The sequence below is a fragment of the Bufo gargarizans genome, chromosome 3, assembly GCF_014858855.1.
Source record: "Bufo gargarizans isolate SCDJY-AF-19 chromosome 3, ASM1485885v1, whole genome shotgun sequence".
NCBI lineage: Eukaryota > Metazoa > Chordata > Amphibia > Anura > Bufonidae > Bufo > Bufo gargarizans.
Window position 1 is genome coordinate 335,203,555 of NC_058082.1, and position 144,179 is coordinate 335,347,733.

The following is a 144,179-nucleotide window of genomic DNA, read 5'->3' on the forward strand; positions in this document are numbered from 1 at the left end:
CCACCGGATACAGGGAGATCTCTGTCCCTGCTCTAAAAAACAAAAATGTCAAGCTGGGCCGGAGCTCACGAGGAATATTAGTCTGGTATAAAGAGGAGCTCCATGAGCAGATCAGACCAGTGGTGTCGCCAGGGGGGGTCCAGAGGGGGCCACGGCCCCCCCTACATCATGCTGTGCCCCCCCATGCCCCCCCCCCCCAAGTGAGCCGCCGGGCACAGGGAGATGAGCGCTTCCATTGCGCTCATCTCCTTAGTACTCTGGCGGTGCAGGGGAGGGAGAGGCGTGTCCTATCAGAGGCCGGCGCAGGCGGCGCGATGACGTCATCGCGCCGCCTGAGCCATACAGCGTGGGACACAGGCCAGAGGAGGCCTGCATCGCATCGCTGACACTGAGGTAAGTATAAGTGATGGGGGGGACTTACTTAATAATGGCACATGATGGGGGGGGGGGCTTAATAATGGCACATGATGGGGGATGGCTTACTTAATGTGCATCCCTCAAATCTCCATCAACTGCAAGATGCTATCCTATCAATATGGGCCAACATTTCTAAAGAATGCTATCAGCACCTTGTTGAATCAATGCCACGTAGAATTAAGGCAGTTCTGAAGGCAAAAGGGGGTCCAACGCCGTATTAGTATGGTGTTCCTAATAATTCTTTAGGTGAGTGTATATACATTTGCATACATAGGTTCTTCAAAGTAGCCACCTTTTGCTTTGATTACTGCTTTGCACACTCTTGGCATTCTCTTGTTGAACTTCAAGAGGTAGTCACCTGAAATGGTTTTCACTTCACAGGTGTGCCTTGTCAGGTTTTAAGTGGGATTTCTTGCCTTATAAATGCGGTTGGGACCATCAGTTGCCTTGTGGAGAAGTCAGGTGGATACACAGCTGATAGTCCTACTGAATAGAGTTAGAATTTGTATTATGGCAAGAAAAAAGCAGCTGAGTAAAGAAAAACGAGTGGCCATCATTACTTCAAGAAATGAAGGTCAGTCAGTCTGAAAAATTGGGAAAACTTTGAAAGTGTCCCCAAGTGCAGTCACAAAAACCATCAAGCGCTACAAAGAAACTGGCTCACATGTGGACCGCCCCAGGAAAGGAAGACCAAGAGTCGCCTCTGCTACGGAGGATAAGTTCATCCGAGTCACCAGCCTCAGAAATCGCAGGTTAACAGCAGCTCAGATTAGAGACCAGGTCAATGCCACACAGAGTTCTAGCAGCAGACACATCTCTAGAACAACTGTTAAGAGGAGACTGTGTGAATCAGGCCTTCATGGTAGAGTGCATGCACTACTTTTTTGCAGAGCAGCGGCATGGACAGAAAACCCATGGAAGCATTCCGTAGTATTTCCGATCCGTGCCTCGGTTTTGCATCTCACCGCATCTTCTGGAATGCGGACCCATTCAAGTGTACGAGTCTGCATCTGTGATACAGTGCGCACACGGCTGGTGCCTGTATATTGTGCTCCGCAATACAGGCATGGCTGGCAGCCTGTTGCGTGCATGAGGCCTTAGGCGCATTTTACTCCAGCGCACAGGAGATTAAGACTGAATAAATCTCCCGTATAGTGTGCAAATAACCTCCAGGTATTTTACCTGTAGCAAAAATCCATACCATACATCTGAATAGGGTTGTTTTGCAGTATGTAAATGGTTTTTACAAACCTCATTCAGATGTATAATAGTCTAAAAACTGATAAAACTGAGAAAAAGTAATCAATTCGAAAATAGAGTAAATGCACGCAACAATCGAATGACAATCGTTTTATTTGTAGTTGTTGAGATTGTTCCCGTATACACCTAAATTATCATTAGTCGTCGTGAATGTGTAAACAGGTATTGTATATAACAGAGATCTGCAACCTTTGGCACTCCAGCTGTGGTGAAACTACGACTCCCAGCATGTACACGCGATTGGCTGTTCACAGAATTGCCAAAGAAAGTGAATAGAGCATACTGGAAAGTGTAGTTTCACCACAGCTGGAGCGCCAGATGTTACTGAACCCTGGTCTATAAAATAGATAAGTTCAAATCTCCATTTAGGCATTCTGGTAGTCTGTTCCAGTAGAGGAATAGACTGCCTAAAATACTGTATCCGGCATAGCTGCACACAGACTGATGCCTATAGACTAATGGGATTCAATGGGTTTCTGCCATTAATGCCGGCTTTCTGCTGGACAAATAAATCTGCAATCAGTGGTAATTGTCCAGCGGAAAACTGGAAATTATGCCGAAAGACCGCCCGATCCTATTACTTCGGCAGTGCCGGGCTATGCCAGATAAGGTAGTTCCGAACATACTACCTGGATGCCTAAATGGAGATGTGAATGTAGGCTAAAAGTTTGTCATTCAAACATTAATGACTCGAATAAGGACGTACCTGTGGCTCAATTGAATCAATCATATTTACTTGTGTAAAAGGGCCCTAAAATGCTTGCAGAAACTGCCGATACGAATCTCTCTTGTGTGAACATACTATTAGGCTTGTTAAAGGTGATTCTTTTCCCCACGCCACCATTTTTAAGCCAAATACTGTGCAATTCTTTCCCTTAATCCACTCCTGCTTTGAATTAAAGCACAGTGGCTGGAACTGTTGTCTTGCAGTACTAGAATGCTGGGTTTTGAATCAGACCAAGAGCAACATCTGCATGGAGTTTGTATGTTCTCTCCATGTTTGTATGGGTCTCCTCCCTGGCTACCAATGAAATTGTGCATGTGCTGAGAGAAATTAAAAGGAACCCGTCATCAACTTTATGCTGCCCATACTAACGGCAGCATAAAGTAGAGAGAGGTGAGTTGATTTCAGCGGTCTGTCTTTAAAAGTAAGTGGTTGCAGAGAACCAATATCATAATGATTGCAGACTAGGCCTGGAAAAGAGTCCCGGCCACCTGAGAAGAGTCCTGGTTATTCATGAATTCCTGCTCTCCTGCCCACCCGCTGATGACTGACAGTCTTCTACCTAGTTTTCTCCCTTTCTCTCTAAGAGAGAACTGCCAATCATCAGCAAATGGGCAGGAGATTAGGAAAAACCAGGACTCTTCTCAGGTAGATTTGACTCTTTTTAAGGCCTGTGCTGCAACGATTATGATGCGGTTTCTCAGCAACCACTTACTTTTAGCTCATGAGTGACAGTCACACCGCAGAAATTGGCATTTCTGTCACTATTTTATGCTGCCCTCAGTAAGGTCACCATAAAGTTGATGACAGGTTCCCTTTAAGTTGGGAGCCTAACAGGGACAAGCACTGATGTGAGTGGTGGGTAACAGTCTCTGCAGTGGAGTATGTTGGCACTATATGACCAATGAAAACTTAAAAACAAAACAGTCAAACGTATATAAAATTTATACCAAGAGTGAAGTCACATCTTTCACACAGCATGAACAAAATCAATTTATTTTAGGATATACACAATATAAGTTAATTTCACGAGGTTTAAAAAACCAGGTAGGATGCACAAGTAAATATTCCTTATTATTAACCAATTAAAATAAGTTTTTTTCTCTCAAGAAATGCAAGTATTAATATCACTAAATTCATAACCATGGAAAAAGTCACCTAAAATGTAATAAAAATATACCTACAAAGGCTAGATGCCAGATGACTAATTTAAGAACAAACTTGCACTACTAAGTAAAGATCTACTGGGCTTAGGCTAGTTTCACACTAGCGGCAGGGGACTCCAGCAGGTGAACAGCCTGTCGGATCCGTCCTGCCGCTAGTTCATGTGTGCCCCCAGACTGCCGCTCCGTCCCCATTGACTATAATGAGGGCGGGGGGCGGTGCTCTGGCGGCATTATAGTCAATGAGGACGGAGCGGCAGTCAGGGTGCAAACATGAACTAGCGGCAGGACGGATCCGGCAGACTGTTCACCCGCCGGAACAACCTGCCGGATTCCCCCGTCGCTAGTGTGAAAGTACCCTTAAGAAAAAGTGGGCTTGTTACCTAGAAAAATGACAATGGGCTGCTGTACAAGGAGTCTTTTGGGGATAGATTTGAGTAAAAGAAAAAAAAAAAAGTTAATTGGGGCAGATAGACAAAGTATGGAATTACAGATGACAGTTTTAGTATAAAAAGTCTGCCGCCACACAATGTACAAAGTTTATTTAGAGGCACAGCCCCTCAAGTGGCCATATAACCTCTCCTGTCAGTTTTAGTAACTATTTACATCCCCCTTGCAATAACAATTCTGGAGCATCTATTCTCTTATGATAAAACTGTCTTAGCCACCCCAGCAACAAATCACAGCACAGCTTTCATTTTTAAAGAGCAGAATACACAATAAAAGCTCTGTTTTGTTTGGTTGCTGTGGGCAACAAAGACAGCTTCACTTTTACACTGTCTTAAAGTTTTCCCTATGTTCCTTCTAGAAGTTTTGAAAGAATTGCTAACAGTTTGCATTGAAGGTTCAGCTAGATCTGTGATGGCTAACCTCCAACACTCCAGCTGTGGTAAAACTATAACTCCCAAGATGCACACTTGCTTGGCTGTTCTCACAACTCCACAAAAATGAATGGAGCATGCTGGGAGTTGTGGTTTTACCACAGCTGGAGTGGCGGCGGTTAGCCATCACTGAGCTAGATGTTCAACGGTGGTGTGTCTCTGCACCAGGGCCAGAGAGGTTTTGAAAGGTGAGTGTGACTAGTCGTTACTTTTATCCATGCGCAGCTTACACTGGGCGTACCAAGAAATGTTACCTTTGAAAAGCAGCACTTGGCTTTAAAGGGAGTCTGTCACCTCCATATGGCCATATACAGTGCTTACATGGCTCTGTAGCACACCTATACAGGATTGTAATGGTACCTTTGTTCTTTTCTTTAGACTTGCACCAGCAGGAAAAACAAAGTTTAATTCATATGCAAATGAGCACTCGCAAGTGCCCAGGGGCGGCGTTCAGTGTGTAGGTGCCCAGGCTGCTCTGCCTTCTTTTCACTTTACTCCTCCCCAGCCTCTGCCTTTGCCCGCCCTCTAAGTCCGGACCTATCGATGAGGCAAGAGACTAGGAGGGCGGGCAAAGGCAGAGACTGGGGAGGAGTAAAGTGAAAAGAAGGCAGAGCAGCCTGGGCACCTACACACTGAACGCCGCCCCTGGGCACTTGCGAGTGCTCATTTGCATATGAATTAAACTTAGTTTTTCCTGCTGGTGCAAGTCTAAAGACAAAGACAAAGGTACCGTTACAATCCTGTATAGGTGTGCTACAGAGCCATGTAAGCGCTGTATATGGCCATATGGAGGTGACAGACTCCCTTTAATGCACATCATCTTGTATACAGCATTATAAAATTAGAACATGCATATTGGTATATATATACTGTACATTTTCTTTGGCTAAGCTTTTATTTCTCTCACACAACTCCGTAAAATGTCTTCAAAGAAAGTCACCTCGGTGATCTTTTTCATGCCTACTGTGGGGTCCTGTAGACTGCGTACATGGCCTATTGCATTTTTGAGCATCTGATCCCGGTGTTCATATTCGCCCTGTGTTTCTTCTCCATCCACACCCAACTTCAGGTACTGCAGCATGTAATTCTTGATGGTGCCTCCTTCCTCTATCAAAGCCTTATGAATGCAGGGCAGATCTTCTACAGTTGCCATGTTCAGCATGTGTATCAAAGCCTGACAAATTTGTGCTCGTAAGCTAGAACAATATTTAAACTCCAGAAAATCTTCTGTCTCTTCACTCTTTTGCAATGCTGTAATTAATGAATTCCAGATATTGGCAAATTGTTCAACACTTCCATACTGTTCCCTACTTGCAGGTGTGGATAGTGCCATTGCTGATTTGATCCTGACTTTAAAGTTCTTACAGGATTTGACAACAGTGGTGAGGGCATTATAAGCATCAGCGCTCCATGGAGCTTTACCTGGAAATCAGATTTTTTTTTCAAACATTTTTATTGAGCTTTCATAGTATATGCCAACAGTCCCATTCAGAAAATAAAGATACAAACAGACCTCCCCCCTCAACATTTCTTGCAGATAATGTGCAGTCCCCATTAATCAGGGCAAATATGTCATTTGTGTATTTTAGTCTACCCAGAGTCCCTGACAAGTTAGCTGGATTGTATTCTGTGGAACCAAGATAAGGTAACATTAGATCTAGGATTTCTTTGTCAGAGAAAAAGGCGCATATAAATGAATTCCATTTCTTGAAAAACATTTTCAATAAGGATTCCTGTTCACATTCAGCTAGTTTCTCCATATCTAAACAAAACAGGGGGATGCATATCACTAGGGGAATAGACTTTTCCTTGGGATAGACATGAAATAGAACAATTTCTGGAACCACAGCGGCATCTATATTCAAGCTGTTTTTAATAAGAGCCCCCCACCTCTATCCAGTACCTTACAGTGCCATGCACCAAATCTGAATCCTGTAAATGACACTGGGGGCACACCATTTTATTTTATTTTTTTTAGATATTCCCGTTCTCATATTAGTGACAAAGAATGTTGCCTTTCCCCCTTCCCCACCAGAAGGTCATAGTGTTTAGAATGGAAAATCTATACAAACATATGTTTTTTTCCCAACATCGCATTCCAAGACCCATAACCTTTTAATTTTTCTGTTGTTATAGCCTTTCTTTTTATGGATTTCAACATATGGTATAAGTAACATTAGAAATGTATCTTCTGGGTTAATATGCAGTGATACCAACGTTATATAATACATATACACTTAACTTTTTGGGTCAATTCTCATCACTGAATTTTTTTTATCAAACGGTCCCATATATCAGAAAATGGAATTGATAAAATATGTCTCTCGCCCCACTAAAAATGAGGTCTCACACAGCTCCGGCAGAAAAATAAAGTAACGGGTGTCAGATAGGGATCGACCGATTATCGGAAGTACCGATATTTTCGGCCGACATTTAAGATTTTGTACATTATAGGTATTGGCATCTAACCTTGCCGATAATGCATATAAAGCGAATACTAGTGAGCGCTTTGATTATGGAAGCACGCGCTTCCGATACTCACCCTCCCTTGTCTTCTTTGATGGGGCCCGCGCTGCACTGTCCTAACCCCGTACAGGGGAGCGAGACGCCAGACCCGGAGATGAAGAGGAGCCACAGCGCAGGAGAGGATTTGTTTATTTTATTCATCTGAGGTCTGATAGGGGTTAATAAAGGTCTGATCTGAGGTCTGGTAGGGGTTAATAATGGTCTGATCTGAGGTCTGATAGGGGTTAATAAAGGTCCGATCTGAGGTCTGATAGGGGTTAATAAAAGGTCTGATCTGAGGTCTGGTAGGGGTTAATAATGGTCTGATCTGAGGTCTGATAGGGGTTAATAAAGGTCCGATCTGAGGTCTGATAGGGGTTAATAAAGGTCCGATCTGAGGTCTGATAGGGGTTAATAAAGTCGGTGAGGGGGGTGGGATGGTGTGGAAATTGGCATTTGGCACTAGTATATTATAAATGTAAATAAATTGACTACCAACTAACGGCTTTATTCACTTATAATTTACATTTATAATATACTAGTGCCAAATGCAAATTTCCACCACCTCAGTGACTACCAACTAATATATATTAGGAGATATAAAATATTGTTATAAATTTTCTGCTATCGGCCTGAAAGTTCACAGATTATTTGCTCTAAAAAAATCAATATCGGTCGATCCCTAGTGTCAGAATATGGCAACATAAAGCAATTTTTTTTTTAATTAAAAGACAAGTATTTTTTTTTAAATAACAAAACAAAAAACATACATTTGCAATCTCCATAATCGTACTGATCTGCAGAATACATTTAAAATTTAAAAATTAAACCCTACAAACAAGGGCGGAATAGATTTTTTCCACACTTTCACTCTTTTATTCTAATTTAAAATGGTATTCTAACTCCCTCCCCTCCTAACATATTTCGATATATACTTTACAAGGGCTCACTGGGCAAGTTGATCCCTTCATAAACCTATGATCCTTTGATAAAGCGGTGTATACAGCGAAAAATGTCAGGGGGAGGTCATTGTTATAGTTTATATTTGTATATATTGTTGTATGTGAAACAAGGTTAAAAATGTTTGCCTTTTGGTAATTTGTTTTGTTGCCACAGATGTTATACCCTCACCTATCTAAGTATTTTTGTTAAGTTTTTTCACCGTCACCACAATTTTTTTTAAAAGTTATACAATTCACCCGATGTACCTCAAAAAGTTATGGCGTTTAAAATACATTAATAAACAGAAGAAAAATCTCCAAGCCTTAGGTATCAAACTAGGCTGCGTCCTTAGCGGGGTTGTCCCATGAAAAATAGTCTACAGTTTTCAAACCAGCACCTGGATCTGAATTCGGGCTGAAACGAGTAATTCGACACAAAAAAATCCTCGATGCAAATTTTTTTGCATCGAGGATTCGTTTGTGTCATGTGACCAAGGAGTTGGAGTGAAGAGCTTGCCATTACTTACCGCTCCGTGGTCACCCGCCGCCCCGTACCACACTGCACTTTCAGCCCTGACACATCGTCAGGACATAGTGCACTATGACCTGACGCTGTGTGACGTCAGGACGGCGGTGCAGCGCACAGAGAAGACGACGGAGGAGGTATTGAGTGGAGCCCCTACAGGAAAGGTAAGTACTGGCCACTCCATGTCCACAATCTTGCTGCAGAAACAAAGTAGGAGTGAGGACGCTGCCATGAGCACACTACAGAGATCTGGGGTGACATGGTGCGGGCAAGGAGGATCCGGGTGGCCGGGGACTGCAGGCGATGCGCAATTGCGAGCTTCATTACTGCTGAGCTCAGGGCTTCCAGAGCCCGGACAGACAATCTATGAAAAGCATCCTGACTGAGCAGTGGGATTGCGAACGAGCGGCACCAACACTGTGCAGTCAATGGGACGATTAACAAGAAGCTGAAGAGTCTGGAGAAGGGCACAGCCAACATGGAGGGGGCGTATGTAATAAATACCGGGGTGTGAGCTGCAGGCTCAGCAACAATAGGAATGGAAACTACTATAAAGAGCGCCCCATAAATCAGTGCTCAGGGGTAAAGTCCTCATCACAGGCGGATTTTGTGACTGATCCTGAGAGAGAGCGCCTTCATGAACAGAATGCCGGAACTACAGTAAAGACTGACATGTCATGGGGGGAGGTCACCGCTTCTTCTCTGTAATATATGTCACTGAGTCATGCTCTATGGCTGGATGACTTACCTCCTGCTGTCAGGGGCACTGTAGACCGCTGCTGCCTGGTTCATTACTCGGACTGGCACTTAGGGGGGCAAGTTGATGGCACTATGGTAACGGAGCTGAGGGCGCTGGGGCATATGGGCTGATCACATTGGGGGGAAAACAGTCTATTTATTCATTTTTTCTTATTAATCATAAAAATAATCGGTAGAATACTCGATTACTAAAATAATTAATCACTGCAGCCCTAATCTGAATTATTTTGCAATTGCATTAAAACATCCGCATAGCCACCAGTTAATCAATAAAATACGGCTCACTGAGATGGCGGAACATGTTGAATTTCGTCCATTAACTGCCTCCTGAGCTGTGATGGGGTGAGCTGAGACACGCCCCCTGAGCTACAGCAGAAAAGACACTCCCCTTGAGCTGTGATAGGGTGAGCGGAGACACGCCCCCTGAGCTACAGCAGAAAGGACACTCTCCTTGAGCTGTCAGCTTGATATAAATCTAGCAGAGCAATGATTAGGGAGATCTCAGAATCCATGTGAGGTTCAGGGCTGGTTCTAGATTTGTTAGAAAGAGATTGTCATCTGCTATATGATGCTATATTTTATTTTTTACATTAGTCATGGGATAACCTCTTTACCGGGTTTTGATGGTCATAAAATGACATAGAAATTGGACACATATACATTACACGTAATGAGAGCTACTCACCAAGAGGAAGAGCCGTATTCTTGAACACATTTCCTAGTGCGTAGCATGCGTTCCATTTTACTTTCATAGTTCCATCCCCAAGTACTGTTGCAATTAGGGCCTGAATTGAGCTTTCGATGCTTTCACTGAACCTTGGTTTTACAATATGGTATGGCTGCAAAAAATGGAGCAAGTTCCCCAAAGCCCGGACAGCATTGCTTTTGACCTGAAGGAAAAAAAGTTATACCTGATTTTTACACAATTTTGGGAGGCTCACCAGTAGTGTTGAGCGAAGCGATCTTCAAATGTAACACCCGAAGCCACTTAGTTGAAAACGTCAGATTAATACTGTACAGAGATTAGTCTCCGGACAGTATTAAAATGTATGGGCTCTAATGAGCCGAAGTTAGTTATTCACAAAGTCGCGCGTGACTTCATTGAATAACTTCGGTAATCTATTTTTAATGTGGAAAACCACTTTAAAACTTGAAATTGAACTCTGGTTCGGTTCCAACTGGTACCTCGATTGTATAATAATTATTTCTAATTTGGTACATTTAAATCTTTTCATATTAGAATTAAACACTATGGTGTGTTAGTCATATATGCAAGTGGTAGTCATCTTTTATTGCCCAGAATTTAGTGCTCCCGGTATTTTAGATGGCAAATAAGAATTAAAGTATTTTAAAGCATAAATAAAATAAGGTATACCATCAGGCAAATACAGTTTACAATCATTCTCCTTGTTAAGCTGTCATTTTCTGCTGATGGAAATAGCAGAGCACTTATACTTGACCATCCCCAGGAGTCCCACAGAGATGAATGGAGAGGCAGTAAGCATCCATTCTGACCAGCGGACCCACCACCAATCACAAGAACTGGGCACCCAAAAATTCCTCTGTGGATAGAAGGTTACTTTTCACAAAAGGAATACCCCTTTAACCCTTTCAGGACAGGGTCAATTTTCCTTTTGTGTGTCTTTTTTTAAATCCTGGCCTTCCCAGAGCCATAACTTTTTTATTTTATTTTACCATTCACATGGCCGTATGACCTTCTGGCGTACATGAACAATGGCAGTCCAGAAGAGGCTAACGTTACTGTTTCTCCTCTTACCCGATTCGTTCATACGATACAAGATTCTGAAAGATTCTTAAATTCCAGAGCTCAATCCGTATTTTCAGGGAAGATGAGGATAAGGTTGTTGGATTTCAGCTCTGTTCAGAATCTTGTCGAGAGGCCCTCATACACATTAGCTATCTAGTAACGCATTTCAGCAACTCTCCTCACAAATTAACTATAAAGAAAATCTCTGTACATACTATCTAAATCTTCATTACATAGATTATACATTGAATTATATGCGACTGACTGAAGCTTCCCAAATTAGTTTTGCTACCCTTCCCAACAGTCTTATTGTACTTGGGGCCCCCCAAACCACATTAATACAGAACAATGTAGAGGTACATACCTTATCTTTGTCTCTTGATGCCTCACTTGCTGACCTCAGCATTTTCAAAAGCAACAGGTCTGAAAATTCTTCCTGGAAAGTATGTCCCACAGACTCCCTGAAATGATGATAATTAATAATCCCAATCTTTATAAAACAAAAATATAAATGGTAATATAAATATTAGTAAATTAAGTACATACATATTAACGATTAACGTATCCGTCAGGTTGCCTAGTGACCAGGCTGCTTTGGCACGCACATTTGGAGATTTGTCACTGAGAGACATCAAAATTGCATTTGCTGTATCGGCCACAAACATGACGTCCTACAACAGATGAGAACTATTAATTCACTAAAGATGGGATAAGATTTCCTTTATTTGATAACATGGGGCAATGATAAATGCAGATAACGGATACTCAGACTGGAAGAGTCTGTGAGCGATGAAGTACATTTCTCCATCAAATCTTGCAAAAAGTTTCAGGAAAAGCAAACTAAAATGTAAGAATGTGTTCTGCATAAACTGAAGGGTACATGTAATGATAGTTAGATTTCTTAGCTTGCTGAAATGACCTGAAAACATATGGCACCCACTGTACCCCTAATACAAGTATCTAGAGAGGGCACAATAACAACGACCAACCTGTCGCAGACACGGAAACAGGATGTATACACCAAGGGCTCGTGCCGCTGCAGCTTTCACCAGGGGATTTTCACTGTGGTTCAGACCCAGCAGCAGTGTTATACACAGTATCTGACGGTCATACTGCAATCATAATAAGAGAAATTCTCATCTCAATTTACTACTTACACCAGAACTGATCTTAAAATCTAAATAAATGTGTTGAAAAATATTATTTTGCCTTTCTGTATACTATATTATAGAATTTCTCCTTATAAAATTTCACTGTATATTTTTTGACATGGTTCCAAAGGTTAAAGGGGTTTCTGGGAGTTTAATGGTCTATGCTCAGGGGTTCCAGAGAAACCCTTTGCTTCGTGTCCTGCACATATTGCCGAGCTTGGATCCCCAGATCATCACACCAGCAGATGTGGTAGTGTGTTGCTCCACAGCAAAGGCAGGATTGGTCTCCATGCCGGAACTCAACAGTCATGAGATCCCAAAATGAACCTGGATTTGTGGCCAAAGATGAAACAGTTCTAGTCCATGACAGTCAAGTTTCTTGCTCACGAACCCACTGCAAGGTTACAGTGGCTGGCTGTCAATAACAGGACATATAAAGGGTGTCGTGACACCAAACTTTATTATGCTAAGTGCTTGGAAATGGTCCAGGCAAAGACAGGGATGTATAAATGAAGATGCCACCTGTGTGGGAGCTACTCGGGCTTGTCAGCGGATTAAACGATCTTTCACCAAGAGGGATACTACCCAAAAGTAGCCTTTTATAGGACAATGGGGGGACGCACTTTTATGCTCTTTTGTGGTAAAATCCAGTGTCTGCATAACTGCATGCAATCCAAAATTTCTATCTGGGTGCTTTCATTTTTTTTGCATTTCATAAAAATCTAAAAGTGAAACTAGATGCTGTATATATTTATAACCAATGAAAGTAGCCATCAGTGGCCAGAGGTTTTATGCTACAGTGATTGGTGCTTCTTGTAGTTGCTTCTGGACAATAATCCATTAAGAAAAAAAAAGAAAAAAATATGCATCTAAAATGAATATGAAGAAAGTTTTCATTAAGGGCTCATGCACACAGCCGTTGGGTGGCCGTTCCGTGCATTGGGGACGGCAATTTGCGGTCCCCAATGCACGGGCAACATCCGCGTGCGGCCAGGATGGATCGAGACCCATTCAGCTTGAATCGGTCCTATTATTTTGCCGTGCGGAGGCACGGAGAGAAACACTGCAGAACCACTCCGTAGTGTTTCCGTGGGCTTCCAATCCGAGCATCCGTTCCGCACCTCCCAGATTTTGGACCCATTCAAGTGAATGGGTCCTCATCAGTGATTCAGGGTGCACGCGGCCGATGGCAGTGTATTGCGAAACCGCTGTATGCGGGCCGCAATACGACCATTGCCGGGCAACGGCCGTGTGCATGAGCCCTAACTCAGATTTTTTTTTCACCTACAATTATGTTTACCCTAATAGAGTAAGTACGAAGGAGAGCTCTCTAAGGCACACTTATCAAAGGATGTGGAAGAATATGATGCAGTTGAATTCAAACACGGCCAAACTATTTGCTTACCAAAAGCAGCTGGATACTGACACCTACTAATACCATACTCATTTGGTCAATGGGGATCTGCTTAAATTCCTGTGCTATTTAGAGATTATATATATATATATATATATATATATATATATATATATATATATATAGTAAAAGGCACTTAACCTAATCCCATCCCATTCTTAACCTTACCACTGATATAGACCAGCCCTAACCCACCTCTGCCATCATCACACCCATCTGCCTTCAACACAGTCGACCACTCCCTCCTGTTACAAAATATCAACCCTTGGCACCCTCCTACATTTTTTCATATCTCACCAACCTAACGTCCGGTGTCTCCCACTCACACATTACTTCCTCATTATTTTTCTCTGTTGGTGTCAGTCAAGGCTCTGTCCTCGTATCCCTACTCTTCCTCACTTATACCTTTGGCCTAGGACACTTCAGAATCCCACAGCTTTCAGTACCGCTTCTATGCTGATGAGACAGATGTATCTGTCTGGCCAAGATGTCAGTTTCCCATCCAGATTCCCATCATGTCTATCAGCTATAATCTCCTTCTCCTCTAGCTTTCTAAAACTCAACACAGAACCAGAACATACTTCATCACCTTTCCCACATGTCACTTAGGTACCATACTGAATCACCATCAACACACAGATGGCGGTCAGGAAATAAGTGGAGGAGCCCCAGTCGGGGTCTCCATTCATGTACGAGAGAATCCAAAGATCCTCCAGAAGTGACATTACTCAAGGGGAAGATAAGTATTGTGCTTCTTCGAACATGTTTCAGAGGTATAATGTCCTCTTTCGTCAGGGAAGGACAAATGGTCACTTGACACAAGAGGAAAAGGTCACTGCTACAGCAGTCACTTGACCCCATATCGATGGTTGTTGATTTAAGCGCTGGCAGGAGAGAAAGAGCAGGCCAGGGAGCAACAGAGACCAAATCCAACAGCAGGGTCCACTTAAGTATGATCACCACCACTGGTTGCCTACTCTGGGAGGTCTTTATTAGTCTGGGACAATCCATTTAAGTTTATGAATAACTGAGGAAGCATACCTTGGTTGCACATAATACTAACATCTTGTAGCCCAAATGGCGCTTACAATTTTGGTAAACATCCCGATATTTTGTAGCAACCAATGGGGTTGTGACAATGTAAGACAGAGAACAACAAAAATATTTAGCACTGTCCTGTATATCTGCTTACTGCTAAACTGGTGAAAGCCTCTGGCAAAACAGATGAAAGGGCGTCACAAGCACTGGTCTGCAGTGTAGGGTGCTGCTCATTCTGTAAGGCTCCAGGCAAAGGACCACTCAATATCATGTTCCAGAATGCTGCAGCCTGTTAAGCAGGAAACAAAAGAAAAGTTATCATTTAGAAGCCTTCTGCAACTATGCCATTTATAGTACATCGGCCCCTTATGTGGCTCTGTTCTGCACCCCACAATGTGATTCCAGGATATTCATGTGTCATTATAGCAACCAGGGGCCTAACTGAGGATCTCAAGGCCTGCCATAATTTCCTACTTATAAGACCATGTCAGGGGCATGGCCTTATAGGGGGGCCGGCCGATGTAATACTTACAGGCTATAATGCTTTGAAACACTATGGCTCAGCTCTACTAATGTACCTGTGCCAAAAATCTGTCAAAAAATTGATGCAATTTGGCACATCTAGTGTTTTAGAGAGATTTTAGGCTAAAACATGCCAGTTACTAGGGACACTATAGGGAGAGACTATGGAGCTATAATTGGGTAGATTTTAGAGTTTTATCAGGGAAAGCTTAGCATACAGAGAGAGGAACTGGTCCCTGGCCAGTAGTTTTATACAGCTTTCTGGCAAGGTTGTTTTTTAGTTTCTGTAATTCATAAGACTATTGCCAGCAACCAAATATTCTGCAAACACCGAGGAATTGCTCCTTCTTAAAAACTGTTTCTATTTACCATTTGTAATTGGGCATTTCAGTGCAATACACAGGCGTTATTGAACACGTTGTAGATTACTAGAACCTCCAGAAATTACAACACCACACAACATATTCAAGGATAAAATGTCAATCATCTTTATTAAAGCAAATTTAAAACAAATCACAATAAACAGTTAAAATAAGACCCATACCCACACTGAATCAAAAAGCCAAACTGCAGTGTCAATGGCTCCTGAGACCCCAACGCTGTTTCAAAGTCGCTTCCTTCCAGTTGTTTCTGTAGTGTCGTGGTTATCATGATCACCTAACACGCGAAAGGTCCCTGGTTTCAAAACTGGGGAGAAACATACTGTACCTGCCCCGTAGAAGAAGCGACTGTGAAACAGCGTTGGGGTCTCAGGAGCCATTGAGGTCAGTATCTTACTTATAAGAAGGGACTGGGCCAGTCCCAAAATGAAGTGCATGTTAAACATTAAATAAACCTTGGAAATTCAGTAGAACCCTAAAATGTCCACTTTTCATCCTCCTGTTGTGAACTGTACTTTCTGGACACCAAATGTACCCAGCTGGACATGGGGCTGTGGCTTCTAAATATTTCAAAGTTCTTAAGGACAATGCACTTCCACCACCTCATCTTCTGCACTTTTCTTTCATTTTTACCCAGATAATTCCATATGTGCACCTTTTTTGTGTGTCTTTTTCACTATACATGTAAACAAAAACTGGCTGGAAGGACTAGAGTGGCAGGGTAGGAGCGAAGGGGGTTTAAACTGGTAAATATAACTTTTGTTTATGGTTTTAACTCATAAAAACTCCATTCAAACTCTTGCTCACACTGATAATGCAGTAAGGAGGAATGGGGAGCTTGGGACTCTTTTCTAGGGGATCACTCTAAAAAAGTCCCAAGCCCCCCATCCCTCCTTACTGCATGATCAGTGTAAGCAAGAGTTTGAATGGAGCAGCCGTGTCTCTGTGCCCAGTGCTGTACTCAGTTCACACAGTCAGACCCCCACTAATCAGACACTTATTCTGTGGATACAAAATTAGTCTAAATCTTGGGGTGGTGGTGGGGCAGTCAATAGGACTCCAGTTCTCATGATTAGATCTGACACAAATAGATTCAAATCCTGAAACAACCCCAGGACAAATGCCACACTGCGACTTCTGGCCCTGTCCCTGGCAACCATAATCCATATATCCTCTAAATCAAAATAACCATTATGGAAAGGCAACACAATTTTGAAATGTTTTTTTTTTTTTTGTTGCACTTCATGCATTAAACAAAGGTTGCAAATTTTTTTTTCAATATTTCCTAGTATAAAAAATAAAAACAAAAAGATAGTAAAGTAAAACGGACATACAAAAAAAAAAAAAAAAAATCTGAAAATGCATCTGGTCAGGAAGGTGGTAAATGGCCTGGTCTTGAACTGGTTAAGAAGAACAGTCACAGGTTTGCATATGAATTAAGCAAACTGAAGCTGTGGTAGGATTATTATGAGATTAAAATGTTGTGGTAGGACTGTTCAAATATATACAGTAAGTTTCATTCACATATATTCACACCTTATGTAAAGCCTTTCACAGGTTAGTGTTCCATGTACGTGTGCTGTACTTGTTCTCCACGGACAGCACACGTACCCAATTCATCTTAATGCGTGTACTCACACACCAGTTTTTTACTATGGTCCATGTTTTTAAGAATAGGAGCATGCTCTATTTTGTCCGTGTTCACTAAACCCACACACCTATTATAGTCTATGGGTCCGTGAAAACCACGAAAGCCATACGTGTTTCACAGATCATTAGGAAGAGATGCTTTGAAAATTACCCAACACAGATCCATCACGGACATCTTCACGGATGAATCAATGACCACTTTTTCACGGATTTAAGCATGTACATGTATGTGTGAATGAGGCTTAACCCTCACAAAAGTTCCAGGGTCTCGCACCTGCCAGATCTAGTTAAACAAGTACAATGTTCTCTAACTTTCACACACCTACCAAATCAAAATCCAGATTATGAACATACCTGCACAACAGTCACCTTCTGAGAAACAGGAACTGAAGACTCTGGTTTCTGCTGTTGGACTATTCCTGTTCCCAATTCTTCTAACAACTGTGGTAATGAAACAGAGCGGTTACATCTGAATGGCTACCATCTACAAGTACATTAGACCGCAGGGTAAATGCCTGGCTGGTTATGGCTTCCCCTGGCAAAAATCAGCTGTTTGCCAGGGGTGCCAGAAGTGTATGCATTTTGTAAGGGGTTGTTTCTGATGAGACAAACAATTCATAAATGGAAAAAAATAAACTGTCAAAACAATTGCTTATCACACAAAAGAACAGAAGAAATGTTTATATACCCATATACCCATTATATAACTTTTCTGCCTTCAACTCTATATCACAGCTGAGAAGGGTCTCTAATTTCATTCAAACTTATATTTTGCAACAAATATCAAGTATGTATTCAGCAACAAATAACCACGCAGGTTTCATCTTGTATTCTGCTCTTGAAATGCGCTATGACTGGTTGCTATGGGCAACACATGCAGTTTTTTCTCTTTTAGACGGTTTTAAAATTATGCCCCAATATTTTTGATCAGACACCAGAAATTACAGCAATGTCACAGATTTGGGCTTCTCCAGAAGGCTGTAATAATGCAGAAATATTGAAAGATTTTTTCTTTACATTGATGGCCTTATTCTTAGTACAGACCATCAATGTGTCCATTCCCCAGGTCCCCACTGATCTGCAAGATGAGGAGACATCAGTAATGCAGCTGCTTTGCAGCAGCTGACACGGCGACATTCCTGCTTCCGCAGCTCTGTGATATACTACAGATCAGCCCATGCATGTGAACAGGGGTGGTCTACATACATAATGGCATGTGTGCCCATGATACATCCACCATTTATTAATCAGATTTTAATGGTTTATCCTAAGGCTTGGACATAGATTCAAAATCCGCAAAAAAAATAAAAAATTTCTTCATAAAAAAAAAAAAAAAACATGCCTGTATTCACCAGAAAACAAACTGTAAGTTATGGCCTCAATGGGTCTCGCTTCCACCTAATTTGCTGTTCACTGCTTGTTGTCAGGCAAGATCAGTCCCCGATAACAGAGCCTCAGAAGATGGCTGAGAGGAAGTGGGGGAGTGTCAGAGATAGCTGAGATTGTGAACCTGATAAAAGAACTGATTCTACCCTGCTTCTGAACATCACAGAAGCCTCCCGTGTGTCTGTAAGGCCTCATGCACATGACCGTATGTATTTTGCGGTCTGCAAAAAACGGATCCGCAAACAATACGGATGCCGTCCGTGTGTATTCCGTATTTTGCGGAACGAGCAGCTGGCCCCTGATAGAGCAGTACTATCCTTGTCTTTAAAGTGGACAGTAATAGGATATGTTCTATTTTTTTGCAGAACGGAAATCCGGACATACGGAAAGCACACGGAGTAACGGAACGGACACAGAAAGAATATACGTTTGTGTGCATGAGCCCTAAGTGCGATTTATCCCTCCTTATTCTTTGAGCTCTGGAACTAAAAACAAACCTAGTGGGAAGGGAAAGGGCATCACAGCAGTTCGGTGCTGGTAGACTTCCATAGAAGGGATACTCCTCTGCTTCTGTGTGAAATGCATCTGGCTGTGCAGCTGAAGCAGGGAATAACATGGCTGAAAAAACACTAGAAAAGCCCAAACATAACCGTTCCTTCACAGTTATTATTGTACAAAGATGCGCAGCCATTGTGCAAACTTTTTTTTTTTTTATCCAGGCACGCTTTATGTGTTCATATTATGGACAGGTCCCCTTTCTACAAAATTGAACTGGTATTTTATATTGATCTAGGGTCTAGCAACCTTCAACACTCCGGCTGTTCTGAAACTACAACTCCCAGAATCCTCCTTTTAATTCTGTGGGAGTTACAAGAACAGCCAAGTAAGTTTGCAAGCTAGGAGTTGTAGTTTCACAGCAGCTAGAGTGCCGAAGGTTGCTAATCCCTCGTCTAGCCTGTAGAACCATAAAGGATTTGAGTGTCGCACAGACCTTAATATGAGGTCATATTACTGCTTTCTAAATTATACCCTCTCCCGTTAATGTGTTCTCATTTAAGATGCATATGTCAACTATGTCTTACAGATAATCAAAAGAAAACATTTGCCTATATTTGCTTTTATTTATTTATTTACAATATTCTTCAGTGATACTTGACATAATTTACACTTACAATTTGCAAAGGTTTCTAAGTGCACACATTTTATTTATTTTTTACTCGTTTAATTGAAATAGAACAAGTAAGAAATGGTACATAGTCACAAAGTATATCATCACAGTATACATGTAGACAAGTGTGAACAATATTCGAGGAGAGATGGCTATCAGATCTGTTAAGATCGTACTTTCCTATAAGCGACATTCATAGATAAGATATCAAGACATCATCATATCCCAAGAATCAAGACTGAACAAACAAATGCAGTGTTAAGCGATACCATGACTCAGGAAATACACCGTTGCGTTCACTGGGCAGTATGCATGTGTGTCTGAGTCACTGTTAATGGGGAAGAACCCCAAATCTTCTCAAATTATAGAGGGCATTTCCTATGGCCATACATTATTTTTTCTAAGGGCAATACTTGGTTGACTACTGCTTTCCATTGACCTAGTGTGGGTGGCCTATCCGCCATCCACCGAAGCGCAATAGCTTTCCTGGCAAGAAACAAAGTTTCCCTCAAAAAGGTGCATACATATAATCTACGATTATCGTTCACCACCACACCTAGAAGTCATAGCTTAGGACATCAGGGCAGAACATAAGGTATCATAGTTAAAAAAGTGTCCACAACCACCTTCTAAAAGGACTAAATAAACCTGCAATCCCACAATAGGTGCCAAAAATCTGCATTGACTTGAGCGCATCTGTGGCATCTGGTGTGGTCAATACTGCCCATTTTATACAGTCTAGTTGGAGTTAAGTAACTCCTATGGAGTATAAAGAGCTATACTAGTCTATTATTGACGGAAGGCGAAACGCCCATTGGAGCATTCAAAGCCTCGGACAATTCTTCAGCGGTGAGATGAGGTATCTGTTCCTTCCATCTAGACGCCAGTAGCAAGGGGTTGGAAAGCATTTTAAGGTCCAGAAGCGAGTATATAAGGCTGAGATCATGCCCTTTAGACTTTGTGTCCTAGGAACACCAATCAACAGGTATTTATAAATAGCCCTCGTGTTGTTGTGAAACTGCACGTGTAAAGCAAGTCGCAACTGCAAGTATCTGTAAAAATGGGACCTTAGAACTCCCGGCTTCTCTTGAAGCTGGGTAAATGAAAACAAGATCCTATTATCATACAAATCCCTCAGGGTAAGTATGCCGTAATTTTCCCAAACAGTTCTCCCTTCGCATTGCATTAAATGTGGAAACATAGGATTGTCCCATAGTACAGCATCAGGAAGGTTGTGGTATTCTTGAAGTTTTGCGGCCTTCGTTACCTGATGTGCCAGTCTATAAGCCAGTAAAAACGCGACCGGAAACTGACTGAAGATTTTCTAGGACGGACAGGCCATAAGGTAGAAAGCCGCAAATAGTGTTACAAATAAAATTCTGAATTAGGAAGGGCAGACAGAGACCCACGCGGACAAGAATCGCAATTGACCTGCTAGAAAATACAAAAACAGATCAGGGTAGAGCTGCTCCTCCCTGCTGCCAACCCCTCTGTAAAGTAGTCAAAGCCAACTTCCTCCTTTCTTTACCCCACACAAAAGCTGCCATAATAGTATGCAGAATAGAGGGGGGGGAAAAAGGATCCCTAACCAGTGAAGTGGTTGAGACAACACCGGGAGGGAGAGCGCCAAACTTCTAGTCTAGTATCATATACGATATAGAATAAATGTGATGTACATATAAGTATGTAATATACATAAAATAATGGCAGATGGATAGATGAATACACATTTAGGTAAGCAAACAGAATGGACAATTATATTATCATAAATTCTTGATGGTATTGATACCAAATTACATTTGCTATAACTGAAACTGGACAAAGACCCCAGAGTGTAGATGAGCCCCAATAGAAGATATGTCCCAATAGAGGTCAAAGGAAATAAATATATATATAAAAACAAGTAATGGGAATGAAGAACTTTTCCACTCTCTTCACAAGGGGGGGGGTCGCCTCCAGGATAAACTCAAGACACCCGGGGTGATTCCCTCCTGATCCGAGATCATTCGTAGAATGGTAGAGATCAAGGTAAGTTGACCAGATCTGCAGTGAAGATGGAAACAGCAGACGGATCCTTAACTTCATGAAATCTCTCTTATTTGGAAATAAAACAAACTCAACGCGTTTCGGGGGTCCATATAATACCCCCCTTCCTCAGGAGCAAATAGGGGAGAAGAATTTGAATCTGCTGATGGTTTCCTTCTCATTTATTAGTTATTTAAAAACCTTTACAGATTCCTTTAGTAGTGGCCCTGGTCTGCTCCCCCCAAGAACAGGTGCTTTAATAAGAGGGTCCTGGGAGCTCCTGCAGTCCAGCAGCTGAGGTCAGAGCCTGTGGGTCTGACACAACAGAAGGCCCACTTGTAGATATCCAGAAAAATAAAAAACGGAGACAGCACGTCCAAAAAGGTGCAAAAAGTGGAATTTATTCCGGATGCAACGTTTCGGCTGCGTGTTAGCCTTTTTCAAGCATGCATATACATTTAAAGGTGGGATTTAAATACCCACATACAAAGACAAAAGGGGGAGTGACCTGTGATGCAATTAACTTCATTATTATCAGCAGTTTGTAAAAACATACCTTAACCCTGATGTGCCAGTGAACTTGGGCGGGTAGCCTGAGGTGTAAGAGCCATGAGTGATGCCATGGTGTATGATATTGCAGCCATATGTGAAGCCATGAGGGACGCCTGCAAAAGTCAGGTGTAGATGGAGCGCATCTGCGTTCCAGTAGCGAGCCGCCGAGGTCGTCACTTCCGGTTCCGGACCTCACTTCCGGTTCCGGGCCTGCGTTCCAAAGCAGCACTGCCGGTTGGACGGCTTCCGGATTCCAGTGCCGATCATATGTGGAACGCATATGCGTTCCAGCCCAACTCTGCTTGTGGTGTGAGAGCCAGGAGAAGTATGCTCTATGTATTACACTCTATTTATGCAGAAGATTAGTGTTGGGCGCACTATGTGGGGGAAGATAATGAAAATGGCACGAGTTCCGGATGGAAAAATATTATGTGGTGCGCATGCGCAGTAACGTTTGGGTGCAATATCTGTGGTGTCCCTGATTGCAGGGGACCAGGCAGGAAAAAAGGGGGAGGAAGAATGGGCATGTGCGCAATAGGATAAACCTACCCTTATGCATACAATAAGTACATCTGAGCGCAACTAATATGCCCCACGAATGCGCAGAAATCAAACATTGCGTGTGCCCCAGCTGCCTATGATGTGACACTCACACAATGCACCAAATTACATAGATTAATTTCTTTGGATACTGTGTCGTAATCATTACTTATCGGCAGATGCTATGGTCTGACTTGACATGGAATGGCGTGTAATGAGACTGGGGTGACTGGGCCTTCTGTTGTGTCAGACTAGATAGAGTTTGGATAACCTCGTTTCTTTTTTCTTTTCACGTCTCTGATAATAGTATGCAGCCAGTCAAAAAAAACTCTCGGAATTGGGGTGCAGGCTTCTAACAAATACAGTGCTTTGGGCAAGAGGACCATCTTGATCAGGTTTAATCTACCCATAATGGGTAGAGAAATGGTAGCCTAGGCCCTGAACTTGTCCGTAGCATAAGACACAATGGGGGCGATAAGGAGGGATCCTTGGTAATAATGAAACCTAAGTACTTAAAGTGATCCACTACCAGCAAGTTATGAAAAATGGAAGGCCATCTCGGGGACCACAAGGGCATGAGGGCAGACTTAAACCAATTAATTTGCAGACCCGAATAATGGCCAAAGAGGTCAATGAGTTCAATCGCTCTCGGTAAGGACACCTCTACCTCATCCATATAGAATATTAGGTCGCCCGCATATAACCCCAATCTGTCCTCCCTATCCCCCACAGATTTCTCCTTTGAAAATGACATCGTGACGGACCCTGAGGGCAAGATGTTTTATGATGGCCACTGCAAACCATGGAGTAAGATGTCCAGCAGCCACATAAGAGTAAAATAAAACAAGTGAACCTGTAGCATAAATTTGAATGCGTCCAAAGACGAACAATTGTACAGAGCGCTACTCATCTGCGGGACACCTCATCATGAGGGGGAGCTCCGGGGTCTCACAGAAAGCCAGTCTTCAGCTTCCCTGGGGTTGTTTAAGAAAAGCGACTTCCCTCCATCTAGCACCTTCAAACGGGCAGGGTACGCCATAGAATATTGTAGGTTTAGGTCTCTGCAATTCCGCTGAGAAATCCGGATACAGGGAGATGTTTGCAGATCCCATAGTGATGGTTTGCTTCAATATAGCCTTGGACAATATAAGATCCTGGTCCTTCCAATTGAGCATTCGGGTCAGGAGAGGTCTCGGGGGAGCCCCAGGCGGCATACGGGCTGGAACACAGTGGGCCCTCTCCAGTGCAAAGGCCATGGAAAAAAAACACGTTCGAGAACGTAGATTTAAACCACCCTTCCAAGAATGTAGAGGGATCAGACCCCTCCGCTCTCTCAGGCATACCAAGAATCCGTACATTGTTTCTTCTTGCGCGGTTTTCGAGATCGTCGCATTTTTGCCGCCACAATTCCTCCGAGCTTTCAACAGCTGCCACTCTGGACGACAGGGGCCTGGCAAGGTCTTCTAGTTCGGATACTCTCTCCTCCGTGTGCCGCACCAGCACCCTCAACTGCTGCACATCGGGACGTAGGAGACCGAGGTCCACTCTGACCTTCTCTATCTTGCCTGTGAGGGACGATTGGCACCCCATTGTAGCCGCCATCAGCTGGCTGTTGGAGGATTGCAGGGTAAGTTCAAGCTCCCGTTCAGCTTCAGCATGCGATTGGTGCACGTGGGGTGACTGACCTCTGGTTTGCAGTGCGCATGGGGAAGAGGAGACAGCGGCGCCACATTGGGCCTCTTGCCGGGCAAACTCTTTGAGGCGGTCAGCCGTCTGCTGTGCTTTGCTAGGGCTCATGGCGTGATGTATGGCTGCCGGGAGCACTTGGGCGCTGCTGTGGTGAGAGATAACTGGTTTACAAGCTGCAGGATTGCTCAGGATCAATGGCGGGAGCCGGAGCTGCACCTAGACGCGTCCGGCCATGTCGGCAGCTGGCCACACCCCTCTAAGTACACAGTTTGAAAATTATTTTTCAAAAAATGTTGCCTTCAAGCGGTTTTCCAGTAATATTTTTTTATTTAATTTTTTTAAGTGCCCATAGCCTGCCATCTGAAATAGAAGATTTATTTTTACCTGCTCCGGTCCTCTGTGTTGCCCCCCACTGTCTCCATCTTCCAGTCCCCCACACTGTTTACATCCAGCTGGCTATGGTCACATGTTCAACTGCAGCCAATGACTGGCTTCAGTGGTGATATGGCCACAAGCAGCACGTCACCGTTTAAGCCAGTCATTGGCTGGAGTGGGGTTCAGGTGACCATGCCCATGGTTAGCCGGTTAAGAACGGCTCAGGGACCAGAAGATGGAGACAACGGAGTCAGAGCAGTGGACCGGAGCGGCATGGGGCAGACAAGTGTGAATCTTCTGTTTGAGGGGGCAGGCTGCAGGCACTTGATAAAAAAATAAATAAAAAATCATTGGAAAACGTCTTTAATGGGAATTTGCCATCTCATAAAAGTTATGGCAAATCACTAACATCGGGCAGACTCCCACCATTTCTGACAAATGAATATGCAACCTAGAATTAGTTGTGCACGATGTGCCAGTCACAAACTAGCAGAAATTCATATAAGTGTATTAACTAAATATAATTTGAAAAAATAAATAAAAATATCCAGTATTACCTTAGCACCATGTAACTGTATTGAAGCATCTGTTTCTTGCATACACTTGCAGGCCACCTCCCCCAGCTCCATGAGATAACTCTGTGCCATAATAAAGTATCCTTTAACAAGACGGGCCAGTACCTATATAGTGAATAAATCACATTTTGTAAGCAAGTCTTAATCTCATGTACTGACATAAGGCACCATAACATGCAGTGTGAATAAAATTCAGAAGCCAACATAGACCTCACTGGGTTGTGTAGTAGTGGAGTAACATTCAAGTGTGTATCGTTCATTGCTCACCAACTGTGGAACTACACGTCGTAGGAGGTGTTGCTCTATCTGGTACTGCATTTATTGGAGCTTATTAGCAAAAGAAGAAACTGGTTTACAAAATGCATTTATATCAATTCATACCTGCAGTGCTTCAAGTCGGACAGGAGAAGGTTCATACTGAAGAATTGCTGCAGAACTAGCATCACTATCAGAATAGGAGTCTTCTCTGGGATTAGCTACCAAGGAGATGCACAACCGTATTAGCCAGCAGGACTCAGACGGTGTCTGGACAGAAGGAGGAAGGCTTGCTTTCCCTTCTGGTTCCTGAACGGTCTCTTTCCTCCACCAGTCTGGATCACTGAGCGGACTAATGGCTGTAGGGCCAGCATTTGGCAGCAGTGAAACAACAGGTTGTTGTAAAAGAAGTTGAACTTCAGGTAAAGGTGTCTGAGCAGATACAATAGAACCCAGTAACGTAAGACTTGAGACACGAACATTCACATCTATAAAATAAAATATGACACTTTTGAATGCTCATCAGCTTAAACACCAGTTGACTTGTATATAAAATTTTTCACCAGTTCTCAGCCTCTGCGGTTTACCCATAGCTCAGCTACAAAGTGGACGGAGACTAACTACTATGATGTCTCTCATACACACCACACGAAAAGAGGAGATCCTGCTCTGTAGCACACCCCAAAGCAGCAGCAGATTGGAGGACATTATACAGTAGAACTGAGCAGTATTTCTGCCAATCTAACTCTGGGGTGACAAGTTAAAACACTTACTAGCCAGCATCATCTCTATGTGTCCTTATCTCACCCTGCAACTGCTTCATCCTCCTCCTCACCTCCATTAACTTCTATAGGCAGCATGTAACCTGATCACACAGTAAGCCTATCAAGACCATGTTTAATTGTAAATTAAGGGCAAAAGATCAGTTCAGGAGGGAAAGGCATTTTAACCGCTTCACTGCCCAGCAATTTTCAGTTTTTGTATTTTTCATTTTTCACTACCTGCCTTTCTGGAGCCATAAAGTTTTTATTTATTTCTTTTCCCTTCACATAGCTGCACAAGGGCTTGTTTTTTGCGGCATAAGTTATAATTTCTAATGGCACCATTTAATATTGCAAATGATGTAGTGAGCTGGAAAAAAAATGCATTATGGCATTATCATTGCAGTGTATAGGCGATTCGGTATGTTTCTATGGACCCCTGCCACACATAAGAACTACATCCGTAATAGTCTCGGATTCTTCAGAGAAACCAAGGATATTACAGAGAAAAAACAAATGACTGATCTCTGCACAGCGCTCCCGGTGATAGCCTCCTCAGATTTACCACAGCATCCCAGGGGTTAAGTGCTTGTGATCAGCGTTATCAACAATTTTAGACATTGCCTCCAGGTGTCTGCTGTTTAAAACATTTTTAAAGACCCTACCGCCGAGGTATAGCCAGATGGCGGTAGAGAAGTGGTTAAACTAATAGGATATATTACAAAGTTTCTTATATTTGCTTACAATATTGTTTTAGTCAAAGTTTTAAGATGCACAAACCTTTATTACGAATGTAAGGTTTAATATGGTTCCAAACTCTGGTGAGTAAGCCAGGTTTCAACCGATGATATGGTGCATTGGACACCAAATTTGCAAGGCACTGCAAACGACACGAAGAGTGATGGTTAAACATTACATGCTAGTTATACAAACAGTATTAGACTGTTGCATGTCCAGTCTTAGGCTACTTTCAGACTGGCGTTTTGACTTTCCGTTTGGGAGATCCATTCAGGGCTCTCACAAGCGGTCCAAAATGGATCAGTTTGCATTCTAATGCATTCTGAATGGAAAAGGATCTGCTCAGAATGCATCAGTTTGCTTCAGTTCAGTCTCCATTCCGCTTTGGAGACGGAGACCAAAATGCTGCTTGCAGTGTTTTGGTGTCCGTCTGATGAAACGGAGCCAAACGGATCTGTCCTGGCACACAATGCAAGTCAATGGGGACGGATCCGTTTTCTCTGGCACAATAGAAAATTGATCCATCCTCCATTGACTTTCAATGGTGTTCAACACGGATCCGTCTTGGCTATGTTAAAGATAATACAAACTGATCCATTCTGAACGGATGCAGACGGTTGTATTATTTGAACGGATCCATCCATGACAGATCCGCACAAAACACGAGTGTGAAAGTAGCCTAATTGTACAAGCAAGTAAGCATATAGAGAACAATGTATAAGAACTCAAATGCTCAATCTGATAAAGGTGGTCTGAGATTAGTTCCCTCTCTCAACAGAACAATTCTCTATGCCATTCATTCAATTACTTAAAGGATCTTGGGCACCTATACTTAGAACAGAGCTGCAAAGTGCTGAAGGGCGCACCGCGCATGCATGGCCACCTTCGATGCATTTCTAAGGGGCTTACAGAAATAGCTGAGCCAACACTTGACTATTTTCAGCAGTCGCATAGAATTTCTGGTAGGCCCTCTGGCACTTTATGGGCTTTGTTCTAGAAGAGGGACCTGCACTTTTCAGACATTGGGGACATGTTATAGCAATCTGCTGGGATAGGGGTCAGAATATGGCGATGCAAAAATCAGTTTTTTCAAAGCTTTTGAAGTATTGAAACACAAGAAAAGCTATACAAACGTAGTAATGCTAAAATCGTGCTGACCCATAGAATGAACAGTACAGATTAGTTTTACCGCATAGGGAACACCATAAAAACAAAACCAATGAAATTGTGGCTGAATTGTGTTTTTTTCCAGTGCTATTAGAAAGTGCACCTTGTCCCTCAAAATACAAGCTCTCAAATGACTATGTGAATGGGAAAACTAAAGTTATGGGTCCAGGAAGGCTGGGAGTAAAAATATAAATAAAAAATGAACAATAGCTGGGTCCTGAAAGGGTTAACGCTATTTTTTTTAAAATGTCATAAGATTTCTGTTTGATCTAAAAAGTGTTGTTGTTTGATCTGTGAGGCAGAAGACATGTTCCCTCTTCTAAGGATATACCTTCTGTAAATGAGTGCATCTCCTGTGGCAAATCCTTAAAAGCCATGTACGCCTTCGGGCTCAGTTTTTTAGGGTTTTTTTTATAGCAGTTTTACCAATTTTGGCCTTAAATTTTTTTTTTCAATTGGTCTTTATTAAAAAAAAATCAGCAGCTTTGTCATAAAGGCTTAACTTCTGCCTAGCTGTGAGAATCATCCCTCCACTTTGCACCAGTCATCTAATAAGCCTTATTATTATTTCAAAAACACTTATTTAAGCCTATATTCATACCTTAATTATTTGTGTTAATGTTTGAGCAGAAGACTCGGCAACCACTGCTAGCAGCAGGCACCTGTGCAGCTCCCGTATACTTGAAGCAAGCATAACGGAAAAAGCAGTGAAGGCTCTTTTATGATCATCTGCATCATCAGCAACCGAAAGGAATTGTTTTGAACCATCGAGTATAGCAGACAGCACTTGAAGAGCACATGCACGGGTCTAAAAGAAATGGGATATAAAAAATAAAACAATATCACAGACAACCAAGAGCCGCTGTTTTTGCTTTCCATAAAACTGCTCCAGATGCAGAATTACGCATACCTTTGGAGAATAATCTTTAAGCACAACAGTCATCAAAGATACAGATTGTGGACTTCCTATTCCAGGCATATCTGGAACAAACGCTGACCAGTAGCCATAAAGAACTTTCTTTTCAATTGACTTTATTGTAGACAGAAAGCAGGATAATGCTCCTTGTCGAACTTTGGCTTGGAAAGACCTAAAAAAAAAAAAAGATAAAAACAAAACAAAACATACGCTAGATATTTCAGGAAAGATCACACACAGTTATGAACTTATTTTGGAAATTCTTTTTTATAGGATATAGATATATTTGGACATCCCTCCTAATTCTTGACTTCGATAGCCTTAGCCATACCCATCGCAAGCAGGCAGCCACATAGACTAAGGCCTCATTCACATTTCCATATTACATCCGTGAAGATGTCTATGAAGCATCCATGTTTGGTCCGTGTGTCTGTTTTTTACCCTCCGTGTGTCATTAGTATTCATAGAAACATAGAATGTGTCGGCAGATAAGAACCATTTGGCCCATCTAGTCTGCCCAATATACTAAATACTATGGATAGCCCCTGGCCCTATCTTATATGAAGGATGGCCTTATGCCTATCCCATGCAGGCTTAAACTCCTCCACTGTATTTGCAGCTACCACTTCTGCAGGAAGGCTATTCCATGCATACACTACTCTCTCAGTAAAGTAATACTTTCTGATATTACTTTTAAACCTTTGCCCCTCTAATTTAAAACTATGTCCTCTTGTAGCAGTTTTTCTTCTTTTAAATATTCTCTCCTCTTTTACCGAGTTGATTCCCTTTATGTATTTAAAAGTTTCTATCATATCCCCTCTGTCTCTTCTTTCTTCCAAGCTATACATGTTAAGGTCCTTTAATCTTTCCTGGTAAGTTTTATCCTGCAATCCATGTACCAGTTTAGTAGCTCTTCTCTGAACTCTCTCCAAAGTATCAATATCCTTCTGGAGATATGGTCTCCAGTACTGAGCACAATACTCCAAATGAGGTCTCACTAGTGCTCTGTAGAGCGGCATGAGCACCGCCCTCTTTCTACTACTATTCGACGGATGCTGCTGAGCTGAAAATTAATTTACAGCATCTCCCATCAGTGGTCAGTAAAAAACTGACAACATTTATGTAATCTGTGTCCATGATTTTCACTGACCTATAGACTTCAGTGGACGTTTTTGGTTCACATCACGGACCGAACTAGTGCATGCCTCCGTGATTTTTGAGTTGGTACTCCAAAATCCAAACACCAAAAATAGGAAGCAAGTGGTGTGTACTTGTAGCCTATCCTCTGTTTCATCATTCACTACAGTTGTAAATAGCCTCTGGAAGAGACATCAGGCATGGACGGGCAGCAGAGCTTCATGATCAAATGGGTTTCAATGGTCAAAAAGTCCACAATATCAGTTATCCAATTCTAAAAATGGCCCCACAGTGCCTGGGCCACTCCTATAGATCATACTCACCCCAATCCCCAGAACCCTAATCACTCTAAATCCCTGCATGGCTGCCACTGCGTCTCCCCATCGCGCGAATCAAAACATCCATTGTTGTGGAGTTCAGCTAATAGGCTTGTCACTGTCGCGGCCTGCTATTGGTTGCACTAAGTGGGTCCGCACCGCATTAGAGGATTCATGTGGCCACTGTTAAGGGGGCCGGGGCGCTGTGGCAGCCACTGTTAAGGGGGCGCTGTGGCAGCCACTGTTAAGGGGGCGCGGCTCTGTGGAGGTCACAGTTAATGGGCCGTGTGTTGTGGAGGTTACTTTTAAAGGGAAGATCACTGTTAAGTGGAAGGGGTGCTGTGAAACTATATATCAATTTGCTCAGCTCCTCCTGCTCTATGACATGCTGCCTATAGCTTACATTGCGTTTTCCTGGCAACGGGCAAGCATGATAGATAATAGCTGGACAACAACACACATGTACGTAAATCACAAAATATTTTATTAATTCATCACATAAAAGACATAACCATAGACATTAATAAGTATATGAATCTGAAGAAGCTGAGCGAAACGCGCGTCAGGGGTGCGCTCACCAAGGTCGGTTCCCCTTTACTTTTCCTAAATGTGTTTTCCATGCTGGTTGTGATTTTTTTATGTGTTGGATGCATGTTGCACGTTATTTGCCGCTGTTGGGGATAATTATCCACACTCATAATACAGCTAGCATGGTAACAATTGTATTATCACTGAAAGCCCACGTTCCCATCTGGCCTGTGTATGAGATAACCTTTCTCGCTTCAGCCATGTGGCTCACTCAGACTAGTAGGTGATGTGCGCTTGGGGGATAGATCCATGCTGTGTAACCTTGGTGGGGCGCTGATTCGCAGTGCTGCCACAATACTGCTGCTATTCATATACTTATTAATGTCTATGGTTTTGTCTTTTATGTGATGAATTAATACAATATTTTGTGATTTATGTACATGTGTGTTGTTGTTAATCGGATCTATTGAGTTGGTGCTCACACATGATTTTCTCATTGTTTTTGAGAAGTATTTTGGTTATAATAATAGCTGGACATCAGCATCAATGGTTTAATATCAGCGTTTCGCTAGCTGCCTTTACGTGCTGTTGCCAGCAAACGTGTGATGCGCAATTTTCTGACAAACCCAACTCTTCAAAAGTATGGTCATGCTCACATCATAATTTACTGATTTATACAAAAATTTGTCCAAAGCCGATAATGTGCCAAATATATGCCAAAATAGCCCTGGCATACCTTTCATGCTGACTATACTTTTTAATACAGGAGGAGGAGGGGGGGGGGGGGGGGGTCTAGCTAAAGTAACATTTGCCACACCATTTTTCTTTCTACAGTGAGGATCAGCGAGCCACGTAAGCCACTTGATATCAGGGCTACACATTTACAGAACAGAGTGAGCAGGGTACACATAAGAAACTGTGTGGCACAAATACTACTGTCTTAGGCTACCTTCACACTAGCGTTTTTACTGGATCCATCAGAGTTCAGCAACGTTATGAATGGATCCGGTTGTATTATCTTTAACATTGCCAAGACGGATCCGTCGTGAACTACATTGAAAGTCAATGGAGGACGGATCCGTTTTCTATTGTGTCAGAGAAAAGAGATCTGTTCCCCTTGACTTGCATTGGGGGTCATGCCGGATCAGTCTTCGTCCGCATCCCATGATGGAAAGAAAGCCGCATCTTGCTGCGGTTTGCTCTCCGGTATGGGAACGCAACTAATTGGAATGGAATGTATTTTGGAGCATTCCGTTCTGTTCAGTTCAGTTTTGGGGACAAAACTGATGCATTTCTTTCCGGTATTGAGCCCCTTTGACGGATCTCAATACCGGAAAACTAAACCGCTAGTGTGAAAGTAGCCTTAGTGCCATATACAGTACTTTTTGCTTTATAAGACGCACCTGATGATAAGATGCACCTAGGTTTTTGAGGAGAAAAATAAGAAAAAAAAATATTTTGAACCAAAAGGTGTGCTTTTGGTGGGTTTTGAACTAATAGTGGTCTGTGGATGAGGCACTGCTATGGGGACGATGCCTGTGGATGAGGCACTGCTATGGGGACGATGCCTGTGGATGAGGCACTGCTATGGGGACGATGCCTGTGGATGAGGCACTGCTATGGGGACGATGCCTGTGGATGAGGCACTGCTATGGGGACGATGCCTGTGGATGAGGCACTGCTATGGGGACGATGCCTGTGGATGAGGCACTGCTATGGGGACGATGCCTGTGGATGAGGCACTGCTATGGGGACGATGCCTGTGGATGAGGCACTGCTATGGGGACGATGCCTGTGGATGAGGCACTGCTATGGGGACGATGCCTGTGGATGAGGCACTGCTATGGGGACGATGCCTGTGGATGAGGCACTGCTATGGGGACGATGTCTGTGGATGAGGCACTGCTATGGGGACGATGTCTGTGGATGAGGCACTGCTATGGGGACGATATCTGTGGATGAGGCACTGCTATGGGGACGATATCTGTGGATGACGCACTGCTCTCTCTTATGCTGGTCACCTCTGTGTCTTCTCATGTCCCTGTGTAAATAGTGACCCCCCCCCCCCCCCCCCACTACACCGGGCCCTGCCATGTCATGTAATCCAGTGGCTCTGCTTTGTTAAAATACGGTAATCGTCTGTAGTAGTACTCACTATCAAACTATCAGGCAGGCCGGCAGCTTAACGTCACTCACTCAGTCACGATCCTGCTCCGCCAGCTTCATTAATGAAGTGGGAGGAGCATGATGGAGTGAGTGACGTTACGCTGCCGGCCTGCCTGATAGTGAGTACTACGTCAGACGATTACCGTAGTTTAACAAAGCAGAGCCACTGGATTACATGACTAGACTTTACATATAAAGACTGCTTTGAGCAGGGCCTGGTGTAATGGAGTATAGTGACTGCTCCGGGTCCCGCCGTGAGTGCAACAGCAGTTGTCGGCCTTCAGCCCCTCCTCCCACCCCGTGTGATAGAGCTCTTATACATCGCAGGCCACGCTGTACAGCATAGTGTCAGCAATGTAAAAACTGCACCATTCGGTTTACTTTTGGGGGGAAAATAGTGTATCTTATAAAGCGAAAAATACGGTATACATGTGAATTTGTATAATGTATGTTTAAATAAACTGAGGATGATATCGGATTAGGGGTGCTGATGGACTGATCTCTTTCCTACTACATGCTGCTCCTATTCATCCATGCAGGAAGAATATCCTAAAGACCAAAAGGATCATTTCTGCAGCAGCAGGAATCATTAGTCTAGCTATTGCTTTTATTCACAAGAGATCTTACTATATCTAATTTATTTTCAATAAAGTCAATGGGGGTCACCTACAAAGCCCTACACCGGTCTTTGCTTCGTCTCTGCACTGCCAAAGGATTCACCTAATTTATCCAGGCACCTCCTGCAGTCTATGTGCCTGGAGTAACGTTCACTCCTCTTGTACGCATCTTTCCAGGCAGGCGTAAACGTAAATTTGTCGGGGATGAATGATTTGTCTGGTCTTACCAATGCCCCCACCACTCCCAAGTGATGAAGATGGCACAAAAAGGCCTATACAACAAAATAGATACATGAGAATTTAAAAAGTCGCAATATGGGTTCTTACGACTATTTTTACATCAAAATCTGGCATAAAACTCTTCATTCATGACCCCCAATGTTTCTGACAATATACATATCTAATTATACCATAGTTATTAAAATAAAATCTCCTTACCTTATTTTACTTTGGAGACCTCCTTCTGCATCTGAATATTCAGAGTCACTACTGTATAGTTTCTTAAATCTTGAAGAAGGTGAAGCAGCAGCATCTTTGCCAGTAGATTTTATCGGTGAATTTTGGGGACCCAGGTAGACACCTGAATTTGCCTCTCGTGCACCCACTGTTAGTTTGTCCAGGGCAGGTGGGAGACTATCTGCCAATTCATTCTCCATATCATCCTTTTTTTCTTCTCCCTGCTGGCTTTTCTTCTGTTTACCTCTAGATTTCTTCTTTCTATTCTGCATTAAAAACAAATAAACAAAAAATGTTAACCAGATCACATCAAGATTATTTTTCTGTTAACCCCTTCAGGACCTTTTTTTTTTTACCCTCTGCCTTCCTGGAGCCATAACTTTTTAAAATTTCCATTTACAAAGACGTATGGGGGCTTGTTTTTTGCGGGACAAGTTGCACTTTTTAATATTGCATATGATTTAAAGGGAAGCTGGAAAAAAAAATCCAAATGTGGCAAAATTTGAAATACATTTTTACGGGTTTCATTTTCACAGATGGCCTGTTACCTTCAGGTCAGTACAATTACTGCAATATCACATTTATTTAGTTTTCTTATGTTTTAATACATAAAATTCCTGAAAAAAATGATTTTGTTCTTTTCTTTTCAATTATCCTTCTATTGATTTTTTCAAGATTATAAGATTGACACAATACAAAGACTGAATTGCAAAACAAACAAAAGGTAATCACCTAGATAATTGCGACGGCTCCCCGCAAAGTCACCCCAAAACTGATTTTGTTCTTTGAATCGCCATATTCTGACCATAACTTTTTTATAGTTATGTCTACGGAGTTGTGTAGGACTAATTTTTTGTGGAACAGCCTTTTTTGGGACAGCGATACCCATAATCTTAATTATTATAAAAAAAATGTTTAATAGGGAAAGAGGGGTGCTATTGCCTACCTGCTCCCCCTTCTGTCAATCTAGACCCACCTACAACTTTGGACCACTGGGTTTTATTTCCAGGACCACTTTAAGTTCCCAGCCCACCCCTGGCCGTCAACACATTTTCCATGTTTAGCATTACAAGGAGTGCCAGGTTTTCCAAAGCATGGGCACTCTGATTATTCTGTGGCTATGTAGGGCCATAGGCAGCAAGCTATGATGCACTATATGTTGTGAAGCTTTTCTATCATAGTCAACATTAACCGCTTCAACAGTTTGGGCTATAGTAAGTCTTATGTTTGACTGGACCAGACAGTCTAGTCTTTACCCTTACATGCATTAATGAGCCTTAGGCACCCAGAACCCAATCTTAAGTTCGCTGACTGCCCTTCTTTGGACCACATTTGATAATGACTAACCACTGAATGCTTGGATCAGCCCACAACACCTTCCATTTTGGAAATGTTAACTCATGTACCTATAACAATTCGGTCATTGTCAAAGTCACTCAGTTCCTTATCCATTTTTTCTAGCTTCTAACACATCAACTCCAACAACTGACTGTTCACTTGCTGTCTAAGATATCCTAATGTGTGCAGTTCTCTGACACGCATAGATACCCTTCTAATTATTAGAAAGCTATGCACCATTATCCATAATAATACTAATATACTGTATGCATTCATAATGTGGCTTCAGACAGCATTGTTAATATTATATTTGGTGGCATAATTGTGTATTGTGTTCTACTCAGATAAGCATATTACATAATTTAAGGAGGACGTCTGTCAACAAATTTTTTTTTTTCAAGGTACTGTATATGGGAGTCCTAAGAAAGAATTTCTTACCCAAGTTGGACGAACTGAAGTGGATTCACTTTGGTCAGGTTTTGAAGGCGATCTTCCATCATACTGAGGCAACGGTGATGGATACAGAACTGAAGGCATTTCTATATTGAGTCCAGGAAGTCCATGAAAGATGTATTTCTATAATAAATTACTAATTAAAGTTACCTCTAACTTGACAAGGGCTATGCAACCAAAAGTCCACCCTACTTACTAAACACAAGTAGAACAGAATGGTTTATCACCTACAGGAGGGAGGTCTGAACACGGCTTATTCACTTCTATGGGACTGCCGAAGTTAGATGAGCACTGTTCCATAGTCAGTGAATGGATCAAATGGTCATAAATGTGGACGACTGCTCCATTCACACAGGACTCCTCTTGCTATTGGTAGAACCCCCAGCTATTATACATTTATCCTTGTCCCATGGATGGGTGATAAAACTAGATTTTTGTACTTGGCGTGAAATCTGTTTCTCTTCCGTTCATTGGGGGACACAGGCTTGACCAAATGTATAGCTGCTGCTGCTAGGAGGCGGACACTAAGCACACAAAGTGTAAGCTCCTCCCCTTCAGCTATACCCTTCCTACAGGGACTAAGCTAAATCAGTTTAGTGCAAATGCAGTAAGAGAATCAACACACACACAAAAAACAAAAAAAAAAAAAAACAAACAAACATCCACAATGGCCAAATGAATCCATTGGGAAATGGAAATCTTCAACACTGCCAGCCCTCGTCTCGGCCCCTCTGGAATCATGAACAAGGTATCCGTCCGCTGGAAAGATGCCGTCTGGGACAGATAGACTCAAACGGCTGGTACTATATCCAGGGTATGGAGCGACTGCTCGCAAGGATGAGAGAGGCCAGGACAAAATGAAGAGAAAATAATCTCCTCATTTAGATGGATTGCCGACACGACCTTCGGAAGGAAGGACTGCACAGGGCAAAGAAGGAAAGACTGCACAGGGCAAAGAACCACCTTATCCTCATGGAGGATCAGGAGAAGCGACAGACATGAAAGAGCTGCGCGTTCAGACACCCTACGGATGGACACGATTGCCACCAAAAATGCCACCTTGTAACATAGGAAGCGAAGTGACGCCTGCTGAAAGGGCTCAAACGGAGAAGACTGGAGAGCGCTGAGCACTAGATTAAGATCCCAAGGATCCAACAGAGGACGGAAAAGGGGGAGCAGCACGTGCCACCCCCTGCAGAAAAGTCAGAAAAGCCGAAAGTGAAGCCAAATTCCGCTAAAAAAAGAAAAGAAAGCCGACACGTGCCCTTTCAGGGAGCTGAGAGCCAGTCCAAAGTCCATGCCCAACTGCAGGAAAGCCAAGAGCCGCGGCAGAGAGAACCGAACGGAAGGCAGCTGATGCCGCTCGTTTCAACTAAAGTAGGACTTGCAGGTCCGGTGGCAGATTGGGAAAGACGACGACTTCCTGGCCCGAAGCATGGTCTGGATCACTGCATACGAAAAACCCTGAGCCTTCAGTACGGCGGCTTCAACAGCCATGCCGTTAAATATAGCGAACCTAAATTCAGGTGGAAGATCGGCCCCTGAAAAAGAAGGTCAGGAAGAGAGACGCCAGGGTTCGTCTGCGAGAAGGGTGACTAGAGGCAAGTGCCACGAGAATGAGGGTCAGTCCCTCGGACCTGATCTTCCAAAGGAGACGCGAAATGAGAGGAAGAGGTGGGAACACGTAAGGAAATGTGAACAGACTCCACAGAATCACCAGCATGATGGGGTCCCTGGACCGCGAGACGAAGTCCTCGACCTTGTTGTTGAAGCGTGAGGCCATGGGATCCCCCACCGCTCGCAGATGGCTCGAAAGTCCTGCGGGTGAAGTCCGAAAGTCCGTCACCGGGAGTGAGACATTCCCGACTGAGAAAGTCTGCGACCAGTTGTCTACGCCGGGGATGTGAACTACAGATAGTGCCGGAACATGTTTCGGCTCAATGCCGCAGAGAGAACCGAATCGCTCTCAACTCCAGAACATTGATTGGAAGGGAGCGGTCCTTGCGTGACCATACTCCTTGAACAAAGAGATTCTCCAACACTCCCCCCCAACTCCTGAGACTTGAGTCTGTTGTTAACACTCTCCAACTGAGAGGAAGCAATGAGAGGCTTGACATCACCACTGGAGAGACCAACCACCATCTGAGGGTCCGGCAAACCGGGGCAGAGAGAAGCATGGGTCAATCCAAGGAGGCTGGGGAGCAGTCCCATCTGGACAGAATGGTTCGCTGAAGCGCTCTGGTATGAAATTGAGCATAGGGAACTGCTTCGAAGGCCGAGACCATGTGACCCAGAGCATGCAGAGACGTATGGGAACCGGACAAGGGGAGAATCTGAAGACGGAGAGCGGATAGCTTCTCCGGAGGAAAGATCACCTTGGCCTGAAATGTGTTGAACACAATGCCCAGATACGTCAACCGATGTGATGGATAAAGACAAGACTTCTGCCTGTTCAGGATTCATCCTAAGCACTCCAGGGTGTCCAGAACTATGCTCAGGCTGTCTGCCGTAACCCGGAATGACAGACTCTTCACCAGGATGCCATCTAAGTAAGGGATCGCTATGATCCCCCTGGCATGGAGCAGGGCCATGACTGCCGCCAGAACCTTCATAAAGACCCTGGTAACCGTGGCCAGGCCGAACAAGGGGGCTACAAACTGGAAGTGAAATGGACCTACTGCGAACCAGAGAAATCTATGATGTCTGACGCAGATGGGTGCGTGAACATAAGTATCATTGATGTCTATCGAGGACATGTACTCCCCCAGTTCCATGGACGCAATGACCGACCTCAGGGACTCCATCCGGAAGCTGCGGAGGTAAAGGAAACAATTGAGCGACTTGAGGTCCAGAATGGGACGGACCGTGCCCTTTTTTTTGGGGGAATCACGAACAGATTGGAGTAAAACCCCTGAAAAAGGTCTTGTGCCGGAACAATCACCCCCTGTTGCAGCAGCATGCGAATCGCCTAAAAAAAAAAAAAGGAGATTTTTGTATAACTTAACAGTAAAATCTCTTTCTCGCTCTTCATTGGGGGACACAGGAACCATGGATATAGCTATGTCCTCTAGAAGGCATTGACACTAGTAAAAGCTGTTAGCTCCTCCCCTGGCAGCTATACCCCTTCCAGCCTGGTCAAAGCGCGATTCCTCCGAGCCGAAGATGCATCCACCGCTCTGGAGGAGTGAGCCGTGACACCTAAGGGCAGAACCCTGCCCCGGGCGCGGTATGCTTCAGCAATTGCACACCGAATCCAACGTGCGATTGCCACCTTGGAGGCCACCAATCCCTTGCGAGGACCCTCCGGAATGACAAAAAGGGAGTCCATACGCTGGAAGGAACTGGAGGCTGCTAAAAAAAAATCTTCAGAGCTCTGACAACATCCAAATGGTGTAACTCCCTTTCCTTAGGGTGTGAAGGAGAGGGACACAGAGAGGGAAGGACAATTTCCTCGTTGATATGGAAGTCAGTGACAACCTTCAGGAGAAAGGAAGGAATGAGCCGGAGAACCGCTTTATCCTTATGTAGAATCAGGAAGGGTTCTCTACAAAAGAGCGCCGCCAACTCGGACACCCGTCTGATGGATGTGATAGCCACAAGAAAAACTACCTTCCAGGACAGGAGTCGGAGAGAAATCTCCCACAAGAGCTCAAAGGGGGAAGCCTGAAGCGCTGAGAGGACTGAATTCAGATCCCAAGGCGGTAAAGGAGGACGGTACGGAGGAACCGTATGTGCCACTCCCTGAAGAAAGGTCCTTACAGGCCCCAGAGAGGCCAGAGGGCGCTGGAAAAGGATAGAAAGCGCCAACATCTGACCCTTCAAAGAACTAAGGGCCAGACCAAGGTCCACCCTGATTGTAGGAAATGACAGGACCGTGGGGAGAGAAAAACAAAGTGGTGGAATATTTTGGCTTTCACAGAAACCCATGAAGGACCTCCAGGTTCTGTAATAGATTCTGGACAACGCAGGCTTCCTGGCCTGAATCATAGTTCAGATGACATCCACGGAAAACCCTCTGCGCGTTAGAATGGCGGTTTCAATGGCTCCAGTACATTGATCGGGAGCTTGGACTCCGACTGAGAGCATGTGCCTTGGACTGTCCTGGGGGAAAACACTCCTCCCCAACCTAGGAGACTGGCGTCGGTGGTGACCACCGTCCAGGATATTGGAAGGATCGACCTTCCCAGAACTAGAACAGACAGCCACCAACAAAGGGACGACCTCAACTGAGGAGGATGGGATAGGCCAGGCTCTCTGAAGATTTGTCGCAGGAGGACAGGATCGATCTCTGGAACATGCGAGAGTGGAACTGGGCAAAGGGAATCGCATCGAAACAGGCGACTATCTTCCCTAACGTCATTATGCAGAGTCGAATGGACGGACGTTTGCAGTGGAGAAGAACCCTCACGGAGCGGTGTAAGGCCAGTTGCTTGTCTGGAGGAAGGCGAATCTGTGCCGCTTCTGTGTTCAGAGGCATACCCAAAAAGACCAATTGTCTGGAGGGGGTCAGAGAAGACTTCTGCAGATTGACCAGCCACCCAAAACGTGCAAGAGCTTGCAACGTGATCTGTACGCTGCTCGACGCCTGAGCAAAGGAGGGGGCGTTGATGAGGATGTTGTCCAGATAAGGCATAAATAAGGAAGATGCCTCTGGAACGGAGCAGGGCGAGAAGAGGGGGCCAGGATCTTTGTGAAGACCCAAGGTGCAGTGGCCATCTGAACGGGAGGGCGATAAACTGGTAATGATAGTCTTCTATCGCAAACCTCGGGTGACTCGGAGGTACGATGGGGACGTGGAGGTATGCATCCTGGATATCTATGGCCGAAAGTAATTCCCCCTGCTCCAGAGAAGCAATTACAGAACAAAGGGATTCCATCCGAAACCGCTGGAGACGGAGGAACTTGTTCAGTAGTTTGAGGTCCAGGATTGGGCGCACGAGCCCTCCTTTTTGGGGACCGCAAAAAGGTTTGAATAGAGCCCTTTGAACCTTTCTGCTGGGGAAACAGGAGAGATGACTCCCTGGTTCAGGAGGGACTGAATAGCCTGGGAGAAGATGGCCGTCCGCATGGGGTCCGTGGAAAACTGGATTGAAAAAACCCGTCTGGGGGAAGAGACAGGAACTTGATCAGGTATCCTAAGGATACAATCTCGAGTGCCCAAGAGTCGGAGATGTGGGCCCACCAGACGTCCTGGAAGAAAAGGAGACGGCCCCCCCACCCTGTTGGGCAGAGGCGCACCTTCAGGCTGAGGACTGCTTAGCCGCAGGAGGTCGTGTCCGCTGCCCACACCTTTAGCCAAAGTTTGCAGCGTAAGGTGACTGCGCGCACCGAAGAGCGTGCAATGAGGGCGCCAGCATCCAAGGACGCCTCGCAGGAGAACTTCCCCCTCTGTGTGATCAGCTGCGCCAAGGATCGAAGGTCCTGAGCACGGATCTCGGATACCAAGTCCTGGTCCAGCTGGCTGTCCCACTCAGAGATCGCCTTTGCCACCCACACAGAGGGAACATGGGCCTAAGGGCTGATCCTGTAGCTGCAAAGAGGGACTTCGTCAAGGATTCCATACGACGATCTTCAGCGGACTGAAGGGAGGATCCATCGGCTATTGGAATAGCCGTATTTTTTGCTAGCCATGCCACTGCTGGGTCCACCTTAGGAGGGAATGTCCACGTGGAGACGCAGTCCGCTGGGAAAGGATATAGGATGTCCAGCTTTTTGGGGGCGGAAAAACGCATGTCTGGACTATCCCAAGCCTTGGAAACCACCGCCGAAAAATCATTATGGCGAGGAAAAACCTTTGAAGTCTATTTTGGGCGATAGAAGGATAGCCACTGTTGGTCAGTGGGGTGATCATCCTGCACCCGGAAGGTGTCACAGATGGCAGCAATGAGGCACAGCACGACCCCAGGAGAAGAAAACCCTGAGTGAGAACGTACCCGGGGTGGAAAGGGAGATGCGTCAGAGAAAGAAACGTGGTCTACTCTGGGACGCTTTTGTGAATGCCGTGCACTGACGGAATCACCGGAGGGAAGTGACATGGAGGGTGCATCAGGGGGAGGTGCAGCCTGCGTAGGTCGCGGATTCTCAACCAAGCGACCCACTATAGATAGGGTGGATTGGGAGATTTTAGAAAGGTTTTCCACTGCCTGAGAGAGAGTTCTGGCCCAGTCGGGTAACTCAGCTTCTGGAGGGGGAGGCAGCAGTATGGGCTGAATGGGGGGGTCCCTGCCTGGGCGTCTGACAAGCAGAGCAGACAGAATCCGGTTGCCCGCAAGGGAATTTATCCTGACATTTAGAGCAGGCATAGTGGACAGCTATTGGCAGCCGAGGTAGAGCACCAGAGGGATCAGACATGATGGTAGGGAAATCTGAGGAGAGGAGCACAGTTCCTACCAGAGCCAGGAGCAGACGCCGTCCGAGGAGGATGTCCCAGTGCAGAACTTCCTGAATAGCTGTGGTGGGAAGAGTAAGCCCCCACCCCCTCAGGTCCTGCATCTCCTACTCAGTGCTGGTGGTGCGCGGCTAATTAACCCCCACAGTGCCAGTATACTATCCCCTCCAGAATGCAGCCAAGGCAGCGCCTGGAACAGGCTGCCACCTGATGTGCAGCGGAGAGAAGTGCCGCTGCTTCCAATAGGCCCTGCCCCCTTCCACCCGATGTGCTCTCACGCAGAGCAGAGCGCTGAACACTGATAATCACCCCTCCGGTCGGTCATGTCAGGAGACCGGAGCGACTCTTTCACTGCTGCCCGATGTGAGGAGGGAGGAAGAGGGGGGAGTGAACTTGCAGCCATGTAATCAAGCTGTGGGACGGCGGGGTACGACGGCCTGGAGCAGGAATCACTTACAGTCCAGCCGCCATCTTCACCCTTCCTCTGTTCCAGCAGGGTCACCCCTACTGGCACCGTAGTGGCAGGAAGCTTGAAGAATGACTTGGACAGGTGACCCTTTTGCTGGCAGGATGCAGGGGAGAGAGGCTGCCCTGGTCCCCTTGTCTTCTTGTGGGGGAGGAGGCAGCATGGCGGACCAACGCTGGCATGCTCCCCCGGGAGAACAGGGAGGCTAGGCGACCACTGTTTCCTACCTGAAAAAGAAGAAGAAAAAATATAAAAATAAAAAATGTTCAGGAGGTCTTGACTCCTATTGACACTAGAAAAAAAACTAAAGCTCGCTCTCCAGGCTAGAGGAGGTATAGCTTCCAGGGGAGGAGCTAAAAGCTTTTACTAGCGTCAACGCCTCCTAGAGGACATAGCTATACCAACGGTTCCTGTATCCCCCAATGAATATGGGCGAGAAAAAGGAATCTGCGGCTGAGGGAGAGGTCTAAGGGGACGACCGGAAAAAAAACGGGACAGAGGGGAGGACTTGAATTCCAGCTTGTAGCCCTCTGCAATGACCTCCCTCACACATGCATCCGAGACGTGAGCCAGCCAAACATGCCGAAACAAATGAAGTCAGCCGCCCACCCGAACGGAGGGCTCTGCCCGTCATGCAACAGAGTTCTTGGGGTTAAAGGATATGGAACCCTGTTGACGGAAACGCCAGGAAGGGCGAGGTTTGAAGGAAGGTTTGCGTTTCCGATTCGTGGCAGACTTGTCAGACGCCCCCTGGGGCCTGGAAAAACTTTGAAAGGGACGAAAAAAAGGCTTTCGCTTTTTTGACCTATTAGACCGCCCCCTGTTCTGTGGTAATTGCGTGCTCTTACCACCTGAAGCTCCCGAAAGGATTTAATCCAGACGCTTACCAAAACGTCTGCCGCCAGTAAAGGGGAGGGCCGTAAGGATCCGCTTAGAAGCATTATCTGCCGCCCAACTGGAGTGCCATAAGTTACGGCGAATAGCCACCAACAGGGCTGACGAGCGAGCCATAAGCCTGGCCGTGTCCAAATGGCATCACAAATATATGCACTGGCATGAGAGAGCTGCAGAGCCACATCAGCAAGTTCCCCCGAGGGGATTCCCGATTTGAGACCCTGATGTAAATTACTTGCCCACTCCCCCATAGCCTTGCTCATCCATATAGAGGCAAATAATGGCTGCAGTACTGTGCCCTCTGCCTCAAAGGAAGATTTTACAAACGCTTCCAGTTTCTTTTCTCTGATATCAGAGAAAGAAGCCCCATCTGCAAGGGAGTATGCTTAGCCAAGCGGGAAACGAGTCGGGTCCACTATAGGAGAGGACGGACAGTTCTTAATCAATTCCTCTGGAAACGTTTAAGCGTTTTGGCAAGGTAAAACGTCTATCAGGAAAATTCGACTCCTTGGAAAGAGAGGAATCAAACTTATGCGAGCGACAGGACTTTCTAAAGGAAAAACTCGAGCTGGCAGACGATGGTGCAGGATCCTCAACCTGCAACAATTGATTGTCCACCACGGAGGACAGTTTAGACGATTGACCCTCTGGCGAGACAACATCTTCGTCTGACCCCACCTCCTTAGAACATGCCTTTTCCACTGAGGACATGGCGGAGTGAGACTCCCAAGCAGGAGGAGGAGAGGCCGAGGAAACTGGAGACACAGACACCCTTTTAGGGGAGGATGCTCTGGCCAGTTTTGCAGGATGGCCGCGATGGATGATCCCCAGAGTCGGACCGGCCAGAGGACTGCTTTGCCGACAAAACGCCCCAATATTTCCACAATGGCCTTGCTGGTATTGCAGACATCCTGTACCACCCTAGACAGGGAACGCTCCCATTCCGGTTCTACCATAGACTGGGTAGCAGGAACCATTGGGTCTGGGGCTGAGCCGCTTGATGGCGGAGCAGCACACGCCAAGCAGAGGGAATCTGACTGAGGGGGATGAAAATTTTGCACGATACGACGCACAGGCAAAATGACACACCAAAGGGACAGCCTGCTTTGTGACCTGGGGCCTGGGCTCAGACATAATGACAACCCTGCCACCTAAATGAGGTAGAGGGGAAGGTTAGGCCCTGTAAGAAGGGACAAACAGCATTTACCCAACCTGTCCCCCTCCAAGCAGCAAGACCAGCTGGTCAGCAACCCGCCAGGTGACTTACATCCCGGAAGTGGGCGGAGCCCACTCTTCCTCTGCTCAGCTGCCAAAGTGGGAGCGAGGAACACAGGCCACGCCCCCAAAATTACATTGGCCCTCAGTGCCAGCCCTTCGTCTCTGGTCCCCCCCACGCCCCCGCTCGCCAGAACACCTGTCCGCATCCCCAGTTGTGGTGATACGAATACTGGCAGGATACAGAGGTTTTGTAGGAACCTCTGGTCCGCCTTTGCTTCTGGAAAACGGGAAGGAGCAGGGGCTTAGGGGGACCCCTTGGTCTCCCGTCTCCTGGGTGGGAGTGCAGGCAGTTTTAAGGACTGCCTGAAACTCCCATTAGAAAAAAAAAGGGAAAAACTAAAAAAGAACTAAAAAAAACAGCAGACCTGTAACGCAGGGAGGTCTGCCTCCTACAGACACTAAGCTTAAACTGAGTTAGCTTAGTCCTTGTAGGAAGGGTATAGCTGAAGGGGAGGAGCTTAAACTTTGTGTGCTTCGTGAACGCCTTCTAGCGGCAACAGCTATACCCATGGTCAAGCCTGTTAAGTAACTGTGATGTCTACTCTTACTTTGGCGTTCTTTTTCTACTGCCCACATATCCTATAGCATTTTTTGCAGATTGAGGAGGTATGGGAATATTTACAGGGAGGCAGCATGCAAGGTGAAAAAGATGTTGAGAATACAGATTATTGTTTTTAAAGTAAGACGTAAGGGAACTCAAGTACATAAAAGGGGTATTTATATTAGGTGATCTTAGTTTCAAGACTCTATTTTCCATGCTGATTCTTTAAAAAAAAGGACACAATATGTAACTGGAGAATGGCTGGTGGCACAAATTCATAAGTACCATCAGCAAAGCTGGCAGGGAGAGGGATGGTCAAGACCAAGTACACCCATTATCCGAGATAGGTAATCAATATGTGCAGCTGATTTATACAAAGCAAGAAGGTGTACCCTTTGTAGGGTAGTTATAGGGTTAAGTGACATTTCTTATAAATCAGCAGGCTAGGCTTGTGTGCATTATCTGGGGATGAAATTGCCCATATGACCTTATAGCACAAGAGCGAAAGGAAGCACATAAAACACACTATATACAGTATAGGTATAATAATATTTGACCATAAAAAATTTAATACCTTTAACACAGCAAGCAGCGATCCAAGTTTATCAGTTTCCATTAAAATCATTTTGCTACCATTCAAAATAGACTGGACGCCTTTCAAAGCATTTTGTAACAACTGGAAAAGATACCAAGAAATGTTTCACTGTAACTGCACAACAATCATATATCAAGTAGCTGCTACTTAAAGGGGTTTTCTAGGAAAGATAAAAATAAAAATACTGAAAAAACATGTTCCTATAATCAAACTCTTAAATGTCTTAAAGAGGACCTTTCATTACAATAAAAAAATCTAAACTAAGTATGTTGACATGGAGAGCGGTGCCCAGGGATTTCCCTGCACTTACTATTACCTTGGGCGCCACTCCGTTCTCCCAGTATCTTCAGATTTTTGGCTCAACCGGGAGGAGCCTGCTCTTGTTCTCCTGGGCGTCTCCTTCTCCCAGGCTGGAGTGCTGGCCAATCGCAGCACATAGCCTGAAAGGAGACGCCCAGGAGAACAAGAGCAGGTTCCTCCCGGGTGAGCCGAACATATGAAGATACCGGAGCCTATACCGGGAGAACGGAGCGGCGCCCAGGGATAATAGTAAGTGCAGGGAAATCCCTGGGCGCCGCTCTCCATGTCAGCATACTTAATTTAGATTTTTTATTGTAATGAAAGGTCCTCTTTAAATTATTTATAATGGCTCCTTTAGTCTAGGAAACATGGAGGAGTTAAAATGGCGGCTCTTGGATTTATGATCATAAAATCCATTCTTCCCACGACACTGCAGGACGGCTGGGGTGAGAAAGCCGAGCACAGAGCCCTATGTAAAGTCTGCTGGTCTCAGCACTGTGAAGCTGTATATTATGTGCAGATGACAGTTGAGATAACTGCTCCGCTGTGTCCCTGTGCTTCAGAAAGGAGTTACCTCATCCCCTACTCGGAGACTGAAGGGTAGGAATGAGGACCAAAAGAGCTGCTGTGGGGGAGGAGCGTCATTAGAAAACACTTCTACAGGCGAGTACGGAATGAATGCTTTCTGAAGCACAGGGACACAGCGGAGCAGTTATCTCAACCGTCATCTGCACAAAATATACAGCTTCACAGTGCTGAGACCGGCAGACTTTACATAGGGCTCTTTGCTCTGCTTTGTCACATCGGCCGTCCTGCAATGCCATGGGAAGGACGGACTTTCTGATCATAAATCCAAGAGCCGCCATTTTAGCTACTTGACTGATTGTTCCCTAGACTAAAGGAGCCATTACAAATAATTAAAAACATTTAAGAGTTTATTTATAAGAACATGTTTTTTTTTTAGTATTTTCATTTTTATCTTTCCTGGAGAACCGCTTTAAAGAGCACTGTCAACAGCATCTAACCCCAAATCTAAGTATACTGCCCCGCACTGTGTGAATGGTAAATTAGCCCATGTACCTGCTCAGTATTTTTCTAGTATTCTCCACTGTATGCAAATGAGCAGAGTCAAAGCCCAGCATATTCACGAGCTGTCAAGCGAATCGCTCCTCTTATATTGTCCAGGATCTATAATGTCATTTGTTATTGATTTTTTTTTTTTTCGGGGGAGGGGGAGGGGGGGGGGGGGTTAATGTAGGCTCCTGTCACACATAGCCTCTAATGCTGTTCCAGGTGCTGCTTGGTTAAAATATTAATAATGATAATAAGCACTTTACCTTACTAGAGAGGAAAACTGTCTTTACTTACAGGGGTGGTCCCACCATTAAATGTCACATTCAATGTATCATTAAAGGGGCTCTACAGGTATTATTAAAATAAAATTACTGAAAGTACCCAAGTATTACCTCATTATAAACGCACTCAAATAACATTTATTATTTATAATGGCTCATTTTCTCTAGGGGCAATTATCAGGGGAAAGACAATGGCCACTGTCCTATTAGCACATACAAAACCCATCCTAATCTAATCTAACAGCAGGATAGGTTACTTCAGAGCAGCAAACCAATGAGCTGTCTCAGGTCTCCTCAATGTTATGCCTGTCATGAATTACGTTCCTACACATAGCTGATACCTACACCCAGAGCTGAAGATGTTAAGAAGTGAAAACGCCGAAAGGACGGACTGGTGAGGAGTGTGGTAATGTAGCAGAGTGCAGACAAGCAACAAGCACCCGCTGCTCACTAGCCAAACAAACTGATGCTATTGAATGAAATCAGCTCAACTGATCCTCCCATCACTTTCAATGGACTTTTATACCTAATTGTAATTGAAAGCGTTGCATTGGTTTTATCAGAGCTTTTCCATCTAGTAAAAAAATGTGTTTTTTTTTATCTACTGAAATGAGGGCTAGTGGACACGCATGCACACAAACTCTCATCATAACCAGGTGTCTGCATAATGAACCTGCTTCAGAACAACTAATAGAAATAACTTTCTGCAGTGAACTGAGTCATTTTTTTATTAGTCCCTTTGCAGTAAACACAAGAAAGAAAACTATTTCTATTAGCTGTAAATAAAAATATAGTAGATATAGATAACGTCCCTGTTTGAATTTACTAATTAAGCCTAAGTAGAACATTAAAAAAGAAAACACATATATATTTTTTTAACTTACCAGTAAAATCTCTTTCTCGCTCTTCATTGGAGGACACCGGAACCGTGGGTATAGCTATGTCCTCTAGGAGGCATTGACGATAGACAAAGCTGTTAGCCCCTCCCCTGGCAGCTATACCCCCTCCAGCCTGGAGAGAGAGCTTCAGTTTGTGCACAAGCAGTAGGAGAAGCAAGCCAACCAAGAAAAAGCATGGACCACTCATCATGTCAAAAGACCTAACGGGGTTCAAACCAGCAACTGCCACAACTGTGGTCGAACAATAATACTGGGTGGGTGCTGTGTCCCCCAATGAAGAGTGAGAAAGAGATTTTACTGGTCAGTTATACAAAAATCTAATTTTCTCGCCCATATTCATTGAGGGACACAGGAACCGTGGGACGTCCAAAAGCAGTCCACAGGGAGGGGAAAAAAAAAAACACAGACCCATGGAAGCAAGCGTCCCTGCAGGCATCTAAGAAACTGCCGCTTGCAAGACCATACGGCCCAAGGCAGTGTCCGCCAATGCATAAGTATGCATCTGGTAAAATTTTGTGAATGTGTGTAAGGAGGACCAAGTAGCCGCCTCACACAACTGTGCAGCCGAAGCGCAATTCCTTTGAGCCCAAGAAGCGCCCACTGCTCTGGTGGAGTGACCCGGGTGGGGTATGCTTCCGCAATTGCAGACCGAATCCAACATGCGATTGCCACCTTGGAGGCCGCCAATGACTTGCGAGGACCCTCCGGAATGACAAAAAGTGAGTCTGTAAGGTGGAAGGGACCGGAGGCTGCTAAATAGATCTTCAGAGCTCTGACAACATCCAAATGGTATAACTCCCTTTCCTTAGGGTGTGAAGGAGATGGACACAGTGAGGGAAGGACAATTTCCTCGTTAATATGGAAGTCAGTGACCACCTTCGGAAGAAAAGAAGGGACGGGCCAGAGAACGACTTTGTCCTTATGAATAAACAGGAAAGGTTCTCTGCAAGAGAGCGCCGCTAACTCTGACACCCGTCTGATGGAAGTGATAGCGACAAGGAAAACTACCTTCTAGGACAGAAGCCGGAGAGAGATCACCTGCAAGGGCTCAAAGGGGGAAGCCTGGAGCGCTGAGAGAACTAAATTCAGATCCCTAGGCAGTAAAGGAGGACTGTACGGAGGAACCGTATGTGCCACTCCCAGATGAAAAGTCCTTACAGGCTCCAGGGAGGCCAGAGGGCGCTGGAAAAGGATAGAAAGCGCCGACACCTGACCCTTCAAAGAACTAAGGGCCAGACCAAGGTCCAACCCAGATTAAAGAAAGGACAGGACCGTGAGGAGAGAAAAACGAAGTGGTGGAATATTTCGGCTTTCACAAAAACCCAGGAAGGCTCTCCAGGTCCTGTAATCGATCCTGGACGACGCAGGCTTCCTGGCCTGAATCATAGTGCAGATGACATCCGCCAAAAAACCCTCTGGGCATTAGAATGGCGGTTTCAATGGCCACACCGTCAAACGGAGAGACCTTAAATGCTGATGGAAGATCACTCCCTGTGAAAGAAGGTGGTCTCTGAGATGTAGTGACCAAGGGACGTCTCCTAGAAGGAGAACGAGGTCAGCGTACCACGTGCGACGGGGCCAATCCGAGGCAACGAGGATCGTCGTAATGCCCTCCATCCTGATTTTCCGTAGAACTCTGGGTAGGAGAGAGAAGGGGGGGAACACAAAGGAGGGAGAACCCCTGCCAAGGGGAGAGCAGGGCATCCACGCTGCAAGCTTCCGGATCCCTTGCTCGGGAAAGGAAGGTGGTAAGTTTCCGATTGAGCCTTGAGGCGACCCCAACGTAAAAAGATCGCCTCGAATACCTCCGTGTGGAGGGACCACTCGCCCGTATCTATTGTCGTCCTGCTGAGGAAGTCTGCAGTCCAGTTTTCCACACTCGGGATGTAGATTGCTAAAATTGCGAGTACATGGGCCACTGCCCACCTCAAGATCTTGTCAGATTCCTGCATCACCGCAAGGCTGCGTGTTCCCCCCTAGTGGTTGATGTACACCACCGCCGTGGCGTTGTCCGACTGGACTCGGACGGAGCGACCCTTCAGGAGGTGGGTCCAGTGCCGGAGGGATAGAAGAAACACCCTGAGTTCCAGGACATTGATAGGAAGCTTGGACTCCGACCGAGATCATGTGCCTTGGACTGTCCTGGGAGGGAACACTCCTCCCCAACCTTGCAGACTGGCGTCGGAAGGATCTTCCGAGAACTGGAACTGACAGCCACCAACAAAGGGAGGACCTCACCTGGGGAGAGAGGCAGATGGGATAGTCCAGGCGCTCGGACGAATTGTCCCAGGAGGACAAGATCGCTCTCTGGAACATACGAGAGTAAAACTGGGCAACGGGAATCGCCTCGAAACAGGCGACCAACTTCCCTAATGTCCTCATGCAGAGGCGGCGAATGGACGGAAGCCTGCAACCGAGAAGCACAGTCACCGAACGGTGCAAGGCCAGTCACTTGTCCGGAGGAAGGCGAACCTGTGCCACTTCCGTGTCCAGAAGCATAACCAGAAAGACCAGTTGTCTGGAGGGAGTCAGAGAGGACTTCTGCAGATTGACCAGCCACCTGAAACGTGCAAGGGCTTCCAGCGTGACCTTTACGCTGCTCACTGCCGGAGCGAAAGAGGGATCCTTGATGAGGATGTCATCCAGATAAGGCATAAAAGGAAGATGCCTCTGGAACGGAGCAGGGGCGAGAAGAGGGGCCCGAATTTCTGTGAAGACCCGAGGAGCAGTTGCCAGCCAGAATGGGAGGGCGACAAACTTGTAATGATAGTCTCCTATTGCAAACCTCAGGAAGCGCTGGTGACTTCACGCGATGGTGACGTGGAGGTATGCGATCTGGATATCTACAGCCAAAAGGAATTCCCCCTGCTCCAGAGAAGCAATTACGGAACAAAGGGATTCCATCCGAAACCGCTGGAGACGGAGGAACTTGTTCAGTAGTTTGAGGTCCAGGATTGGGCGCACAGAGCCCTCCTTTTTGGGGACCAAAAAGTTTGAATAGAACCCCTGGAACCTCTCTGCTGGGGGAACAGGGAAGATGACTCCCTGGTCCAGGAGGGACTGAATGGCCTGGGAGAAGGCGTCCGCCCGCTCGGGGTCCCGTGGAGGACGGGATTGAAAAAAAACTGTCTGGGGGAAGAGACAGGAACTCGATCACGTATCTCGAGAATACAATCTCGAGTGCCCAAGCGTCGAAGATGTGGGCCACACCTTCAGGCTGAGGACTGCTTAGCCGCAGAAGGTCGAGCGGCCTGAGGTCTGGGATGCCAGGAGGGTTGTGCCCGAAAGGACGTTTTTTTGCATCGATCTTGGGAAGTAAACCCGCCCCCCCCCCCCCAGCGGAAGAGCTCGTCGCGGGGCAGGAACTAGGGAATCGACGAAAAGGCCTACCACGTGAGGGACCTGACCCAATGTAAGAGGTTCACTTGGCTCTAGGCTGTGAGAGATGGGTGCTTGTGCCTCCCGTGGCCTCAGAAATAATTTCGTCCAGCCGAGAACCAAAGAGACGGGTGCCGGCGAAGGGAAATCCGACTAAAGAATGCTTTGAAGTCGCGTCGACTGCCCACACCTTCAGCCAAAAGTTTGCGGTGTAAGGTGACGGCGAGTGCAGAAGAGCGTGCGATGAGGGGGTCAGCGCCCAAGGACAACAACTCGCAGAGGAACTTCCCCGCCTGTGTGATCAGCTGCGCCAAGGATCGAAGGTCCTGAGCACGGATCTCGGATACCAAGTCCTGGTCCAGCTGGCTGTCCCACTCAGAGATCGCCTTTGCCACCGACGCGGAGGCGAACATGGGCCTAAGGGCTGATCCTGTAGCTGCAAAGAGGGACTTCGTCAAGGATTCCATACGACGATCTTCAGCGGACTGAAGGGAGGATCCATCGGCTATTGGAATAGCCGTATTTTTAGCTAGCCGTGCCACTGGTGGGTCCACCTTAGGAGGGGATGTCCACGTGGAGACGCAGTCCGCTGGGAAAGGATATAGGATGTCCAGCTTTTTGGGGGCGGAAAAACACATGTCTGGACTATCCCAATCTTTGGAAACCACCGCCGTAAAATCATTATGGTGAGGAAAAACCTTTGAAGTCTATTTTGGGCGATAGAAGGATAGCCCGTTGGTCAGTGGGGTGACCATCCTGCACCCGGAAGGTGTCACGGATGGCAGCAATGAGGCTATCCACGGTGGAGGCCAACTTAGAAGGCTGCTCCGTATCCATATCCAAATCCGAATGCTCAACCTCTCTGTCGGACAGCACGACCCCCAGGAGAAGAAAACCCCGAGTGAGACCGTACCCGGGGTGGAAAGGGAGATGCGTCAGAGGAAGAAACATGTTCCACTCTGGGATGCTTTTGTGAATGCTGTGCGCTGACGGAATCACTAGAGGGAAGTAACCTGGGGGTGGTCACCCGAGCAAGAAGTTCTGGAGGGTGCATCCAAGGGAGGTGCAGCCTGCGCTGGTGGCTGATTCTCAACCAAGCGACCCACTATAGATAGGGTGGATTGGGAGATTTTAGCAAGGTTTTCCACCGCGTGAGAGAGTTCTGGCCCAATCGGGTAACTCAGGTGCCGGAACGGGAGGCAGCAGTACGGGCTGAAGGGGGGGCGCCTGCCTGGGCGTCTGACAAGCAGTGAAGACAGAAACTGGTTGCTTGTAAGGGAATTTTGCCTGACATATCGAGCAGGCATAGTGGACAGCTATTGGCAGCCGAGGGAGAGCACCAGAGGGATCAGACTTGAGGAGAGGAGCGACAGTTCCTACCAGAGACAGGAGCAGACGCCGGCCGGAGGAGGATGTCCCAGAGAAGAACCTTCTGAGCGCTGTGGCGGGAAGAGAAGGCCCCGCCCCTCCCACTCAGTTACCAAGGCCATGCGCGCGCGTCTGTAACCCTAGCAGTGCCGGACGACAGTAATCCCCGCAGTGCCTGGAACGGTTGCCGCCCGTTCTGTAAGCGGAGGGAAGCCACTGCCTCTCCCTAAGGTGAGGCGCTTCCGTCCCGCCGAGCGCTGAGATTGCTCCCGGCGGGAGCAGGCATCACTTATCTGTCCAGCCGCCATCTTCACCCTTGCTCTTCTCCAGCAGGGTCACCCCTTCAGCTACTGGCACCGTAGTGGCAGGATGCTGGAAAAGGGACTTGGATGGGTGACCCTTCTGCTGGCGGATGCAGGGGAGCGAAGGCTGCCCTGGTTCACCTCGTCTTCTTGTGAGGGAGAAGGAAGCGTGGCAGACCATCGCTGGCGTGCTTCCCCGGGAGAACAGGGAGGCTAGGCAACCACTGTTTCCCACCTGAAAAGAAAAGGGAAAAAAATAAAAAAAATACCCTGAGAGCAGGGAGGTCTTGCCTCCTATTGACACTAGAAAAAACTGAAGCTCTCTCTCCAGGCTGGAGGGGGTTTAGCTGCCAGGGAAGGAGCAAACAGCTTTGTCTAGTGTCAACGCCTCCTAGAGGACAAAGCTATACCCACGGTTCCCGTGTCCCCCAATGAATATGGGCGAGAAATATATTTATTGTTAAGTATAATAAAACTGGGTCCGTAGCCCAAACGTACAGCTAGTAATCAGGATTCAGGGTGTTTCAGTTAGAGGTGGGAGGTCTATATCAATTGTTAGACCTATAAACACCTTTGTGAATATAGTGGTTGTGGGGGGTGATGTAGTACTCAAAAATCACCAGATAACCAAATATATTCCCAACACCCTGTTGAAAAACAATCACTGCCAGAGTGTAGTATTCCCCAAAATTGTGTAAGGGGATACAGTTAACACTCATATGCAGCGATGTATGCCAATACTAAGTGAGCTGGCATAGGGTTCCGATGCAGGCACAAAACACTCTATAACTCCCTAAGTAGCTACCTTGGGTAAGTGTCCATATGCTGGTAAAGCCCTGCACAGGCACAGTAGAAGCCTGTGAGTTACAGAGAGGTGTATATAGGTCTAACAATTCATATAGACCTCCCACGTTTGACTGCAGCCTGATTACTAGCTGTACGTTTGGGCTATGGACCCAGTTTTAATATACTTACCAATAAATATATTTTTTGTTTTCTCTTTTAACGTCCCATTCAGACTTGGTTAGTGTTTCTATTAGCTCCCCTGCAGTGGACACATGATTCACTGCAGTGCCTGACTGAAAGTAGAGTCTTGTATACACTAATATGCTGGTTCCCTGCCTTTGTCATTCAGCATCTCCATTTTGCTAGAATGATTAAGCTGCTCTTTAACTTACAGTGCATATTGAAATTTCATCCACCATGTTAAATTTTGAGGCTTGAAGGACAGCAAGAAAAATTTTAAAACAGGTCAGTCGGTATGGTTCTTCCAAGTAAGCTTCTCCAGGAACACTACAGGAACAAAGAAAAGGGGGAAAAAAAGACTCAGTCTGAGAGTTTAAGACTGAGTTACCATGTTCAAGATTTTTTATGCAGTTTTTTTTCCTGGCCAAAGACATGAAAGGATTCAAAAAGAGGAGATAGCTTAGGCTTCAAAAACCATTAAAAAAAAAAAAAAAACACGAACACGGAAAATCAGCCTAACCCTGTGTACAAATCTAATGCCATTATAAAGAAAACGCATTTTTGAATACTTTCTTTTTGCTAAGGTATGAAAAAGAATATTGTAATTTAATTATTTCAATATATAAAAACGAAAGAACTGGTAGTGTACATTGATTCTACTGGTGATGTTTCTCTAAATTGACACATTACACATTGAAATAACTGCAACAATTTGACAGTTCTTCTATATAATAAAAAATAAAAATAAAAATAAATACTTTCTTTTTCAATAAGAAATCTTACTCACCAGAGACATATGTTGGCCATGCTATGAACAGCAGCTCTCAATAACTCAGGATCTGACTTGACAGGATCGCTTAATTGTACCAGGATTCCAGATGGCCCCAGTAAATCTGGAAGATACTGATTTAGCAAAAATACTAAATATTTCTGTAAAACTATAATATTAACAAAACCTACATAGCATCGCAAAGCTGACATTGTAAACACTTTCACATACAGCAGTAAATACTTATTACTTTTTTTTTTTTACTAAACTAAACCAAATAACGGGAAAAAAAAATTCAGTAATCTGATTTTATTTTCTGATGGCATGTTTTTCTTTATAAAATTGTATGTACAGTTATAGGGGTAACTATCTTGTCTGATGTGCTGTTAAAGGCTCACTGAGTTTTCATAAAACTTTTGATATGTCACAGAGACAGTGGGGGTATGAGGGCTGAGACTCTCCCACTATTGTTAGAATGTGGAAAGACAAGCGTGCGCATATCACACTATCCTCGCTGCAGAAGAGGAAGTGAGACAGACTCAACAGAAAGTCTTTGGGCCAGTCTTGATTCTGTTCTGCTAACTTTGCGGTTGATATTTTCCTTCTGGAGTTCTATACAGGTTGTTTGTGGATCCTCTACTTTCCGCTCGTCTCAAGCTAAGTCCTCCTGTTTTCTCCTTTGTGCGTGTGCTGCTGCTAGGTCTCAGGGAGATGCTGGTCCCTTCACGGCGGAAGGTACCGGCTGTCTCATTCCCCTCTCCCTAAGTTAAGGGTTGCTACAGTGTCAGCAGGGCTTAGGTTCCAGCGTATGAGTTCATTCACCATCAGGACTTGCTCATACTGTCAGCAGTCAGGGATTGTTAGGAGGTTACCATTCCCTCCTCCCTAGCTTTGGGGCCTAGTCAGTTTACCTGTTGTTGTTTACTTGGTGTTCCTCTAATCCCCACTTGCTGTGACAGCTTCTCTCTCCTCTTTTATCAATTGGTGGGAGCCTCAGTGCTCAGACCCCCACTGATCAAACCTTTTGTGGGAAATCTATTTTTATTGATTTTATAAAACAAACTGAACAGGACCAATTACATAATGATTAAAAGCTATAAACAAGTGTGATAAAAATCAATCTGCAGTAGATGGCATCTAGAATACAGTACGTCATGTGGGGGAAACAATGTAAACAAATTAACTATATGAATGAATATATACATATAGGGATGTACTAGGATGGAAGCAGGTGGAATGGCTAATAGACAAGTCAGTCAGACACGTCCAAATGAGAGAACCGATCAAAACTTATATATTACACATATTAAAAGTTTTATAACAACTCAGTGATCCTTTAACACCATTTCGAGATATGCTTTAAAGCTGCCACATGGTTGACCACATTGATTTCTATAAGAAAGTGCTGTGGGTATGCGCTGTGATCTATGCAGAAGTCCTTGTGCAGGATGAAATGACTCCTGAGAAATTATCTTTAAGTATAAGCCTATTATGAGGCAGTGCAAAAGCTACAAGATTTCAGGATTTTTTTCAAATTTTTTTTATATGGATACTGACAAGTAAAATAAAAAATTCTTAAAAATGTTTAACATTAAAAACTTGATTTACACAAAAGGCGATTTTCTGATCACACATTCTTTTTACTCAATACTATTAAATCATGTGCCTGAAAAAGAAGGCTTTTTACTGATAGGGCCAAATGATCCTGCTGTATAACCCCTTTTCGTATTCAACATTTAATCTTATTTAAACATGTCACCTGGGGACCACATGTACTAAATGACATTAAATATACAATGCACTTTAAGAGGCCACTAAATTAAGCAAGTTAAAGAAACTTTGGAGGTTGTTATTCATTTAGTGAACTTTTAAAATGTTCTAATAAGAAGCTATAAAGAAAGTTTAAGAGAATGGCCCATATAGTACACCTCCTCCTTCCAAGTAAAGCTGCAGGCATTTGAGTACACAGACTGCTGCCTAGGGGTTGACACTCACCTTTAGTTGATTCTCCATCCCAAACACGTAGGGCCAGATTTATCATTAGCTCAAGTCAGAATAATGGAGTGAAAAAGTCGCAAATTTTTGAGCAATCGCTAAAACTGCACAAAAATTAGCAACTTTTTTCAGCTCTGCACTATGCTCGCCAGTTTTCTGAAAGTGGGCGTGTTTTCTTATGTAAATTAAACTCTAGACAGATTTATTATTGCGACTATTTAAAAAGTCACAAAAAAATGCACAATTTCACTCGAGTGAGGACCATGCTTATCTTATGCGACTTTTTAATAGAACATGCAAATTTTTTGTAAAGACGTGCAACTTTTGTAAAGCTGCTTACTGACTGATAAACTGCTACCGTCAAACCACATTTATTACAGTCTTAAAGGGCCGATCATAAATCTGACTTGGCTAAAACTGACTTTAGCCATATGTGAAAGTGGAGTGAGCTGTCAGAGCAATGATAAATCTGGCCCATAGGTCTTATGGACAACTAAGGCTAGTTTCACACTAGCGTTCGTCGGTCCGCTCGTGAGCTCCGTTTGAAGGAGCTCACGAGCGGACCCGAACGCCTCCGTCCAGCCCTGATGCAGTCTGAATGGATGCGGATCCGCTCAGACTGCATCAGTCTGGCGGCGTTCAGCCTCCGCTCCGCTCGCCTCCGCACGGACAGGCGGACAGCTGAACGCTGCTTGCAGCGTTCAGCTGTCCGCCTGGCCGTGCGGAGGCGAGCGGATCCGTTCAGACTTACAATGTAAGTCAATGGGAACGGATCCGCTTGAAGATGACACCATATGGCTCAATCTTCAAGCGGATCCGTCCCCCATTGACTTTACATTGAAAGTCTGAACGGATCCGCTCAGGCTACTTTCACACTTAGAATTTTTTCTAAGTTATTAATGCAGACGGATCCGTACTGAACGGAGCCTCCGTCTGCATTAATATGATCGGATCCGTTCAGAACGGATCCGATCGAACGCTAGTGTGAAAGTAGCCTAAGGCTACTTTCACACCTGCGTTATGATCTGCACAAACGGATCCGCACCTATAATGCAAACGCTTGTATCCATTCAGAAGGGATCTGTTCGCATTACCATGAACATGCATTTTCTCATGATAATGCAAACTGATCCGTTTTGACTTACACTGAAAGTCAATGGGAGGCGGATCCGTTTTCAATTGCACCATATTGTGTCAGTGAAAACGGATCCGTCCCCACTGACTTACAATGTAAGTCAGGACGGATCCGTTTGGCTCTGCATCGTCAGGCGGACATCAAAACGCTGCAAGTGGTGAAAGGTCCTCTTTAACTCATACATCCACATATAGTTAAAGGGAACCTCTCACCTGGATTTTGTGTATAGAGATGAGGACATGGGTTGCTAGATGGCTGCTAGAACATCCGCAATACCCAGTCCCCATAGCTCTGTGTGCTTTTATTGTGTAAAAAAAAAAAACAACGATTTGATACATATGCAAATTAACCTGAGAGGAGTCAGCTTGAAAATATGACTCTTCTCTGGTCACACAAGTAAGATATGACTTACGTTAATTTGCATAAAAAGGCGGGAAGTACAAAAAAAAACGATGATTACACTTACCGGTAATAGGACCATATTTATATATAATTTTTTATTTTATTTTTTTCAACACCCGTGAACACACAGAACCAACACCATAGGGAGGGAATAAGGAACGGTGCTGTCGTGGGGTCAGGAAAATCCGATTACCGGTAAGGCTACTTTCACACTTGCGCTTGATCGGATCCGTTCTGAACGGATCCGATCATATTAATGCAGACGGAGGCTCCGTTCAGTACGGATCCGTCTGCATTAATAACTTAGAAAAATTTCTAAGTGCGCAAGATGCCTGAGCGGATCAGTTCAGACTTTCAATGTAAAGTCAATGGGGGACGGATCCGCTTGAAGATTGAGCCATATGGTGTCATCTTCAAGCGGATCCGTTCCCATTGACTTACATTGTAAGTCTGAACGGATCCGCTCGCCTCCGCACGGCCGCTTGCAGCGTTCAGCTGTCCGCCTGGCCGTGCGGAGGCGAGCGGAGCGGAGGCTGAACGCCGCCAGACTGATGCAGTCTGAGCGGATCCGCTCCATTCAGACTGCATCAGGGCTGGACGGAGGCGTTCGGGTCGGCTCGTGAGCTCCTTCAAACGGAGCTCACGAGCGGACCGACGAACGCTAGTGTGAAAGGAGCCTAAGTCTAATCATCCGTTTTTCCCCTCCCGATGACAGCACCTTAGAGAGAGATTATAGAGATAAATCAAGGGTGGGAAACAGCTGCCAAAACCTTAGTACCAAATAATAAGTCAGAGATGGAATCAAGTTGAAGCCTGTAGATCTTATAAAAAGTAGAGGGAGAAGACCAGGTAGCAGCCCGGCAAATTTGTTCAATAGATACACTGGCCCTCTCTCCGCCCAAGAAGTTGACACCGCTCTAGTGGAAAGCGCTCTCAAAGAGATAGGTGGAGGAACTCCGAAACAGACTATGCCATAGAGATGACTTCTCTGATCCATCTAGCAATCAAAGCCATCAAAGCAGTTTTACCCTTCTTAGCCCCACCAAAAAGAATGAACCAGGGCTGATAACTTTCTCCAGACTTTAGTGACCTCTAGGCATTGTATGATACACCTTCTGACATCGAGAGAATGCAATTATTTTTCTTTGTCATCCTTGTGATCTGAAAAAAAAAGTTGGGAGAACTATCTCCTGCGATATATTTGCTCTAGATGGAACCTAGAAAAACCTGGGTCTGGTCTTAACACTACTCTGTCTTCCCTGATTGACATGAAAGGGGGGGTTGATGGAGATAGCCTGGATCTCACTAATCCTCCTGGCCGAAGTTAAGGCTACCAGTAATACTAGCTTTAGAATAAGTTGTTTTACTTAACAGGACTCTAACTCTAAAGGCTCGAAGGGATATTTAGTTAAGGCATTAAGGACTAAATTCAGATCCCATGGCGGGAACCTGGGGCCTTTCACTGGTACCATCCTGTCAACTGCCTTAAAAAAATCTCACTACCAACGGATCCATTGCTAAATTTCTCCTACCTAATACCGAAAGTGCAGAAACTTGAACCCTCAGAGTGCTTTTTGCCAATCCCAAGGATAAAACCTTTTTGGAGGAATTCAAGCACCTGTGACACCGAGAATTCCAAGGGCCAAGAAACTCTCTCCTTACCTAGGAAGGACAAAAAGTTTCGCCACACTCTAGCATAAATGACATTAGTTACTTCCTTCCTGCTCTTCGTTAGAGTAGAGACTAATTCCTTTGAGAACCCCTGACTGGCTAGAAATTACCTCTCAAATTCCACGCCGAAAGATGTAGAGACGTCACATTTGGGTGGAACACAGGACCCTGTGATAGTAGGTCCGAGATTTCTGGCAGAATCCAGGGGTCCGAGATCGACATAGCTCTCAGTAGCGAAAATCATGCCCTTCTCGGCCAAAAAGGTGCTATCAGGATTACTCTTGCCCTTTCGTACCTGATCTTTTTCAGAACCATCGGTATTAGCTGAAGGGGAGGGAATTCATATCCCAGAGGAAAATCCCACCTCTGGAGAAAGGCATCCACTCCAGATGGGCACTCTTTTGGACTGAGGGGAAAAAAAAGCTCTTGACCTTCCTGTTCTCCCTTGTAGCAAACATGTCTACAGATGGACGACCCCACAGATCTACTATCTGCGCAAAAACAGACGGATTTAGCATCCACTCTCCCTGCCGCAAACTGTATCGGCTCAAAAAATCTGCTTGGATATTTTCTACTCCTATTATGTGGAAGGCAGAAAGATGAACTACCTTCCCTTCTATCTCCCTGAATATCCATTCTGTTTCTCCTGATATGCTCATTCTGGATTTCCGGCAAAACCGCCCTTAGGCCAGACGAGTGTGTCCGGATTAGGTCCAGATGCGTCCCGGTGCATTGCGGCAAACCCGCGCGAGTAGGAACGCAATTGCAGTAAGTTTTGACTGCGATTGCGTTCCGATGTTCAGCTTTTATCGCGCGGGTGCAATGTGTTTTGCACGCGCGTGATAAAAAACTGACTGTGGTACCCAGACCCGAACTTCTTCACAGAAGTTCAGGTTAGTTGTAGTGTAGATTGTATTATTTCCCCTTATAACATGGTTATAAGGGAAAATAATAGCATTCTGAATACAGAATGCATAGTAAAATAGGGCTGGAGGGGTTAAAAAAATAAATAAAATTATTGAACTCACCTTAATCCACTTGTTCGCGCAGCCAGCATCTCTTCTGACTTGTTCTGTGAGGAATAGGACCTTTGATGACGTCACTACGCTCATCACATGGTGCGTCAAATGATCCATCACTATGGTGATGGATCATGTTACTGACCATGTGATAAACGTAGTGACGTCATCAAAGGTCCTATTCTTCACAAAAGAAGACAGAAGGGATGCCGGCTGCATGAACAAGTGGATTAAGGTGAGTACAATTATTATTGTTTTTTAACCCCTCCAGCCCTATTGTACTATGCATTCTGTATTCAGAATGCTATTATTTTCCCTTATAACCATGTTATAAAGGGAAAATAATGATGATCAGGTCCCCATCGTCACCTAGCAACCGTGTGTGAAAATCGCACCGCATCCGCACTTGCTTGTGGACGCTTGCGATTTTCACGCAACCCCATTTATTTCTATGGGGCCTGTGTTACGTGAAAAACGCACAAAGAGGAGCATGCTGCGATTTTCACACAACGCACAAGTGATGCGTGAAAATCACTGCTCATGTGCACAGCCCTATAGAAATGAATGGGTCCTGATTCAGTGCGGGTGCAATGCGTTCACCTCACGCATTGCACCCGAGTGGAAATCTCGCCCATGTGAAAGGGGCCTTAGTGCCAGAAGAAGAGCTCGTAACTCTTTTCGGTTGGAAGAGAAAAACCTCTGACCCTGGGACCACTCTCCCTGAAACAACTGATGTGAGCCCCCCCCAACCCCAGGGACTGGTGTCCGTTGTCACTACAACTGGGTCCAGATAGGACCAAGGCACCCCCTGGATTAGATTTCTCAAATCTATCCACCAATCTAGGGATATCAAGGCTTGTCTTGACACGGTCAAGATTGACTCCAAGGATATTCCTCTCTGCCTCATTGTGGTCAAAATATCTCTTTGTAGCTGGCGAGAATGCCACTGGGCCCACTGTACTGCCGGAATGCAAGACCTTAGGACTCCTAGTAGTGACATGGCTTTTCTTATGGTTAAGGGTTCTCCCGTTTGGACTCTGCTGAACACGGACCATCTTCTCCTCTGGTCCTTTCTTGTACGGCGTCCAGAAGTAGGCCTAAGAACACCTGATTTGTAGACGGCTGCATTCTGGATTTCTGCATGTTCAACATCCACCCCAGACTTTTCAGAATCCTCACCACCTGCTCTTCCCCTCTTATGCAGGCATCTTGTGATTGAGCTACCACCATGAAATAGTCCACATAAGGTAGGAACATGATGTTCTCCTTTCGAATGAAAGAGGCCATCTCCACCACCATCTTGGTAAAAATTTGCGGTGCCATAGAGAGGCTGAACGGTAATGCTTGAAACTGAAAGTGAAGGATCTGGAGCTCTGTCCTTATCGCTATCCTAAGAAATTTTTTATGGTCTGGGTGGATGGGAGTATGGTGATAAGCATCTTTCAAATCCAGAACCGCCATATGACAGCCCGGAAACAAAAGATGAATCGCTGATCTGATTGTCTCCATTTTGAATTTCCTGACCTTCAAAAATTTGTTCAGATGTTTTAAATTTATGATTGCCCGAAATGAACCATCCGGTTTCTTTACTAGGAACAGTGTTGAATAGAAACCCCTTGACCTCTCTAGCACCGGAACTGGAACCAACACACTTGTTTATTTCTTTCATCAATGCCTGTGAGGATTTTCTAATCATAAAACTTTCTGGCGGATTGCTTTTGAATTCTAGCTTTAATCAGTGTCGTAAGAGATCTATCAGCCATGTTCCTGCAATTTTTTCCGAAGCAGGTAGGAAGAATTTCAATCTTCCTCCTACTGGGAACATGGAGTCATTGTTTGGATTGCTTATGCGAACAAGTGGAGGCTGATCCGAACAAGAAGCATTTATTCCCCGAAGGCCTAGTTCTCGTTCCCTGTTCTCTTTCTCCAGCCGTCTTGTTCCCTGAAATCTGGACGATGTCCGAAAGGGCCGTTTATAGCTCTTAAAAATTGAGCAAAAGACTTCTGTGGGAACTTTTTCTTCCTATCCGCTGATTTTCTCAAGCAGAGCGTCCAGTTCTGGCCCAAACAAAAACTGACCTTCACAAGGAATACCAACATAATCTCAATTTGGAGGGCATGTCTCCACCCCTCCAATTCTTCAGCCATAGCGCACGGCGTGCAGAATTAGAGAGGGAGGCCGCTCTGGCCTCCAATCTCACAGAGTCCATAGAATCATCCGAAATGAAATTTACAGCTTTTTGGAAGGTAGGAATGGAGGCCAACAATTACTCCCTTGGACATTTGTCCCTGATTTGACTTTCTAGCCTAATTAACCAAACTGACATACAGACGTGGACAAAATTGTTGGTACCCTTTGGTCAATGAAAGAAAAAGTCACAATGGTCACAGAAATAACTTTAATCTGACAAAAGTAATAATAAATTAAAATTCTATAAATGTTAACCAATGAAAGTCAGACATTGTTTTTCAACCATTCTTCAACAGAATTATGTAAAAAAATAAACTCATGAAACAGGCATGGACAAAAATGATGGTACCCCTAGAAAACACAGAACATAATGTGACCAAAGGGACATGTTAATTCAAGGTGTGTCCACTAATTAGCATCACAGGTGTCTACAACCTTGTAATCAGCCATTGGGCCTATATATATGGCTCCAGGTAATCACTGTGTTGTTTGGTGATATGGTGTGTACCACACTCGACATGGACCAGAGGAAGCAAAGGAAAGAGCTGTCTCAAGAGATCAGAAAGAAAATTATAGACAAGCATGTTAAAGGTAAAGGCTATAAGACCATCTCCAAGCAACTAGATGTTCCTGTGAGTACAGTTGCACATATTATTCATAAGTTTAAGATCCATGGGACTGTAGCCAACCTCCCTGGACGTGGCCGCAGGAGGAAAATTGATGACAAATCTAAGAGACGGATAATCCGAATGGTAACAAAAGAGCCTAGAAAGACTTCTAAAGAGATTCAAGGTGAACTTCATGCTCAAGGAACATCAGTGTCAGATCGCACCATCCGTCGTTGTTTGAGCCAAAGTGGACTACATGGGAGACGACCAAGGAGGACACCATTGTTGAAAACGAATCATAAAAAAGCAAGACTGGAATATGCCAAACTACATGTTGACAAGCCACAAAGCTTCTGGGAGAATGTCCTGTGGACAGATGAGACAAAAATCGAAGTTTTTGCCAAGGCACATCAGCTGTATGTTCACAGACGAAAAAATGAAGCATATCAAGAAAAGAACACTGTCCCTACTGTGAAACATGGAGGAGGCTCTGTTATGTTCTGGGGCTGCTTTGCTGCGTCTGGCACAGGGTGTCTTGAATCTGTGCAGGGTACAATGAAATCTCAAGACTATCAAGGAATTCTAGAGAGAAATGTACTAGCCAGTGTCAGAAAGCTTGGTCTCAGTCGCAGGTCATGGGTCTTGCAACAGGACAATGACCCAAAACACACCGCTAAAAACACCCAAGAATGGCTAAGAGGAAAAAATTGGACTATTCTAAAGTGGCCTTCTATGAGCCCTGACCTCAATCCTATTGAGCATCTTTGGAAGGAGCTGAAACATGCAGTCTGGAAAAGGCACCCTTCAAACCGGACACAACTGGAGCAGTTTGCTCATGAGGAGTGGGCCAAAATACCTGCTGAGAGGTGCAGATGTCTCATTGACAGTTACAGGAAGCGTTTGATTGCAGTGATTGCCTCAAAAGGTTGCGCAACAAAATATTAAGTTAGGGGTACCATCATTTTTGTCCATGCCTGTTTCATGAGTTTATTTTTTTACATAATTCTGTTGAAGCATGGTTGAAAAACAATGTCTGACTTTCATTGGTTAACATTTATAGAATTTTAATTTATTATTACTTTTGTCAGATTAAAGTTATTTCTGTGACCATTGTGACTTTTTCTTTCATTGACCAAAGGGTACCAACAATTTTGTCCACGTCTGTACATCTAGGCGTTATAGTGGTGGCTATGCTAGGTCTGAAAGAAGCAGCCGAAGCCGCCCATGTACTTTTAAGGGACGAGTCAATCCTCTTGTCCAAAGGATCTTTTAGGAAACCCATATCCTCAAAGGACAATGACGACTTTTTGGATATTTTAAATATCGCCACATCCAGTTTTGAGGCTTTATCCCAAGAAGTTGAAATTTCTTCCTCAAATGGATATTTTCTCTTAAAGGTCTTAGATATAAAGGGCTTTTTATCGGGTTTTTTCCACTTTTTTTTCGATTGCCGCCGCAATACTTTTATGCAATGGAAAACATCTTCGTTTTTTTTTCTCCCTAAGACTTCCAAAGACTGAGTCTGCCACCGACTTATCTTCCTTGATATCTTCTAACTCTAGTGTGGATCTAATTACTTTAAGCAATTTATCCATATCCTCCGCCGGGAACAACATTTTTTTCTCCTCTTTCTTCCCCTGAGGAGGAGGAATCGTCTGAATCCTCGTCTCCAAAAGGAGTCTCGCTGTCTTCTGATGAGTCAATCTCTGACTCCACCTGCTCTATTGATTTCTTATGTTTTTTTACAGGCTTTTAAGGAGACTTTTACTTCTGATCTGATAAGAGACTTAAAGTCTTTCAAGAAACTTGGTGTCTAGTCTGCCACCGTCTTCTCGATACATTGTTGACAAAGCTTCTTTGAATATGAAGATGACAGCGGACATTTACATATAGCATACTATTTTTTCTCTTGGCCACCACCTTCTTAGGCACCATCTATAGAGAAAAAACATTAACCCTTTAAGGAACAATCCATAAGATCTCACAATACCGGTGGCTGAATTTCAATATCCGTATTTTCAGACCTCTTTTCTTCTTCCATAGCTACAGTTACACCTGCATACAATCCTATATAACACCAATTATCATTTGCCACCATAGCATACCTCTCACCTTAGAGCTTGCCTCCATCTTTGCAGACCCACCATGCACCGGATGCCACTTGGAGCAAACAGATACGCCAGCCAAATCCCCAGAGCCTCTCTATCTGAGATCCATCTGGACGCCGAACAACATGTTGCCGGAATTTTAAAAGCCGCGCTGAATGCCGAAGTCTGGTGTTAGTTCACACCAGGCTGCAGCACATAAGTCCTTGAAGGAAGCAGTAGTCCATGTGCTTTTGTCCACAAACAATGTAGCAGGCTTAGTCAAGGCCCAAACCCTCAAGCTCCAACAGCCAGACTGCCAGCACTCCACTAGCAGATTGAGGATAATCCACACCACCTGAACATGCTGGCTGGGATATTATATTCCAGCCAAAACCCGGCCTGGAACTGTGGGGAACAGCCACCCACCCTGCTCTTTGGCAGCTCCCAATAAGAACCGACCCGGATTGGCTTTACAGCCATTCTGACAGCTGAAGTGTCAGACTGCACTACAGAACTGACACTTCAGGGAAAAAAATTTGGTTCTTACCTCACCGAGGCCAGGAACCTCGGTGACACGTATCTTCAATGACGGCTCCTTGTTCCTTCTTACACCCTCTAGTAGCTACCAGGGGGCTTCCTAGTCATGGACACCTGGAAAACAAACTGCAGGCCTCCCTCCTTGATAGGGGTTATCCGTGCGAATTAGTGGAGAAGATGACACGAAAGGTGGGGGCCGTCGACCACGAGTCCATGCTCCAAGGGAGGAAGAGAGACAGGGATCAGAAACGGATCCCCTTTGTACCCACTTATGGTGCCCTTAGTGGAGAGAGAGCATGCATCATATATAAGGAGTGGCATATTCTGCAGAAAGGGTTACCTACAATTGTTGATTTTGAAAGTTTCCCCATGATGGAGTACAAAAGAGGTGCCAACTTACGGGATAAGTTGGTGAAGACAGAAGTTGGGGATGCCCGAGGTCATGGACAAAAAGTATCTGGCGCCAAGGAAGTTAGGATGTTATCCCTGCCTTGGCTGCTGCAACTGTGGCAATATGGTGAAAGGACATACCTTTGCCCATCCCTATAGTGGTAAAATTTACAAAATCAAAGAATTTTTCACATGTAGACCCCGTGATGTGGTGTATATGATCAAGTGCCCGTGTGGTCTCATCTACATAGGTGAGACCATGATGGAGGCCCGTGAACGGATCAATTCCCATAAGAGCAATATTAGAAGGGCCCAAGTGGATAAGCCTGTGGCTAAACATTTCTTGGAGTGTGGACATTCGGTTAACCAGCTTCGGTTCCGGATTATTGTTTCTGTTGGAACAATGAGACGTGAGGGTGACAGGAATCGTATCCTACGTAGAAAGGAACTGAAGTGGATCTTGAATTGAAGGCACGCCAGTCTTTTAGGATGAATATGGAGTCTTATGTGGGGAACTTATAGGTGATCCAAGTGACGCCAAGATGAATTTGTACCCTGTATAGGGATTTTTAATTGATAACTGTTTTCTACACTCATTTTATATTCACTTATGTTCATGGTGTTTGATACATTGAACACTGCCTAATGATCCACCTGACTGCGGAAGTGGCCCCTCTGTAACAGAGTGCATATACGATCGCTGACGCTTATGAATAGGATGCCTTTTTCAAGGGTAGTAATGAGGGCAGACGGCTCTCTGCGCGTCCCTAGCAACGGCGCGCTGCCTGGGTGAGGAGTGGGAGGAGGCTCGACGTCACTGATGATCGCTTGGGCGTGTTAGTCTGCGATCATGTGACGAGTGACTGACACGTGAGTGAACGGCCCCTCCTCCCCGGACATGCGCACTGGGACGTGCTGGAAGCGTGCACCATAGAGGTATGTGTTCTACTAGGTTTTATGCTCCATATGGGAGAACACTGATATATAGGAAAAGCGGATTTATATGTATACATTTGGAGACACTGTGAATAATTACTATAGTGTGCAATTATGGAATTGGCCACATCCGTACGTGTAGGTGTGGCTTATACTTTTTAAACAGGATCTTTTGGATAACACTTGGTGCTTGATAAAGGCTATGTATTAGCCGAAACATAGCAATTCTCTTAACACGATTTGCATGTAAGCAGTTCCCAATAAAGGGATTTCTTTCACCGAACATGCTGCCTCCGTTATCACTTATTGGACTCCAGCTCCAGGACAGTGGCTCCACCTTTTTTATGCTGCAGGTTTCCTGTCCTGGGAGGTGGAGCCATCCCTCTAAGGAGCTGTCGTGGGGGAGGGGAAAATGCATAATACTTATTGAATTCATCTGCAAATGAAATTAAAAATGTAATTTATGTGTTTAGGGTAACACAATGAACATTTAGAAACGCTCAGGGTAGCATAGTAGAGGTGACAGGTTCCCTTTAAGAAGAATTACAAATCGAACATTGGCTACAAATATGCAAACCATCATATATTATAAATCAACACGGGATTTACATATATTTATCTTTTTTTTTTTTGCTATGAAATAATGCTATGTCATTAATGAAGCCAATGAGCCCAATAAGTTATATACAATCTACAATGCTTACCTTCTGGCATTTGTGCCCGTTGGTGTACACTAATGCTGCCAATGCATGCAGAATCTCCACATGTGTCCAAGAGCTACATTGTTTCAAGGCAGAAATAGAAAACCCGAGGAGAAAATCCAAATTCTTCTCATCGACAATCACCTGTCACCAAAGGCAGAAATCATCAAAATTTACTGTGGATCAAACAGATCCTGATGAAAAAAATACATATAATTATACATCTCATAAAATAGTCAAGGAGTAAATTATTCATGTTAGCGCACGCTGCAGAGTGCCATCTTCTTACCATCTTTTATTTATTAGGCATGTTCTACATAACACGGCTTCACAAAATGATAAACATGTTGACCCAAAAAAGACAGATTAAGTCATGCATTATCTCTTCATCTATCTATCCAGATATATTGTTCACCTAAGCAACTAGTAAATCTGGTTAGGGCCTCATTCACACCTGCCTATTTATCCAGATCTTTTGTCCGTACGGAGCAGATCCTACATATATACGGATGTACATGTTTTATTGGCTATAGACACATTCAGTAATCAGTACAATTAACTATGCAGCATGCTTCATCGGATGATACATGATGGTCCTATGTTTCTCAGTGGAGAAAAATACATATCCGCAGTGTGGGTCCCCATTTTACAAGTGTATTGTATCCCTATTTGTATCTTCAACATGGGCAACATGCTGATAACTAAACAGATACAAACATGGTTAAAAACAAAAACCACTGAGTGTAAACTAAAATACTGAGCTAAAACTAGCTTCAGGCTGCCTTAAGGGGGTTATCCCATGACGAATGTAAAACATGAAAATCAGCCATCATATAGTACATGACAGCCTCTTTCTAACAAAGCTAGAACCAGCCCTGTACCTCACATGGATCCAGAGATCTCCCTAATCATTGCTCTAGATTTATATCAGGCTGACAGCTCAAGGAGAGTGTCCTTTCTGCTGTAGCTCAGGGGGCGTGTCTCCGCTCACCCTATCACAGCTCAAGGAGAGTGTCCTTTCTGCTGTAGCTAAGGGGGCGTGTCTCAGCTCACCCTATCACAGCTCAGGAGCCAGTTGCAGGATGAAACTGAGCATGTGCGGCCTTCTCAGTGAGCTGGCAAAGAATTAAGAAAAAAAAAAAAACACATACAGCAGGTGGCGCTATACAGATACATTATATTGAATAACTCAGTGGCTATGCTAAATTTTTTATTACATGCAATTACAAAAGTATTCAGATCCAGATGCTAGTTTGAAAAACTGTAGAATATTTTTAGTGGGACAACCCCTTTAACCACCTCCGGACCGCCTAACGCACATGTGCGTTCCGGAGGTGGCAGCGCTGCGCACAGTCACGCATATACGCGTCATCTCGCGAGACGCGAGATGACGCGACTATGCGCGCGCGCATGCGCAGTTCGCGCCGGCATTTCGCACAGAAGTATTTCGTCAGCAACCTGCCAGCCAATGATCGTGGCTGGCAGGTTGCTGATTTTTAAAAAATCCAATCAAAGTGCCAGATAGCAGATCATATTTGTAAATATGATCTGTTATATGGCTGCCTGCTCCTCTGCTGGTTCTTTTCGTCGGTTGGATCCAGCAGAGGAGCAGGCTTCACAGTGAGTACACCAAACACTACACTATAGCCCCTGATCACCCCCCTGAACCCCAATTAACCCTTTGATCACCCCTGTCAATCACAAGTGAAAAGAAAAAAGTGATCAGTGCAAACTGTCACTTTTTTTTTTCACTGTTATTGACCGTTAGGTTTTAGGTATAGTTTAGGTCCCTTGGTTAGGTAGTTAGCGATCAGTTAGCGCCCAGCCCACCGCACCGCAGTCCGTTATTCGCTGATTAGCGTATCGCTAATCAGCATTTGTACTTTTATAGTATCTGGAAGTGATCAAAACTGATCACGGTCAGATCTATAATTGTATTCGTGTCACTTTAGTTCGCCCTCCACCCAAAACGCAGTGTTTGCCCGATCAGGCCTGATCGGTTGCCCACACGTGCGTTCGCCCACACCCGCCCCACCGCAGTGACAAAAAAAAATTTTTTTTTGATCACTGCACATTCACTTTACACGCACTGCGGCGATAAAAAAAATCAACCGCAGCGGCCTCCGGTACTTCGCTAGCCTCCCCTTTGTAAGACAGGCTTGCTTTTTTTTTCTTGGGTAGTCTCAGGGAATACCCCTAAATTTAGTTGCCCACATGTCTAACAGGGGGTATTCCTCTGAAGAGGCCTACAGGCTTCTGACCCAGTCGGATGAGGAGTGGGAACCCTCATCTGATGAATCCAGCGGGTCAGAATACGAACCTGTAGAAAGCAGTGGCTCTCTGACCCAAAGTTCGGACGAGGAGGCTGAGGTCCCTGATACCACCAGGCGTACCCGGCCCCGTGTCGCTAGACCGCAGGATCCGCTTCAAGAGCAGCAGAGTGGGGCTGGTGCTGTCGGATTACGTGGTGAGGCATACACCAGCAGCCCAGCCCTCCCTGGACCTAGTACCAGCACTGCCGTACAACCTGGTGAAGTAGCGAGCACCAGAAGGGCAGTTGAAGCTGGTACGGTGGCACGTGCAGTAGTGACCCCGTCGCAGCCACCGCAAAGACGTGCCCGTAGAGCCCCTAGAATCCCAGAGGTGCTGGCAAACCCTGATTGGCAGTCCCCAACTTCAGCCGCACCTGTAGTTTTCCCTTTCACTGCCCAGTCTGGAGTTCGGGTTGAGACGGCTCAGATCGGTTCGGCCCTGGGATTTTTTGAGCTGTTCTTGACTGCGGAGCTTTTAGACATAGTTGTGGCCGAAACAAACAGGTATGCCACACAATTTATCACCGCTAACCCGGGAAGCTTTTATGCCCAGCCTTTCCGGTGGAAACCAGTCCAAGTTTCCGAACTTAAAACTTTTCTGGGCCTCCTCCTCAACATGGGCCTGACAAAAAAGCATGAATTGCGGTCATATTGGTCCACGAACCCGATTCATCACATGCCCATGTTCTCTGCTGCCATGTCCAGGGCACGTTTTGAGGCCATCCTGCGGTTCCTGCACTTTAGTGACAACACCGCCTCCCGTCCCAGGGGCCACCCTGCTTTTGACCGGCTCCACAAAATTCGGCCCCTCATAGACCATTTCAACCAGAAATTTGCAGATATTTATACCCCAGAGCAAAACATCTGCATAGACGAGTCCCTGATACATTTTACCGGGCGCCTTGGCTTCCAACAATACATCCCAAGCAAGCGCGCCCGGTATGGGGTCAAATTGTATAAGCTCTGTGAAAGGGCCACAGGCTATACCCACAAATTTCGGGTCTATGAGGGAAAAGATCAGACCCTGGAGCCGGTCGGTTGCCCTGACTACCTGGGGAGCAGTGGGAAGACAGTTTGGGACTTGGTGTCACCCTTATTCGGCAAGGGGTACCATCTTTATGTGGACAATTTTTACACAAGTGTGGCCCTCTTTAGGCATTTGTTTCTAGAACGGATTGGCGCCTGTGGTACCGCGCGAACTAGTCGCGCGGGCTTCCCCCAACGGCTCGTTACCACCCGTCTTGCAAGGGGGCAGAGGGCCGCACTGTGTAACGAAGAACTGCTCGCGGTGAAATGGAGAGACAAGCGTGACGTTTACATGCTCTCCTCCATTCACGCAGACACGACAATACAAATTGAGCGAGCAACCCGTGTCATTGAAAAGCCCCTCTCAGTCCACGACTATAACCTCCACATGGGAGGGGTCGACTTCAATGACCAGATGTTGTCTCCGTATTTAGTTTCCCGACGCACCAGACGCTGGTATAAGAAGGTGTCTGTATATTTAATTCAATTGGCTCTGTACAATAGTTTTGTTCTCTACAGTAAGGCTGGGAGAACTGGATCCTTCCTCAAATTTCAGGAAGAGATCATCGAGAACCTCCTGTATCCAGGAGGTTCCGTGGCCCCAACCACCAGTGTAGTTAGCCGTCTACACGAGCGACATTTCCCCAATGTCGTTCCTGGTACCTCAACCCAACAGTCACCCCGAAAAAGATGTCGTGTCTGTAGCAGGAGTGGAATAAGGCGTGACACCCGCTATTTCTGTCCTGACTGTCCGGACCACCCTGCCCTATGCTTTGGAGAGTGTTTCCGGAAGTACCACTCACAGGTACACTATTAGCATAGGGATCATCTCACCAGGACAGGCACACAGGGCTATTAGGGCCCATTCACTCACTGCTGCTGCAAACGTCTCCTTTCACATGGGACAAAGTGCATAACGCACTTCGCCACATCTTTGGGCGATTTGCGCTTTGCACATTGACCCATGGGGAAGGAGAGGTTTGTTCTATAAAGGTAAAAAAACAAAAAACACTTTTTTGATGCCAAGGTGGGCAAAGGGGCACATATTCCAAAGTGCACCTTTCGGATTTCACCGGTCATTTTTTTACAGATTTTGATTGCAAAGTACTTCTCACACATATGGGCCCCTAAATTGCCAGGGCAGTATAACTACGCCACAAGTGACCCCATTTTGGAAAGAAGACACCCCAAGGTATTCCGTGAGGGGCATGGCGAGTTCCTAGAATTTTTTATTTTTTGTCGCAAGTTAGTGGAATATGAGACTTTGTAAGGAAAAAAGAGAAAAAAAAAATAAATCATCATTTTCCGCTAACTTGTGACAAAAAATAAAAAATTCTAGGAACTCGCCATGCCCCTCACGGAATACCTTGGGGTGTCTTCTTTCCAAAATGGGGTCACTTGTGGCGTAGTTATACTGCCCTGGCAATTTAGGGGCCCAAATGTGTGAGAAGTACCTTGCAATCAAAATGTGTAAAAAATGGCCTGCAAAATCTGAAAGGTGCACTTTGGAATATGTGCCCCTTTGCCCACCTTGGCAGCAAAAAAGTGTGACACATCTGGTATCGCCGTACTCAGGAGAAGTTGGGGAATGTGTTTTGGGGTGTCATTTTACATATACCCATGCTGGATGAGAGAAATATCTTGGCAAAAGACAACTTTTCCCATTTTTTTTATACAAAGTTGGCATTTGACCAAGATATTTTTCTCACCCAGCATGGGTATATGTAAAATGACACCCCAAAACACATTCCCCAACTTCTCCTGAGTACGGCGATACCAGATGTGTCACACTTTTTTGCTGCCAAGGTGGGCAAAGGGGCACATATTCCAAAGTGCACCTTTTGGATTTCACCGGTCATTTTTTACACATTTTGATTGCAAAGTTCTTCTCACACATTTGGGCCCCTAAATTGCCAGGGCAGTATAACTACGCCACAAGTGACCCCATTTTGGAAAGAAGACACCCCAAGAGATTCCGTGAGGGGCATGGCGAGTTCCTAGAATTTTTTATTTTTTGTCGCAAGTTAGTGGAATGAGACTTTGTAAGAAAAAATAAAAAAAATAAAATCATCATCATTTTCCGCTAACTTGTGACAAAAAATAAAAAGTTCTATGAACTCACTATGCCCATCAGCGAATACCTTAGGGTGTCTACTTTCCGAAATGGGGTCATTTGTGGGGGTTTTCTACTGTTTGGGCATTGTAGAACCTCAGGAATCATGACAGGTGCTCAGAAAGTCAGAGCTGTTTCAAAAAGCGGAAATTCACATTTTTGTACCATAGTTTGTAAATGCTATAACTTTTACCCAAACCATTTTTTTTTTTTGCCCAAACATTTTTTTTTAATCAATGACATGTAGAACAATAAATTTGGCGAAAAATTTATATATGGATGTCGTTTTTTTTGCAAAATTTTACAGCTGAAAGTGAAAAATGTCATTTTTCTGCAAAAAAATCGTTACATTTTGATTAATAACAAAAAAAGTAAAAATGCCAGCAGCAATGAAATACCACCAAATGAAAGCTCTATTAGTGAGAAGAAAAGGAGGTAAAAATTCATTTGTATGGTAAGTTGCATGACCGAGCGATAAACGGTGAAAGTAGTGTAGTGCCGAAGTGTAAAAAGTGCTCTGGTCATGAAGGGGGTTTCACCTAGCGGTGCTGAAGTGGTTAAGACAGTCATACTTTAGCCTCTGTATTCAAAGTTACATCACCATCACCAGTCTTACTCTGTATCTTAACATGTCATTCAGGATGCATGATGCAGTAACTGGGCTATATCAGGTGAACTCAAGTATCTTAAGTAATTCTCAAAATTCAAGAACAAACACACCTTGTATTGTATGGTGAATAACTAAAGCTGTGCTTAACTGTTCATCGTGAGCATCTGTAAAAAGCCCGTTGTACAGGACATGCTCTACGTTTAACTCAAGTGCCTTGGGATTACCTTCTGCTACATGATCAGTCTTTTATAAGCAGCATAATTATTCCTGGGGGCACCATTCTTGAAAGGACTAGAAATGAATGCTTCTTAGACTAAGTGAACCTGCAGCTCTGGGATGACTATGTTGCGTCTAGTAATATCAGTACAGAAATTTTCTTTGTGTATATACTGTAATGTATAAAGTATTACCCAGGCTACAACTGTGAATACAATGAGTATTAACAAGTAAAGGAGTCAATAGATACATTTTATGAAAACAGTTTAAGGATCCATCATAAGTATACTACAGGGTTGATGCTTTAACTCCTTAAGGACACAGCCATATTTCACCTTAAATGGAACCTGTCACCAGATTTATGGTGTCCTAACTAAGGGCAACATAAATGCCAAGTCACTTTCTTTAATTGACCCAGTCAATCTGCCAACATCCTGTATTAAAAAGCTCCAGCTGATAATGATGAGTTATGAATATTCATGAGCTCCTGACTCTCCCCGCCCACCTGCTGCTGAATGACAGTTTGTTGCCATAGGAATCAGCAGCAGTTGGGCAGGGGAGTGGCTATAGCTCTGAATTTAAAATACGCTGGACTCAATGACATCACGCTGGACTCAAATCCGCTCATTAGCATACGGCATGCGGCATCTTTGTGTGTATATTATGAGGTAACCATCTGTCACACCAGTAAGTGAATACATCTAAGGTACTTTTTAGCAGTTAATGATTGTATATAATTAGTTAGATTATAATCAAATATCTACATGACAGGTTCCCATTAAGGACCAGGCCATTTTTTTGCAAATATGACCAGTGTCACTTTAAGTGGCGATAACTTTAAAACTCTTTGACTTATCCAGGCCATTCTGAGATTACATAGTATTACATAGTAATACCTACAAAAATTGTTATTACTTTACATTCCCCATATGTCTACTTCATGTGTGGATTATTTTGGGAATGACATTTTAGTTTTTGGGGACATTACAGGGCTTAGAAGCAGATCTTGAAATTTTTCTGAAATTTTCAAAAACCCAATTTTTAGGGACCAGTTCAGGTCTGAAGACACTTTGTGAGGCTTACATAATAGAAACCATCAAAAAATGACCCCATTCAAGAAACTACACCCTTCAAGGTATTCAAAACTGATTTTACAAACGTCGTTAACCCTTTAGGTGTTGCACAAGAGTTAATGGCAAATGAAGATAAATTTGAAAATTTCTATTTTTTGGCAAATTTTCCTTTTTAATCCATTTTTGCAGTAACAAAGCAAGGGTTAACAGCCAAACAAAATGCTATATTAATTGCCCCAAATCTGTAGTTTGCAGAAACACCCCATATGTGGCCGTAAACTACTGTACGGGCACACAGTACGGCGTAGAGGGAAAGGTGGTTTATTTACACCACGTCCCATTTGAAGCCCCCCTGATGCACCCCTAGAGTAGAAACTTCATAAAAGTGACCCCATTTTGGAAACTACAGAATAAGGTGGCAGTTTTGTTGGAACTATTTTTAGGGTACATATGATTTTTGGTTGCTCTATATTACATTTTTTTGAGGCAAGGTTACCAAAAAAATGTAATTAGACTTACCGGTAATTTTGTTTCCTTGAATCCACCATGACGGCTTGGATATTCCCACACAGAATAAATGTATATATATTTATTATTATTATTATTATTATTATTATTAATAATAATTTTATTTTTATTTTTTGAGCAAGCAAAATTTTGAGTATTCCATCATACTCTAAACTTTAAATTTATTCTGGGTGGGAATATCCAAGCCGTCATGGTGGATTCAAGGAAACAAAATTACTGGTAAGTCTAATTATGGCTTTCCTTATCATCCACCATGACGGCTACCATAGAGAACAACCGGGGGAGGGGGTATAGCAGCTTGCAGAATTTTGACCAAAAAAAAAAGCCGAGACATTAATACGATAGTGTTTTATGAACGTATTTATACTTGACCAGGTAGCAGCTTTGCAGATGGTATCTAGGGAAACGCCAGCCTTCTCTGCCCAAGAGGATGCCATTGCCCTAGTGGAATTGGCTCTCATGTTGGTCGGGCTAGACAGACCTTCCATGGAGTAACAGCACAAGATAGTAGATTTAATCCAGCGCCTGATAGAGGCCTTGGAAACTTTTTTTCCCTTTGTTCTGCCCTGCAAACTGAACTAGGAGGTTATCACCTTTCCTAAAATCTTTGGTGGCTGTCAGATATAGGATAATGGCATCTCTTACGTCCAGGAGATGGAAATGTGTCTCGTCTAGGCTAAGAGTGTCTGTAGGGAAGGATGGCAGAATGATTTCCTGATCTCTGTGGAAGTTTGACACCACCTTGGGGAAGAAACCCGGATCTAATTTTAGTACTATTTTGTCTGGAAACACCAAAAAGGTAGGGTTCTCGGCAGGAGAGGGCCTGGATTTCCCCTAAGCACTTGGCCGATGTAATGGCCGTTTTTTAAGACAGGTGTTTGATAGAGATGTCTGACAAAGGCGTGAATGGGGGCTTCATCAGTCCTCTCAATACTAGATTTAAGTCCCATTGTGGGGCCCTCGGGGTAAGGGACGGTCTTATTCTGGACGCCGCTCATATGAACCTCCTAATCCATCGGTGGCTGGATAGGTCAGAATCATAGAAAGCTCCCAATGCGGATATTTGTACTTTTAAACGTACTCTGTTTAAGTCCCAAATCCGTGCCCCTTTGGAGAAAATCTAAAATTTTCTGAATGAAAGGGGGAGATTTATTAGGAGAGGCATCCCCTAGCCAGGAGCAGTATTTTTTCCATATTTTAAGATAAATAGCCATGGTGACTTTTTTTTACAGCTAGATTTCAGAGTGTTGATAACCTTTCCTGAAAGGCCCTTGCTTTTTAACATTTCACAATCAGGATCCATGCCGATAGTCTAAACAGGCTGGTGTTCTGATGTATGATTGGACCTTGTGATAAAAGGTTCGCTTGGGATGGTATTTCCCATGGATCCTCCATGGCCAGCTCCTTTAGGATGGAGAACCAGCTTCTCTTGGGCCAGTATGGGACTACCAGTATCACTGTTATGGGATCCCTCAATATTTTTTCCAAGACCCTGGGAATTAGAGCCCAGGGAGAAAAAGCGTTGATAGCCCAAGGATGGTCTCTGGGATTTAGGGAGCAGAACCGATCTACTTTTGCGTTTTGTTTTGACACAAAGAGATCTATTTGGGGGTTCCCCATTTCCTGCAGTTTTTCAGAAAGGCTTCCTGGCACAAAGACCCCTCTCTTTGTGCCATTCTGTAAACTGCAGAATCAGTTTGGCTGTTAACCCTTGCTTTGTTACTGAAAAAAAACGGATTAAAATGGAAATATAGTTTTTGCACCGTTTTTATTTAATTTTTTTGACCGTGTTCATCTGAGGAGTTAGGTCATGGGGTATTTTTATAGAGCAGATTCTTACGGACGCGGCGATACCTAATATGTCAACTTTTTATTTATTTATTTTAGTTTTACTAAATAATATTTAAAAAAATTATATTTTTTTAGTTTTAGTGTCTCAAGTCCATAGTTTTTTTTTATCCGGTTGTCCGTGGCTAAATTGGGATATAAATTTAGTACTCCATGTAAGTGTGGTACTCCCTGAAGCAACCAATAATGCAGAGGCCCGGATGATCGGGGCACGTGTCACACTGAGTAGTGGTGTAGTTCCGTATCCCCCTCCTGTGACACACTCTGCACCTTTTTTGGGTCCGTCCCTTCTTTCCAGTATGGGGGACCTGGAAAGTGTTGGCCAGGCACAATCCAGGCGCCTCCAGTTCCCGAGGTACTCCGGGCTGCTCTTTCCCAGTCAGAAAAGATCAGGGCCTTGAGAACTGCCTCATAGAACTGGAGGAATTTCCCTGTGTTGCAAGCACTTCGGGACATCACAAGAGAGTTGTACAAGGCAACCTGTACCAAGTAGACCACAACTTTTTTGTACCATGCCCGGGTTTTGCGCATGGCATTATATGGCTTGAGGACTTGATCAGAGAGATCAACTCCTCCCATATACCGATTGTAGTCGACGATACAATCGGGCTTAAGGACCGTTGCTGCGGTACCTCGCACAGGGACAGGGGTGATGCCGTTACCGTGAATTGTGGACAGTACAAGGACATCCCTCTTGTCCTTATATCTGACCAGCAGCAGGTTTCCACTGGTAAGGGCACGGGTCGCACCCCTAGGGATAGGTACCTGGAGGGGGTGGGTAGGGAGGCCGCGTTGATTTTTCCGCACGGTCCCACGAGCGGACGTGGATCTGGCGGCGAGGGACTGGAACAAGAGGATACTAGTATAAAATGTATCCACGTACAGGTGGTAACCCTTATCTAGCAGTGGGTGAATAAGGTCCCACATGAGTTTCCCGCTAACACCCAGAGTGCAGGGACATTCTGTGGGTTGAATATGGGAATCTCGCCCCTCATACACACAAAACTTGTAAGTGTACCCTGAGGTACTCTCACAAAGTTTGCACAGCTTCACGCCATACCTCGCCCGCTTTGAGGGAACATACTGGCGGAAAAGGAGTCTCCCCTTGAATGCAATGAGAGACTCATCAACCACGAACTCCCTTCCAGGTACATATTGTGTACTGCCTGTACAAATTTGGCCCCAAAGTGATCGATGACCGGCCTGATTTTGTGCAGTGGGCTCCAGTGGACTTAACTGGTGGGCCGGAAAACTAGTACGAGCCCCAGAGCTAGATGATGAGGAGTACGCGGATGACAAAATGAAAGTGGGGTCATCCTCATCCTCACTGGGGCTCTCGGACTCGGAGGCAAGCTGGGCGTATGCCTCCTCGGCAGAGAACATCCGGCGGGCCATAGCGGAGTGTGTGTGTGATAAACTTTATTTGGTGTGTGTGTGTGTGTGTGTGCACGGGTGTTCGCGAACTTACTCTAAACCTAAAAGACAAAAAAAAAAAAAAAAAAAAAAGGGCAAAACAAGTGAAAAAAAATTTACATAAAAAAAATAATAAAAAAATAAATAAAAAAAGATTAAAAAAGTTGCTGATCAATCGTCCGAAGTTGATCAGCGGTGGGGTGTGCGATGCACTAAGGCTGGGTTCACACGGGCGTGTCCGGATACATCCCGATGTATTGCGGCAAACCCGCGCGATTAGGTAAACAATTGCAGTCAGTTTTGACTGCGATTGCGTTCCGATGTTGTTTTTATCGCGCGGGTGCAATGTGCGGGTGCAACTCGCGTGATAAAAAACCGACTGTGGTACCCAGACCCGAACTTCTTCACAGAAGTTCAGGTTTGGGTTAGTTGTAGTGTAGATTTTATTATTTTCCCTTATAACATGGTTATAAGGGAAAATAATAGCATTCTGAATACAGAATGCTTAGTAGGTGATCAATTGAGGGTTAAAAAAATAAATAAAATTAACTCACCTTCTCCTCTTGATCACGTAGTTCCCGGTCTCTTCTTTACTTCTTTAATGATGAACTAACGGCTAGGACCTGTGGTGACGTCAGATCACATGCTCCAATCACATGGTCCATCACCACGGTGACTAAGGCTGGGTTCACACGGGCGTGTCCGGATACGTCCCGATGTATTGCGGCAAACCCGCGCGATTAGGTACGCAATTATGCTGTGGATGCATTCTGTGAGCTTTAAAGAGGACCTTTCACCTAAAAAAAAAAATTAAACTAAGACCATAGCTTAACTTACATGCCCCCATGAAGTCTTGATCGTTTTTTCTTTTTTCAAACTGTGCCCCCGTTTGTCCGCTATGCCCTCCGGAATAATTCCCGCCGTCTATGCTAATGAGCCAGCCTCAAATGGGCTGGCTTTAAAAGTTCTCCTCGGCGTGCCTTCCATCTTCTCCCTGGCACGGAGCGCATCCAATCAGCGCGCTCCGCTCTTAGCCGGATAGACGAAATCGCTCCAGTTCTCTGAAGTCTCGCGAGAACTGGAGAGTCTTCTCCCTGGCTAAGAGCGGAGCGCGCTGATTGGATGCGCTCCGTGCCAGGGAGAAGATAGAAGGCACGCCGAGGAGAACTTTTAAAGCCAGCCCATTTGAGGCTGGCTCATTAGCATAGACGGCGGGAATTATTCCGGAGGGCATAGCGGACAAACGGGGGCACAGTTTGAAAAAAGAAAAAACGATCAAGACTTCATGGGGGCATGTAAGTTAAGCTATGGTCTTAGTTAAAAAATTTTTTTTAGGTGAAAGGTCCTCTTTAATGCTACCTCCAAAATGACAGACTATTTCAATCAGCGTGTCTGTCATTACACTAAAAGAAAAGGGTAAAGGTCTGGTCCCGTGTTACTACCCTATGCACAGCCATGTGTGAAAATGTGTGTGGGGAAGGGGGGCGCAGAGCGTCACAGCCAGGGTGTTTTTTTCTCCCTGGCTGTGACGCTCTCCGCTGTGAGTGGACAGCGCTACAGCCAGGGAGAAGGAGACGCCCATTGAAAAACCCTGGGGTCTCCTCCTCCCTGTTCCGATGCTCAATATTAGCAAATCAAGCAGGGTGGCAGCATCAGCGGGGGGTACCCCGCAAGTACAGGTATATATCTCCCTTAATAAAATCGCATGAAAGGTCCTCTTTAACCCTTTTACAATTGAAATGTATTTACAATGTCCATCATCTTAGGCTACTTTCACACTTGTAGTAGCAGGGTCCGGCAGAAGAACAGCCTGCTGGATCCGAGCTACCGCTAGCCCACTGTGCCTCCGGAGGTCCGCCCGCAGTACTGCAAACATGCAGAGAGGAGGCCAGACAAAAACGACAGCATGCTGCGGTTTTTGTCCGTCCGCCTCTCGGTGTGTTTGCTGTGCTGCGGGCAGGCCAGAGGTCCATTATAGTGAATGGGGCAGGAGTGGACTTCTGGCAGCACGGTGGGCTAGCGTTAGCACAGATCCGGCAGGCTGTTCCCCCGCTGGAACAGCCTGACGGACCCTGCTGCCGCAAGTGTGAAACTAGCCTTTGCAAGTCTTTTCCTCCACTTGCATGCAAAGTCATAGCCCTAATCCTCCTGGTTGGGGAACAGAGCAGTGCATTGGGAGAACTCAGATGAAAGGAATAAGGGAGTGTGCACAAAGGCAACAGCGCTTGTATGACAGAACGGCGCCACACAACCTCCATGCATTGCCTTAGAGGCTCCGTCCAACTTGTCAGCACTTGTAGAGGAGAATACCTTCCCAGGAACGGAGTACAATGGCACATATTAGAATTCTATGTATTTATTAATACACAATCCAACAGTAAAAAGGCTCTAGGCTTCGGTATGGTATCGGAGGCATACGGAAATACTGCAGCCGTTATACAGCAGTCTGCAGGAGCCTTGAGCGGTCACTGATCTGACAGCCAGAATGGAACGAGGCATCTGAAAATAGGCAGCTTACGGTGAAAAGGAGCAATAAGTACATTAACTGTAAGATAAGTTTCTTACCTGAAGTCTGTTCAGCAAATAATGTATAAGCTGGCAAACTTTACTGACAAGGTGTTCTTGGTTCAGTTGGACAAGACGACAAGCTTGAACGAGTAAGGAACAGACCTCCTAGAGGGGTAAGGAAAAATAAGAGACAATCACATTTTGGAAATTTGATGCTGTGATTTTCCCGTAATGCTGTTAGATTATGAATAGCCTGTGGTTTCAGGATGATCTAAGCAGGATTATATCCTTCAGATAATTATCGCGAGATGTGTGTGAAACTAAAAGAGGTACCAAGTGCGATGTAGGGGAGATTTCTGTAGAGTTCTGCGTTGCTGAAATTTGCATAACATTAATCAAATGTCACGTCCGTGAAATTGGTGGAGCTTTCAAGTCTAAAGGCCCCAACACCATGCTCAATGGAGTAGACGATTGTCGGAAAGAAGCGTTCCTTCCCAACAATCAGCTGCTTGTCAGTGGAGGAGACCACTGCTATTACATGCAGTGATCTCCTCCACAGTATGGGGAGGAGAGATCACTAAATACCATCGCTCGTCCCCATGCAGAATCATTGTAGGGTAATCGGCAGCACCTTTACATCGGCAGATTATTACTATAAACAGTGCCATAGTCTACCCGAACATCGGGCAGTGTAAAGGGACCCTGCTTTCACCCGTCAGTGTTTAGTCAGTGATTGTGAAAGGCCACGCAGAGATGAGTTATAATGGAAAGATTTGTATCTTGGACCGACTTCTGGTTTTGGCTCACAATCACTTATGAAAATCACAGGTCAAACACTGACTGTGTGAAAGCGGCCTAATATTTCTGTCCTCTGGGACTGCTGCTCCCATTCACTTCAACAGGAGCAGCGCAGCAAGTGCTCTGCGCCCTACACAATGGAACGGAGATACGTAGTTCTGGCACCAGACTAAAACAGCTGAGCAAGGTATTGGACCGCCGCCAATCAGACATGAATAGCCTAAAGATAGGCCATCGATATTAAAGTTATCGTGCACTGGAGCAATACTGTAATATTCCTTAGGATAGCGTTATCAATATCAGATAAGCAGGGGTCCAACACCAGGCCCCCCACCGATATGGTTTCGGACCCCTTCATGTGTTAAATGTTCAGATGGCTAAAATCTGCCACTGATTCTGCAGTGGAAAATGGGTGTTTTCAAAACTCCACTAACAGTTTCCCCATTGACCTTAAAGAGGACCTGTCACCGCTCCTGACATTCCTGTTTTAATAGCTTTATCCATTTCCATGTAATAACTATTCTTATGGCTCTATGTGGTGCCATTCCTTTATTATTCCTGCTAGAAGTTATGAATGAGTTGCTATTAGCCTTCAGTAAGGGTACAGAGGGGTGTTACCAGTTGGGGGTGTACCTGCACAGTCTGACAGTGGCAGCACTGATTGGATAGAGTCAGTCTGTGTAGATACACTGCTCCAACTTGTTACCTCCCCTCTGTACCCTTACTACAGACTGCTAGCAACTCCTTCATAACTTCTAGTACGAATAATAAAGGAGCCGTAAGAATAGAGGCTCCAGAATTATTACACGGGAAATGCATGAAGCTAAATAATACAGGCCTGTCAGGAGCGGCGACAGGTCTTTACTGTAAGAGTTTTTCAGTTGCCGATTTGAAAAACGTTTCAGGTTACGTTTTTAAAGCAGATTTAATTGTATTTGTCATAGAAGTCAATGGCAGCAAAGCAGAGAAACCTCAACCCAATACTCTCCTAATACTCTTGTAAAAACACCTCCCCGAAATTACAAATCTGCCACCAAAAAACTACCTGTTTTCAGCTACTGCTTACTCTAACACATGTATGTATTTTTAAAATGGGCATTCCGGTTCTGCAGATAACAACACGTTATTACTTATCCTTTGCGTCCTCCTTCTCAAGTTCTCTGCAGCTAGATCCCGCGCCTGCGCTCTACATTGCTTGGCCGGGGCATGCGCAGTAGCTACAGCGATGCCGTGCCCACAATGGGCATCGCAGTACACATGCCCCGGCAAAGCTATGGATAGTGCAGGCGCGGGATCTCGCTGCAGTGAAGGAGGACGCAAAGGAAGAGCGGGGCGGGCAGAGGAAGAGGCTGGGGTGGAGATATGACGAAAAGAGGCAGAGTAGCCTGGGCACCAACGAGGTGAACGCCGCCCCTGGGCACTTGCGAGCCCTAATTTACATATGAATAAAAGTCAGTTTTTGCCTTGGGGGAACTTCACAAGAAAACATCAAAGGTACCATTAGATTCATAGACTGCTGTGCTAGAGCGCTATGTAAGCGGTCTATAAGGTCAAAATCTGAACCCGGACAACCCCTTTAAGAACAGACTGTTCATTGCTGCCTAATTATCCTTCCCCTTAACAGAAGCCATTGTAATCAGATTATCAATGTTATCCACATCAGCTGTCAGTAGAAAAGCACATCTCTACTGTTACATACTCACTGGCGTCTATTATGTCAAAACCTCAGCAACAGTAGTTGTGCTAAAAAATAATCCATATCATTTATCTTCCCTGCTGCTACCAACAATGCACCCCAACCCCGTAGAGCCAATGTCATCTTCCTGGCTGCAGCAGTGACATCTCTGCCCTCAGCAGTGTAAGGCACATGACTGAGGCCAGTGATTGGCTGCAGCGGTGATTTGCAGTGTAGCGGACAAAACAAAGGCGAGTGGGAACTGGGAAGGACAAGACAGGGGAGCAGGAGGAAGAATATTACTGGCTATTTGAGCATATTTACTGTTCTAGGCAGAGAAGGGAGTCCCTTAAGCGAACAGGTCAAAGTGTCCTTTTTTTTCATAGTCTAAAAATGGTGGCTTATTGTTATGTCATTATATCAAAGGTGGCCCAAGGACTGGGACTGCCACCAAGGTAGGGCCGGAGGTCAGAAATAGACAGCAGGAATGCCCCCACCTCCGCCCTGATGCCCGGGCCTCCCGCAGTGTACTCCTGGGAGATCAGCTGGTCCAGCAGCAGGTTAAGCTCAGTGCGGAAGCTCTCACAGTCAGACGGCTGCAGCCCGGACAGTTTGTTCAGATGCCGGTGGAAATCTTGCACAGCATCCGGTGGAGCGTAGGAATCCATCCCGCCCATGGGTAACGAGTGTGAAACACCAAGTGCCCGTCTGCCATGCGGCATTCCTACCGAGTGCCCAACACTTTCATGGGACGCCATGTTTCCAGACAGTCGACAATTTGCTATGGCAACCAACAGTCACTTCCGCCATCGCCCGGGTCAGAGTCAATCAGCGTCATCACTGTGCGCAGTCAGCGGGCGGGACGTGGAAACCGTCACATGGGAGGTGACGTCACACCAAGGACCTCTGCTGGGACCGACTACAGTGAGGAGGAGCCTGTGGACGGCTGGAGGCGGCAGAGCTGTACTTGGCCCAACTGTGCCCATGCTCCATCTCTGCTCCATTCAAAGTGGGGCCACTGGACCCGTGTGATTAAAGTAGTCCTAGAGGTGGGACCCCCTACAGATTAGACACCAGGGCTCAGAAAGAGCTGGTAAAAATGTGCAGAACTCCCACTCTGGTGTCACAATAAAAAACGGGACTGGCATTCTGTTACATGGCATCCTGTGCCAGAAGTCTTTTTTTGCGTCCCATCCTACCCAACACACGCACCCCTCCGCAACCATAAATTTAATAATTTAATGCTTAACCCTTTCCGGATGTGGCGATTTTTTGTTTTTGCTTTTACGTACCCTGCCTTCCCAGAGCAATAACTTTTTTATTTTTCCGTGCACATAACCATATATGAGGAGATAGACATAGGTTATTATTACAGAGAGAAGCTAGGTGGATTCTACGTGCGAATGCTTTAGGTGAACTTAGACTGAATGATCGTAATGATCTTAGTGTGTTTCTGTGATGTTCCTACTGTTGTGCTGCACTGTTATTAATGATAGACGATTTGTCTTTGTATTGCATTTTTCACCAGTAGGGGGCCAGGGCATCATGTGTTGTCATGACAACCCCCTGGAGTGTTAAAAGGCAGCGTGTTTGCACGCACCCACGTCAGCGGCCTGAAGAGGTGCATTTTTTGTGCGTGAAACGGATTGCTGTCCGCCCATGTATGCTCCGACAGTAACGTTTTTCTTGTATCCCAGATGATATAAAGGATCTTTTGATTTATCACTGGTGGGTGAGTGCCACCTCATTATCTTCTCTTGTCATTATGAAACAGCAGGAACTCAGTGGCTATGGTGCTCACTCTGCCCCAGAGGGGGGCGCCATCTTTAAAGACCCAACATCTGCCGTACATGTACAGCAGATGTCAGAAAGAGGTTGAAGTAACTGTCTCATCAGACACATTTATGGCATATCAATAGGACATATCAAGAGTCCCACCTCTGGGACTCACTCATCTCAAGAACAGTGAATAGAGAGCAAGCCACACATGCGTGGCCACTGCTCCAGTCGCCGCCATGAGACTTCTAAAAATAGCTGAGTTCTGGCTTGGCTATTTTCAGAAGTCCCAGAGCAGTGAATGGAGAGGATACTGTATATGCTCGTCAGTGGTAACATACCAAGCTCATCACATAAATATAGCACCAGCACCAAGCTCATCACATAAATACAGCACCAGAACCAAGCTCATCACATAAAACCAGCACCAAGCTCATCAAATAAATACAGCACCAGAACCAAGCTCATCACATAAATACAGCACCAGAGCCAAGCTCATCACATAAATACAGCACCAGCACCAAGCTCATCAAATAAATACAGCACCAGAACCAAGCTCATCACATAAATTCATCCCCATAACCAAGCTCATCACATAAATACAGCACCAGAACCAAGCTCATCACATAAATACAGAACCAGCACCAATCTCATCACATAAATACAGCACCAGAACCAAGCTCATCACATAAATACAGCACCAGAACCAAGATCATCACATAAATGCAGCACCAGAGCCAAGCTCATCACATAAATACAGCACCAGAACCAAGCTCATCACATAAATGCAGCACCAGAGCCAAGCTCATCACATAAATACAGCACGAGAACCAAGCTCATCACATAAATACAGCACCAGAGCCAAGCTCATCACATAAATACAGCACCAGAGCCAAGCTCATCACATAAATACAACACCAGAGCCAAGCTCATCACATAAATTCAGCCCCAGAACCAAGCTCATTACATAAATACAGCACCAGAACCAAGCTCATCACATAAATACAGCACCAGCACCAAGCTCATCACATAAATACAGAACCAAGCTCATCACATAAATACAGCACCAGAGCCAAGCTCATCACATAAATACAGCACCAGAACCAAGCTCATCACATAAATACAGCACCAGAACCAAGCTTATCACATAAATACAGCACCAGAACCAAGCTCATCACATAAATACAGCACCAGAACCAAGCTCATCCTATCATTACAGCACCAGAGCCAAGCTCATCACATAAATACAGCACCAGAGCCAAGCTCATCACATAAATACAGCACCAGAACCAAGCTCATCACATAAATTCATCCCCATAACCAAGCTCATCACATAAATACAGCACCAGAACCAGGCTCATCACATAAATACAGCACCAGAACCAAGCTCATCACATAAATACAGCACCAGAACCAAGCTCATCACATAAATACAGCACCAGAACCAAGCTCATCACATAAATACAGCACCAGAACCAAGCTCATCATATAAATACAGCACCAGAGCCAAGCTCATCACATAAATACAGCACCAGAGCCAAGCTCATCACATAAATACAGCACCAGAACCAAGCTCATCACATAAATTCATCCCCATAACCAAGCTCATCACATATATACAGCACCAGAACCAAGCTCATCACATAAATACAGCACCAGAGCCAAGCTCATCACATAAATTCATCCCCATAACCAAGCTCATCACATAAATACAGCACCAGAACAAAGCTCATCACATAAATACAGCACCAGCACCAAGCTCATCACATAAATACAGAACCAAGCTCATCACATAAATACAGCACCAGAGCCAAGTTCATCACATAAATACAGCACCAGAACCAAGCTCATCACATAAATACAGCACCAGAACCAAGCTCATCACATAAATGCAGCACCAGAACCAAGCTCATCACATAAATACAGCACCAGAGCCAAGCTCATCACATAAATACAGCACCAGAACCTAGCTCATTACATAAAACCAGCACCAAGCTCATCACATAAAACCAGCACCAAGCTCATCACATAAATACAGCACCAGAACCAAGCTCATCACATAAATACAGCACCAGAACCAATCTCATCACATAAATACAGCACCAGAACCAAGCTCATCACATAAATACAGCACCAGAACCAAGCTCATTACATAAATACAGCACCAGAACCAAGCTCATCACATAAATACAGCACCAGAACCAAGCTCATCACATAAATACAGCACCAGAATCAAGCTCATCACATAAATACAGCACCAGAGCCAAGCTCATCACATAAATACAGCACCAGAACCAAGCTCATCACATAAATACAGAACCAGCACCAATCTCATCACATAAATACAGCACCAGAACCAAGCTCATCACATAAATACAGCACCAGAACCAAGCTCATCACATAAATACAGCACCAGAACCAAGATCATCACATAAATGCAGCACCAGAGCCAAGCTCATCACATAAATTCAGCCCCAGAACCAAGCTCATCACATAAATACAGCACCAGAACCAAGCTCATCACATAAATACAGCACGAGAACCAAGCTCATCACATAAATACAGCACCAGAGCCAAGCTCATCACATAAATACAGCACCAGAGCCAAGCTCATCACATAAATTCAGCCCCAGAACCAAGCTCATCACATGAATACAGCACCAGAACCAAGCTCATCACATAAATACAGCACCAGCACCAAGCTCATCACATAAATACAGAACCAAGCTCATCACATAAATACAGCACCAGAGCCAAGCTCATCACATAAATACAGCACCAGAACCAAGCTCATCACATAAATACAGCACCAGAACCAAGCTCATCACATAAATACAGCACCAGAGCCAAGCTGATCACATAAATACAGCACCAGAACTAAGCTCATCACATAAATACAGAACCAGAACCAAGCTCATCACATAAATACAGCACCAGAACCAAGCTCATCACATAAATGCAGCACCAGAACCAAGCTCATCACATAAATACAGCACCAGAACCAAGCTCATCACATAAATGCAGCACCAGAACCAAGCTCATCACATAAATACAGCACCAGAGCCAAGCTCATCACATAAATACAGCACCAGAACCTAGCTCATTACATAAAACCAGCACCAAGCTCATCACATAAAAACAGCACCAAGCTCATCACATAAAAACAGCACCAGAACCAAGCTCATCACATAAATACAGCACCAGAACCAAGCTCATCACATAAATACAGTACCAAGCTCATCACATAAATACAGCACCAGAACCAAGCTCATCACATAAATACAGCACCAGAACCAAGCTCATCACATAAATACAGCACCAGAACCAAGCTCATCATATAAATACAGCACCAGAGCCAAGCTCATCACATAAATACAGCACCAGAGCCAAGCTCGTCACATAAATACAGCACCAGAGCCAAGCTCATCACATAAATTCATCCCCATAACCAGGCTCATCACATAAATACAGCACCAGAACCAAGCTCATCACATAAATACAGCACCAGCACCAAGCTCATCACATAAATACAGAACCAAGCTCATCACATAAATACAGCACCAGAGCCAAGTTCATCACATAAATACAGCACCAGAACCAAGCTCATCACATAAATACAGCACCAGAACCAAGCTCATCACATAAATGCAGCACCAGAACCAAGCTCATCACATAAATACAGCACCAGAGCCAAGCTCATCACATAAATATAGCACCAGAACCTAGCTCATTACATAAAACCAGCACCAAGCTCATCACATAAAACCAGCACCAAGCTCATCACATAAATACAGCACCAGAGCCAAGCTCATCACATAAATACAGCACCCAAACCAAGCTCATTATATAAATACAGCACCAGAACCAAGCTCATTATATAAATACAGCACCAGAACCAAGCTCATCACATAAAACCAGCACCAGAACCAAGCTCATCACATAAATACAGCACCAGAACCAAGCTCATCACATAAATGCAGCACCAGAACCAAGCTCATCACATAAATACAGCACCAGAGCCAAGCTCATCACATAAATACAGCACCAGAACCTAGCTCATTACATAAAACCAGCACCAAGCTCATCACATAAAAACAGCACCAAGCTCATCACATAAAAACAGCACCAGAACCAAGCTCATCACATAAATACAGCACCAGAACCAAGCTCATTACATAAATACAGCACCAAGCTCATCACATAAATACAGCACCAGAACCAAGCTCATCACATAAATACAGCACCAGAACCAAGCTCATCACATAAATACAGCACCAGAACCAAGCTCATCAAATAAATACAGCACCAGAGCCAAGCTCATCACATAAATACAGCACCAGAGCCAAGCTCATCACATAAATTCATCCCCATAACCAAGCTCATCACATAAATACAGCACCAGAACCAAGCTCATCACATAAATACAGCACCAGCACCAAGCTCATCACATAAATACAGAACCAAGCTCATCACATAAATACAGCACCAGAGCCAAGTTCATCACATAAATACAGCACCAGAACCAAGCTCATCACATAAATACAGCACCAGAACCAAGCTCATCACATAAATGCAGCACCAGAACCAAGCTCATCACATAAATACAGCACCAGAGCCAAGCTCATCACATAAATATAGCACCAGAACCTAGCTCATTACATAAAACCAGCACCAAGCTCATCACATAAAACCAGCACCAAGCTCATCACATAAAACCAGCACCAGAACCAAGCTCATCACATAAATACAGCACCAGAGCCAAGCTCATCACATAAATACAGCCCCAGAACTAAGCTCATCACATAAAACCAGCACCAAGCTCATCACATAAAACCAGCACCAAGCTCATCACATAAAAACAGCACCAGAACCAAGCTCATCACATAAATACAGCCCCAGAACTAAGCTCATCACATAAATACAGCACCAGAGCGAAGCTCATCACATAAATACAGCACCCGAACCAAGCTCATTATATAAATACAGCACCAGAACCAAGCTCATTATATAAATACAGCACCAGAACCAAGCTCATCACATAAAACCAGCACCAGAACCAAGCTCATCACATAAATACAGCACCAGAACCAAGCTCATTATATAAATACAGCACCAGGACCAAACTCATCACATAAAACCAGCACCAAGCTCATCACATAATTACAGCACCAAGCTCATCACATAATTACAGCACCAAGCTCATCACATAAATGCAGCACCAGAATCAAGCTAATCACATAAATACAGCACCAGAGCCAAGCTCATCACATAAATACAGCACCAGAACCAAGCTCATCACATAAATACAGAACCAGCACCAATCTCATCACATGAATACAGCACCAGAACCAAACTCATCACATAAATACAGCACCAGAACCAAGCTCATCACATAAATACAGCACCAAGCTCATCACATAAATACAGCACCAGAACCAAGATCATCACATAAATGCAGCACCAGAGCCAAGCTCATCACATAAATATAGCACCAGAACCAAGCTCATCACATAAATGCAGCACCAGAGCCAAGCTCATCACATAAATACAGCACAAGAACCAAGCTCATCACATACATACAGCACCAGAGCCAAGCTCATCACATAAATACAGCATCAGAGCCAAGCTCATCACATAAATTCATCCCCAGAACCAAGCTCATCACATAAATACAGCACCAGAACCAAGCTCATCACATAAATACAGCACCAGCACCAAGCTCATCACATAAATACAGAACCAAGCTCATCACATAAATACAGCACCAGAGCCAAGCTCGTCACATAAATACAGCAACAGAACGAAGCTCATCACATAAATACAGCACCAGAACCAAGCTCATCACATAAATACAGCACCAGCACCAAGCTCATCACATAAATACAGAACCAAGCTCATCACATAAATACAGCACCAGAGCCAAGCTCATCACATAAATACAGCACCAGAACCAAGCTCATCACATAAATACAGCACCAGAACCAAGCTCATCACATAAATGCAGCACCAGAACCAAGCTCATCACATAAATACAGCACCAGAGCCAAGCTCATCACATAAATACAGCACCAGAACCTAGCTCATTACATAAAACCAGCACCAAGCTCATCACATAAAAACAGCACCAAGCTCATCACATAAAAACAGCACCAGAACCAAGCTCATCACATAAATACAGCACCAGAACCAAGCTCATTACATAAATACAGCACCAAGCTCATCACATAAATACAGCACCAGAACCAAGCTCATCACATAAATACAGCACCAGAACCAAGCTCATCACATAAATACAGCACCAGAACCAAGCTCATCAAATAAATACAGCACCAGAGCCAAGCTCATCACATAAATACAGCACCAGAGCCAAGCTTATCACATAAATTCATCCCCATAACCAAGCTCATCACATAAATACAGCACCAGAACCAAGCTCATCACATAAATACAGCACCAGCACCAAGCTCATCACATAAATACAGAACCAAGCTCATCACATAAATACAGCACCAGAGCCAAGTTCATCACATAAATACAGCACCAGAACCAAGCTCATCACATAAATACAGCACCAGAACCAAGCTCATCACATAAATGCAGCACCAGAACCAAGCTCATCACATAAATACAGCACCAGAGCCAAGCTCATCACATAAATATAGCACCAGAACCTAGCTCATTACATAAAACCAGCACCAAGCTCATCACATAAAACCACCACCAAGCTCATCACATAAAACCAGCACCAGAACCAAGCTCATCACATAAATACAGCACCAGAGCCAAGCTCATCACATAAATACAGCCCCAGAACTAAGCTCATCACATAAAACCAGCACCAAGCTCATCACATAAAACCAGCACCAAGCTCATCACATAAAAACAGCACCAGAACCAAGCTCATCACATAAATACAGCACCAGAGCCAAGCTCATCACATAAATACAGCCCCAGAACTAAGCTCATCACATAAATACAGCACCAGAGCCAAGCTCATCACATAAATACAGCACCCGAACCAAGCTCATTATATAAATACAGCACCAGAACCAAGCTCATTATATAAATACAGCACCAGAACCAAGCTCATCACATAAAACCAGCACCAGAACCAAGCTCATCACATAAATAGAGCACCAGAACCAAGCTCATTATATAAATACAGCACCAGGACCAAACTCATCACATAATTACAGCACCAAGCTCATCACATAATTACAGCACCAAGCTCATCACATAAATGCAGCACCAGAATCAAGCTCATCACATAAATACAGCACCAGAGCCAAGCTCATCACATAAATACAGCACCAGAACCAAGCTCATCACATAAATACAGAACCAGCACCAATCTCATCACATGAATACAGCACCAGAACCAAACTCATCACATAAATACAGCACCAGAACCAAGCTCATCACATAAATACAGCACCAAGCTCATCACATAAATACAGCACCAGAACCAAGATCATCACATAAATGCAGCACCAGAGCCAAGCTCATCACATAAATATAGCACCAGAACCAAGCTCATCACATAAATGCAGCACCAGAGCCAAGCTCATCACATAAATACAGCACAAGAACCAAGCTCATCACATACATACAGCACCAGAGCCAAGCTCATCACATAAATACAGCACCAGAGCCAAGCTCATCACATAAATTCATCCCCAGAACCAAGCTCATCACATAAATACAGCACCAGAACCAAGCTCATCACATAAATACAGCACCAGCACCAAGCTCATCACATAAATACAGAACCAAGCTCATCACATAAATACAGCACCAGAGCCAAGCTCGTCACATAAATACAGCAACAGAACCAAGCTCATCACATAAATACAGCACCAGAACCAAGCTCATCACATAAATACAGCACCAGCACCAAGCTCATCACATAAATACAGAACCAAGCTCATCACATAAATACAGCACCAGAGCCAAGCTCATCACATAAATACAGCACCAGAACCAAGCTCATCACATAAATACAGCACCAGAACCAAGCTCATCACATAAATGCAGCATCAGAACCAAGCTCATCACATAAATACAGCACCAGAGCCAAGCTCATCACATAAAAACAGCACCAGAACCAAGCTCATCACATAAATACAGCACCAGAACCAAGCTCATCACATAAATAGAGCACCAGAGCAAGCTCATCACATAAATACAGCCCCAGAACTAAGCTCATCACATAAATACAGCACCAGAGCCAAGCTCATCACATAAATACAGCACCCGAACCAAGCTCATCATATACATACAGCACCAGAACCAAGCTCATCATATACATACAGCACCAGAACCAAGCTTATCATATACATACAGCACCAGAACCAAGCTTATTACATAAATGCAGCACCAGAACCAAGCTCATCACATAAATACAGCACCAGAGCCAAGCTCATCACATAAATACAGCACCAGAACCTAGCTCATTACATAAAACCAGCACCAAGCTCATCACATAAAACCAGCACCAAGCTCATCACATAAATACAGCACCAGAACCAAGCTCATCACATAAATACAGCACCAGAACCAAGCTCATCATATACATACAGCACCAGAACCAAGCTCATCACATAAATACAGCACCAGAACCAAGATCATCACAATAATACAGCACCAGAACCAAGCTCATCACATAAATACAGCACCAGAACCATGCTCATCACATAAATACAGCACCAGAACCAAGCTCATCACATAAATACAGCACCAGAACCATGCTCATCACATAAATACAGCACCAGTACCAAGCTCATTATATAAATACAGCACTAGAACCAAGCTCATCACATAAATACAGCACCAGCACCAAGCTCATCACATAAATACAGCACCAGAACCAAGCTCATCACATAAATACAGCACCAGAGCCAAGCTCATCACATAAATACAGCACCAGAGCCAAGCTCATCACATAAATACAGCACCCGAACCAAGCTCATTATATAAATACAGCACCAGAACCAAGCTCATCACATAAAACCAGCACCAGAACCAAGCTCATCACATAAATACAGCACCAGAACCAAGCTCATCACATAAAACCAGCACCAGAACCAAGCTCATCACATAAATACAGCACCAGAACCAAGCTCATTATATAAATACAGCACCAGAACCAAGCTCATCACATAAATACAGCACCAAGCTCATCAAATAAATACAGCACCAGAACCAAGCTCATCACATAAATGCAGCGCCAGAGCCAAGTTCATCACATAAATACAGCACCAGAGCCAAGCTCATAACATAAATACAGCACCAGAACAAAGCTCATCATATACGTACAGCACCAGAACCAAGCTTATTACATAAACACAGCACCAGAACCAAGCTCATTATATAAATACAGCACCAGAACCAAGCTCATCACATAAATACAGCACCAGAGCCAATCTCATCATATAAATACAGCCCCAGAACCAATCTCATCATATAAATACAGCACCAGCACCAATCTCATCACATAAATACAGCACCAGCACCAATCTCTTAACATAAATACAGCACCAGAACCAAGCTCATCACATAAATACAGCACCAGAACCAAGATCATCATATACATACAGCACCAGAACCAAGCTCATCACATAAATACAGCACCAGAGCCAAGCTCATCACATAAATACAGCACCAGAGCCACGCTCATCACATAAATACAGCACCAGAACCAAGCTCATTATATAAATACAGCACTAGAACCAAGCTCATCACATAAATACAGCACCAGCACCAAGCTCATCACATAAATACAGCACCAGAACCAAGCTCATCACATAAATACAGCACCAGAGCCAAGCTCATCACATAAATACAGCACCCGAACCAAGCTCATTATATAAATACAGCACCCGAACCAAGCTCATTATATAAATACAGCACCAGAACCAAGCTCATTATATAAATACAGCACCAGAACCAAGCTCATCACATAAAACCAGCACCAGAACCAAGCTCATCACATAAATACAGCACCAGAACCAAGCTCATCACATAAAACCAGCACCAGAACCAAGCTCATCTCATAAATACAGCACCAGAACCAAGCTCATTATATAAATACAGCACCAGAACCAAGCTCATCACATAAATACAGCACCAAGCTCATCAAATAAATACAGCACCAGAACCAAGCTCATCACATAAATGCAGCGCCAGAGCCAAGCTCATCACATAAATACAGCACCAGAGCCAAGCTCATAACATAAATACAGCACCAGAGCCAAGCTCATCACATAAATACAGCACCAGAACCAAGCTCATTATATAAATACAGCACCAGAACCCAGCTCATTACATAAAACCAGCACCAATCTCAGTACATAAATACAGCACCAGAACCAAGCTCATCACATAAATACAGCACCAGAACCAAGCTCATCATATACATACAGCACCAGAACCAAGCTCATTACATAAACACAGCACCAGAACCAAGCTCATTATATAAATACAGCACCAGAACCAAGCTCATCACATAAATACAGCACCAGAGCCAATCTCATCATATAAATACAGCCCCAGAACCAATCTCATCATATAAATACAGCACCAGCACCAATCTCATCACATAAATACAGCACCAGCACTAATCTCATAACATAAATACAGCACCAGAACCAATCTACATAAATACAGCACCAGAGCCAATCTAATCATATAAATACAGCACAAGAGTCAATCTCATCCCCCCAGTGGCGGATCCAGAGCCTGGTCTCAGGAGGGGCACTTTCCTGGGCAATAGGAGATTATGGGGCCCCTGTGTCCCCGCCCAGTCACCCACCCTCAAACAACACCCACGCACAGCCCTACCTATATATCGCGCCCATACCTCTTACATCCAGTGACGTCTCCTTTGATGTACAGTAGATGTTCTCTTTCTTCATCTTCTCCATTCAGACCGGACCACCATGATGATTTCTTTCAGCCATCTCTCATCTTTGCAGAGTTTGACAGACAGACTGACATCTTAGTTTCCTACCCCCATCAGACCCCCAGTCAGCCCCCATCAGACCTTAGATCAGCCCAAAGACCCCCAGCCAGCCCCCATCAGACCTCAGATCAGCCCAAAGACCCCCATTCAGCCCCCAACAGACCTCAGATCAGCCCAGACCCCCAGTCAGTCCCATCAGACCTCAGATCAGCCCAAAGACCCCTATCAGACCCCCAGTCAACTCCCATCAGACCTCAGATCAGCCCAAAGACCTCCAGTCAGCCCCCATCAGACCTCAGATCAGCCCAGACCCCCCCAGTCAGCCCCCATCAGACCTCAGATCAGCCCAAAGACCCCCATCAGACCCCCAGTCAACCCCATCAGACCTCAGATCAGCCCAAAGACCCCCACTCAGCCCCCATGCCCATCAGACCTCAGATCAGCCTAAAGACCCCCCAACTCAGCCACCAGATCATCAGCCCAAAGACCCCCCAGTCATCACCCATGCCCATCAGCCATCAGACCCCCCAACTCAGCCACCAGATCATCAGCCCAAAGACCTCCCCAGTCATCCCCCATGCCCATCAGACCTCAGATCAGCCCAAAGACCCCCCCATCAGCCACCAGATCAATCATCATCCCAAAGACCCCTCAGATCAGCATCAGCCCAGGCCCCAAAGACCCCAATCCCATCAATAAATTCAGCCCCCCCCCCAACTGGGCTGGTCATTGCAGGCCAGGGCCCTCACTACTCCAGTCAGTGCTGAGGGATCTGATCATCTGAGGTCTGATCCACGGTCTGATCAGCCCCCTTACCGGGGCTGCTGCGGGCTGCCGCGCTGCACTAGGGGACGTGACCTGTCTCCTCGCTCTCCCATCCAGGTCCCGTCTGCTGCGTCACTGCGTGATTTCAGGCGCGCATGCCTGTTCCCGCGAGACCTGCCGCAGGAGTTCTATGTGCGCCACTACATACCCAGTGTCTGTCACCCTTATCCAGTCCCCTGCCCCCTTAATCATACCCAGCGTCTGTCACCCTTATCCAGCCCCCTGCCCCCTTAATTAGACCCTGCCCCCATTTAATGAAAGATATTTGGTAAAAAAAGGAACAGGTACTCACTATTTGAAGTCTTCTGCTCCCTCCCTGTCTGCAGAGCATCGGCCGCCGCCCTCACACATTGAGCAGATCCTTCCGCGGCTCTCTGTGAAGGTGCAGCACTTGGACGCTGCACCTGAGTCCCTAAGCTCCTCCTCCACACTCCGGAACCTGACCTGGCAGCTGCAACGGCTCAGCTCGCCAGGCTCGCCTCACACAATCTTGGTCCGGCCTGCTGTAAGAGACCAACTGCAAGCTGTGTCGGCCGGCGGGCGCCCCTGTTGCCAAGGCTAGCCCTGGTTGGACCCCTCGCTGGACCGACTTCTCGATGAGGCAGACCATTCAAATGCAGGAAATATCTCGGAACTCAATAGATTTTTAGCTGAATTCAGATGGCTTGATCTCTGGAGAACTTAATATCCCGGATCTAGGGTGTATTCATGTCATAGTGGTGGTCGCAACTCCTTAACCAGGATAGACTACATGCTAGGCAATGGATTAGCACTGTTAAATATCAGGTCCATAGTATACTTACCCCGGGAAATATTAGATCACTCTCCAATATTAGGCATGTTAATACTCAGAGCCCCACCAATAATGTACAGGACGACTATACACCCGTTCCGGCTGAACCTTGGGGAGATGGGACCTCATACCAACTGCAGGAATTTTTGAAAGTACATGTAGATGAACCCAACCTAGCTCTGGTGTGGGACACTCTAAAGGCGTTTTCACATGGGACATTAAACCCTAACATAACATACATAAAGAAATACACTAAACACTCCGTAATGAAGCTAGAATCTCTGCACCGCGTTGGAACAACAATACATTTGTTACCTGCTCCAAGCAGGCAGACAATATCTTGCGGTACTTAAAGACAAAGCTGACAGTAAATTATTTTTCCTGAAGCAATCAGCTTTCGAATTAGGCAATCAATCGGCTAAGCTACTGACTCAACTGATCAGACATGACTCGCCATCCTCAACAATTCTAGCAGGGACCACATGGGGCAAGAATTCAATACTCAGGAGGCAATTATTTCAATCTTCACACGCTTCTACCAAGTTCTATACAGATCCAGCAAAACAGTATCTGAATCAGAGGTAGATACATACTTAGATGGCAGCCCATTCCCTAAACTTACTGCAACACAAAGGGACTAACTAGATCAACCTATTAGTTTAGAAGAAGTGTTACAATCCATAACAGACCTTAAAAACTGGAAATCTCCAGACCACGGACTTCCCAAGGAAGTATATGCCAAATATGCAGAGGTACTGGCTCCTCAATTCTTAGCCACATATCATTCGGCCCTGGAGATGGGGAAACTACCAGACTCATTTTGGGAGGCCACTATAATACTATTACTCAAGCCTGATAAAGATCCTCTTGAGTGCGCGTTAACCAGGTAATCCTGGTTCATCAAGACCAAACAGGTTTTATACCAAGAAAATCTACCACTGAGAATATAAGAAGGGTCCAGGTGGTTACGCAGATGGGTAACTCCCTTAATGTGGATTGGTTCTTGGCATAACTTGATTCTGCCAAGGCATTCGACTCAATAGAGTGGTTATATTTGATTGGTTGCTTACGAGGATTTGGGTTTGGGCCACAATTCCTTAGTTGGATTAGTATTCTTTATAGCAATCCGGTAAGCAGGCTACTAATAAACTGAGAATTGTCAGAAAAATTCCCTCTCTATAGAGGGACAAGACATGGATGCCCCCTGTCACCATTCTTATTTGCCCTGGCAGTTGAGACTCTGGCCATTAGAGTGAGAAATAGTAATTCTATACATGAAGTGACCATAGGAGAGAGAGAAGTCCGTATAGGAATTTATGCAGATTACATGATTGATGAGTTTGGGGATTATTCAGGTCTGAAAATTTACTGGGAAAAATCTGTCTACATGCCTCTGGGTAAGTCAGACAGGAAAGGTCCGTCCCATGTAGCTCAGTTAAAGGTAGTGGACACATTTAAATATTTAGGAGTTAAGATCACTAAACGATACTTCCGGGCTATATCACTCAATATTTGCCCCTTAATTGACCACATACGGCACAAATTTAAAAGTTGGAAACTGCTGCCCATATCAGTGGCAAAGTGCATTAACCTAATCAAAATGATAATACTCCCTAAAGTTCTGTATGCAGTTCAGCACTCAGAAACACACATACCTAAATCGATATTTAAAGAATTAGATTCCATAGCTAGAACCTTCATTTGGGGCAGTTCAAGGGCTAAACTCAGTTTGGATACACTGAAACATCCCAAAACAGAGGGAGGTATAGCATTACCAGATTTTTTTTATATATTATTTAGCCGGTCAACTAAGGTATACATGGTATACAACAGAAGACTTGCCTACCTCAGAGTACTTTATATATTTTTTTAAACAAATTTTATTATGGGAAGTGCAAAAGTTTTTACAGATCGATTACAAAAATCTACAATTAACATAGCTATTACTCTATCAGTGCAATGTCTCGTGAGATAAGTTTACAATTTTTTTGTACTTGTAGGTTTAAAATAAAAGATCCATGTAACCAGTTTCCCATTTTATTTTATTTTTTCATTTTGATCCCCTAAACATACCCCCTCCCTTCCATTGTTAAAACATTTTAACAGCAAACATAACCTGTTGTCACACCGGTTTTAGAAGGTCTTAAAGATTATCTGCACATTAGTGATCTGACAGCCTCTTTTGGTTTTGGTTTCACTTTGTCTGTGTGTTGCTTGTATGTCCACACCTCCTGTTCAGGTGTGGCTCATGTGACCTTTACCTCACGCTATTTAGTCTGACTTTACCCATAAATCTTTGCTCTGGATAGCTTCATTTGGTTTTTGGAGGAGCTGGAGTTTGGTTCTAGTTCAAGTCCTGTTCATCCATCAGCCTCAGAAGTTAAGTGTTCCGCTTGTTGTATTTTGTATTCCCCCCCATCTTTGTTGTTTGCTAGGCCTCAGCGAGACGCTGGTTCCTTCACCAGGGAAGGAGCGGGGTGTCTCTGCCCTGTCATTACCATTAAGGTATCCGAGGGCCACCAGGGTTTTCTAGGTTCCTGTGTATAGGCATCTCTACCATCAGGAGGTGCCCATATGGATAGGAGTTAGGGCCAGGAGCAGGATTTTATAGGTGGTGACCCTTTTCCTTCCCTAGCAGTGAGGCCTAGTGTCTTTTCCCTACCTTCTTGTTGTCTTTTGGTGTTCTCCCCTACTACATCCGTGACATTATCCAGAGCCGATACCGCCATTTTTTGTTCTGATCTGTGCAGCTATGGATGCTATGACTGCACTGGTCGAACAGCTGCAGAATCTGACTTTGGAGGTAGCAAACCTCCGTGCGATGGTTTTGCAGATTCAGATTCCACAGGCTACTGGTTCAGGTGGTGGGTTCCAGGCCTGCCCTGAACCGAAGGTAGCTCTCCCAGACAGGTTTTCCGGGTGTAGTGACAATTTCATCCGGTTCAGGGAGTCATGTAAATTATACTTTAGGATGCGTTTATATTCTTCTGGTGACGAGTGTCAACGTGTGGGTATGATTATTTCATTTCTTAAAGAGGACGCCCAATCTTGGGCTTTTTCTCTGCCGACCGGATCAGCGTCCCTCCGGTCGGTAGATGAATTCTGTGGCGAAACCAACCTCGCCACTGGGTTTTGGAGAGGGCTGTTTAAAAGCCTCTTGCCTCAGGATTATGGCCCATAGTAACTTTAAAGGAGAAAACAGACCGGCCGCACAGCTTAAATCTGTCTGTAGAATTGTATTTTATGTTATTATGCGTTCGGTTACATTGTATGTTATGTGAGGGCACCCAGATAGCTAATATTATTGTATTTGTGTATTCTGAGTGCCATTCACCTAATGATATGCACTCAGACTTGAGCTATCTGGGGATATGTTAAATGTCTGTGTTTGCTGTGGGGGTGTGCCATTGTGTGTTTGGGTGGTGATTCCTGTCCTGTTGTCTCCACATGTGTATTGGTGATCTCCCCTTTGTCCTGAGACATAATTGGATTGTCTTTGGTCGTCTCCGGGACAGAGGGGAGGAAACCATGATGCATTGTGGGGATATGTTGTATCTGCAACAAACTGTAATAAAAACCAGGCTGGGTGTGCCAGCACTTCAGATCACTGCTTGACCCTCAACACGGAGCCTTGTCTCGTTATTGGGGGGATTCCCTGTATGCTGTTGGAGACTGATTGCCAGGAGTGTAAGCTGATTGGATCCTTTTCCTGTTCGTCTGCCGGCAGCTATTTGTGAGGTTCCAGTTTGGAGTGCTATTTTGTATCCAGTTCGGGAGGTTGGTGTTCTGCAGTAGCTGTGCCTGTCTCTCGGAAAGGGGCATATCGCCTAAACGGATTTTAACCCCTTGTCTGCTGAAACGGGTCCGTTACATTGGTGGCAAGCAGCGGGATCGTTCCTACAGCCAGAAGGACAGCTACAGGAGACACCATTTCTTTGGATTTTACAATTTAAGGGCAACGCATGTCTCAGTACAGTGACCCTAAAAGCACCAGGATGGAACCAGCAGTGGAGTACAGATACTCTGTGGAGGAATTTGACCGTATGATGTGGTTGCGGCTGAACTTCTTCGGACCCAATCCAGCTGAGAAATACGTGAAGTTCGTGAGGAGTCTAGTGTCTAAGACCCTACTATATCGGGCAGAAGGTGACGGTCAGCTGCCACGTTGGGTGGACCTCCATCGGAAGTTACGGTTGCGGGACAGTGGGAGCCCAGTCTCCATTCCCCAGCGGCAGTGTGAAGTGCAGGGAGAGGAGAGCAGCGGCCTCCCTCCCCAGCGGCAGGCTGAGTTACAGGGGGCAGAGGTAGTTGTTCCTGCCCCCCAGCAGCAGAGTGATATGCCGGGAAGGCAGTGTGAAGTGCAGGGAGAGGAGAGCAGCGGCCTCCCTCCCCAGCGGCAGGCTGAGTTACAGGGGGCAGAGGTAGTTGTTCCTGCCCCCCAGCAGCAGCATGATTTTTTGGGAATTGGGAGCCCAGTCTCCATTCCCCAGCGGCAGACGGAGTTACAGGGGGCAGAGACAGTCGGTCCTGTCCCCCAGCGGCAGAGTGTCCTACAGGGAATAGAGAGCCCAGTCTCCTTTCCCCAGCAGCAGGACACTGTATTGGGAGCGGAGGCGGTCGGTCACCCTCCCCAGCGGCTGGAAGTATGTATGGGAGAGGAGCTTGTTACCCCCTCTCCCCAGCGGCAGATTAACGCACCAGGGGGAGACAGTAAGACCCACAACTGTGCAGATGGGACTGTGGTCTCTGCACTTACAGCACAGGGGGTAGGGACAGTCGGTCCTGCCCCCCAGCAACAGGGCTGTTTAGCCAAAGGGGAGACAATCAGTTTCCCCCTCCAACAACCAGACTCCAACCAGGCTTCTTCCGTGGTAACGCTGGCACCAGGGCAGAGTACCGCTGATCCCTGCCCACAAAGCAACCTCCACTCCAAGCCAGGGAGCAACTCAGAGACCGGGAGTACCAGCTACAAATATAATCTTGGTGGATTCACTGGACAGAGACAGGCTACGAAATTTAGCAGGTCCAGTATTTTGTTGTGGGTGGCCTGCCAGACTAACTCAGGTACCGACCGGCGTGAGGTCAGGTATCTGGTTAGTCTTCCCTGGGGGGGGGGAGATGTGTGGCGAAACCAACCTCGCCACTGGGTTTTGGAGAGGGCTGTTTAAAAGCCTCTTGCCTCAGGATTATGGCCCATAGTAACTTTAAAGGAGAAAACAGACCGGCCGCACAGCTTAAATCTGTCTGTAGAATTGTATTTTATGTTATTATGCGTTCGGTTACATTGTATGTTATGTGAGGGCACCCAGATAGCTAATATTATTGTATTTGTGTATTCTGAGTGCCAGTCACCTAATGATATGCACTCAGACTTGAGCTATCTGGGGATATGTTAAATGTCTGTGTTTGCTGTGGGGGTGTGCCATTGTGTGTTTGGGTGGTGATTCCTGTCCTGTTGTCTCCACATGTGTATTGGTGATCTCCCCTTTGTCCTGAGACATAATTGGATTGTCTTCGGTCGTCTCCGGGACAGAGGGGAGGAAACCATGATGCATTGTGGGGATATGTTGTATCTGCAACAAACTGTAATAAAAACCAGGCTGGGTGTGCCAGCACTTCAGATCACTGCTTGACCCTCAACACGGAGCCTTGTCTCGTTATTGGGGGTTATTCCTGTATGCTGTTGGAGACTGATTGCCAGGAGTGTAAGCTGATTGGATCCTTTTCCTGTTCGTCTGCCGGCAGCTATTTGTGAGGTTCCAGTTTGGAGTGCTATTTTGTATCCAGTTCGGGAGGTTGGTGTTCTGCAGTAGCTGTGCCTGTCTCTCGGAAAGGGGCATATCGCCTAAACGGATTTTAACCCCTTGTCTGCTGAAACGGGTCCGTTACAAATTCTTTAGAGCCTTGGGTCTTATCTATGATGACCCAAATCGGATCTCTCAGGCCGAGACCAAGTTACAGGATTTGCAGCAGGGAGAACGTTCTGCGGAGACCTATTGCTCTGAATTTAGGAGATGGGCTACGGATACAGAGTGGAACGATTCTGATCTCCGTAGCCAATCCTGCCAGGGTCTCTCTGAGAGACTGCATGACGCATTGGCTTTTCATGAAAATCCTGAGTCATTGGAAGCAGCTATGTCCCTTGCTGTACATCTTGATAGATGCCTGAGGGAGAGATCTAGGGGTCCTCACCTTCAGGACGTACTGTCCAATAAGGGTACTGCTTCCTTTGACACTTATGGTGGAGAGGCACGGGTGGTTGTTCCTTGTGATTAGCCTATGCAGTTAGGAGGAGCTACTCCTGGAACTACTGGCAAAAGCTTGGGTCATGTGAAAGGAGTTTGCTTTTGTTGTAGCAAGAAGGGACATTTTGTGAATATTTGTCTGTACTTGCAGCATCAAGGTGTAAACAAAAAGAAAAAAAAGTTTAATCCCCAAATTACTATTAGTAGTGTGGGTAGGGAGCAAGAAAACCTACTTTTGTCTTTTACTTGTAGTACACGTTGCCTCCGCATTGGGAGTATGACTGTCCCGTCAATCTTATTCCCGGAGCTAAATTGCCCAAATCTCGTTTGTATAATCTTTCGGAACCCGAAAGAAAGGCTATGGGAGAGTATATCACCGAGAGTTTGGCAATGGGACATATTAGACCATCCAAGTCCCCTGTGGCTGCTGGATTTTTCTTTGTAAAGAAAAAGGATGGTACCCTGAGACCATGTCTGGACTTCTGTGAGCTCGATCGTATTACCGTCCGTGATCCTTACCCCCTTCCTTTGATTTCGGATTTGTTTAGTCAGATTGTCGGTGCCAAGGTAATCTCTAAATTGGATCTGAGGGGGGCATATAATCTGGTAAGGATCAAGGAGGAGGATGAGTGGAAGACCACATTTAATACCACTGAGGGTCATTTTGAAAACCTGGTCATGCCCTTTGGGTTAACCAATGCTCCTGCGGTTTTTCAACACTTTGTCAATTACATCTTTCATCATCTGGTGGGGAGGTTTGTCGTTGTATACCTTGATGACATACAAATTTATTTGCCTAATATGGAGACTCATCAGGATCATGTAAGACAGGTGTTACAGATCCTAAGAGAGAATAAGTTGTATGCTAAGATGGAAAAGTGTGTATTTGCTGTACAGGAAGCGCAATTTCTGGGTTACCTGCTCTCATCCTCAGGTTTTCGTATGGATCCCGAGAAGGTCCCTTGTTGGACTGGGATCGACCCGAAAATCTGAAAGCTCTTATGCGGTTTTTGGGGTTTACCAACTACTACCGTAAATTTATTTTGAACTATTCATCGGTGGTTAAACCTTTAACAGACATGACTAGGAAGGGTGATGATATTTATATCTGGTCTGATGTGGCATTACAGGCCTTTTCTGCTATGAAAGAATGTTTTGCTTCGGCTCCTATTCTGGTGCAACTGGACGTGTCAAAGCCATTTATTGTTGAGGTTGAAGCGTCTGAGGTAGGGGTAGGAGCAATATTGTCGCAGGGTCCTTCACCCAGTAATTGGCGCCCATGTGCATTTTTCTCTAAAAAAACTCTCGACTGCTGAAAAGAATTATGATGTGGGGAAAAGGGAATTGCTGGCCATTAAGTTGGCGTTCGAGGAATGGCGGCATTGGTTGGAAGGAGCGATTCATCCTATTACGGTATTTACGGATCACAAGAATCTGGCCTACTTGGAGTCGGCTAAGCGACTAAACCCAAGGCAGGCCAGATGGTCATTGTTTTTCACCAGATTTAACTTCATCATCACTTACCGCCCTGTGGGTTAAGAACATCAAGGCGGATGCTTTGTCACGTAGCTTTCCTGGGGTGGGGTAAGTCTATTGACCCTAGTCCCATTTTATCTGAAGGGGTGGTTATATCCGCTCTTTATCCTGATCTCGAGGCCAGGGTGTGGGAGGCACAGGAGGATGCTCCGGACTCTTGTCCTCAGGGGAAGTTGTTTGTTCCCTCCGAATTACATCACAAGGTGTTCGAGGAACATCACTGTGCTTGCTGGGCACCCTGGGAGTAGATCGACTGTCGATCTCATCTCTCGCAGATTTTGGTGGCCGGGGTTGCGTAAGTGTATTGAGGACTATGTGTCAGCCTGTGGTACCTGTGCATGTGCTAAGGTAACACATACTCAGCCTTCCGGATCTCTGCTTCCATTGCCCATCCCATCCAGACCTTGGACCCATTTGTCCATGGATTTCATCACCGTGATCATGGTGGTTGTCAATTGTTTTAGTAAAATTGCACACTTTATTGCATTACCTAGTCTACCCAATGCTAAAACTCTTGCGCAGGTGTTTGTCGACAACATTGTGAAGCTACATGGCATTCCCTCTGATTCCCTTGTGAAGCTACATGGCATTCCCTCATGGCATTCCCTGTTCAGGTGTGGATCATGTGACCTTTACCTTCCCCTATTTAGTATGACTTTACCCATCACTCCTTGCTCTGGATAGCTTCATTTGTTTTTTGGAGGAGCTGGAGTGTGGTTCTAGTTGAAGTCCTGTTCATCCATCAGCCTCAGAAGTTAAGTGTTCCGCTTGTTGTATTTTGTATTCCCCCCCACCTTTGTTGTTTACTAGGCCTCAGCGGGACGCTGGTTCCTTCACCAGGGAAGGAGCGGGTTGTCTCTGCCCTGTCGATACCATTAGGGAATCCGAGGGCCACCAGGGTTTTCTAGGTTTCTGTGTATGGGCATCTCTACCATCGGGAGGTGCCTATACGGATAGGAGCAGGGTTTTATAGGTGGTGCCCCTTTTCCTTCCCTAGCGGTGAGGCCTAGTGTCTTTTCCCTTCCTTCTTGCTGTCTTTTTGTGTTCTCCCCTACTACATCCGTGACACCTGCTCCATGGATGCCAATTTTTATTACTCCAACCCTGACAAATTGTTATCTGCACGATATTATTTCTCCTTTACCTATTCTAACTTGACGCTAGTCTTCCCAAAGTTCTTTTCACTTGTTCCTCCAAATACCGTTTGGTTCTCTGAAATGGCAGTACCAATTCCCGCATTTCCTCTTGTGACATGGTTTGGAGTATAAATCCCCTCCATTTTTTAAAGAAACTTGCGGTCGCCTTTTCCTTATGTCTCTCTGCGTCTAGCCTCTCCATATATAAAATCTGTTTCATTGTTCCCACTACATCTTCCATTGTGTGGATAGTATGAGACAACCAATGTCTTAAAATATTTTTCTTGAAAGATAACAGAAACAGATGAACACCTTTATTCCCAATTACTTGTGGGACCCACTGGAGTCAGAAGGGATATAATGGAACACACATTGTTGTGGAGAAAGCTGTAACTCCACATCCCAAATTATCTTTATGAGATCCGCAGTTTCCCTCCACAACTGAGATAGATTAGGACAATCCCATAGACCATGTAACAAATTGGCTTTCTGTAAATTACATTTAGGACACCACCTAAGATAGTGTGCTGGAGCGTCCTTGTATGGGAGGTCAAAAGCATATGTTGCCTTGTGTATAATTCTGAACTGCATCTCCCTCCACGTCTCACTAACAATCGCCTGTCTCACCCTCTCCATACCTGCCCTAATTTTGGAAGTCAATGAGCTGTCTGTTAATTCTCTCTTCTATTTCTTAAATACAGTTTCCCCTAATGGGATAGAATGTGTGTTTTGAATCCTGCGATATAAGTCATAGAGCGAACCCACTTCCCCCTTGTGACCCATTAATGCAGCAAACCACGTCAGTCTCTCCATATCACCAAGATTTTTAGCCTGTTTTGCACAGTATGATTTTATCTGTCTGTATGGAAGGAAATATGACATCGGCAATTGGAACTTGGTTTGAAAGTCTTGCCAAGAGATTAACTCTGTCCCTGAGGGTGCCAAAATCTGTTTTAAATAGCTGATACCCTTATCTTTCCATTTAGTATACATTGTGGACTGTCTTCCTGGAGAGAAAGCTGGGAGGGTCCACAAGGGTATGTAAAGTGAAATATACATGGGTAGCTTATAGATTTTCCTTATCTCCCTCCATGCCGCCGTCGTGTCTCTTATTAAGGTGTAGCTTTTAAATGGGGACGGTATGTCTCTTATTCTAGAATGCAAGAGTGCCACTAGGTCCCAAGGGGCCGCCAGCTCCCTCTCCCGATATGTATTAGATAAATAAGATGTGTTCCAGATCCAGTCTCTGATATGTTTAGTGAGAGCTGCCAAATTATATCTCCTAATATTAGGCAACTCTAACCCTCCCTCCCACTTTGTCAAACATAACTTATCATAAGCTATTCTTGGCCTTTTCTTTTTCCATAAAAACTGTGTAAAGACACTTTGTAACCTATTGACATCCATATGTCTTATTAATAGGGGAATTATCTGCATGGGATATAAAAGCCTTGCAAAACTAATCATTTTTATCAGATATGCTCTACCGAATAAGGAGAGCGGTAGGTTTGACCACCTCTCCAACTCCTGTTCAATTTTCTTAAAGTATAACTGTAGTTTAGTATCACCTTAGTGGCTATCTTCAAATTTTATATTAATTCTTCCTAAAGTTAAAATCATTAAATTTGTCCCCCATAGCTCCTATTTTCACCGTACCCTAAAACTGCGTTGCTAGGAGAGGTCCGTCTATCTGCTGGAGGACGGGAGACGCACAAGCAGACTGCCCTGCTACATGCGTGTGCGTTCATGATTTTCTAACCCCCAGGCGTTCCCATGGTGACGGGGACGCTTGCCTGGCAGCTAGAATATACCATCGGATCTGAGTTTTCACGATCTCTGTGAGATCGTGAAAACTCAGATCCGATGGTATATTCTAACCCCCAGGCAAGTGTCCCCATCACCATGGAAATGCCTGGGGGTTAGAATATACAGGGCCTCCAGGTCCCGGGCCTGCAGTCGATCCCCTATGTTCTGAAATTCACCCAGCCGTTGCTCCAGCTGCCGCCGGTTGCCCTCCGACTGCACGATCAGCTCAGAATGGCTCTTCTCCAGCCGGCTCCGGGCTACCTCCGTGCGCTGAACCTGTTCCTGCAGAGCCGCCAGATCCCCCTGCATGGCGGCCTGGTGAGCAGACACACTCCAGTAGTTAAAGGCTAGGAGGGCGATCACCACTAACAACGCCACCAAAACAAAGTGGGGGAGCTGGCCTGTACGTCATGGGGCTCCAAAGCCCACCATGATCGCCCCCTCGGCCTACCCCTGTCCGATCTCACACCGTCTTTCTCCCATTCTCCGCCACTGCCAAACCTGCTGTGACAGCTGGTGAGCTGAGTCTGTAACTTTATCTTTAATCACAGCTCATCTCTTTACTTTGATACCTTACTCTCAGCTCCGGTAACAGCAGGCAGTGCGGGCGGCACTCACTCACTGACATCAGGCGCCTGCACTGCCTAGTGGGAGGCGCAGGCACGTGACGTCAGTGAGTGAGCGCCGCCTGCACTGCCTGCTGTTACCGGAGCTGAGAGTAAGGTATCAAAGTAAAGAGATGAGCGATGATTAAAGTGCAAGTTACTTATTACAGTTAATAAATGTACTCCTGTGAGCTTCGGGGAGGGGGATCTGTGGATGGCACTTTTTAGGGGGGGATCTGTGGATGGCACTTTTTAGGGGGGATCTGTGGATGGCACTTTTTAGGGGGGATCTTTGGATGGCACTGTTTAGGGGGGATCTGTGGATGGCACTTTTTAGGGGGGGGTCTGTGGATGGCACTTTTTAGGGGGGGATCTGTGGATTGCACTGTTTAGGGGGGATCTGTGGATGGCACTTTTTAGGGGGGGATCTGTGGATGGCACTGTTTATGGGAGGGGGATGTTTCTAAAGTGTATGTGATAGCAGGAGGGGGGCGTGTTTAAGTGTGGAGAGCACCTATTGGTTGAGGTGCAGAAGCTAGTGCATGAGGAGCTCAATGCATTGTGGGTAGTGAGACAGGCTGGATTAGCTTCAGGATGAGTCATCAGGGGCCATCTTAACTGAATAAAGAAATTGCAGTTTTATGCAGACTGGTTGCTAAGGGCTGGATCTTATGAAATATGGGGTAAGTAAGTCTAATAGTGAGTCTGGCATATCAGGGTAATAGTAACTACACATATGAAAATTGAAATTAGGGTCCAAAGGTGACAGTTATCCTTTAAACAAGGGAACATTATTCAATGTGTATAAGGAAGTTGGATGTTTTCCTATTTTAATGCCTAGATATGTCAAATGATTTGACACTACTTCTAGATCGCAAATACTTGGGGAATCTAATGTCTGTCCCTGCAGGAATAGCAACTGGCTTTTGCTCACATTTATCCTATATCCCGTGGCTTCTCCAAAATATAGCATAGCTTCTATGATCTTTTTCAGGTGTACTGTAATTTTACCTCTCTCCCTCCCACCCGATCCCCTAAATTGTGTCTGATTGCATCAGATAAAGCACTAACAGTTCAAGTGCTAAGTTGAAGGGGAGAAAGGGGCATCCTTGCCTGGTGCCCTTTGTAAGATCAAAGGGGTCAGATAAATAACCCGGATAAAAACCCCTCGCCTGTGGTCTCCTGTACATGCTATCCAAAGCAGATCTGAATGAGCCTCTGATCCCAAAAGCATCTAAGGCCCATCCGAGCCACTTCCAATTAACGTTGTCAAAAGCCTTTTCTGCATCTATTGACAGACAAGCTGGGTGATTTTTTCCTGTTTCTATTATGGATTATATGGTCTTGCACTGCAAATACATTCCTTATGTTTGATACTGCTGACCTCCCCTTTATAAATCCTACTTGATGTGGGCCTATGAGATCTGGCATATAGTCTGCCAGTCTGTACTTGATGTGGGCCTATGAGATCTGGCATGTGGTCTGCCAGTCTGTTCGCTATCAATTTAGAAAGGATTTTTAGATTCTGATTACTCAGTGAAATTGGTCTGTATGAACTAGTCAAGTCTTTACCCGATTTCGGTATGACCTTAACATGTGCCATATTTCTCGTGGGCATTATATCCCCTCCTTGCCAGCAAGAGTTAAACATCAAAACTAGGGTGGGAGTTATTTCAGTTGCTAAAGCTTTAAAAAAAAACTCAGCTGAATACCCATCGGGCCCTGGCGCTTTCCCATTCTTTAAGAAATTGATAGTTTTTTTTAACTTCTTCTTCCGTTATTTGTGCATTTATATGGGACAACCTATCTTCCGATGCATGAGGTAAGTTTATTTTAGTCAGCAATTCCCTCGCTCTGGAACTATTGCATACTTCTTGGCAATATAATTTTGTGTAGAATCTCCCAAGGCAATTTGTTATGCTTTGTAAGTCATATAATCTTGCCCCATTCTCATCAACAATGCTATATATCTCTAAGCATCCTCTTTGTGTTTTTTGTAAGATTGGCTAACATCTTCCCTGCCTTATTTCCAAATTTAAACAATTCTGCAGATTTTTTATCTAAAAACATTTTTGTTTGAAGCTCCAGATAATGGTCATACTGTCCTGATCAAAAGTTTAAGACCACTTGAAAAATCACAAAAAAATCATATTTTACATTGTTGGATCTTAACAAGGTTCCAAGTAGAGCTTCAACATGCAACAAGAAGAAATGAGAGTAAGACCCCAAAAATTTTGAGAATTCAATTAATTGAAAATAATGATTAAACTGAAACTGTCTGTTTTTCAGCTGATCCAAATTTTAGGACCACATGCCTTTAAAAGGCCAAATCTGTGCAAAGATGTGGATTCATTGTCATTTTCTGTCAGGTAGTCACATGTTGTGATAGCAAAGGCAAAAAAACTCTCCCTTTTTGAACGTGGTCAGGTTGTTGAACTGCATAAACAGGGTCTCTCACAGCGCGCCATCGCTGCTGAGGTGGGACGCAGTAAGACAGTCATTTGGAATTTCTTAAATGATCCTGAGGGTTATGGAAGAAAAAAGTCAAGTGGAAGACCCAAAAAAATGTCATCAGCACTGAGTCGGAGGATCCAATTGGCTGTCCGTCAAGACACTGGACGATCCTCGACCCAAATTAAGGCCCTTATTGGTGCTGACTGCAGCCCCATAACCATCAGACAGCATCTGAGACTGAAGGGCTTCAAAAACAATAAACGTCTTCAAAGATCTCGTCTCCTTGAACACCACAGAACTACTCGTTTGGACTTTGCAAGAGAGCACCAAACATGGGACATTCAAAGGTGGAAGAAAGTTTTATTCTCTGATGAGAAAAAATTTAACCTTGATGGTCCTGATGGTTTCCAATGTTACTGGCATGACAAGCAGATCCCACCTGAGATGTTTTCTATGCGCCACAGTGAAGGGAGCGCCATAATGGTCTGGGGTGATTTTTCCTTCAGTGGAACAATGGAGCTTCAGGAAGTGCAGGGGCGTCAAACGGCCGCTGGCTATGTCCAGATGTTGCAGAGAGCATTCCTCATGACTGAGGGCCCTTGCCTGTGTGGTAACGACTGGGTTTGTCAACAGGACAACGCTACACAATGCCCGCAGGACAAGGGACTTCTTCCAGGAGAATAACATCACTCTTTTGGCCCCTCCTGCGTGTTCCCCTGTTCTAAATCCAATTGAGAACCTTTGGGGATGGATGGCAAGGGAAGTTTACAAAAATGGACAACAGTTCCAGACAGTAGATGGCCTTTGTGCGCCATCTTCACCACTTGGAGAAATGTTTCCACTCACCTGATGGAAACACTTGCATCAAGCATGCCGAAACGAATTTTTGAAGTGGTAAACAATAACAGCGGAGCTACTCATTACTGAGTTCATGTTTGGAAGTTGGATTTCTGTTTTGAGGGGGTTTAGGTTTTTGGGGAGGTGTGGTCTTAAACTATTGATCAGCTGAAAAACAGCCTGTTTCAGTTTATTCTTTCTTATCATTAAATTGAATGCTCAAAAAATGTTTTGTCTCACTCCCATTTCTTCTTGTTGCATGTTGAAGCTCTACTTGGAACCTTGTTAAGATCCAGCCATGCTAAATGTGATTTTTTGCCATTTTTCAAGTGGTCTTAAACTTTTGATCAGGACTGTATGTGTGTTTCGCCGTGACCCATTTAATCTTATTTGGGTCTGTAGGGTCTGTCAAAAAGGATGTGTATGCACTTCTTACCTCCTCTGAAGCTTGCTTATAATGGTTTTGTATCTTCTTTTTCTTTGCTACTGTATATATTATATTACCTCTTATTACTGACTTTGCTGTTTCCCAGAACAAAACATGATTATCTTTATGATTCCTGTTATGTTCTGCAAATTCCCACCACCACCCCCTCATTCTAGCTATAAATTCTTCATCTGTGGCCAATTAGCTCGGTAATCGCCATATATAGTCCTTCCCTCTGGGTGTAGTTTCTGTTATGTAAATGGCTACCGGGGCATGATCCGATATAACCATATCTGTTATTTCTGACATATCCACTCTCTGCATTAGCAATTGAGAGGCCAAGACATAGTCTAGCCTCGACCAAGATTGCTGAGCATGGGAGTAGTGAGTGAACTCCCTTTCGATCGTGTTAAAAAATCTCCACACGTCTGTCAAACCTGTGGAATTTAAGAAAGGTTCAAGCGAGTACCCTCCTACTGATTTAGTCTGTGTGTCTTTTCTTTGATGACATCTGTCTTCTTCAACATCTCTCACGACATTAACCTCCTCCCGACCACCTAACGCACGGATGCGTCCGGAAGGCGGTCGATTCATTCCTCCTGGACGCATCCGTGCGTCATCTCGCGAGAGGTGAGATTTCCTGTGAGCGCGCGCACACAGGCGCGCGCATTCACAGGAACGGAAGGTAAGCGAGTGGATCTCCAGCCTGCCAGCGGCGATCGTTCGCTGGCAGGCTGGAGATGCGATTTTTTTTTAACCCCTAACAGGTATATTAGATGCTGTTTTGATAACAGCGTCTAATATACCTGCTACCTGGTCCTCTGGTGGTCCCTTTTGCTTGGATCGACCACCAGAGGACACAGGTAGCTCAGTAAAGTACCACCAAACACCACTACACTACACCCCCCCTGTCACTTATTAACCCCTTATGAACCCCTGATCACCCATGATCAGCCCATATAGACTCCCTGATCACCCCCCTGTCATTGATCACCCCCCTGTAAGGCTCCATTCAGACGTCCGTATGATTTTTACGGATCCACGGATACATGGATCGGATCCGCAAAACACATACGGACGTCTGAATGGAGCCTTACAGGGGGGTGATCAATGACAGGGGTGTCATTTTACATATACCCATGCTGGGTGAGATAAAGATCTTGGTCAAATGCCAACTTTGTATACAAAAATGGGAAAAGTTGTCTTTTGTCAAGATATTTCTCTCACCCAGCATGGGTATATGTAAAATGACACCCCAAAACACATTCCCCAACTTCTCCTGAGTACGGTGATACCACATGTGTGATACTTTTTTGCCGCCTAGGTGGGCAAAGGGGCCCACATTCCAAAGAGCACCTTTGTGACATTTTTTACACATTTTGATTTCAAACTACTTACCACACATTAGGGCCCCTAGAATGCCAGGGCAGTATAACTACCCCACAAGTGACCCCATTTTGGAAAGAAGACACCCCAAGGTATTCCGTGAGGGGCATGGCGAGTTTGTAGAATTTTATATTTTTTGTCACAAGTTAGCGGAAAATGATGATTTAAATTTTTCTTTTTTTTCTAACAACGTCTCATATTCCACTAACTTGTGACAAAAAATAAAAAATTCTAGGAACTCGCCATGCCCCTCACGAGCTGCTTCAAAAAGCGGAAAGTCACATTTTTGTACCACAGTTTGTAAACGCTATAACTTTTACCCAAACCATTTTTTTTTACCCAAACTTTTTTTTTACCAAAGGCATGTAGAACAATAAATTTAGCAAAAAATGTATATATGGATGTCGTTTTTTTTTTGCAAAATTTTACAACTGAAAGTGAAAAATGTCATTTTTTTGCAAAAAAAATCGTTAAATTTCGATTAATAACAAAAAATTTAAAAATGTCAGCAGCAATGAAATACCACCAAATGAAAGCTCTATTAATGAGAAGAAAAGGAGGTAAAATTCATTTGGGTGGTAAGTTGCATGACTGTGAAAATAGTGTAATGCAGAATTGTAAAAAGTGGTCTGGTCATTAAGGGTGTTTCAGCTAGGGGGGTTGAAGTGGTTAAAGTCTCCTGCCACTAAAATCTGCTCTCTCCCCTCCTTAAGTAACGCAGATTCCAAAGCTCTAAAATAAGAGGCATGAGCAGAATTAGGTCCGTATACATTAAATATTGTCAGAACCCCTGCATCTGTTTCTAGTTTCACTATTAAAAGTCTTCCTTTATCATCCTTGTTAACCAAAATAATTCTATGACGTAAACGTTTGTGGATTAATGTCAATACTCCTGCCTTTCTAGCCTCTGAGGGAGAGCCTAACACTTGACCTACCCAAAGACGATTCAAGCGCCAAAAATTACCCTCCTCCAGGTGCGCTTCCTGCAGTAATGCTATTAATCGATATTCTTTTTTGTGGGGCTCTCAAACCCTTGACATTCCATGTCACTATTTTCATGGTATTATGTTAATATACCTGGAGAAGGTGTGCAGTCGGTTCTACCGTTTCTCTTTTTATTAATCTGGCATCCATTGAGCTTAACCAAACTTCCAATAACTTCCCCCCTCCCCTCCTGAAACAAACTGCCTCCTCTGGGGAGGTTCTGAAAACCAGCAGTTCTGTGATATAGGCTTCACTTTTTTTGCACATAACTGGCTAGACTTGCTGACATCTATAAAAACCAGTGTAACACCTCATTTCTGATGTATTCCTCTTATCTATCGCTCCTACGTATTAAAGCTTTTCCCTTACATTCCGCCCACTTACATATCTTAATTTTCCATTTACTTTATGAATGAAGGAGGCGGAGCAGGCGCTTCACGTGAGTAAGTGACGTTACGCCGCCGTCCGCTCTGCCTGCTACTGGAGCTTCATTGTAAGGTAAAATAAAGATGCGTTGATTAAAAAGTAAACCGCCCGCCCACATAGCAACGAATCGGCGATTATTCGATAACTGGATTCGTCGACAACGAATCTCGTTATCGAATATTATCGATAAAGTCAATTAATCGCTGCAGCCCTACATCAGTCCCATACTGGATTCGATGCTTGACTAGGATCCAATGTTGGAGAGTTAAGGGACAGACTGTGAGGGCTCTTGCGGGATAATCCTTGATGATGGTTGCCTCTCGGAGAAGTATATTGTCCTCTGACACCTGACTTTTCCTCCATCGCTGCCATTGCATCTTTCGGTGTTAAGTATGTGTCTATGGTGCCGTCTGGTCTAAAGACTCTTAAAATCGCGGGATAAATCAATGCAAACTTAGGAGGATAAAACATTGGCCAAATTCACCAAGGTAGTTTCGGACATACCTTTATGAGATAATCCATCTCTGCTGCAGATGCAGGTGGTAATGGAAGCAGACATATGGAAAACGGCGGGGGTAAAAACCCTTGGCGATGTATATGATCAAGGAGTAATAATGATCTTTGAGACTTTGTCACAAAAGTACAACATCCCTCGTACTCACTTCTTTTCATATTTACAACTAAGGGCAGCCTTACAGAGTAAGTACCCAACCAACAGCACTAGAATCTCCAAATATCCACTTATAGGAGTTGTCAAAACCCAGGGTCCCAGAAGACTAGTATCAGCAATCTATTCACATCTAGTATGCGCAAAGATCAGTACAAATCCCCTTCCAGTCATAGATAAATGTAAAAGACTGATATCCGCACTCACTGAAGATTCCATAACGACTTTATTAGAATCACACTTACATGTGTCACAACAAAATAACCCAATTTTATATCATGCAAAAGACTGATATCCGCACTCACTGAAGATTCCATAACGACTTTATTAGAATCACACTTACATGTGTCACAACAAAATAACCCAATTTTATATCATGCATCAGACATATTTAACACCAACTAGGATGTTTAGAATGGGCAGAGCCACATCAACGGCATGCCCGCGATGTGGAGAACTGGAAGCTGATTTTTGGCATATGATGTGGAACTGCAATCCGATAGCTAAGTTTTGCAAGGAAGTTACTGATTTTCTTTCTTCTTTGTTGCCGGCGCGGGTGGATTGCACCCCTGAGATTTGCTTGCTGGAGATATGGAATGAAAAATATTGGGATCACTACAAGACAATATTTTTGGGGGAGGCACTGTTTATGGCAAGGAAATGTATTGCTGTGAGATGGTATAGTACCAATACACCAATTCTGACCATGTGGAAATCACAAATTAACCAGATCTTACCATATTTAGTACTAGTGTTTAAATACTGTAACAAGCCACAAAAATTTTATAGAGTCTAGGGCCTCTGGTGCGAGTCAACACACACTATGTTTACAACCTTGAGAATGCGACAAGCCCTGTTGTCGACTCGGGGTAACATGGGTCAGGTGGTTTAGAGGGGCTGTCTGACTATACTATTTGATGCTATGCTGGACAGAGAACGTAGGGGGTTTGGGAAAATGCATTGAGTACCTATTGTATCCAGTTCGGCCTGTTTGGCTCTCTCTTAGGGGATTCGACCCCCTTATCTATTGAATTGGACCGAGTTCATAGAACACTAGGTGTCACCACCTGTCACGGAAGGTGTACAGGAAACAAGACAGTGCAAAATGAATATATGACTCACTGGATCCAAAACTAAGGAACAAAAGGGAGACCCCTGCATAAGACCTGGCACTCACCCTGACTGCTCAGCCTATGCGAAAATCCCAATGGTGGATGATCGCATATCCTCGTACCTCGACTGTATAACACCTGAACACCCTATAATAGTGAGGGGACACGACCACTGGCTCCCTACACTAGACACGGAGGGAGTCAGGGTCACCTGGGATCCAGCAAACAGAAAATCACAAATAAATGTACAGCACTTATCTTGTAGAAGACTGGAAAATAGGATCAGCATGCGCACACACTCCAGGAAGTTGTATAAGCCGCACACTAATGCATTATGGGGAGGAATTTAAAGGGATGCAATCAGTCCAACTACATAACAGCTGAGAGAGGCTAATGAGATAAGAAAACGAAAGCAAAACAAAAGGAACCTCAAGGAGGAGGTTCTGAAGAACGTCTGTCAGAGCTTCTCAGATGTCTGGTGGTGACAGTACCCCTCCTTCTACGAGTGGACTCCGGACACTCAGAGCCCACCTTCTCAGGATGGGACCTATGGAAAGCCCTGATGAGACGACTGGCCTTAATGTCCGTCACTGGGACCCACATCCTCTCCTCAGGACCATAACCCTCCCAATGAACGAGGTACTGGAGAGAACCGTGGACAACATGAGAATCCACAATCCTAGAGACCTGAAATTCAAGATTACCATCAACCACAATCGGAGGAGTAGGCAAAGACGAGAGTACAATGGGTTGGACATAAGGTTTTAATAAGGACTTATGAAAAACATTATGGATCTTCCAAGTCTGAGGAAGATCAAGACGGTAGGCAACAGGATTGATGACGGACAAGATTTTGTAAGGCCCAATAAACTTAGGACCCAACTTCCAGGAGGGAACCTTCAATTTGATATTCTTAGTAGACAACCACACCAGATCACCAACATTCAGGTCTGGACCAGGCACGCGTCTCTTATCCGCCACACGCTTATATCTCTCACTCATGCTCTTTAGATTATCCTGAATCTTTTGCCAAATAGATGACAAAGACGAGGAGAATCTGTCCTCATCAGGTAAACCAGAAGACCCCTCTCCCGAGAAAGTCCCAAACTGCGGATGAAACCCAGATGCACCAAAAAATGGTGACTTATCAGAGGACTCCTGACGACGGTTATTTAAAGCAAACTCAGCAAGGGACAAAAAAGAACACCAATCCTCCTGATTCTCCGCCACAAAACAGCGCAGATATGTCTCCAGATTCTGATTGACTCGCTCTGTCTGGCCATTCGACTGCGGGTGGAAAGCAGAAGAGAATGACAACCGAACCCCCAAGCGAGAACAGAAAGCCTTCCAGAATCTGGAAACAAACTGCGTGCCCCTATCAGAGACTATGTCTGAAGGAATACCATGCAATTTGACAATGTGATCAATAAATGCCTGCGCCAGCGTCTTAGCATTGGGCAAACCAGGAAAAGGGATGAAATGCACCATTTTGCTAAAACGGTCCACCACCACCAGAATCACAGTCTTCCCCGAGGAACGAGGCAGGTCCTTTATGAAGTCCATGGACAGATGTGTCCAAGGACAGGAAGGAATGGGTAAGGGAAGGAGAGGACCTGATGGCCGTGAATAAGGGACTTTGGCACGAGCGCAAGTCTCGCAGGCTGCCACAAAATCCTCAACCGACTTACGAAGCGCCGGCCACCAGAATCTCCGAGCGATGAGATCCACTGTGGCTCTTGCCCCCGGGTGCCCAGCAAGGACCGTATTGTGGTGTTCCTTAAAAATCTTGTGTCTTAAAGCGAGAGGCACAAACAACCTCCCAGGAGGTGTCATGGTCTTACCTCCTTGCTGTTCCCTTCGTTTGACATGTGCTGGCGGCCATCTTGGTTTCTGGGTTTTCTTGTAGCCTCCCACCCTGCGGCTCCTCCTTCCCACTGGGAGGAGCTGGATGCCTAGCTCATATATATAGGAGGTCTGTGGCTTCAGTTCCTTGCTTGGTCCTCCTGTGTTCACATGCTTCCAAGACTGCTGCTGCTTCTGGTTCCTGATCCTGGCCTCGTCTGACTACCCCGTTGGTTCCTGATTTCGGCTTCGTCTGACTACCCCGTTGGTTCCTGATTCCGGCTTCGTCTGACTACCCTTCTGGTTCCTGACCTCTGTCTCCGCAAGACCCTGCTTCGGTTTAGCCATCCGTTCGGACTTTGCTACGCCTTGCTCTTCAATAAAACCTTCTTATTTTCCACTTATCTCTTGTTGTACGTCTGGTTCATGGTTCCATGACATTAGGACCAAGCCATGAATTCTGACGGTACAGGGCCACCCTCGCTACCTACGCTGGTTGCCAGACTTGATCAGCAGGATCACCTGTTGGGTCGGTTCGCTGTGGCGTTGCAAACCCTGCTTGAACGCACGGCTCATTTAGCTTCCGTTGCCGATGGGTCGGTTGTCGCTCCTGGGCCCGCTCCTACTGCCGCTCCGGTTGTTGCGCCAGAGTCTACCCTGACACCTGTTGCTGCGCCTGTGGTGTTTCAGGGTATGACCGGTTCTGCCCCCCTTCCACAGCGCTTTGGGGGAGAGCCAACTCAGTGCCGAGGTTTCCTTAACCAGGTGGGCATTTACTTCGAGTTGCTGCCACATGCCTTTCCTACTGAGAGATCAAGGGTGGGCTTCTTGATCTCGCTGCTCTCGGACAAGGCCTTGGCCTGGGCCAGCCCTTTATGGGAGAACAACAATCCGGTGGTTGCCGAGTTTTCCGGTTTTGTTGCTTCTCTTCGGAAGGTATTCGATGTGCCGGCTCGTGCTGCCTCTGCTGCGAAGCTCCTTATGTCCATCAGACAGGGTTCACGATCCGTAGCTGAATACGCCATTGAGTTTCGTACCCTGGCAGCAGAGGTGGGCTGGAATAATGAGGCTCTGGTCGCTGCTTTCTCTCATGGTCTCTCGGATGCCTTGAAGGATGAGGTTGCAGCTAAGGACCTACCAGTGGAGCTCGAGTCTCTTATTTCTTTCCTGATTTTGATTGACACCAGACTCAGGGAGAGACCTTCCTTTAAGGAGAGCCTGCGGAGGTCTCCTAACAGATTGGCGCCTACGTTTGCTGTCCCACCCGTGCCTCCCTCTCCTCCCACGCCTCCTGGGGATGACTTGTCTGGGGGTGAACCCATGCAGCGGGGGTTTGCTCGCCTGTCTGAGGGGGAGAGGGTACTCCGGAGACGCGAGGGCCGATGCATGTACTGTGGTCTCGGTGGGCATTTTCGGTTGGCATGTCCGAACCGTCCGGGAGAACGCTCGCACCTGAGGTCCTGTCGGGGGCAGATCTTGGGTGGAGTCTCCTCGTCCCCGGTTTCCCGTGTTGACAAACCACTGATCACGGTTGTCCTCTCCTGGGTCGGGGGCTCGGTGACGACCCAGGCGTTGGTGGACTCTGGTGCTGGTGGTTTGTTCATTGATAGAGTGTTCGTTGCCGCCAATTCCATTCCTCTGCAGCCTCGAGGTTCCCCACTGGCTCTTGAGGCGATAGACGGCAGACCCCTTCTGCCGCCACACGTGACTCATGAGACCCTTCCAGTGGGGATGGCCATTGGTGCCGTTCACAGAGAGTCGGTCTGTCTCCAGGTTATTTCGTCTCCACACTACTCGGTGGTCTTGGGGTACCCCTGGCTCCAGAAGCATAATCCGACTTTCGATTGGAGATCGGTCGAGATCCTCTCGTGGTCACCGCAGTGTGGGGCTAGTTGCATCCATGGGCCTGTCAAGTTGCTGTGTACTTCCTCGGACTCTCTGTTGCCTCCTGAATACGAAGAGTACCGGGATGTATTCGATAAGGTGCGCGCGGTTGCCCTACCTCCGCACCGCCCATACGATTGTGCCATAGAGTTACAATCCGGTGCCGTTCCTCCTCGTGGCAAAGTCTATCCACTGTCGGTAGCGGAGAATGAGGCCATGGAGGAGTACGTGAGGGAGGCGCTTTCACGCGGACACATTCGCAAATCCTCGTCCCCGGCAGGGGCTGGATTTTTCTTTGTGAAAAAGAAGGGCGGCGAGTTGAGGCCTTGCATCGATTACAGGGGTCTCAATCGCATCACGATCAAGAACGCTTACCCGATACCCTTGATTTCCGAGCTGTTCGATCGCCTCAAAGGGGCCACGGTCTTTACCAAACTCGACCTGAGGGCGGCATATAACCTGGTAAGGATCAAGGCGGGCGATGAGTGGAAGACCGCGTTTAACACCAGGACCGGTCATTATGAATCCTTGGTTATGCCCTTTGGGTTGTGCAATGCGCCCGCAGTCTTCCAGGAATTCATCAACGATGTTTTCCGTGACCTGTTGCAGCAGTGTGTGGTGGTCTATTTGGATGACATCTTGGTATATTCTGCATCCATGGAGGCCCACATTCTGGATGTCAGACGAGTGTTGCAACGCTTACGAGAGAACAAGCTGTTCGGTAAGCTTGAGAAATGCGAATTTCACCGATCCCAGGTAACCTTCTTAGGTTACATCATTTCCGCTGAGGGGTTCTCCATGGATCCTGAGAAGGTTTCGGCTGTCTTACAGTGGCCCCAGCCCAGTGGGCTTCGTGCCCTGCAGCGCTTTTTGGGCTTCGCCAATTATTATCGGAAGTTCATCAGGGACTTTTCCATGCTAGCCAAGCCTCTCACGGATCTGACCAGGAAGGGCAGTAATCCTCAGGTCTGGCCGCTCGAGGCCATCCGAGCTTTTGAGGCTCTAAAGTCCGCCTTTGTGTCGGCTCCGATTCTGTCGCATCCCAACCCTGGGTTGCCTTTTGTCCTCGAGGTGGACGCGTCTGAGACGGGAGTAGGCGCCCTCCTGTCTCAGCGTAGAACACCAGAGGGTCCTCTGCTTCCTTGTGGGTTTTACTCCCGGAAACTGTCTTCCGCGGAGTGCAACTATCAGATTGGTGACAGGGAGTTATTGGCCATCGTGCAGGCCCTTAAAGAATGGAGGCACTTGCTCGAGGGCTCGGTGGTTCCGGTTCTCATCCTGACGGACCACAAGAATCTGACCTACCTCTCTGAGGCCAAGAGATTGACACCACGTCAGGCCAGATGGGCTCTGTTCTTGTCACGTTTTAATTACGTGGTCTCCTACCTACCCGGCTCCAAGAACATCAGAGCGGATGCCTTATCACGGCAGTACTCCGAGCTGTCCGGGGAGGAGTCGATTCCGACTACGGTCATACCCCCGAATCAGATCCTGGCCGCTATTCGCACCAGCCTGACTTCTCCTCTGGGTGAGCAGATTTTGGCGGCTCAATCTGGTGCTCCCTCTGGGAGACCCAACGGCAGATGTTTTGTGCCTGAGGAGTTGCGCACTCGGTTGTTGCGAACCTACCATAACTCCAAGGCCGCGGGGCACCCTGGAAAGAATCAGCTGTCCTGGGCGGTTTCACGTCTGTTCTGGTGGCCTTCTCTACGTTCCGACATCGCCGCATATGTAGCAGCATGCTCCGTTTGTGCCCAGAGTAAGTCCCCTCGGCACCTTCCGTTGGGCCTTTTGCAACCCATAGCCACCGGGGAGCGTCCATGGTCACACCTGGGGATGGATTTCATTGTGGACCTCCCTGCATCCCGAGGCCATACGGTCATTCTCATGATTGTGGATCGGTTTTCCAAAATGTGCCACTGTGTTCCTCTCAAGAAGTTACCCTCTGCACAAGAGTTGGCCTCGATTTTTGCCAGGGAGGTCTTCCGGTTGCACGGTTTGCCCAAGGAGATTGTGTCGGATCGGGGGAGTCAGTTTGTGTCCAGGTTCTGGCGCGCCTTTTGCTCCCAGTTGGGGATTCATCTCTCTTTCTCCTCGGCCTACCACCCTCAGTCCAATGGGGCCGCAGAACGATCCAATCAGGCCTTGGAGCAATTCCTTCGTTGCTATGTCTCCGATCACCAAGACAATTGGGTTGACCTCCTGCCTTGGGCTGAGTTTGCCAGGAACACGGCGGTGAACTCTTCCTCTGGGACGTCTCCCTTCATGGCCAATTATGGGTTCCAACCTGCCGTGTTACCGGAGGTATTCTCTCCCCAGGATATTCCGGCTGTGGAGGATCACCTTTCCGTCCTACGTGCTTCTTGGGTACAGATCCAGAGGTCCCTTGAGGTCTCTGCGCAGCGCCAGAAACTCCAGGCTGATCGCAGACGAGCGCCGCTCCTTCCTACCAGGTCGGAGACCGCGTATGGTTGTCCACCCGCAACCTCAACCTTCGAGTGCCCACTCCCAAGCTGGCGCCTCGCTTTGTTGGTCCCTTCCGAGTGCTTCGCAGGGTAAACCCGGTAGCCTATGCCCTTGCGCTTCCTCCTGGCATGCGGATCTCCAACGTGTTTCATGTCTCCCTGTTGAAGCCACTGGTGTGTAATCGTTTCACTTCCTCGATTCCTCGGCCTCGTCCGGTCCAAGTGGGCAATCGTGAGGAGTATGAGGTGAGCAATATCCTGGACTCACGCCTGGTCCGCGGCCGGGTGCAGTTTTTGGTCCATTGGCGTGGTTATGGTCCAGAGGAGCGTTCCTGGGTTCCCTCCGCAGATGTCCATGCTCCTGTCTTGCTCCGAGCCTTCCACGCACGCTTCCCTCAGAAACCGTTCCTTACTCCGCGGAGGAGGGGCCCTTGAGGGGGAGGTACTGTCATGGTCTTACCTCCTTGCTGTTCCCTTCGTTTGACATGTGCTGGCGGCCATCTTGGTTTCTGGGTTTTCTTGTAGCCTCCCACCCTGCGGCTCCTCCTTCCCACTGGGAGGAGCTGGATGCCTAGCTCATATATATAGGAGGTCTGTGGCTTCAGTTCCTTGCTTGGTCCTCCTGTGTTCACATGCTTCCAAGACTGCTGCTGCTTCTGGTTCCTGATCCTGGCCTCGTCTGACTACCCCGTTGGTTCCTGATTTCGGCTTCGTCTGACTACCCCGTTGGTTCCTGATTCCGGCTTCGTCTGACTACCCTTCTGGTTCCTGACCTCTGTCTCCGCAAGACCCTGCTTCGGTTTAGCCATCCGTTCGGACTTTGCTACGCCTTGCTCTTCAATAAAACCTTCTTATTTTCCACTTATCTCTTGTTGTACATCTGGTTCATGGTTCCATGACAGGAGGACAAAGATCAGGAGCCTCTGACTGGGCTGTCTGCACCTCTGCCTCCAATTCAGGAAAAAGAGCAGAGACCACCACACCTTCAGCCAAAATGGAACCCGGGTCTTCAAAATTCCCACCTCCCGGAAAACAACATGACAGGGCATCTGCCTTCACATTCTTAACCCCAGGGCGGAACGTGACAACAAAATTAAACCTTGAAAAGAACAAAGACCATCTGGCCTGTCTCGGGTTCAGACGCTTGGCTGACTCGAAGTAGGCCAGATTTTTATGGTCAGTAAACACGGTAATAGGGTGTCTGGCTCCAACTTGATGGCCAACAATTCCCTATCTCCCACATCGTAATTTCTCTCTGCGGAGGAGAGTTTCTTCGAAAAAAAGGCACACGGTCGTCATTTGGCAGGAGAGGAACCCTGAGACAAGACCGCACCCACACCCACCTCAGAAGCATCAACCTCAACTATGAAGGGTAGAGAAATATCAGGTTGTACCAAGATGGGAGCGGAAGCAAAACTCTCCTTGATATTAGAAAAGGCCTTACGCGCCTCTACCGGCCAGGAAGAAAAATCTACCCCCTTTCTGGTCATATCAGTGAGTGGTTTAACAATAGAGGAATAATTCAAAATAAACTTCCTGTAGTAATTGGCAAAGCCCAAAAAACGCATCAGCGCCTTCTGATTCTCAGGAAGCTCCCACTCAAGCACAGCGTTAGCCTCTCTCAGCTGTTATGTAGGTGCACTGATTGCATCCCTTTAAATCCCTTCCCATACTGCATCACTTTGCGGTTTATACAACTTCCTGGAGTGTGTATCAAGTGTAGGGAGCCGGTGGTCGTGTCCCCTCACTATTATAGGGTGTTCAGGTGTTATACAGTCGAGGAACGAGGATATGCGATCATCTACCATTGAGATTTTTGCATAGGCTGAGCAGTTAGGGAGAGAGCCAGGTCGGTTGCAGGGCTATCCCTTTGGTTCCTTAGTTTTGGATCCAGTCAGTCGAATCTTCATTTTGTGTCTTCTAGTTTTCTGTACCCCTTTCATGACATTATAAACCGCCAAAACCGTCTTAAGCATGAATCCGGTTTCAACCTTGATTGACCGCATGCAGGGTCTTTCACTGGAGGTAGAAGATCTCCGGAAAACTGTCTCTCAGTTTGAGGTGACCGTTTCTGCTTGCGTTCATGGAATTTGTTCTGAGCCTAAAATCTCGCTTCCGGATACGTTCTCTGGGGGTAGTGAGAATTTTGTTAGTTTTAGAGAGACTTGCAAACTCAATTTTCGCCTACTTCCCCATTCCTCTGGCGATGAGGAGCGGAGGGTGGGGATCATCATCTCGCTGCTCAGGGATAACGCTAAGTCTTGGGCCTTTTTGCTGCCGGTGGGGGCACGGCCCCTCCTTTCAGTGGATGAATTTTTTTTAGCCCTGGGTCAGATATATGATGATCCGGATCGTATTGCTCTGGGTAAACAATCCGCAGAGATATACTGCTCAGAATTTCGGAGATGGGCAGCTGATACTGGTTGGAATGATGCTGCACTCCGAAGTCAATTTTGCCATGGTCTTTCAGAGGGATTGAAAGATGCATTTGTCTTTCATGAGAGACCTACCTCCTTGGACTCTGCCATATCTCAGGCCGTTCGTATTGACAGGCGTCTTAGAGAGAGAGGAGAGATCACTCCTTCCTCTCATACTCAGTTCAAAGACAGTGCGGCGGTCTCATTCAGTGCACAGGGGTCTCAGTCGCTCTCAATCCCTTCTGAGCAGGGGCCCATGCAGCTGGGTTTGCTTGCCTCTGACAATAGAGGATTCAGCTCTCATAGGAAGGTTTGTTTCTGTTGTGGAGGTATAAATCATTTGGCAAATGTTTGTCCCTCTAGGAGATTCAGGCAGTTTTTTGAGAGTAATAAAGAAACAAAAAGAAAAAATCCTCTAAAAACGTTCCATCTGTTACTATTGGCAAGGTTGATGCGGAAATTGAAGGTTTTCTGTTTGCTTGTAGTTCCCGTTTTGTCCTACCTGCCAGGGTGGCGCTAGAGAGCAAGAACATTTTTTGTGAGATTTTTGTAGATAGTGGAGCAGCTGTCAATGTCATTGATAATCAATTTGCTATAACTCATGGTTTCCAGGTATGCACTTTGGGAAAGGATATACCTGTTTTTGCTATTGATTCTGTTCCACTTTCTCAGAAATCGTTAAAGGGCATAGTTCACAATATCCGTTTGATTGTGAGTGATACTCATGTTGAGGATGTGTCATGTTTCGTCCTAAGCGGGTTGCCTACTCCTCTAGTGTTGGGGCTACCCTGGCTCTCTAAACATAACCCCACCATTGATTGGCAAGCGAGGCAAATAAATGGTTGGAGTGACTTTTGCAGAGAGAATTGCCTCACGACATCTGTTTCTGAGGTTTCTACTAAGACTGTACCATCTTTTCTCTCTGAATTTTCGGATGTGTTTTCTGAGAGTGGTGTTCAGGACTTGCCCCCTCACAGGGAGTACGATTGCCCTATTAATCTCACCCCAGACGCCAAGCTGCCTAAATCTCGTTTATACAATCTCTCCCAACCTGAAAGGGTCGCTATGCGTGCTTATATCTCTGAGATTCAAATAAAAGAGATAAAAGAATCCCACGGCGCAAAATCACCCAAAGGTTGGAGTAATGTTGATGCTTATTTAATCAGGTAAAATAGTACAACGCGTTTCGGGGTTTAACCCCTTCCTCAGGTACAGAATGTCTTGCAAGACATTCTGTACCTGAGGAAGGGGTTAAACCCCGAAACGCGTTGTACTATTTTACCTGATTAAATAAGCATCAACATTACTCCAACCTTTGGGTGATTTTGCGCCGTGGGATTCTTTTATCTCTTTTATTTGAACCACTGGTCTTCTGCGGGATCCCAGGCATCCCTGAACAGGAGCATCCATCCCGGGCTGCACATCATCCGTTGCAAGGAGTCTATGGGAAATCGTTCTATGTCCTCATTAGAGTTGTGCCTAAATTAGCACAACTCTATCAGGTGAGCCTCCCCAGTGGAGATACCTATTTTATATATTTCCTAACTTTATTACCCTATGGTGCGCCATTCTCTTTTGTTCTCTAGTGGAACGACGCCTGTTTTCCGATATATCTCTGAGAGTCTGAGAAAGGGACACATACGACCCTCAAAGTCACCTGTTGCCGCTGGTTTTTTCTTTGTTAAGAAAAATGATGGTTCTTTAAGACCATGTCTGGATTTCAGGGAGCTGAACAGTATCACAATTCGTGAATGCTCCAGCCGTCTTTCAGCATTTTGTGAACAGCATTTTTTATCATTTAATGGGGAAATTTGTATTAGTGTATCTAGATGACATTTTGATTTTTTCTCCTGATTTCAAAACTCATAAGGAACACTTACGTCAGGTCTTGCTCATCCTGCGGGAGAATAAATTGTACGCTAAACTGGAAAAATGTGTGTTTGCGGTTCCAGAAATAAAATTTCTGGGGTTTCTTCTCTCCACTTCTGGTTTTCGCATGGACCCCGAGAAGGTCCGCGCTGTGCTTGAGTGGGAGCTTCCTGAGAATCAGAAGGCGCTGATGCGTTTTTTGGGCTTTGCCAATTACTACAGGAAGTTTATTTTGAATTATTCCTCTGTTGTTAAACCACTCACTGATATGACTAGAAAGGGGGTAGATTTTTCCTCCTGGTCGGTAGAGGCGCGTAAGGCCTTTTCTAATATCAAGGAGAGTTTTGCTTCCGCTCCCATCTTGGTACAACCTGATATTTCTCTACCCTTCATAGTTGAGGTTGATGCTTCTGAGGTGGGTGTGGGTGCGGTCTTGTCTCAGGGTCCCTCTCCTGCCAAATGGCGACCGTGTGCCTTTTTCTCGAAGAAACTCTCCTCCGCAGAGAGAAATTACGATGTGGGAGATAGAGAGTTTTTGGCCATCAAGTTAGCTTTTGAGGAATGGCGCCATTGGCTAGAGGGAGCCAGACACCCTATTACCGTGTTTACTGACCATAAGAATCTGGCCTACTTGGAGTCAGCCAAGCGTCTGAACCTGAGACAGGCCAGATGGTCTTTGTTCTTTTCAAGGTTTAATTTTGTTGTCACGTTCCGCCCTGGGGTTAAGAAGGTGAAGGCGGATGTCCTGTCACGTTGTTTTCCGGGAGGTGGGAATTTTGAAGACCCGGGTTCCATTTTGGCTGAAGGTGTGGTGGTCTCTGCTCTTTATCCTGAATTGGAGGCAGAGGTTCAGGTAGCCCAGTCAGAGGCTCCTGATCTTTGTCCTCCTGGGAGGTTGTTTGTGCCTCTCGCTTTAAGACACAAGATTTTTAAGGAGCACCACGATACGGTCCTTGCTGGGCACCCGGGGGCAAGAGCCACAGTGGATCTCATCGCTCGGAGATTCTGGTGGCCGGCGCTTCGTAAGTCGGTTGAGGGTTTTGTGGCAGCCTGCGAGACCTGCGCTCGTGCCAAAGTCCCTCATTCACGGCCATCAAGTCCTCTCCTTCCGTTACCCATTCCGTCACGTCCTTGGACACATCTGTCCATGGACTTCATTACGGGCCTGCCTCGTTCCTCGGGGAAGACTGTGATTCTGGTGGTAGTGGACCGTTTTAGCAAAATTGTGCATTTCATTCCTTTTCCTGGCTTGCCCAATGCTAAGACGCTGGCGCAGGCATTAATTGATCACATTGTCAAATTGCATGGTATTCCTTCAGACATAGTCTCTGATAGGGGCACACAGTTTGTTTCCAGATTCTGGAAGGCTTTCTGTTCTCGCTTGGGGGTCCGGTTGTCATTCTCTTCTGCTTTCCACCCGCAGTCGAATGGCCAGACAGAGCGCGTCAATCAGAATCTGGAGACATATCTGCGCTGTTTTGTGGCGGAGAATCAGGAGGATTGGTGTTCTTTTTTGTCCCTTGCTGAGTTTGCTTTAAATAACCGTTGTCAGGAGTCCTCTGATAAGTCATCATTTTTTGGTGCATATGGGTTTCATCCGCAGTTTGGGACATTCTCTGGAGAGGGGTCTTCTGGTTTACTTGATGAGGACAGATTCTCCTCATCTTTGTCATCTATTTGGCAAAAGATTCAGGATAATCTAAAGAGCATGATTGAGAGATATAAGCGTGTGGCGGATAAGAGACGTGTGCCTGGTCCAGACCTGAATGTTGGTGATCTGGTGTGGTTGTCTACTAAGAATATCAAATTGAAGGTTCCCTCCTGGAAGTTGGGTTCTAAGTTTATTGGGCCTTACAAAATCTTGTCCGTCATCAATCCTGTTGCCTACCGTCTTGATCTTCCTCAGACTTGGAAGATCCATAATGTTTTTCATAAGTCCTTATTAAAACCTTATGTCCAACCCATTGTACTCTCGTCTTTGCCTACTCCTCCGATTGTGGTTGATGGTAATCTTGAATTTCAGGTCTCTAGGATTGTGGATTCTCATGTTGTCCACGGTTCTCTCCAGTACCTCGTTCATTGGGAGGGTTATGGTCCTGAGGAGAGGATGTGGGTCCCAGTGACGGACATTAAGGCCACTCGTCTCATCAGGGCTTTCCATAGGTCCCATCCTGAGAAGGTGGGCTCTGAGTGTCCGGAGTCCACTCGTAGAAGGAGGGGTACTGTCACCACCAGACATCTGAGAAGCTCTGACAGACGTTCTTCAGAACCTCCTCCTTGAGGTTCCTTTTGTTTTGCTTTCGTTTTCTCATCTCGTTAGCCTCTCTCAGCTGTTATGTAGGTGCACTGATTGCATCCCTTTAAATCCCTTCCCATACTGCATCACTTTGCGGTTTATACAACTTCCTGGAGTGTGTGCATGCTGGATGCTACTGACTCTTCTACAGATAAGTTTTGTTCCTTCATTTGTATTTTCCTGTTTGCTGGATCCCAGGTGACCCTGGCTCCCTCCGTATCAAGTGTAGGGAGCCGGTGGTCGTGTCCCCTCACTATTATAGGGTGTTCAGGTGTTATACAGTCAAGGAACGAGGATATGCGATCATCTACCATTGAGATTTTTGCATAGGCTGAGCAGTTAGGGAGAGAGCCAGGTCTGTTGCAGGGCTATCCCTTTGGTTCCTTAGTTTTGGATCCAGTCAGTCAGATCTTCATTTTGTGTCTTCTAGTTTTCTGTACACCTTCCGTGACACTAGGTCCCAGATCTAATGATGCGGCTAGGCCACGTGATATCGTTTGCTGCGTACACTTTTTCAAGGTTAAGGAAGAGATCCTGAGTGCGGCTAGGAGAGCAGATAAGTTGGAAGTCAGGGGCTCTCCTATTCAAATCCTTCCAGATCTCTCAAGGAGGACACTTCAATTACGCAGAGCAGTGAGACCTCTGCTGGCTCTTCTAAAGGAGAAGGACATAATCTATAGATGGGGGTACACATTCCAGCTGCATGCTAGAAAAGATGGCCGGTCTGCGACATTCAGGGATCCGGAGGACTTACCTAAGTTCCTAGAGACCTTTTCGCTGTCAAGAGTCTCATTACCAGATTGGCCGACCATTCCCCTACCGGCTCCCCTTCCGGTCAGGGAGCAGTGGTCCCAGGTGTCACCCAGGGCCTCCAAGCAGAAGAAGACACCGTGACTTAGGTCACCTCTATTTGTAGGCCTGAGTTGAGATCCCCAGCTCGTGTTGTCTGGAGAGCTGTATTGGGGTCCCATTGTTTAAGGACTGTTCCCTACAGTTGTATTTGTGTGGGTCCCCATCGTCACTATTATTAGGGGCAAAAGGAACCAAATCTTGTATAGCCTCCACAAGCAGAAGGTCGGTGTTGCCCTTCTTCAGGAGACCCATTTTAAGTCAGGACACGTTCCTGTGCTTAAAAATAAATATTTCCCGTTATGGGCCCATAGCACTTTTGACGCTTCTAAATCTAGAGGGGTGTCTATTGCAATACATAGGAATTTACCCTGCTCCATTCTAGGTTCTGTGGCTGACTGTTTAGGCAGATATTTGTTCCTGAAGGTGTCCATTTACTCCAGAACCCTTGTGATTGCTAATGTCTACTTCCCGAATACAGGTCAGCTGACTTTCGCATTGGAGGTGTTCGCAGCCTTGGAGGAGTTTTCGGAGTGTTTGCCAATCATTATGGGCGGAGATGTTAATCTCCCTCTAGATGCCAGACTGGATACTTCCACAGGTAGGTCCTCCGTCTCTGCTGGGGTAGCTCGTGGACTCTTGAAACACCTACACTCCCTACGTTTGGCGCATTCTCCACCCTAATGATAGGGACTTCACGTTCTTCTCCCTAACTTATAACTCCTACCACCGCCTTGACTATATCTTTATTTCCCACGGCTTACTAGATTTCCAACCGGGGGCAGGCATTGAACCCATTATTTTTTCTGATCACTCTTTGATTTGGGTCTCCCTGAACTTAGAGGACTCTAGCCGCGGGAGGGGGACGTGGAAATTGAATGACAATGTGTTGAGGGATCCTGTTTGTGTGGCGGATATCAAGACTGTGATCTCGGACTTTGTGGAGGTTCATAAAACGGACTCTTCGAGTCCTACCATTAAATGGGAGGCCATAAAATGTGTAATCAGAGGCAGATTAATTTCTCATGCCTCCAGGCTTAAGAAAATGCGTTCTGCTGGGATTTCTGAACTTCTGAGGAAAATAACTGTTCTTGAGCAGAAACATAAAAAAGACCAGTCATTATTGCTGTTCCAGGAGCTCAGTAGCGCTAGGTCCGCGCTACAGAAAATTATTGATCAAAAATATTTGGGGGCCAGGGATAAGCTTAAAAAGCTCTTTTATGGCCATGGGGAGAAAAGTGGGAGACTCTTAGCTAGAATGTTACGGGCAAGACAGCCGGTCACTTATATTTCCTCCATTAATTGTAGGAGCGGGGGTAGGGTTTATTCTACCAGGGACATACTGCAAGAGTTCCAATCTTATTACAAAAGCCTGTACAATTTGAATGGGAAATATGCTGACTTACCTCAAGAGCAGAAAGTACAGAAGATTAAGCAATATACGTTGCATTTACTAGGCCCTAAGCTGTCTGTAAAGGAGAGGGATGATTTAGAGAGGGAAATCTCCCTTGCTGAGATCCAGGGGGTCATTAAGAAACTAGTGGTTAGCAAATGCCCGGGTCCGGATGGCTTTACCCCGCGTTTTTATGAGACCTTCCTAGATGATATTTCTCTCCTCCTAACCGATATGTGCAATTGTTACGCTGAGCGCTCCGGGTCCCCTGCTGGCCTCGGAGCACTCACAGCGTATGCCCCCAGGCAGCACTCCAGTGTCTCGGCGTGTGCGTCCTCGCTCTCTAGGGCGCGCGCGCGCCGGGACTCTTAGATTCAAAGGGCCAGTGCACCAGTGATTGGTGCCTGGTCCAAAGGGGTTATTAAGGGTTAAGGTTTGTGAGAGGCAGTGCTGACTTAATTAGGCTGCACCTGTGCACTGCCCATTTATACCTTCTCCTCCCACAGCTTCCTGCCGGATCTTTGTGCCTTGTGCCTCAGAGAAAGCGTTCCACTGTGTTAGTTTGCCTTGCCTGTTGCCGAACCCGTTGCTACCGTCTACTCGCCTTAGAACCTAGCTGCCTGCCCTGACCTCTGCTACGTCCGACTACGCTCTTGCCTTCTCCCTGTGTACCACGCCTTATCAGCTGCCAGAGAGGTCGAGTTGTTACTAGGGGACACGACCTGGTAGTTACCGCCGCAGCAAATCCATCCCGCCTTGTGGCGGGCTCTGGTGAAGACCAGTAACTGCTTAGAACCAGTCCTTAGTACAACCCGCGCCATCGCCTCTCTGGTCCAGAGGATCCACTACCTGTCCTGCCGGTACGTGACAGTAAGATCCGGCCATGGATCCCGCTGATGTTCCCCTGCCAAGCCTAGCGGACCTCACCACTATTGTGGCCCAGCAGGGTCAACAGCTGGCCCAGTTGACCGCTATGTTGCAGCAGCTCCTGCCTTCTCAGCAACAGCCAGCTCCTCCGTCTGCTCCTGCTGCATCACCTCCGCCTGCAGTTGCCACCGGTTCCAGAATCCGTTTGTCCCTACCAGACAAATATGACGGAGATCCTAAGCAGTGCCGTGGGTTCTTGTCGCAGTGCTCTCTCCACCTCGAGCTTCTGTCCGACCAGTTTCCTTCTGAGCGAGCCAAGGTAGCCTTTATTCTCAGTTTACTGTCCGGGAAGGCCCTGGCCTGGGCTACACCACTATGGGACCGCGCAGATCCTGCCACCGCTTCCGTCCAGAGCTTCTGCCTAGAGTTCCGGAATGTTTTTGAGGAGCCTGCCCGGGTTACCTCCGCAGAGACTGCCTTACTAAATTTGACCCAAGGAGGTTCTTCCGTGGGTGACTATGCCATTCAGTTCCGCACTCTGGCCTCTGAGCTGAACTGGAACAATGAAGCCCTTTGCGCCACCTTCAAGAAGGGACTTAACAGTGAAGTAAAGGACGTTCTGGCTGCACGTGAGCTTCCTTCCACTCTTAGTGACCTCATCTTGCTGGCCACTAGGATAGACAAACGTTTCGCCGAAAGACAAGAGGAACTCCTCCTTGAAAAGGAAAAAGCTCGTCCTAGACGCTTTCCTTGTCTGGCTCCCGTTTTTCTGTGTCCACCTCAACCCGCTACTGGATTTTCCGCCGTGGAAGCCATGCAGGTGGATCGGTCACGCCTGACTCCGCAAGAACGAAGCCGCCGCAGAAACGAGAACCTGTGTCTGTACTGTGCCAGTACCGAGCACTTCCTTAGAGATTGTCCTCTCCGTCCACCGCGTTCGGGAAACGCTCACACCTAGTAAACGTGGGAGAGGCGTTGCTAGGTGTGGATTCTTCCTCTCCACGTCTCATACCCGTGCAGTTGATCATCTCTTCCAAGTCCTCTTTCTCCGCAGCCGCCTTCTTGGATTCCGGTTCAGCTGGCAACTTCATTCACGCCTCCTTGGTTGACAAGTACCGTATTCCAGTAATCCGTCTACCCAAGCCGTTTTTCATCTCTACTGTTAACGGTGAGAGACTCTCTGCCACCGTACAGTTCCGTACCCAGCCTCTGCAGATGGACATCGGAATATTTCATACCGAGACTATAGAGTTCTTTGTCCTTCCCTTCTGTTCCTCCGAACTCCTCCTGGGTCTGCCGTGGCTTCAACGTCATAGTCCTGTCCTGAATTGGTCCACCGGTGAGATCCTGCGTTGGGGTTCCTCCTGTTCGGACCGCTGTCTCAAGCCTGCTCTGGTCAAACAGAACCCGCAAATTTCTCCGCCTTCTGGGCTGCCCAAGCCATACCATTCCTTCGCGGATGTCTTCTGCAAGAAACAAGCTGAGGTCCTTCCTCCTCACCGATCCTATGATTGCCCGATCGACCTGATACCCGGTTCTACTCCACCTCGGGGCAGAATTTATCCTCTCTCACCTCCTGAGACTCTTGCCATGTCCGACTATATACGTGAGAACCTACAGAGAGGATTCATAAGAAAATCTTCTTCTCCTAGTGGGGCCGGTTTTTTCTTTGTGACAAAAAAAGACGGCTCCCTCCGCCCCTGCATTGACTACAGAGGTCTTAATAAAATTACCATCAAGAACCGTTACCCTCTGCCTCTAATCTCTGAGCTATTTGATCGTCTCCGAGGGGCTAAGATCTTCACAAAATTGGACCTTAGAGGGGCCTATAATCTGATCCGTATCCGTGAGGGAGACGAATGGAAGACCGCCTTTAACACAAGGGACGGCCATTTTGAGTATTTGGTGATGCCCTTCGGCCTCTGCAACGCACCTGCTGTCTTCCAGGAATTCGTCAATGATATTTTCAGGGACTTACTTTACACCTGCGTGGTCGTATACCTGGATGATATCCTCATCTTTTCCTCCAATTTGGATCAACACAGGGTCCATGTGCAACAAGTTCTTACTCGTCTAAGGAGAAATCGCCTGTACGCTAAACTTGAAAAATGTCTTTTTGAACGGACCTCCCTGCCTTTCCTGGGATACATTATCTCAGCCCAAGGACTTCAAATGGACCCAGCCAAGCTCTCGGCGGTTCTGGATTGGCCACGCCCCTCTGGTCTCCGAGCCATACAAAGATTTCTGGGCTTTGCGAATTACTACAGGCAATTCATCCCTCACTATTCCACTCTGGTAGCTCCTATCGTGGCCCTCACAAGAAAAGGAGCTAACCCCAAATCCTGGCCTTCCCAAGCCGAGGAAGCCTTCCAGTCCCTGAAATCCGCCTTTGCCTCTGCACCCGTTCTCTCTAGACCAGATTCCACCAAGCCTTTCTCTCTTGAAGTGGATGCCTCCTCGGTGGGAGCCGGAGCTGTCCTCACCCAGAAGTCTTCCCGGGGCAAGACTTCTACTTGTGGCTTCTTTTCAAAAACATTCTCTTCCGCAGAGAGAAATTACTCCATTGGGGACAGGGAACTGCTGGCTATTAAATTGGCACTGGAGGAATGGAGACATTTACTCGAGGGCGCCACACATCCTGTGTACATCTTCACGGACCACAAGAACCTGGCTTATCTCCAGTCTGCTCAGAGATTAAATCCCCGTCAGGCTCGTTGGTCTCTGTTCTTCGCCTGCTTTAATTTCGAGATCCATTTCCGTCCGGCTTGTAAGAACATTAGGGCAGATGCTCTGTCTCGCTCCTCTGATGTGGTGGGCGACGAGTTAACACCTCAATATATTATCCCTCCAGAACGCCTTATTACAGTCGCTCCCGTGGACCTGCGCCTTCTTCCTCCTGGCAAATCCTACGTACCTCCACGTCAGCGGCTGCGAATTCTCAAGTGGGGCCACGCCTCCCCTTTTGCCGGTCATCCAGGGGTGCAAAAGTCTCTCCAACTAATCTCCCAAAGGTACTGGTGGTCTTCTCTGGAGAAAGATGTCTCGGACTTCGTCCAGGCCTGTATGATTTGCGCCCGGGATAAATCGCCTCGCCAGAAACCAGCGGGTCTCCTCTTGCCTCTACCTGTTCCTGAAGTTCCCTGGTCTCACATCGCCATGGACTTTATTACAGATCTTCCCTCCTCCCATGGCAGGTCCGTTATTTGGGTCGTGGTGGATCGCTTCTCCAAGATGGCTCACTTTGTACCCCTGCCCGGTCTACCCTCTGCGCCCATGTTGGCCAAACAATTTTTCCAACACATCTTCCGTCTCCATGGCCTTCCCAAACATATTGTCTCGGATCGTGGGGTACAATTCGTCTCCAAATTCTGGAGGGCTCTATGTGCTCAGCTCGGGATCAAATTGGACTTTTCTTCTTTGTACCATCCTCAGTCTAACGGCCAAGTAGAACGGGTGAACCAAATTTTGGGTGACTATCTGCGTCACTTTGTATCCTCACGCCATGACGACTGGGCTGATCTACTTCCCTGGGCGGAGTTCTCCTACAACTACAAACAATCCTCTGCCTCTAACAAGTCTCCTTTCTTTGTAGTTTTTGGCCATCATCCTCTTCCACCTCTGCCGCAGTCTCCCACTCCTTCTTCTGTACCTGCCGTTGACAGTCTTGTACAGGATTTTTCCTCCATCTGGCGAGATACCCACGCTGCTCTCCTCAAGGCTTCCGCCCGTATGAAGGTTCAAGCTGACAAGAGACGCAGATCTCCTCCGGAATTTCGCCCGGGTGACAAGGTGTGGCTCTCCTCTAAGTACATCCGATTTAGGGTCCCAAGTTACAAGTTGGGCCCTCGTTTCCTGGGACCCTATAAAATCAAGAGTCGTATCAATCAAGTTTCTTATCAGCTCCATCTTCCTCCCTCCCTCCGAATCCATAACTCCTTCCATGTCTCCCTTCTTAAACCTGCTGTCTTTAACCGTTTTTCTCCCAAGCTTGTTTCTCCCACCCCTGTCGCCGGTACCTCCGATATATTCTCTGTCAAGGAGATCTTGGCGACCAAGATCTCCCGGGGGAAAAGATTTTTTTTGGTCGACTGGGAAGGCTGCGGTCCTGAGGAGAGGTCATGGGAGCCGGAGGAGAACATCCTGGACCGCAGTCTCATCCGCAAGTTCTTCGGTACCAAAAAGGGAGGGAGACCAAAGGGGGGGGTACTGTTACGCTGAGCGCTCCGGGTCCCCTGCTGGCCTCGGAGCGCTCACAGCGTATGCCCCCAGGCAGTACTCCAGTGTCTCGGCATGTGCGTCCTCGCTCTCTAGGGCGCGCGCGCGCCGGGACTCTTAGATTCAAAGGGCCAGTGCACCAGTGATTGGTGCCTGGTCCAAAGGGGTTATTAAGGGTTAAGGTTTGTGAGAGGCAATGCTGACTTAATTAGGCTGCACCTGTGCACCGCCCATTTATACCTTCTCCTCCCACAGCTTCCTGCCGGATCTTTGTGCCTTGTGCCTCAGAGAAAGCATTCCACTGTGTTAGTTTGCCTTGCCTGTTGCCGAACCCGTTGCTACCGTCTACTCGCCTTAGAACCTAGCCGCCTGCCCTGACCTCTGCTACGTCCGACTACGCTCTTGCCTTCTCCCTGTGTACCACGCCTTATCAGCTGCCAGAGAGGTCGAGTTGTTACTAGGGGACACGACCTGGTAGTTACCGCCGCAGCAAATCCATCCCGCTTTGCGGCGGGCTCTGGTGAAGACCAGTAACTGCTTAGAACCGGTCCTTTAGTACAACCCGCGCCATCGCCTCTCTGGTCCAGAGGATCCACTACCTGTCCTGCCAGTACGTGACAGCAATTCTATCACGGATGGCTCTTGCTTCCCTGCCCAGGCTCTTATGGCTCACATTTGTGTGATTCCCAAACAGGGGAAGGATCCGTTGGTGTGTAGTAACTACTGCCCAATATCATTGATCAATATCGATGTGAAGATTTATGCCAAAATCCTTGCTCAAAGGCTAAAAGTTCATATGCCGTCGTTGATTCACGCGGATCAGGTGGGTTTTGTTCCTGGGCGGGATGCAAGAGACAATGCCATTAGAACTTTGGCACATATCGCGAGGTCCACCTCTTCCGGATCCCCCCTATGTCTCCTCTCGGTTGACGCCAAAAAAGCCTTTGACCTTTTTTTTTTTTCTCACAAAGTCGCCCTTTCCGCTAACTTGTGACAAAAAGTTCAATCTTTCATGGACTCAATATGCCCCTCAGCGAATACCTTGGGGTGTCTACTTTCCGAAATGGGGTAATTTGTGGGGTGTGTTCACTGTTCTGGCATTTTGGGCTGGACTAAATTGTGAGAAACCCTGTAAAGCCTAAAGGTACTCGTTGGACTTTCGGCCCCTTTACGCACCTAGGCTGCAAAAAAGTGTCACACATGTGGTATCGCCGTACTCAGGAGAAGTAGGGCAATGTGTTTTGGGGTGTATTTTTACATATACCCATGCTGGGTGAGAGAAATATCTCTGTCAAATGACAACTTTGTATAAAAAAAATGGTAAAAGTTGTCTTTTAGAGAGATATTTCTCTCACCGAGCATGGGTATATGTAAAAACACACCCTAAAACACATTGCCCTACTTCTTGTGAGTACGGCGATACCACAAGTGTGACACTTTTTTGTAACCAAGATGCGCAAAGGGGCCCAAATTCCAATGAGTACCTTTTAGGAGGGCATTTTTAGGACAGTATAAATACTCCACAAGTGACCCCATTTTGGAAAGAAGACACCCCAGGGTATTCCGTGAGGGGCATGGCGAGTTCCTAGAATATATTTTTTTGGCGCAAGTTAGCGGAAAATGATTTTGTAAGAGAAAAAACATTTTCCGCTAACTTGTGCAAAAAAAAAAAAATATTCTAGGAACTCGCCATGCCCCTCACGGAATACCTTGGGGTGTCTTCTTTCAAAAATGGGGTCACTTATGGGGTATTTATACTGTCCTGGCATTTTAGGGGCCCTAAAGCATGAGAAGAAGTCTGGAATATACAGGTCCTTCTAAAAAAATTAGCATATTGTGATAAAGTTCATTATTTTCTGATGCCAAAATCATCAATATTAAAACAATAAAAGGCTTGACCCAACACTCTGGATGAGCTTAAGGCCGCTATTGAAGCATCCTGGGCCTCCATAACACCTCAGCAGTGCCACAGGCTGATTGCCTCCATGCCACACCGCATTGAAGCAGTCATTTCTGCAAAAGGATTCCCGACCAAGTATTGAGTGCATAACTGAACATAATTATTTGAAGGTTGACTTTTTTTGTATTAAAAACACTTTTCTTTTATTGGTCGGATGAAATATGCTAATTTTTTGAGATAGGAAATTTGGGTTTTCATGAGCTGTATGCCAAAATCATTACTATTAAAACAATAAAAGGCTTGAACTACTTCAGTTGGTGTGTAATGAATCTAAAATATATGAAAGTCTAATGTTTATCAGTACATTACAGAAAATAATGAACTTTATCACAATATGCAAATTTTTTTAGAAGGACCTGTAAATGTCTAAAAAATTTTACGCATTTGGATTCTGTGAGGGGTATGGTGAGTTCATGTGAGATTTTATTTTTAGTCACAAGTTAGTGGAATATGAGACTTTGTAAGAAAAAAATAAAATAAAATTTCCGCTAACTTGTGCCAAAAAAAAAATCTTCTATGAACTCGCCATGCCCCTCAAAAGTGATCTTTATAGCGCCGCAGCGATTTTACATTGATCAGAAAAACACATACAGACGTCTGATTGGAGCCTTACAGGGGGGTGATCAGGGGTTAATAAGTGACAGGGAGTGTGGTGTGGTGTAGTGTAGTGTGGTGCTACTTATTACAGAGCTGCCTGTGTCCTCTGGTGGTCCATCCAAGCAAAAGGGACCACCAGAGGACCAGGTATATCAGACGCTGTTAACAAAACAGCGTCTGATATACCTTTCAGGGGTTAAAAATCGCATCTACAGCCTGCCAGCGAATGATCGCCGCTGGCAGGCTGTAGATCCACTGGTTTATCTTCGGTTCCTGTTCACAGGAAATCTCGCCTCTCGCGAGATGACGCGCCGGCGCGTCTAGGAGGAACAACAGGGCCGCCGCCAGGACGCAATCCTGCGTGTGGCGGTCCTGGGATGGTTAAAGGGTATCTGTCAGCAGCTTTGTACTTATGAAACTGGCTGACTGATTGCATGTGCACTTGGCAGCTGAAGGAATTAGTGTTGATTCCATGTTCATATGTCCCTGCATTCCTGAGAAAAACATAATAATTATGGTAATTTCCTTTTCATGAGTCCTCCAACACTGCACTACGATGTGATTGACCAACCTCCCACCTCTCTATTTATTTTCTATCACCGATATTAAAAAAAATATATATTATTATGATTATTATGGTCCATGGGATCATGGCGGATAAGTGTAATTATGTCTTTTCCTTTTATCCTTCATGATAGCACTACGATGAGATCTCCCAAATAAGTACATTTTACGGTGGGACCACTGCTTTTAGGATTTTCCTACCAAACTACACATGTATTTGCATCAATTCTATAGTGTCTGATAAAAGTATTGGAAGTAGACAATGTGGCTGCTTTACATATACAGTATGTGCAATTGTAGTCAGCTATGTTCCATCCATGACAGTGACATAGCCCTAGTGTGAGCCTTCAGTTTAATTGGAGTAGCGACACTACTGCTGGATTACAGGGTGGTTATAACCATGGAAACTGGCAATGTATAATGTGATGGAAAAATGAATCAAGCCAGCAAAGGAAGCAATATGGACAATCACAATACATTAGTAAGTGCCTTGTATTAACTTTCTCTATATTATGAATGCCATTTGCTGAATGAGACAACTCCTTTAAGAATCAGCCATTCAGAATCCTGTCAGCTGACTGAAGATTGTCTACCTGGGGATGGAAAATTGGACCTTGTGACAAAAGACTGTTTTTCCATGGAAGAGGCCATGGCCCTTCCAGGGATAGTTTCTTTAGCAAGGAGAAACATGAGTTTTCTGGGCAATACTGAAGGTATTAGAATTATGTTGTCCTCCCTCCTATGACCTTATTTAAAACTCTTGGAATGAGCAATAGAGGGGGAATGCATAGCGCAACTGAAAATTCAATTTTTTACTTAGTCTATCTACTCCCACTCCCCAGGGAAAGGGAATTAAACTTCAGTTTTGTGTTTGTTTTTGATGCCAAGTCTATCTGCAGATTCCCCCATCTCTGGAGAAAGCATTCCAGATCTAGATTCCACTCTTTTGCATTTAGCCTTACTCTGCTTAGAAAATCTGCTCTTATGTTCAGATTTCCTTATTTATGAACTGACGATAGGGAATGAAGATGACCTTCTGCCCAACCAAGAATTTGATTTGCCACCACCTGTAGGGCTATGCTCCTTGTTCCTCTTTAATGATTCAGATAGGATACAACAGTTACGTTGTGTGATCTTATTTGAAAATATGTCTCTGTTAGATGACTGGACAGGGCCTATAACGCCATCTAAACTGCAGAAAATTCCCTGAGGTTGGATGATATCCTTGCCTGATTCTGAGTCCACTTCCCCTGTAGTTACTATTTCATTGGGACTTTATTTCCAAAATGTTCTGGAATCTCCCACCAAGCTAAAGATAGACTCACATCTGGAGTAATCAGGAACAGATCCTCCAGAGATTCATGATTTTTCCTCCAGGAGTCCAGGATAGCTCTCAAAAATTCGGGAGTGGAACTGGGCCCAACATACTGCAGGAAT

General features: G+C 45.5%; 1 protein-coding gene across 1 annotated transcript; it reads right to left on the reverse strand.

Moving 5' to 3' along the window:
* Positions 1-5,218: 5,218 nt before the first annotated feature.
* HEATR6 (HEAT repeat containing 6) lies at positions 5,219-86,350 on the reverse strand. The gene is made up of 20 exons (XM_044285356.1): positions 86,047-86,350; positions 83,134-83,241; positions 69,433-69,573; positions 55,776-55,891; positions 55,201-55,315; positions 46,400-46,501; positions 36,244-36,381; positions 34,450-34,733; positions 29,241-29,418; positions 28,932-29,138; positions 27,206-27,305; positions 25,791-26,152; positions 25,392-25,514; positions 17,454-17,540; positions 14,702-14,836; positions 11,934-12,056; positions 11,491-11,615; positions 11,309-11,405; positions 9,862-10,066; positions 5,219-5,867 (listed from the first exon to the last, which is right to left on the reverse strand). Exons 1-20 carry the CDS (start codon positions 86,305-86,307, stop codon positions 5,332-5,334), a joined length of 3,543 nt encoding a protein of 1,180 aa, XP_044141291.1. The 5' UTR covers positions 86,308-86,350; the 3' UTR covers positions 5,219-5,331.
* Between the last annotated feature and the right edge of the window lie 57,829 nt (positions 86,351-144,179).

Coding starts and splice junctions, on each gene's coding strand:
- HEATR6 (XM_044285356.1), bottom strand. CDS start 86,307: ATGGCGTCCCATGAAAGTGTTGGGCACTCGGTAGGAATGCCGCATGGC. Junction 55,316..55,775: donor ATGGCCAACATATGTCTCTG/GTGAGTAAGATT, acceptor TTGTTCCTGTAG/TGTTCCTGGAGAAGCTTACT. Junction 11,406..11,490: donor GATACGTTAATCGTTAATAT/GTATGTACTTAA, acceptor TCATCATTTCAG/GGAGTCTGTGGGACATACTT.